The sequence below is a fragment of the Dama dama genome, chromosome 18 (assembly GCF_033118175.1).
Source record: "Dama dama isolate Ldn47 chromosome 18, ASM3311817v1, whole genome shotgun sequence".
Lineage (NCBI taxonomy): Eukaryota > Metazoa > Chordata > Mammalia > Artiodactyla > Cervidae > Dama > Dama dama.
In genome coordinates this window covers 38,427,942-38,572,120 of record NC_083698.1, presented here as the reverse complement: position 1 = coordinate 38,572,120, position 144,179 = coordinate 38,427,942, and the positions used below count along the sequence as shown (strand labels likewise).

At 36.7% G+C, this 144,179-nt stretch overlaps 1 protein-coding gene across 1 annotated transcript; it reads right to left on the bottom strand.

Moving 5' to 3' along the window:
- Nucleotides 1-64,868: 64,868 nt before the first annotated feature.
- Nucleotides 64,869-120,927, bottom strand: GNAT3 (G protein subunit alpha transducin 3). Its single transcript, XM_061166335.1, has 8 exons — nucleotides 120,680-120,927; nucleotides 95,549-95,591; nucleotides 91,702-91,843; nucleotides 84,451-84,608; nucleotides 78,296-78,424; nucleotides 67,623-67,752; nucleotides 67,278-67,431; nucleotides 64,869-65,067 (listed from the first exon to the last, which is right to left on the bottom strand). Exons 1-8 carry the CDS (start codon nucleotides 120,795-120,797, stop codon nucleotides 64,877-64,879), a joined length of 1,065 nt encoding a protein of 354 aa, XP_061022318.1. The 5' UTR covers nucleotides 120,798-120,927; the 3' UTR covers nucleotides 64,869-64,876.
- Between the last annotated feature and the right edge of the window lie 23,252 nt (nucleotides 120,928-144,179).

Genomic DNA, 144,179 nt, shown 5'->3' with positions numbered 1-144,179 from the left:
CTCTTGATATGCAGTTAAGATCTTAGCTTTTCTTCCTGCTTCATATATTGGCTGAAAATTTTTTACAATTAATGTGTACTATCATAATATAATTTTTGACTAAAAATATGGCAAGTTGGTACTGAGTTTATCAAATGGAATAATATGAAATTTTCTATCTTATATCAGTTATTCTTGGAATAAGCATGAGCATTGATAACTACTAGTCAAGTAATAGAGAAAGGAAGAAAAGAGACATCTCATTCATTCTGATGGCTCAAAAATGTAACCATTTTATTTCCCTTAGTTGCCTAGTGAGTCACATAGTTTGTTCCTTCAGTATACATTTTCTCCATAAGACATGCCCATTGCTCTTGGTAGCACTGTCAAGAGTGGCATCATTTTCTAATAAAGAGGGTTTAGTAACAAAAGCAATCAAATTTGGATTTGGCTGCAAAGTTAAATGAAGTATAATCAAGCAATGATTGAGAATGGTAAGACTAGGACATAAATTACCTTCAAAAGTCTTCTTTGCAGATAAGTAAATGAAAACTCTAGGCTTATATGAAACAACTTTTCCAGCTGATCAGTAGCAAAATTAAAACTAGATTCCATTCATGTTTAATAACTTCCATGTCAATATTCTTTATACTCTCTAACATTGCTTCCAATCATTCTACATTTTTCATATTTGCTTGAAAATATTTTATTAATAATTTATTTTAAGTCTTCTAATGAAGATATTACAAACATAAATGCAAATGCACTCATTGAATTAAAAATGAGTCCTAATGAAACCTGTTCTACTTTGGATCACTTTGATGGAGTGTAATGTTTTAACCATCTCTACTGTAAACTGATATGCCAAGTGAATTACAAATTTCCTCTGGTAAAAACATATGTGATTTAACAAGCTCAGATGATAGAATATTTAAAACTATATTCATGGTTCTTTAGACATTAATTTATGTATATTAACTAGAGACATTGAATGGAGATATGTTTAATGGGAATTTTAAATTAAAAAATATGGACTAGACATTTGTATTTTTTTAAAAAATCATATATTTCTTGGTAATTTGAGTAATCTATGATGATTTTATAATTTGTCCCAATCTGTTTGCCAATTTTTAAATTATATTCAATCAAAAATCAACATGTAATCAATATTAAATTATTGAGGCATTTATACTTCTTTCCTTTTATTGAATACATTTGGTATATAATGTATAAATTTAAAGTGTATGATGTATACCCTGTCACCTTTTTTGACTTGAAATATGTTTTGTCTGATCTAAGGGTGGCTGTACCTGCTTTCTTTTGGTTTCTATTTGCTTGGAATATTGTCTTCCATCCTTTTACATGAGCCTGTATGTTTCTTTAGAGACGAGATGAGTCTCTGGTAGGTAGCAAATGGTTTGATCTATTTTTTATTCATTCAGCCACTCTGTAACTTTTGATTAATGAGTTCAATCCATTTTCACTTAGGGTGATTATTGATAGGTAGGGATTTACTACCGCTATTTTATCTTCTGCCTTCTGGTTATTGTTTTCTCCCCATTGTTTTTTTTCTTTCTCTTTCTGTCTACCTTTGTAAGTTGGTGGTTTTCTATGGTGATTTGCTCAGCTTCCCTTTCTTTATGTTTGTTGTCTCTATTCTAGATTTTTTTTTTTTTGCTTTGTGGTTACCATGAGTTTTACATAGAACATTTCATAGGTAAAGCAGTCCTTTTTGTGCTGATAACAATTCGTCTTCACTCAACTATAAAAAGCAAAAGTATTATTCTTTTGCTCTTCTCTTTTTATATTAAGGTCATCAATTATCTTTCTATGCTGTGATTTCATTACTAAGTTATAGTGAAAAGTGAAAGTTAGTTGCTCAGTCAAGTCTGACTCTTTGTGATCCCATGAACTGGAGCCTGCCAGGCTTCTCTGTCCATGGAATTGTCCAGGCAAGAATATTGAAGTGGGTTGCCAATTCCTTCTCCAGGGGATCTTCCCAACCCAGGGATTGAACTCAGGTCTCCTATATTGCAGGCAGATTTTTTTTTTACCATTTGAGCCACCAGGAATAACTATGGTTAATTTTAGTGCTCTTTTCCTTTAATCTTTATGCTATAATTGTCTAATATAATATTGTAAAAAGAGTCAGTTTTCTATTTATCACCTTAAAATTTTGTGTACTTTTGTCATTTCATTTCAGCCTGAAGAGCTCCTTTCAATATTTCTTGTGAGGTGGTGAACTCTCTCAGCTTTTGTTTCTCTAGAAAAGCCTTTATTTCTTCTTTATATCAGAAGGATAACTTTGATGAGTAGAGTCTTCTTGGCTTTCAATATTTTGAATGTCATTCTACTCTCTTGACCTATAAAGTTTCTGCTGAAAAATCTCTTACCTGATGGGGGTTTCTTTGTAGGATATTGTCTTTTTTTCTCTGGTTGCCTTTATATTTTTTTATCTTTGACTTTTGACACATTTATTAAAATGTGTCTTGGAGAAGTTCTTTTTCTGTTCAGATAAGAAGGTGCTCTATTAGCTTCATAGACTTGTGTATCTAGTTCTTAACCAGGTTTGGAAATTCTCAGCTATATTTCTTTAAATACACTTTCTCCTCTCTTCCCCTTCGGTTACACTGATTAATCTTGCCTTTCCTAATGGGGCCTGATGGTGCTTGTAGGATTTCTTCACTTTTAAAATATCTTAGTTCTCTCTACTCTTGAGTCATCTCTCTCCACTTGAGTCATCTCTATATTCCTATCCTTGAGCTCACTTATTCTCACTTCCATCTGATCTGCTTGCTCTGCATGTTTTTGAAAGCATTCTTCATCTCATTTATTGAGCTCTTCAGCTCCAGAATTTACCTGGTTCTGTTTTAAAATTTGAACCTCTGAGGTGGAGCACTCCTTCTGCTTGTTAATTTTATTCCTGAAATTATCATCCTGTCTTTCTGGGTTTTCTTGTAACACATTAAATTTCTTCATAACAGTTATTTTGAATTCTTTATCAGGTAGATTGCGCTATTCCATGTCTTTGGGTTCTGCTGCTGAAAAACTGTCATTTCCTTTTTGTGATACTGTATTATAGTGATGTTTCATAGTGTTTGATGCAAAGTTGTGTTGCCACGTTTGAAGTAGTGAACATCATATTTAGGTAAGGCTTTGACTCCAATGATCCAACAGATTAGTAATTAGGAGCCTTCCTTTTTTGTCCCAGAAGGTGGCACCATAGCACAAGATTTTCGTTTCTCTTAGCACCGACAGGCTGCTAAGCTGGGGAGTTTGTGCATTTAAACAAACAAAAACTTGGCAGAGGGGGAAAAAAGAAAAGGCTGGCAATAGAGTGCTGAAGGAGATGTGGGCTTAGCACTGCAGGCTCTGGGTGTGCCATGGCCTGGTAGTAGGATCCTTGAACTGGGGGGGCAACAGAGGTTTGTGGGTGCTTCTTTTAACAGAATCCTGGGACAGACAGCAGGAAATGCCTTCCTTAGATCTTTGGCTGCAGTCGTCACTGCCGTTCTCTCCACACACACGAAGCCTTTCCAGCGGTAGCGCTAGGAGCTGGTCAGCACCCACTCACCTCCTTCACTCGTCCGGGAAGTGTTGTGCAGGCTCCCCGCTGGACCCGCCATGACTCCCCGCATTCAGTGACCCCTGAGGTCCGAGTCACCCACTTTCAATGCACATGGATGTATTGCTCAGTTGCTCCCCTGCCCCTCCACGCCCCTTATGGATAACCGGTTACTGTAAATCAAAGGAGTGAGAAAAAAAGAACTCACACCACCACGATGCTGACATCGCTCTGTCCCAATACTGAAAACCATTTACTTCTCATCCTCAATATTGTTTTAAGTAGACACAGTGATAAGAATCTTGGAGCCATTTCTTACACACTCTCTCAATATAAACGAACTAATTATGTCAAAGACAGTTCCCTAAAAGTAACTTTGGAAAGAGGGTCAATAAAGCAGTTCAGGAATCTGTCGGAATCCTTAATGGTCTGACATAATCCAAGGATACATTTTTGAGCATCTATAGGAATACCACATATCCCTTGGGGATACTCTTTAAATACTGTTTTGCTCAACTGAGCAAATATTTAATATTGAAAATGTATTAAATAGTGGTATATTTTATTTTTTCTCTCCTTGGCAAGTACTTAGGGTGCAGCTGCTTCTCTAGTTGCCAGGTAAGAGCAGTCATAGGTTGCTGCAAACAATTTTGAAGAATTGACTTCTTAGGGAAATTAAATCTCTAACAAGGGTGAGTTTCTACACAAAAGTAACTCCATCTCTACTAAAATGTGAGCCAAGTATAGAAGAGAGGTGGAGATAAGGAACTGATGGCTGTTGATTCACAGGTACTATTAGAGCTGAGTTTGATGCAATTATTCAAAGAAAACATGGAATGGACCCAAAATGTAACAGGTGAAGAGTACTTAGAAGAAGCCAGAAGTCATTTGGCACCATGCATACCAGAAGGAAATCATTCCTTGGTAGTCATGAGTGAAAAGTATTTCACAATGGATGGATTGGCCTAAAAAAGAAAAAAAAAAAAAAATCAGAGGATTAAACAGAAGGTTGGCTATTATTTAGGCAATTGGGATGCTGTTACTGACCTTGTCTTTGGCAGACAAAGACAGATTGCCATGAATTTAATACTACATGGGAAATTTCCTAGTCTTCAAAGAAGTTCAAGAGAAAGATAGAAGATTGTTTGATGGAGACTTAGGACCTAAGAGCAGAAAATACTTTTTGTCTTAAAAAGTGAGTTGTATTCAGGTATCTTCCCCAAAAGGCAGAGATGATACTTAGAACAAGCCCTGGGGAGTTGGAATATGATCAATCAAGATCGCAAATGAAAGAGCTAACCTTGGAAGATGGAAGGCACCTCTCCTGTTAACATTTGAAAGGCGGAGGGAAAGGGATGGCTAGATATAAAAAGTATGAGAGCAGAGGGAAAGGTTTTTTTGAAGGATTATTTTGTCAAATTAACTATTAGATGAAGGTATTTGAAGTAAGGATTAAAGATTTGCAGATAGTACTCAAAATGGTGAATAACTGCTTTCAGAAAAAAGAAAGGTGGGGGGAGGATTTGGGGTAAGTTCGAGTTAAAAAATAGAATTCTGAACAGATAGTGGGTTCATTCAAAAGAAAAGTATTTGTTTTTAATAATGCCTAGCTGCATCTGATTCTCCCTAGGCAGCCTAAGATTTGGACTGGAGAAAAGAGATGGTTAGATTTCTCCAGAGATGGGATAATCAGGATAGTTGTGGTGAAAAGACAAAGAGACTGAGGAATTATTATTAAACTGGAGAAAGAAGTCTTTGGGACAATTTGAGTGAAACTGCAAGTACTGGGATCTCAAAGTAAAGATTAAGTCAGGATGTTTTCTGCTATAGGTTTACCTCTGTCAAAATTTACATCAGTTCTTAGTCAAATGATTTGATCTCAAAGACTTCAACTCTAAATATTTGTTTTCTGTAATCATAGACCAAAGATAGTGGAAAAATACCAAGCTCAAAATGACATCAATAGTTCAAAACTTTTGCTATTCTAAATAAATGATTGATGTAGAGTAACGATTCCAAAGGAATTCCATTACATACATATTCACAACAGAGATACAAAGTTTAATGAAATTAAAATGAAACTTTATTAAAAAGTACAGAGTCTAAATCCTACTTCCCCCTACCCCAAACAAAAAAGCTAAAGTTAGTCTTGGTTCAAAATACAAAATGGTACTTGAATTTTATTTTTCCATACTATATAATTCTTTTAGAGAGGGAGAGAAATGTAAGAAAAGATTACCTTTAAAATATTCAACTTTTTCAGTCTTGAATGTAGCCAAAATCCAGCTGGAAATATTATTTTCTAGCCGCAGCCATTCCTTTATGCTCACAGTTCAATGCTATTTATAAATTAATTACACCAAGTAGGTTCCTTATTACCTATCTTTTGTTGAGTCAGGAAAAAATCCCTTACTTTACTTCTTAATTATTTCACATTATTATGGAATGTCTTATGCCATCATCCTAAATTACAAATAGAAAAATAGTATCCATTTTTCTTTTTTCTCCTTCAAAAACTAATATTTGAGGGTTTTGATTTATGACCTCTGCTACTGTTGGGAGGACTAATGTTCACTCTTGAGTACAGGCAGAATAAATATGAGGTTTTAAAATATTAATCTGTATTAATTCAATCCTCAATATGCACATGAAGTCTTCTGGATGAAAGATAGGTTATCATTATTCACATAAAAATAATGATGTCTACGGCCATACCACCCTGAACGTGCCTGATCTCATCTGATTTCTGAAGCTAAGCAGGGTTGGGCCTGTTTACTATAAGGATGGAAACATAACGATTGTGTGATCCTTCAAACTCTAATTTTTATTCATGGACAATGAGAGAAAAGTTAGCTATAACATCTTATAAATGCTGCTGCTGCTGCTAAGTCATTTCAGTCGTGTCCGACTCTGTGCGATCTCATAGACGGCAGCCCACCAGGCTCCCCCGTCCCTGGGATTCTCCAGGCAAGAACACTGGAGTGGGTTGCCATTTCCTTCTCCAATGCATGAAAGTGAAAAGTGAAAGTGAAGTCGCTCAGTCGTGTCCGACTCGTAGCAACCCCATGGACTGCAGCCTACCAGGCTCCCCCGTCCGTGGGATTTTCCAGGCAAGAGTACTGGAGTGGGGTGCCATTGCCTTCTCTGCTTATAAATGCAGATTATAAAATTTGTATCATAGGAGAGAAACAGAGAAAAATGTATTTTCTCTGTTTATATACAGGAGAAAGGGGCAACTGCCTCCTCCTACCCTCCCAAAAGGAGAAAAATTTTTTTTTGCTTCTTGGAGATGGATGAAAAGGATTCTGTATTCTCACTGTAGTATTTTGGAATGTAAATACACCTCTCCAAAGGCCAGATACGATCCAGTGTCCCTGGATTTTATGACTAAAGAAGTCTCCAAGGTTCTAGGACTCATTTTCCCTTGACATGTAAATATGTACCCTGAGAGTTAGATCAGTATCCCTGGAGTTCTCTCAGTTTCTGTATAGTTGTCAACCAACTTCCCAAGTCTTACTTTTAGCTGGCTATCCCAAGTTTTAGCAAAATTCACTCAAAAGGCCCCAGCTCTTTAGAAACTCAAAAATATTTTTTCTTTCCACACAATAGGTAAACTAAGTGTTTCTTGGAAAAAGTCACAAAAAGATACTGGAAATCATCAATGGAGCAAGGGGGGAAATTCATTAATGGGCAGTGTACGGACTGAATACAAATGTCAGTATTCAGTTAGGTGGGATGGAGGGCCACATAACTACCTGATGTGTGATATGCTTGGATTCTCACCTCAGCAGATTTGGGGATAGACCACAGGCCAAAGTCCCAGCGTGAAAGGGTCAGAATCTGTCATAATCCCATAAACTGATTCATAGTACAGAAGCAGTTTTTAAGAAAATGTACAAAGTTGAAATATTACCAAAAAACAAAGAAGAGACATGGTATAAGGAGTTGGTTCCTTCAGTAACAAAATTTCTAACTTAAGTCATTATTTAGTCACTCAGCACTTGGGGACCTTTTCATATTGAAGACCCACGACTCTCTTCAGTACTATAATAGAAATTTTTCTTGAATTATTTCTTTGGCAATTTCTTTCCTTCCATATTTGCCATTCTCACTTTTTTGAATTTTCAGTAATCTGTTACTAGTCTTGTTGCATTTCTCTTTTGCTGCTTCTTGTATTTCATCTATTCTTTTTGCTTTCTTATTCTATGTGATGAAAGATTTTCTTTACTATTTCTCCTGTCTTTAAGAAAAGTTTACAAATATATATTTAAGGAACAAAACCTCACTATTATTCTATTTGTCATAGATTTTTATTTGCATTTTATGAATATAATGTAGCCACACATATATGAGGATATTATGGAATATTTAAACTTTTTAGTATTTTTAAATAATGTTTATGTTTCCTCCAAAATAAATATTTTTCTTTTTCCTCTTTGACTTTTCTTTGATAACAAAGCATATTTTTTTTAAATGTCATATGACCCTTGGTCATTTGCCGTATTTGACAATGAGAAGTGTGATTGGGAGCTCTGGAAAGTAGTTGAGGATTACTAACAACTTCTGTTTGGAGTGAATGGTACAGAGCCAGGAGTTCTGGTGGTGTATCACTAAATGCCAAAAGGAGGGAGTTTCAACCCTGTAGTGCTAACCTCTATGTAAGTTTCCTTCATTCTACGCAGACACTTCTTATTTTAAAGAGAGATTCCTGGTGATTTGAACACGTTAGGTAGTGCATCACATTATTGGAGGAAAAATGAAAGTGTTAGTCACACTTAGTCATGTCCAACTCTCTGTGACCCCGTGGACTGTAGCCCACCAGGCTCCTCTGTCCATGGAATTTTCCAGGCAAGAATACTGAAGGGGTAGCCATTCTCTTCTCCAGGGGATCTTCCCAACCCAAGGATTGAACTCAGGTCTCTTGCATTGAAGGCAGATTTTTTTTTACTGTCTGAGCCACTATAGAAACCCCATTACTGGAGGAAAGGGGCTTCCTCACAGACTCCAGTTAGTTAAAATTTGTGATACTCTAGCCCTCACTGTTTTGTTTTGTTTTTTTCATTTTCTGCTCTTTGCGTTCCAAGTTTCACTCTCCAATTGCAGCTCCCATTTAAATGGTTTTAGGAGGAGGTTTCCCTGCTTCATCAGCTAACACCTTTACCTTCATTTTCTATCCTCTCTATCTTTGTTCCTAAACTCATCTGCTGAATCCACCTTTCTTGTCATTCATATTGCTATGTTTGTATACCATTTTTATTCCTTTTCTATTGTATCATATATTGTTTAAAAGTTCTGGATGTAAATATATGCACTTGGTCTCACATTAGGTACTAGAGTCAATGTCTAGCCTCTGTAGCTAAACAGATAGATTCTATGAGGTTCGTTGTGATAGAGTTCAGTAAGGAGGAAGCAGAAATAAGAAAAAGGGAAAATACATGTCATCTTAGCCTGAAGTCAAATTTTGTCTGTTCTGAAGAAACAAGCAGCAATAACAATGGCAAAACCAAACAAGCAGTATTGAATGGGATGAAACCAAATATAAAATTACTGATTTTAGTTAACAGTGCAATCTTACAGATCATGTCTGTCCCTTGGAAAGCAGTTTCTTTGGGTTTCACAGTTGGGTTTCTGTGATTAGCTGGTTTACTTGCTTCTTTGGTTTACCAACAATTCTTTAGATATATAAGCCACAAATGTTTTTCTTAATAATTTTATTAGATCAGGAGGAATGAAGCACAGTAAGCAGAACTAGTTTTATTCAACATTTTAAAGGACTTACTTTTAAGTGCCTATAAGAAATTATTGGATTAGGGTGGTGTTCATATATGGCCTCAGGAAAAAAATCTGATCATTACTGGTTTAAAGGCCCAGTAGACGGTACATTGAGGCATTCTGAGTGCCAACAGCGAATGATTTGATCCATGGTAAAGATGCTTACTCCTTGGAAGGAAAGTTATGACCAACCTAGATAGCATATTAAAAAGCAGAGACATTACTTTGCCAACAAAGGTCCATCTGGTCAAGGCCATGGTTTTTCCAGTGGTCATGTATGGTTCTGAGAGTTGGACTGTGAAGAAAGCTGAGCACCAAAGAATTGATGCTTTTGAACTGTCGTGTTGGAGAAGACCCTTGAGAGTCCCTTGGACTGCAAGGAGATCCAACCATTCCATCCTAAAGGAGATCAGTCCTGGGTGTTCATTGGAAGGACTGATGCTGAAGCTGAAACTCCAATCCTTTGGCCACCTCATGGGAAGAGTTGACTCATTGGAAAAGACCCTGATGCTGGGAGGGATTGGGGGCAGGAGGAGAAGGGGGCGACAGAGGATGAGATGGTTGGATGGCATCACCAACTCGATGGACATGAGTTTGAGTAAAGTCCAGGAGTTGGTGATGGACAGGGAGGCCTGGCATGCTGCGATTCATGGGGTTGCAGAGTCAGACACGACCGAGCAACTGAACTGACTGACTGACTGAAATGAGTATGTGCTTGAATTTATGATTGGAGTTACAAAATAACAAAACTTAAAGCAGAAAGTACTTCGTAACTATATTTCAAACTCATTGAAATGATATAACTAATACAGAGTAGAAATAATTATCTAATTGCTCGTATTAAATGATGTACTTTGCAAACTAAGTAATATTTGGACTCTATATAAAAGGTTTATATATAAAAAATCATATAGTTTTAAAATCATAATAATTATTATGAAAAATAGTTATGAAAAAGTTCACTGAATATTAAAATAACAAGTATTCATGTAACTTTAAAATTCATAATACTCAAAAACTTATCATGAATAATAGCCTTGCCATGGGCCCCACCATTCAGTATCATTTTCCTGGGGCAAGTAATGAGATGATACAGGCAAAGCTAAAATAAAAAGTTTAATCTTAAAACACATAAACATATTCTTAAGATATAATTCACATACCACAGGATTCACCAATTTAAACTGTATAATTTAGGAGTTTTAGTTTATTCTCAAGTCTATCACAAAATGAAACCATTACAATTATCTAATTCCAGGACATTTTCATCACCCAAACGCATTAAGCAGTTACCTCCCTCTCCCACCAGCCCCTGGCAGCTGCTAATATGCTTTCAATTTACCTATTCTAGACCTTTCATATACATGGAAGCATGCAATATGTAACCTTTTGTGTCTGGCTTCTTTAGCTTAGAATGTTTTCAAGGTTCATCCATGTTGTAACCTGTATCAATACTTCACTCTTTTTTAGAGCTATGTAACATTCCACAGTATGAATATACCATACTTTGTTTACTTGTTCAACAGTTGATGGAATTTACTTGTTTAACAGTTGATGGAATTTTGGTTGTTTCTACTTTTTGGCTATTATGAATAATGCTGCTATGAATAGTTATGTTCAAGTTTCTGTGTGGGAAAATATTTTCAGTTCTCTCGGGAATGGCATAACTGGGTCATAGGAAAGTCCATGTTTAACTTTTTAAAGAATCACCAAACTGCTTTTCACAATGACTGTACCATATTGCATTCCTGTCAGCAGTATACATGAGTCGTTATTTCTCCACATCATTGCTAATGCATGGCATATTCTGTTTTGATTTTAGTCATATTGGTAGATTTAAAGTGGAATCTTATAATTTTGATTTGTATATCTATAATGACAATGGACATTTTTTTTTGTGCATGCTTATTGGCTATTTCTAGATCTTCTTTAAAGCAATACTTATTCAGTTAATTTGCTTATTTAAAAAATTATTTGCCCTATTATTGGGTTATAAGAAATTTATGTATACTAGATACTAGGCCCATGTTGTATATATGATATATAGGCATTTTCTTTCATTTTGTGGCTTTTGGTTTTACTTGATAATTTCTTTTGATTCACAGAAGTTTCGAAATTGATTTTATTTTAATTTTTGGTTGTTTATGCTGTAGGTGTCATTTTAAGAAACTATTGCCTAAACTAAATTCACAAAGATTTCCTATCTATGCTTTCTTCTAAGAGTTTAGAATATGTAAGAAGTGTTCTTATATTTAGATTGTTGATCCTTTTTGAGTTAATTTTTTACATGTGATGTGTCAGAGGTATACCGCTTTATTCTTTTGGCTATATCATTGTCCCCACACCATTTGTTAAAAAGATTATTTTTTTCTCATTCAATTTTTTTTGTCCTCTTTGTCAGGAATTGAGTCTATAGTAATTTTGGAGGCATTGATAAAATACTCTAGATTCTAGTGTAAAGCTTCAGAAATCCCACAACATTTTTATATTCTTTAATATTTAGTTATCTTTTGCCTTCCAGAAACTTCTAAAATCTATATTAACATTAAATGTTTTGAAATTTTACTATCAATGCTTTGGTGCAAGAAATTTTATACTCCTTATGGTAGGCCTTTATTCTGATATCCAAGCATGTGGTAGTTTTATCTGCAAATCTTTGACACTCATCCAAGAGAGGGGTGGGGTCTGTGTCTCCTCTAGTTGAATCTGGACTAGATTTAGTCACTTGTTTATAACGAATGGATGGATTGGAAATGATGCCGTGTGACCTTCCAAGGCTGTGTTATAAAATGTGATGCATCTTCTGTACTGCATGCTGAAACACTCAGACTGGTTGGCTTGAGCCACTCCATAGGAAATCCCAGTACCATGTAACTTCTGTTCTGTGTGGAAGGCCAGATCACATGGAGAGGCCAGACGTAGTTCATATGGACTCAGGTGAGGTCCCAGCTGTAAGCCACACCAGTCACCTGATATATCCATGAAAATGGCTCCAAATGATTCCAGGACTCCATCATCCAATCACCCCAAGCTGTCAAGTGTTCCCCAGGTGAGGGTCTAGAAACTGTGGAACAGAGATAAGACATTCTCACAGTTTTCTGTCCAAATTTATAATCCTTAAAGCCATAAACAGGATTAAATGATCATTTAAAGTAGCTAAATTCTAGGGCATTTTGTTGGCAATAGTAACCAAAACACAAGGCTTTCACTTCTGAAGAATAAAAGTTTCTTGCCTTTCTTCTCTTTCTGAAATTAATTTTGGTTGGATGTTGCCCCACCTAAAATGATGCTCTATAATTTTCTTACCATTTTTTTTTTTTCCATGATACATTGCTTTGTCTTTTCTTTTTGGTGGTGGCTGTTCTTTCTTGTGTGTGTGTGTGTGTGTGTGTGTGTGTGTGTGTGTGTGTGTGTGTTTGTGTGAAGGGGGAATATTTTCCTTACACTTTGCAAACTTTTGTTGAATTTTAAAAGTATCTGCTATTCTGTCATTAATTTGCAAAAACCTTTTATTCCTGTTCTCTGCTGCCTATTTACTATATCCCGTGTTTTTCTTTTTTTGCATTCATATACTATTTTACGTTCCTACTCTGAGAATACTAATTATGGAGCTTTAAAATTCTTCCTGGGTTCTTCAGTTCCTTTTCTTCACTTGTTTAGTTTGGTCCTTTTGTGTGTGTGTGTTGAAGTGAAGTCGCTCAGTCGTGTCCGATTCTTTGCAACCCCATGGACTGTAGCCTACCAGGCTTCTCAGTCCATGGGATTTTCCAGGCAAGAGTACTGGAGTGGGTTGCCATTTCCTTCTCCAGGGGATCTTCCTGACCCAGGGATCAAACCCAGGTCTCCTGCATTGCAGGCAGATGCTTTACCCTCTGAACCACCAGGGAAGCCCCTGTGCGTGTTGAAAGTAGTCTTCAAATTCCTGGTGATCCTTAGCCATCTGTTTATATTTAGCGAATCTGAAGCTATGTTTGTGTTATTAATGTTTGCAGACTTCTGGACTTATTAGATAATGTTGCTATTCAGGTACTATCTAATCCTAGTATATTATGTTTTCTGGGGCCATCTCATTCTCCTAGAGAAGAGGCTATGATCGCCTGCCTGTAAAAGAAGTTCAGGAAGTATCTACATTGCTGGAGCCCTAAGAGTTTCACCATTCAATTAGTTCTCCTAATTTTAAGCTCTTATTTCTTGCTACTCTCCTATTTCTCCTACATTAGTATAGAAAATGTCTGATTCACTTTCTCTGAACAATGAAACTTTAGGCTCTTTTAGGGTCATTGAAGGCAGGTAGTCATTTGAGGACCAGATCTGGAGACTAAGTACATTAATATGAACTTTCTTTTTTTTTTTTCTTTTTAATGAAAAAGGGACAAAAAGAGATGTTTTATTTAATCCTGATAAAGCCATAGTAGAAAAAAAAATCTTCAATAATCCTTTACAAAAATTAAAAAGGAAAAACAACTTTAGAATAATACTTTAATAATACTTGGTAGGCTGAATCTTAATAGTCCAACTCCAATGCAGGCTCACAAACTGTGAGCTCCTTGAGGTCCAGTGCCTTCTCCCAGTCTCTGCACCCTCCACAGGCACCTCACAGCTGTTAAATAAAGGTAGATGCCCAAAACAAAACCAAGTGACGGCTAACCCCTTGCTTCTCTTGTGGACATTGTAGTTTGAATATCCCAGGCTCTCATAATTTATTCTTCTCATTCTCTAATTTTTTTCATTCTTTCTATTTATTTATGCTTTTAATCATTGTATGAGTTCACTGTGGCTGCTATAACAAACCTGGTAACTTAATCCACAGAAATGCATTCTCTCACAGCTCTGGAGGCGAGAATCTGAAATCCAAGCATCTTCAGGGCTGGTCCCTTTCATGCCTCTTTTCTGGCTTTGAGTGCTCAGTGGCTGCTGTCAGTCCTTGGTGTTTGTTGGCTTGTGGCCACATCACCATAATCTCTGCCTTTCTCTTTTTTTTTTTATTAGTTGGAGGCCAATCACTTCACAGCATTTCAGTGGGTTTTGTCATACATTGATATGAATCAGCCATGGATTTACACGTATTCCCCATCCCGATCCCCGCTCCTACCTCCCTCTCCACCTGATTCCCCCGGGTCCTCCCAGTGCACCAGGCTGGAGCACTTGTCTCATGCATCCCACCTGGGCTGGTGATCTGTTTCACCATAGATAGTATACATGCTGTTCTTTTGAAATATCCCACCCTTACATTCTCCCACAGAGTTCAAAAGTCTGTTCTGTATTTCTGTGTCTCTTTTTCTGTTTTGCATATAGGGTTATCGTTACCACCTTTCTAAATTCCATATATATGTGTTAGTATGCTGTAATGTTCTTTGTCTTTCTGGCTTACTTCACTCTGTATAAGGGGCTCCAGCTTCATCCATCTCATTAGGACTGGTTCAAATGAATTCTTTTTAATGGCTGAGTAATATTCCATGGTGTATATGTACCACAGCTTCCTTATCCATTCGTCTGCTGATGGGCATCTAGGTTGCTTCCATGTCCTGGCTATTATAAACAGTGCTGCAATGAACATTGGGGTGCACGTGTCTCTTTCAGATCTGGTTTCCTCAGTGTGTATGCCCAGAAGTGGGATTGCTGGGTCATACGGCAGTTCTATTTCCAGTTTTTTAAGAAATCTCCACACTGTTTTCCATAGCGGCTGTACTAGTTTGCATTCCCACCAACAGTGTAAGAGGGTTCCCTTTTCTCCATACCCTCTCCAGCATTTATTGCTTGTAGACTTTTGGATAGCAGCCATCCTGACTGGCATGTAATGGTGCCTCATTGTGGTTTTGATTTGCATTTCTCTAATAATAAGTGATGTTGAGCATCTTTTCATGTGTTTGTTAGCCATCTGTATGTCTTCTTTGGAGAAATGTCTGTTTCGTTCTTTGGCCCATTTTTTGATTGGGTCATTTATTTTTCTGGAATTGAGCTGCAGGAGTTGCTTGTATATTTTTGAGATTAACCCTTTGTCTGTTTCTTCCTTTGCTATTATTTTCTCCCAATCTGAGGGCTGTCTTTTCACCTTACTTATAGTTTCCTTTGTAGTGCAAAAGCTTTTAAGTTTCATTAGGTCCCATTTGTTTAGTTTTGCTTTTATTTCCAATATTCTGGGAGGTGGGTCATAGAGGATCTTGCTGTGATTTATGTCGGAGAGTGTTTTGCCTATGTTCTCCTCTAGGAGTTTTATAGTTTCTGGTCTTACATTTAGATCTTTCATCCATTTTGAGTTTATTTTTGTGTATGGTGTTAGAAGGTGTTCTAGTTTCATTCTTTTACAAGTGGTTGACCAGTTTTCCCAGCACCACTTGTTAAAGAGGTTGTCTTTTTTTCCATTGTATATCCTTGCCTCCTTTGTCAAAGATAAAGTGTCCATAGGTTTGTGGATTTATCTCTGGGCTTTCTATTCTGTTCCATTGATCTATATTTCTGTCTTTGTGCCAGTACCATAGTGTCTTGATGACTGTGGCTTTGTAGTAGAGTCTGAAGTCAGGCAGGTTGATTCCTCCAGTTCCATTCTTCTTTCTCAAGATTACTTTGGCTATTCGAGGTTTTTTGTATTTCCATACAAATTGTGAAATTCTTTGGTCTAGTTCTGTGAAAAATACCGTTGGTAGCTTGATAGGGATTGCATTGAATCTGTAGATTGCTTTGGGTAGAATAGCCATTTTGACAATATTGATTCTTCCCATCCATGAACACGGTATGTTTCTCCATCTGTTTGTGTCCTCTTTGATTTCTTTCATCAGTGTTTTATAGTTTTCTATGTATAGGTCTTTTGTTTCTTTAGGTAGATATACTCCTAAGTATTTTATTCTGTTTGTTGCAATGGTGAATGGTATTGTTTCCTTAATTTCTCTTTCTGTTTTTTCATTGTTAGTATATAGGAATGCAAGGGATTTCTGTGTGTTAATTTTATATCCTCCAACTTTACTATATTCATTGATTAGCTCTAGTAATTTTCTGGTAGAGTCTTTAGGGTTTTCTATGTAGAGGATCATGTCATCTGCAAACAGTGAGAGTTTCACTTCTTCTTTTCCTATCTGGATTCCTTTTACTTCTTTTTCTGCTCTGATTGCTGTGGCCAAAACTTCCGACACTATGTTGAATAGTAGTGGTGAGAGTGGACACCCTTGTCTTGTTCCTGATTTCAGGGGAAATGCTTTCAATTTTTCACCATTGAGGGTGATGCTTGCTGTGTGTTTGTCATATATAGCTTTTATTATGTTGAGGTATGTTCCTTCTATTCCTGCTTTTTGGAGAGTTTTAATCATAAATGAGTGTTGAATTTTGTCAAAGGCTTTCTCTGCATCTATTGAGATAATCATATGGTTTTTATCTTTCAATTTGTTAATGTGGTGTATTACATTGATTCAATAAATCCCTTTGTATCTACTCCATATCTCACATTACCATTTTTCAATATTTTGCACTCCCAAGCTCTGTGAAAAAATTATACTTTTCACCAGGACATTTCTCTAAAAGTGCCTGGTTTTATCTTTCTCTACCCTAAAATGTCAGTTTCTGACTTGAGTGCATGCTTTCAGTCTTCCAAAATGGGTTGAAATTTCTCATCTCTGCTTCCTTTTCTTTCCTCTTTGTGATTGCTGTGTTTATACACACACACACACAAGACTAGAGATCTCTTCAAGAAAATTAGAGATACCAAGGGAACATTTCATGCAAAGATGGGTTTGATAAAGGACAGAAATGGTATGGATCTAACAGAAGCAGAAGATATTAAGAAGAGGTGGCAAAAATACACAGAAGAACTGTACAAAAATATCTTCATCGAAAAAGAAAAAACAAAAACAAACAAACAAACAAAAAAATCTTCATGACCCAGATAATATACATACATATATATTTTATATTTTTACACTTATTTTATTAGAGCTTGGTAAGAAATCATTTTAGCCATGTTTTGTTGCTGTTGTTCAGTCACTATATTATGTCCAACTCTTTGTGACCACATAGACTGCAGCGTGCCAGGCTTCCCTGTCCTTCAATGTACTTCACTATCTCCCTGAGTTTGCTTAAACTTGGGTCCAATGAGTCAGTAATGCAATCTAACCATCTTGTCGTCGTCTTCTCTTGCCTTCAATCTTTCCCAGTATCAGGATCTTTTCTAATGAGTCAGCTCTTTGCATCAGGTGGCCAAGGTATTGAAGCTTTAGCATCATTCCTTCCAATGAACATTCAAGGTTGATTTCCTTTAGGATTGACTGGTCTGATCTCCTTGCAGTCCAAGGGACTCTCAAGAGTCTTCTCCAGCACCACAATTCAAAAGCATAAGTTCCTTTGCACTCAGCTGTTCTTTTTGTGATTGCTGTGTTTATATATAAACACACACACACACACACATACACACACATATACATACACACAACTCTCACATCCATACATGACAACTGGAAAAAACATAGCTTTGACTAGATGGACCTTTGTCGACAAAGTGATGTCTCTGCTTTTGTAATACACTGTGTAGGTTTATCATAGCTTTCCTTCTAAGGAGCAAGAGTCTTTAATTTCATGGCTGCAGTCACCATCAGCAGTGCTTTTGGAGCCCAAGAAAATAAAATATGTCACTGCTCCCATTTTCCCCCTCATATTTGCCATTAAGTGGCAAAATGAGACCAGATGCTATGATCTTAGTTTTTTGAATGTTGATTTTAAGCCAGCTTTTTCACTCTCCTCCTTTGCCCTCATCAAGAGGTTCATTAGTTTCTTTTTGCTTTCTGCCATTAGGGTGGTGTCACCTGCATATCTGAGGTTATTGATATTTCTTCTGGCAATCTTGATTCCAGACTGTGTTTCATCCAGCCCAGCATTTCGCATGATGTACTCTGCATAGAAGTTAAATCAACCGGATGACAGTGTACAGCCTTGTCTTACTCCTTTCCCAGTTTTGAACCAGTCAGTTGTTCCATGTAATGTCCTAACTGTTGCTTCTTGACTCGCATACAGATTTCTCAGGAGACAGGCAAGGTGGTCTGGTATTCCCATCTCTTGAAAAATTTTCCACAGTTTGTTGTGATCCAGACAGTCAAAGGCTTTAGTGTAGTCAATGAAACAGATGTTTTTCTGGAATTCCCTGGCTTTCTCTATGATCCAAAGGATGTTGGCAACTTGATCTCTGCCTTTTCTAAACCCAACTTGTACATCTGGAAGTTCTCAGTTCACATACTGTTGAATCCTAGCTTGAAGGATTTTGAGCATAACCTTACTAGCATGCAAAATGAGCAGAATGTACAGTAGTTTGTACATTCTTTGGCATTCCCTTCTTTGGGACTGAAATGAAAACAACTTATTCGTTCCCATCCATTTTCGTTCACTGATTCCTAAGATGTCAATGTTCCCTCGTCATCTCCTGCTTGACCACATCCAATTTACCTTAATTTATGGACCTAACATTCCAGGTTTCTATGCAGTATTGTCCTTCACAGCATTGGATTTTAACCACCAGACACATCCACAACTAAGTGTCTTTTCTGCTTTGGTCCTGGTGCTTCATTCTTTCTGGAGCTATTAGTAATTGCCCTCCTCTCTTTCGGACACTTTCAGACCTGAGGGGCTCATCTTCCACTGTCATATCTTTGTGCCTTTTTATACTGTTCATGGGGTTCTTGCAGCAAGAGTACTGAAGTGATTCTCCATTCCCTCCTCCAGTGGACCACGTTTTGCCAGAACTCTTCACTTTGCCAGAACTCTTCACTCAGTGACCCATCCATCTGGGGCGGCCCTCCACAGCATGGCTCATAGCTTCATTGAGTTACACAAGTCCCTTTGCCATGATGACAAGGCTGTGACCCATAAAGGGGTTATGTTTAAAACTATAAAATTAAAAAAAAATAAATTATTTTTAGAACACAGGGCGCATATTATGTAACAGTAATAATGATTGTTTATAGTAATATAAGTATGCTATACTTGATATAATGGAACTTCTGTGACATCCAGAAGTGTCCTTTACTATATGTGAGTGCTTTTACTTTTCTTTGCACCATATTCTTTGGAAAAGTAGAGACATATGTATGTTATATATCACATTTCATGTTTCAAATCACATTGTATTTCAGAATATGTGGAAGTAAGTTTTATTTTTTTTATTTTTTAGAGAGGTTGGAATCTAGGAGTTGGTAAAGGAAGAACTGGGTAATCCTTTCAGTCACAATGCTTTGGGCCTGACTAGTAAATTAATTACAATATTTTCTGTCTATAACACACTTGGGGAATTTATTTAAATCTACTCTCAGAGCTGACTTCCCAAGAGGATGCAAGTCAATTATGGTTCCAGCTCTTCCTGTCTCATTAGCTATTTGAATAATAATGTATTTGAATGACGGCCCAGGAGAATAGAAATAGGAACTGCTTGTCTTAGTCCCAAATGAGCTGCTTAGTCAGATAATCCTAAGTGTCCATTATTAGTTCAGACTGTGCCTGATGACTGATTCTGTGATGTTCTACTCACTTCCAGAAAAACTTGTGGGGTGTATAGCTTTATTCACTTTTTAATATATAAAGATTCAATTGTGCTAGACATCTGTAACTAGGCAAATTATTTTTCAAGTCACTAAAATTGCTTTTAAATCAAGAGATCCAAGTTTTGGTGTCAGTTTTGCTTATTCTTCACTTATAAAAAATGTTTAGCATTGTGCTCTGAAAGAGTTGAGTTGTTTAGGTGTTTTAAATGACAGTTTCATTGTAAACAAAAATAACACCCAGTGCAAAGTTACTATTTTACCTTCATGGTCAGTCATCCTTTACATAGAATGGAGATACGATGCAGACCAATCTAAAAATTCCACAAATGATTATAACTTTGGTCATTATTTAAATAAGTTGTTTAAGAGCAATTCTTTTATGAACTATTTTCCAAATGCTTAAAAAAATAAGGGCAAAGTTTTATACAATATGATTGAATTAAGAATAGGTAAAGGAAAAACAGAAGTCATGCAACATAACAATGAGCAACAGTCCCAGAAAAAAAATGATTGTTGTTTTATAAGCTTTATTTTTAAATGTCTGTTATATGTGACACTAATAAAATCAATTGGCCTTTAAGTTAATGTTGATTAACACCCTAGAGACACTCAGATAAAAGGTCAAAACCCAGCAATGTTTCTCAGACCTGAAGGAAAAGGTATTTGCGATGTGATTAGTGCTTCGTTTCGATAATACATTACACTGATCTGGAATGTCATTCCTTACTTGCAGTAACAGCACATCTCTCATCCAGTAAAACACTGATCCTCACTATTTGGAACATTAACCTTTTTCTTAGAAACAGACTTTACAGGTAATGTGATCAGGATAGCTCGCTAATTCTATCTAAATTTTGTATTATTATTAAATCCTTCCTAATGTGTATTAATACAAAATCTTTTCTTACACAGACAATACTACTAGAAAGGCCTGGATTTCCTATAAGGATTTCTGCTTGCTTTTTGTCCATAGAGTTCATACATGTTTTATATATGTTATCTATACAATATAGTATCTCATATTGACTATGTGTTAGATTTTATGACTGGATAGTTTACTCCATGAATGTGAAATGACTACATTATAAGTGAAGCAACTGTTTATATTGGCTTCTGTGTTGATAGGTGAGGAATACTGTATAAGTAATTACCTGTGGAGATCAACATTGATCAGCAAAGGAATAAGGAATTTAACATGGGTTTTCACATATTCAGTGACCAAATGAGAACTTAACTTCAATTAACATATCTCATCTTAGACATAAAGATCCCAGGTAAAATGGAGATAAGTTTACTTTATAAAAGGATTAGCATCATCCTTCTATGATGAAATATATTTAACTCACCTTTCTGGTTTCATGTCCTTGGGGATAGTGTTGGGTTTGCCAAACAGTTCATTCAGGATTTTCTGTGACATCTTATGGAAAAACCTGAATGAATGTTTTGGCCAACCCACTGTTTGTAAGCAGATTGGACTTACTACAATTATTAAAAAAAAAATGAAGAAACTTTCCTTATAAATCTTTTAAGTAGATCCCTAATAGTAAACATCCCAACATAACAGATAGCCTTCCTCCTCCAATCTGTTCCTTTCATAGTTTGAAAACAAGGATCTTGGTCTATGAAATTAGATGTTTTCTCATGTTAATTTAAGGCTATAACTGTTTTCATAAATAAAACAAGTTTCCATATGTGTTATTCCTAGACTTCTGCTCACTTGAGCACTCTGAAAGTGTGATATATATTCTTCAAAATATGATGATAAATCTATTTAATTGGACTGGACAGTTGCTATGAACTGTCCCTGAAAAATTCTTATGTTAAAGCCCTAACACTGAACATGACTATATTAAAGACTTGGTCTTTAGGACATAATTAAGGTTAAATAATCTTATAAGAGGGACTTCCCCAGTGACTCAGCAGCAAAGGATCCACCTGCAGTGCTGGGGCCTGAGGTTCGATCCCTGGGTGGGGATGACCCCCTGAAGGAGGGCATGGTAACCCACGCCAGTATTCTTGCCTGGAGAATCCCACTGACAGAGGAGCCTAGCAGGCTACAGTCCATAAGGTTGCAAGGAGTCAGACATGGCTGAAGCAACTGAGCACCCTCCTGAGGTCGTAAGAGTGGGGCCCTTATCCAATGGGACTGTGGCCTTCGAAGGTGGCTCCCTGCAAACCAGAAAGACCTCTCTCATCAGAAGCTGAACACCTTGACCTTGGGCTTTCCAGCCTCTCTGTGAGAAAATAAATGTCTATTTTAGCTACACAGTCTGTATTTTGTTTAGGTAGCCTAGGGTGACTAATACAACAGTTTATAATTAATGCACTGATAGGAGGTCTGCTGGCACATTGAACAAACTGCACCACACGTTTTAAAAGAAACTGATTACTTATGGATTATACTTAATTGGACAGTAGTCTCCGACAAAAATCAAAACTTTTTCTTGGAATTATAGAACCAAGAAATCTTCTATAATGCCATGGTTATATTTAATAAAGGCTGTAAAATACTACACTTACTATATGTTTGTCTATAGGAATCTTGTAGTACTTGTAACAGTGGTTACAAATCCTTAAGTTTGACTATATATAATAATACTAAAAAGATCTTCTATTTACTGAGCATTTATTATGTTATAAGAGATGTAGTTACAGCGCATCATTTCAACTTCACAGTATAGGGTTTAGATACTGTTACTTTTCCCATTTCACAGATGATGAAATTGACCACAGGCATGTAAATAATGAGAACACAGGGGTTTCATTGGATGGTGTTAATGCTTCATTAAACCATGGTACCCAATGCTACACTTTCACTACACACACACGTGCACACGCACACACACACACACATACACACACACACACACACACACACACACACTTGCCATATAGAATATGTGTCTATGGGACAAGGCACCCCTGAAAAATGCTGGCTGTGTCATTCCACTTTTCTTTCTCTTTTTGTAGATACTTTTCAGAAGACTTTTATTTCATCAACACACTTCTTCAGAGAAAAAAGAGTTTACCAAGATAAGAGCTTTTCCATTTATAATCACTTTTCAGTCTTGTATCCTTGAGTTTACTTAGAATTAGTTTGATTGAGCTCTTATGTCATCTCTTGGAAAAGGCTAAACATTTTTTACATGTTGAATCCATCTAATATATTCCTGAGAGTAACCATAATTTCAATTTTGAAAGTACCTTATTCTTATCCCTACATATAAAGGGAAGAAAAAAAAACAACTACAACAGCACCCCCCCCCATCGCAAAAACAACAAAAAACAGGGAGAGATCCATCTGCTTCTCCCTGCTTCAAGAAATATACAGAATGAATCAAATATTTTTTAACCTTAGCTTCTATCTTTCTACATTAATCCAGGCCCAAAGAAAGTTTCTGAAAACCGATGGAAGCCACCAAAAGGTACACCAATGATGTATACAAATGTTTATTGAGACAACTTCCTATCTATCCACCTTTCCCTAGACCATCAAAATGAAGGGATGGAAATGACTCATGTGCTTAGAAAATTCCCCATGGACCTGAGAAAAAGGAAGGAGGGTCAACTTGTTAATAATATATTAGTAAGAAGCAAAGGTTGCAATGGCAGCACTTTCCTGTGCTTCTTGCCATAAATGCCGGATGTCTACTGGGAGCACCAGTACCACCTAGTCCTTTTGTAGCCAGGTGTCATTTTCTTCAGCAAAACAGGCTGTTACCACATTTCCCAAAGTCTAATATTTATGCATGTCACAGAACAGGCATTAAACAAATAAAAGCTTGTCATGCAACAAAATAGATGTATGACGTCTGATAATAAAACACCCACATCTAAGGAATGATTCTTCCTGTGAGAAATAACCTGTGATTCATAAGGGCTGGTTATTATAAGGGCTTGTGGAAAGCATTCCTTGAGAGGATAGGAAATCCATTTAGAGATTTAGAGCAGTCACTGTGTGGACAGCTGAGTCAGAGGAGGCTCCCAATTTCCTTACTTGCAGTGTGTACTTTATCCATACACCTAACCCGTGGCCATAATCATTGTCACTATCATAAAACAATTTATTTAAAAAACCTGAAGAAAAAATAAATATGGAAAATCAAACTAAATTAACAAATGGAAAGCAGATAGTACAAAGTGACTAAAACAGAAACATGTATAAATAATAAAAGTACTTAAAGAAGCAATAGGGCTTCCCTGATGGTTGAGATAGAAAAGAATCTGCCTGCAGTGTGGGAGATCTGGGTTTGATCCCTGGGTTGGAAAGATCTCCTGAAGAAGGGAATAGCAATCCACTCCAGTATTCTTGTCTGGAGAATTCCATGGACAGAGGAGTTCATGGAATACAGTCCATGGACGGGCTACAGTCCACAGGGTCGCAAAGAGTCAGACATGACTGAGCAACTAACACACAAAGAAGTAATATGTGCTTTGCAAATAAAAGAAATGAAATCAGGAAAATTAATTTGTAAAGATAGAGATACATTAATGCAGTACAAATAGTGTTGGAAGATAAACATTTATCGTGTATAAAAACATACATGAAACATCTCATAAAACATTATAAAAATACAAATAGTTTGAATTGTAGAATGAGAGTAAAAAGACATAAAAATATTGAGTGTAGTTTACAGTACAGAAATTAGGACAATGAACACAGTCAAGAAAAACAGGGACTATACAGTCCATGGAATTCTCTAGGCCAGAATACTGGAGTGGGTAGCCTTTCCCTTCTCCAGGGGATCTTCCCAACCCAGGGGTTGAATCCAGGTCTCATGCATTGCAGGCAGATTCTTCACCAGCTGAGCCACAAGGGAAGCCCAAGAATACTAGAGTAGGTAACCTAACCCTTCTCCAGGGGATTTTCCCGACCCAGGAATCAAACCCGGGTCTCCTGCATTGCAGGCAGATTCTTTATCAACTGAGCTATGAGGGAAGCCCTAATGATGATTAGACAATGAGATAATAAAATTTTAAAGTTGTACCAAAACATCATAAATCAAGACAATGACTAACAGGATATCAAGATATTAACCTAAATTCCAGCAAAGCATGAAGCTTTGCCAATGTTCTGATATGGACCAACAAACACAATGGCATGAGTTTAATATGGCCTCAAAAAGTTATTCATAGCAGAAATTAATAAGCCTATGTTAAAAGAAACTAGCCTACACCCATCACAATGCACTTACAAGTCTATATTTTAGAGATTAGCATTTTGGACTATGCAGAAGACACCTTATGAACTTTCCTGCTAGGTGGAAGGAAAACATTTCCATTTTATTATAAGCTGAAGTACATATGTATGATTATTTATGTCAAGATAGGCTGTTGGGTTGGGCATGTTTCTTTATGAATCTGCTTTGGAATCCAAGGGTAATATTTAAGAAACAAAATAATGAACTCTGAGTCAGACAGATGAGTGATTTTAAGAGATGGCCTTTTAAAGTCTGTTTGGTGTTGGTACTGATGTGATACTCTTCTGCATGAAGGATAAATAGACTTGCTTGGTAATTTTTAAATCCCGTATTTAGCCTTTCTTTTGTTTGTAGTTCACTAGTGAAGGATGATGTGGCAAACTGCCCTGAGGCGGTCGTATAATGAGGCTGTGAGTCCTAGTGATGCCTACATGAGATTGTCCATGCAAAATAGAGTTGAAACCAGAGGAGAGACAGGAAGGTTGAGGCACATGGGAAGCAGCTCTGGGCTCTTCTGAAGGGCAATGGATGAGAAGATGCCTGAAAGATGAGATACGTAGGTCTGGGTACTGTCATTGGGAGACTTTAATATTGTCTTATAGAAGTAAAAAGGTTGTAGATTAAGATACGTATTTTACACCTTATGTGTCCCCTCAAAGATAAGCCCCTTAGAGAGACATGCACGAGGACAGAGCTTGGCTTTGGGGTCCTCCCCGTCTGTTCTCTCTTGGCTCAGGCTCACTGGGGGCATACTCTCTCCCTGCTCTTAGCTCAGCATCCTTGTACTATCCAACACCTCCTGGTGCACCAGGAACCCATGCACAACCCCCTTCTCAGCTCCCTTTAAAGCACTCTGTACTAAACCTCTTAGCTCCATTCAGATTGGCAATCTTATATTGAGTCTGATGGCAGCTGAATCTGAAAAGAAAGCAATTAGATTATACTAATTGTTACCCAAAGTATGAATAGCTGATAAACCCACACCCACTTCTAAATCCTTTGAGAAAAATTTATATTTTAAAATAAGACACTTTAACCTTAATAAATATTCAGTTGATGATAATTCAGTCACTATGAGAAAGTGAAAAAGGAAGGAAATGGAACTGTGAGAAGCTTTGGGGCAGGAGGAGCATATTTAATGACTTCTTATAAGCCTCATGATATAATTTGGAATTTGGGCATAAAGTGCATGACCATTCTGAAACAGTGGTATTTGCTAATTAGGGCCTGATCACGTTTTCTGTGATTGTTTTCACTTCTGCATATATTAATTCATATAGTGTTTTAGGCACAAGATTTGCCTTGGCTATTTTCTTAATGAAATTTTTGGTGTTTGTTGGCAGCACACATTTATAAGCATAATCCTTGTCATGCTCCAGTTTCTTTCCAGGCCATGATAATTGAATTTCTGTTCATTAGAATAGTGAATTTTTATTTTTGGTAGAACATGTTCTGTTTTGTTGAAAAGATAGCTATAAACAGAGGCAAAGTGACCTCTGTAGATAAAGCAATGACAAAAAATCAACAGAACTGTCAGCATAATCAGAAAGAGGTTTGCTTAGGTATCTTTCCTAAACTAAAGGTTATGACCTACAGGTATCTAATATATGTATCCATCGACTTTTCTGTAAACTTGAACATCTCCCATTAAGTTATGAATAAACTGTGTGTAGGTAGCTGAATTGTGATATGGAGCTTTGTAAATTTTTCACTGATATCTCTTGTTCTCCAAGTTTCTCTTCTGTCTCAAAAGGCACAATCTAGAGGAACAAGTGCAAGAAAAGGGACAAAAAATTGGAAAGTTGCAATTTCCTGAGTTTGAAATGCATCTAGGAAAAAGAATCCTGTAGAGGAAAAGTGTGAAGACTGGGCAAAGATGATGGAAGCAGTCTGAGGAGAATCCCAGCAGCAGAGAGCTCTAGGCCCAAGGTAAATAGTACACATTTCCCACATGGTCCCTTCTTGTTTTTGTGAATGCATCCAAGAAATTACTGAAGATTAACCACTGACTCCTACAGACCTGGGCCTGGATTCTAATTCTGGTCCTTAGTCAAATGTGGCTTTGAATGAGTAATTTCTAACTCTCTGTGCCTTGATTCCCAAGTGTATAAAAATGGAATTAAATATGTCTATTCTGTTGATTTTACATGGTCTTTGAAAAAATCAAGTAGCACACTAGATATAAAGTTTCTTTATGCTATTAACTTTTTTAAGGCCAATGTTGTCATTTCTTAATAGAATTTCTTTCATGAGACAAATATTAATAGCAATAGTACTTAAATTGATAAATGTTCATACTTGACAATATGGTTTACTATAGCAATAAGCAACTGCCAACTCAAGCACAAATGATATATATAAAAATATTCATTTTAGTAATAAATTTAGTAATAATTCAATAAGTCATTGACTCAATGACTTACTGAATCTATTTCATAGATTAATATAGAGCTATTCTGTTAATGTAATAGTGTGTTTGTATTAACAAGGAGAATTTTACAAATATAGTTTGTGAAAATAGTTTGCATAAAAGTATATGTTGTTGTTATGGACTGAATGTTTGTGTCTCCCCAAAATTCATATGTTGAAGACCTAACCCCCAATGTGGTAGTACTTGAAGGTGGGGCCTTTGGGAGGTAATCAGGGTTAGAGAAGTTTATGAAGGTGGGTCCTTATGGTGGAATTAGTGCCCTGATAAGAGGAGACATGAGAGAGCTTGCTGTCTCCCCCTATGGGTATTGGAAGAAGAGGTCATGAGGAGCTCATAGGGAGATGGTGGTTGCCTGTAAATCAAGACAGGAGACCTCAGAACAAACCTGACTTGCAGGCATCTTAATCTTAGACTCTTCATCCACCTAACATGTGAGAAATAAATTTCTATTGTTTAAGCCATCTAGTCTATGGTATTTTGTTGTTGTGGCACCCTGAGCTAAAATAGTTATATAAACTTACTTTGTTAAAAATCCTAGTATGTGTATAAGGGAAGAAAAGGGAAAAAGAGGCAGCAAATACTTAACAGTAGCTGGAACCGAAATTTAAAATTCAGGGCTTCCCACTTTTCACTATATAAATATGTATATTATATAACTGTTTTCTAATGTTTTTGTATTATCATTCTGATGTGAAAACAGAAAAAGATACTCTTATTTAAAAAGTAAATCAGAATTAAAATTTTAGGAAGAATGCTATTGTTTAGGATCAAAAGGATTGATACTTTTCCTGATTATGTTAGTTTTTAAGCATATACCTTAGACAAGCATTCTGCTTACTCAAACTTTCTAAACCCCAATCCCTTCATTTGTAAATTATGTATAGCAATATTTGCCTATGGAAATTTTGTAGGGTGTAAACAGATAAAACATAGGAAATCTTTCAGAAACCATAAAGACACTTTTCACATATACAGTATATCATAGCTAACTTTGTCATTAAAGATGTTAAGAAAACGTATTTCTGGATAAGAAAGAGAAAAATAACTAGACATGGAACTTTGAGAATTAGTAATATACAAAGACTTTTTTTTAAAGTTATTCTGTCATATGAAAAGGAGTGAAAATTGAAACTGTTCCCATCAACAACCATGTTTGGGAGCAAAGAGCACTTTACTATTCTGAGATGTCACGTGTCTCCAGTGATATGGTTCTTATCTTTGTTTATGGCAGTATTCAGTTATTCTCTGTCTGCTAAGCTTATCTTTCTCCTTTCGAATTTCTCTGCTTTTGAGTTTTCCAGTATATATTTCAGAAAATAGAGCTAACATTGTTAGATCTGATCAGATAAGATTAGTCAGGATCAGTGGCTCTTCATCAGGTTCAGTAGGACCTATTGACAGAAAACAGTACTCTGGATTTTCCAATGAAAAATAATATACGCATTAAAAAAGCCAAAAATCCCCAAGCTTGTTCTCTATATCTTGAATGATGCTGAATTAATTTTAGCAGTGATTATAGTAAGATATTAAGAACAAGTTAAGTTTGATGTTGAGCAGCTTCACTGTGTGTTTGACAGATAATTCACTCTGAAAAAAAGGGGTCCCGTTTTTCTGTCACTTACCTTCATTTTATTGCAGGAGTTAGAAGGTTGGTGAAACAAAGGTCATATATGGCATAAAATTGAAAAAAAAAAAGAAAAAAAAAAAAAAACCTAAACCTGACATTGCTTCCCTAGAAGACAAGTTTTCTGCAGAATAATTGGCATTCACAGCTAAAAATAAATCAGCCCTTGATATCATCATTTCCTCAACTACTAGATACATCACCTTGCTAGAAGACATATGCATACTCTGTCATAAGTATATAATCATAGACATCCAAAACTTCATATTTTCCATTTGCAAATTAGAAGGGTTAAAAATTAGCAATGAAGAAAACTCAAGGTTATAGGCTTTTAGTTGTCACTGCAAATTGGAAAAAAGTATGTGCAGTTTCCAGATTAAGTAGAATGAATCTAGTATTATATTAGTTTCCTTAGTTGTGTTTTTTTAGAAAAAAGTAAATAAAGGATATGTTTCTCTCTAGGTTCAAAGACTGCCTGATTAGATAAGAAATACTTATATAAAACAGGAAGATGTGAAAATGGGGTTAATTCAGAAACATGTTCAACATGAAAATGCCTTATTTTAAGGATAAATAATTTTCTAATAGATCACTTGGATGCTTAACAGTGAGTTGTTTGTATGTGTGTTTAAATTCAGTAGCATTAGTGAGGCATAATTCCCATATGAAACACATCACCCATGTAAAGAGTACAGTACAATATTTTAGTATATTCATATGATTATGCAGTCATTACCACAATCTAATTTTAGCCTATTTTCTTCTCTCCTAAAAGAAAGTATGGACTCATTAGCAGTTAGTCAACTCTCTAATTCTCCAGCTCTGATCAACAGTTAATCTGCGTTCTGTCTCCATAGATTTTCTTTTCTTTTTTTTTTTTTATTATCACTGGATTTGCATTTTTTTTTCCTGAATTCTTTTTTTTTTTTTTTTATTAGTTGGAGGCTAATTACTTCACAACATTTCAGTGGGTTTTGTCATACATTGATATGAATCAGCCATAGATTTACACGTATTCCCCATCCCGATCCCCCCCCCCACCTCCCTCTCCACCCGATTCCTCTGGGTCTTCCCAGTGCACCAGGTCCGAGCACTTGTCTCATGCATCCCACCTGGGCTGGTGATCTGTTTCACCATAGATAGTATACATGCTGTTCTTTTGAAATATCCCACCCTCACATTCTCCCACAGAGTTCAAAAGTCTGTTCTGTATTTCTGTGCCTCTTTTTCTGTTTTGCATATAGGGTTATCGTTACCATCTTTCTAAATTCCATATATATGTGTTAGTATGCTGTAATGTTCTTTATCTTTCTGGCTTACTTCACTCTGTATAAGGGGCTCCAGTTTCATCTAAATCTGCTTATGTAAGGAATCCTATAACGTGGTTTTTGTGACCGGCTCCTTGCACTTAGCACAATGTTCTCAGTGTTTGTCTATGTTGTGCATGTGTCAGTAACTTCAGTTCTTTCTATTGTAAGTAATACTCCATTGTATGAATGCACCATATTTTATGTATCCATTCATCAGTTGTTGGATATTTGGGTTGCTTATACTTTTTGGCTATTATGAATAATGCTGCTGTAACCATTTATGTTCCAATTTTTTCATGGAAGCATGTTTTCTCTTGGGTATACAAATAGGGGTGGAATCACAGAGTTACATGGTACGTGCAATGAAAAAAAGAGACAAAACGTGAATTCAAGGGCATGTCCACATTTAAGCAGTTGATGGGAAGGTGAAATTGAAGAAGGGAGTAAAAGAGAGCTGTGTTCTGGAACTGAAGAAGAAACCATGTCAGTGCTATAAATAGTTCATGCAGAGCAAGAATAGGGACGTGGATACATGGATACTAACTGTGGAGAAAAGCAGATCAAACATTGGTGACCTTGCCGAAAAGAGTTTTGGTAGATTGAGATAAGTGGCACTGGGTAAAAGTGTTTAAGGAGTAAGAGACAGTGAGGTGGCCAATGTAAAATAATATTTAGCAATTTTGATTTTGAAAGGGAAGACTGTGGTAAGGCTATAGGCCAAAGTAGGAAAGCGTGTTTATAATTGGAGAAAAAGTCAGTACAAAGAAAAGAAACCCTAAGTGCGAGGGAATCATTAATGGAGAAAAGTAGCAAGTGAGGTGATAGAGCATAAGACACAGAATACTAGCATAGGTTGGAACCTCTCTGAGAAGGAAACACTTTTCTAATAGAATTTGAGGTAGGGAAGGAAGCTGCTTTGGGATAAATATTTATTTTAGTTGCAAAAATATGCATAGCTCATTAAATGATTATCATTTTTAACATTTATTAAGCATGTATTTTTTTTTTCAGAAACTGTTAGGTGCTTTGTGTATGGAATTTAATTCTCACAGTGATTTTATGGGGTAACATTATAATTATTTTTTAAAGTTCTTACACTACAGTATATTTGATATATTACAATGTTCTTAAAGGAATATTTTACTACAATGAATGTCTATAACAATTAGACATTAAGTATTTAAATTCATAATTATTATAATGATAATTAGACCTGTAGATCAGAAACAGGGTCTTCTGTGCCGAGTAGCTAATAGATATTCAGATACAAGGGCAAAATTTCAAGGAATTGTTGGGGTAGCATTATTAGTCACAATTTACAGATGATAAAACTGAGGCTTAGCATGTAGGATCAGGCAGAACAATGAAGGTATAATTTAGACTCAGGCTTGTATAACTTTGCTTTTAACAAGTATTGGTTTTTCTATTATGTTAACCATAATCATTTCCATAAACTAGAAGGGGCTGTCAGTTGTTGATGTTTGGAGTGTGATCTATGTTTGACTAGATGTGTGACCTGTTTTAATGACTAGGAATGTCCACTAGAGTGGACATAAAATATGAAAGCTTAAGCTAAGCATTTGATTCCTAAATGTCTATTTTTACTGAACCCAGGATTGAGTGTTTATTGCTCACAAGCCAATAATTGGAGAGGCAAGTGTCAATAGAAAAATTAAAAAAAGGTGTTATGATCAGGAAAATCGGTAACCTGGGATTAGGTAGACTCATGTCCAAGGACCAACTCCAAAGATTCTTCTCAACTACAACAGTTTTTAAAGAGAAAAAAGAGTGCAGAGATGCAAGTGAATCATCAAGGCAGGAATTGGGGTCTGCATCATTCTCCAGAGAGTGCAGACAAGCTGACTCTGTCTTTAGATGTTAAATTGACTCTGTCATCTGCCTGCAGGATTGCTAAGGGGGCTATTGGTAGTAAAGAGCGGCACACCTTTTGATTGATAATTGTTCATTCTTCTTTTTACCCAGGAAAAGAAGCAACACAACAGGCAAGGTGTGTGCTTTCAAGGGAACGGAAGTCAAGAGTTAGTTTCAATTACTTAGTGACCTCATTCCTACAGTTAGGTTTTTTTACGGTTAGAGGGGAATAGAAATGACCAAACAGCAAAGGGGAAAAAAATCTGCTTTCACTATCTTTATCAGAGCTCAGGAAAAAAAAAATGATACGTAGGCTTCTTGAGGCTGTGCCCCACTCTTGAATACATTTATTGTTGTTCAATTGCTAAGTTGTGTCCACCTCCTTGGGACCACATGGACTGCAGCACGCCAGGCTTCCCTGTCCTTCACTGTCTCGCAGAGTTTGTTCAGATTGATGTCTGTTCAGTTAGTGAAGCTATCCAACCATCTCATCCTCTGTCACCCCCTCCCCCTCTAGCCCTCAATCTTTCCCAGCATCAGGGTATTTTCCAGTCAGTGGGCTCTTCACATCAGGTGGCCAAAATATTGGAGTTTCAGCTTCAGTATCAGTCCTTCCAATGAATATTCAGGATTGATTTCCTTTAGGATTGACTGGTTTGGTCTCCTTGCTGTCTAAGGGACTCTCAAGAGTCTTCTTCAGTACCACAGTTTGAAAGCATCAGTTCTTCGATGCTCTGCCTTCTTTATGGCCCAGCTCTCACATCATTCATGGGTAAAGCTTGAATACATAGCTTTACGCTTGTCCAGTAGGGAGCAGCACACACCAGTGCATGCTGCCACTCACTGTCCCTGAAAACAGTACAACGAAGACGAAGAGAGGATTCTGAAGTGTCCATTGCATCAAGTTAGTGAAAAGCTGGACCTATTCCAATAGGGTCCTACCTTCAGAAAGCAGTTTGTGAGTACATAGATGACAGTTTTGCTTCTTACTATATTATATATTCATTAGTTAAAAGAGCTGTATTGTCAATTCTGTTTGAGAGTCATGAGGAAGTTTCTTAGAAACTGAACAGATTATACATTAATCTCTAGAGCAAATAAAGTTTAATTTAATATCAAACATAAATGAATCCTTAAAACTCAGAATCAAAGAAATTTTTACAAAATCAATGCTTGGAATTTGATGAATTTTAGATTTTCCAGCACCTAAAATTTTGGGGTATGAGTAAGAAAGTAATACCAATTATTGCCTATATAAAAGAGAGCATGATGCTACTACAAGATGAAATTAATTTCTATATTTAAAAGACCATTTAAATAGTTGGGTTTCTGTCTATGACATATCCTTTGTTTGCTATTAATTGGGTTCAAATCACTGCTATTTCATGAGATGCTTTGTTTTAAAAAGTTGTTTTATGAGTTTAGTATAATTATTAAATGTACAAAAGAAAAATTATTGTTTGTTAAGGACACAAACAGGAATTTTAGAAATAGAAGCTTAATGCAAACCACCTAGTAACTAAACTTTTTGGTTAAAGAAAAAGAAATATTATGTTTCAAGGCAATCTTTTATATTTACCTGAATAAACACAAACATAAGAATTTAGAACACATTAATTCTAGCTTTTGAGTGTTCAGAGCTACTTATAGGAAATAAGCTAAATTTGTCTAAACAATCTAGCAGGAACTTTGTGTGTATTATATCATTTAATTAATATGATATTACAGTTGAAGGAAAGAGTCTTTAATAGATTATGCACTTTATCAAGTGTCACATAACTGGTAAAGCTAGACTTCAAACACAGGCCTAACCCTAGATCTCATCATCTTTCCCCAAACCACAATGCCCCATTCCTCTGATTTCACAAATAAAAGTATTTGAATCTACCATATAGAATGATTTCTCATGAGGTACAAATCATAAAAAGAAATGATACCAAGATGGCTCCGAACAAGTGGTAACAAAGTAGATTGCCTTCCCAGCTTTCTTTTCTACTCTTGTATGAGTCTACTTCAGAAGTGTGAGTGGTGTGGATGCTAAATCATGTCTACTCTTTGTGACCCCATGGAGTAAATCTTTGTAACTCCAGCAAGAATACTGGAATGGGTTGCTATGCCCTCCTCCAGGGGATCTTCCCACCCCAGGGATCAAATCCACATCTGCTGCGCAGATTCTTTACCACTGAGCCTACTGGGAAGCTCTTACTTTAGAAGACGTTCCCCAAATCTACACACAAGGATGGAGTAGGAGGAGCTCTACATACAGACAGTATCTATCATTCAGAAAGATGTTACAGTGGCCCTGTCCCGAAGGAACAACCTCCTCCTTTAATTCCTGTGTCTCTCTTTCCCATAGTCCATTCCTAACCTTTTAGACCACCTACGTACCATCAAAATACAAGGTTCTGCAGTGCAGGCTAAGAACCAATCTGTGAAGTATATGTAATAATGGCTGTACTTTGTAATAGAGTTTTTGCATTTCTTTTTTTTAAACAACTTAATTGAGGCTTAATTGCATACAGTCAGCTGTGCATATTTAATGTATACAGTTTGGTTAGTTTTGACATTTATATATACCTCTAACACCATCACTTTAGTGGGCATAACAAATACTTCCATAAATCCAAAATGTTTCCTTATACCACTTCATGATATTGTGATTTATAATAAATACTTGGCTTTTGTCCTATTTCTGTTACAGAGCTCCTAAAATCCTTGATGTTCAGTTGCTAAATTGTGTCCAACTGTTTGCCACCCCAAGGACTGCAGCACGCCAGACTTCCCTGTCCTCCACTATCTCCGACAGCTTGCTCAAGTTCCTGTCCAGTGATTCAGTGGTGCTATCTAAACATCTCATCCTGTGCCGCCCTCTTCTCCTTTTGCCTTCAATCTTTCCAAGCATCAGGGTCTTTTCCAATGAGTTGGTCCTTCTCATCAGATGGCCAAAATATTGGAGCTTCAATTTCAATATCAGTCCTTCCAGTCAATATTCCAGGTTGATTTCCTTTAGGATTGACTGGTTTGATCTGCTTGCAGCCCAAGGGACTCTCAAGAGTCTTCTCCAGCACCACAGTTCAAAAGCATCAATTCTTTGGCACTCAGCTTTCCCTATGGTCCAACTCTCACATCTGTACATGACTATTGGTAAAACCATAGCTTTGACTGTACTGACCTTTCTCAGTAAAGTGATGTCTCTGCTTTTTAAATACACTGCCTAGGTTTGTCATAGCTTCCCTTCCAAGGAGCAAGTGTCTTCTAATTTCATGGCTGCAGTCACCATCAGCAGTGATTTTGGAGCCCAAGAAAATAAAATCTGTCACTGTTACCACATTTTGCCTATCTGTTTGCCATGAAATGAAGGGACTGGGTACTATGACCTTAGTTTTTTGAATGTTGAGTTTTAAGCCAGCTTTTTCACTCACCTTTTTCACCTTCATCAAGAAGCTCTTTAGTTCCTCTTCACTTTCTGCCATTAGAGTGGTATCATCTGCATATCAGAGGTTGTTGATATTTCTCCCGGCAATCTTGATTCCAGCTTGTGCTTCATCCAGCCTGGCATTTCACATGATGTACTCTGCATATAAGTAAAATAAGCAGGGTGACAATGTACAGTCTTGTACTCCTGTCCCAATTTTGAACTAGTCATTTGTTTCAATTTTGGTTCAATTTTGAACCAGCCAACAGTTTCTAACTGTTATTTCTGGACCTGCATACAGGTTTCTCTGAAGGCAGATAACATGGTCTGGTATTCCTGTCTCTTTAAGCATTTTCCAGTTTGTTGTGAGCCACACACTCAAAGACTTTCTCATAGTCAGTGAAGCAGAAGTAGGTGTTCTCTGGAATTCCCTTGCTTTGGCTATGATCTGATGAATGTTGGCAATTTGATCTTTGGTTCCTCTGCCTTTTCTAAACCCAGTTTGTACATCTGGAAGTTCTTGGTTCATGTACTAATGAAGCCTAGCTTGAAGGATCTTGAGCATAACCTTACTAGCATGGAAAATGGATACATTTGTCTGTTGTCAGGGAGCATTTAACAATAAGATTCCTGTATGCTGTTTCCTATCTCTCTTGAGCCCTCTGTTCCTTATAAGTTCCTGTCAGGGGTGAGAGGATCAGGCAAGCCTCTCCCAGGATGGAGATCAAAGAGATGGGATGCTTGCATAGGATTTCCTTCATTAGCTTTTCTATTTGGTGAAAGGGGTTATTTATGACCCTGTTTTGTTATGGATCGCCTCTTGGCCTTATGGCCTCTTGCTCCTTGCTTCCTTAGTAAACTTGTAAAGTCTGGTCTCTTGATCTTTATCTAAAGAAGTTACTGGTATATATACTCTTACAGAATTCAATAAAGCACCTTTGCTCCATCAGAGCTTGGGTCCCCGTGTCTGTCTGTCTGTCTGTCTGTCTGTCTTTCTCTCTCTCTATTTCTGGCTGATTCCCTGGAGCGTGAAAGCTGGCTGCATAACCCAGGGAATATTAGCCTTGTTCCTTCTTTCACTTTCTCATCGTTGACTCCGGGCCACCAGGTTCCGGTTCAATAAATGACCAACAGTCTGTAGTTTGAATATTCTTTGGCATTCCCTTCTTTGCGATTAGTATGAAAACTGACCTTTTACAGTCCTGCGGCCACTGAGTTTTCCAAGTTTGCTGACATACTGAGTGCACACTTTAATAGCATCATCTTTTAGGATTTTAAATAGCTCAGCTGAAATTCTATCACCTCCACTAGCTTTGTCCGTAGTAATGCTTCCTGAGGCCCACTTGTTTGGCTTCACACTCCAGAATGTCTGGCTATAGGTGGGTAACCACACCACTGTGATTATCCAGGTCGTTAAGACCTTTATAGTATAGTTCTTCGGTGTATTCTTGCCACCTCTCCTTAATCTCTTCTGCAATTTCTGTCCTTTATCCTGCCCATCCTTTCATGAAACATTCCCTTGATATCTCCAATTTTCTTGAAGAGATCTCTAGCCTTTCCCATTCTATTGTTTCCTCTATTTCTTTACATTGTTCATTGAAGAAGGCCTTCTTATCTCTCCTTGCTATTCTCTGAAACTGCATTCAGTTGGGTATATCATTCCCTTTCTAAAATCCTTGGAATTTACTAAGTAATAAGAGTGATAACTTGAGTTTGTCACTGAGTGATCTTTCTCAAAAGCCTCTAGATGGGGCTTCCCTGACAGCTCAGTGGTAAAGAATCTGCCTGCCAATGCAGGAGCCAAGGTTTTGATATGTGATCTGGGAAAGTTCCACATGCCAAGGAACAGCCAAGCCCCTGCTCCACAATGATTAAACCTGTGCTCTAGGGCCTGGGAGCCACAACTGCTGAAGCCCACACGTCCTAGAGCCCGGGCTCCACAGTAAGAGAAGCCACAAAAAGGGATGTCTGTGCACCACAGTTAGAGAGAAGCCCCTGTTCTCCGCCACTAGAGAAAAGCCCTCACAGCTGCAGACTCGGCACAGACAAAAATAAATAAATAAAATTGCTTTTTAAAAGGCCTCTAGATAACTACAGGATGGAAGCTGGTTATCAAGGGAGCCAACCATGGCATTAGAGGGTTGAAACTTTCAGCCCTGTCCCTACCTTCAGATTGAGGAGAGGGACTGATGGTTGAATGAATCACCAATGACCAATGATTCAGTCAATTATTCCTATGTAATAAACTTTATAAAAAGCCAAAAGGATGAGAGTGAGAGAGATTCTGGGGTTGTGAACATGTATGGGGAGAGGTATGGGGGGCATAGTGTGTCTGGAGAGGGCATGGAAACTGCACCCCTCCCCACACCTCTCACCCAAGGCATCTCTTCCATATGGCTATTATTGAGTTGTATCCTTTTATAATAAGCTGATAATATAATGCTTTCCTGAACTACGTGAGGCATTCTAGCAATTGATGGAACTGGAGAAAGAGGATCAGGAATCTCTGATTTATGCTGGGGTGGTCAGAAGCCCAGGTCACAGCCTGAGTTTCAGTTGGCGTCTGAAGCGAGGGCAGTCTTAAGAGACTGAGCCCCTAACCTGTGGCATCTCTCTGATGCTTTCTCTAGATAAGTATTGTCAGAACTGAATTAAGTTATATGAGACTCAGTTGGTATCCAGTGAACAAGAGAACTGCTTGGTGTGGCAAAAACATACCTGCGGTCAGAAGTGAAATATTGAGAATAGTAATAGTGGTGGACAGAAAACAGGAGTTGATTTTTATTCCCTTGCAGTTCATCTGTTACTCCATTCCTGTCCCCCAGCAACCGTTAATCTACTTTTGGTCAATAGACATTTGTTTACAAAATCTTGAATTTATATTAATGGCATCATGCTGTTGTAGATGCTATATGAATGATCAGTAAAAGTATAATAAAAGTAAATTAAAACTTCACTGAGATATATTGATACATATTTATTTAGCTCATGAAAAAGACTAACCTATTCGAGTAAGAAACTCTATTTACTCTGCCACAGGGATGTAAGATGGTATAACCACATTGGAAAAGCAGCTTGGCAATTTCTTAGAATTTGAACTATATGATCCAGCCATTCTACCTCTATGTATTTACCCAGGAGAACTGATACCAGGATTTGTACACAGATGCTCAGATCAGTTTTATTTGTAACAACCTCAAACTTGAAAAACCACTCCAATAGCCCTCACTACGTGAGTAGATAAACAAAATATGGAATATCACTCAGCCAAAAAGAATGAACTATTGATATATGCAACAACATGGCATTTACATGGGGTCACATGTTTAGAGCCACTGTCTACCTTTGAGGGATTCTCAGTGAAAGAGAGAAAAAGAGAGAAGGGAGATCTGGCTTTAATTTAATCATTTGAAGACTTTGCCCACCCCTAAAATATCTACCTGAGATAGCTCCCCTGGAGTGTATTAGGCAAGGTATGGAGTACAAGGTGGTTAGGAGAAGACAATTTAAATTGTTTGCAACCCCTTTCCCTGTGTCCCTTCTTTTCAGGGAATTTCAAACCTGATAGCAGTGAACTTGCTTGTGGTTATATTGGTAAAGAACTCTCCTGCCAATGCAGGAGACATAAGAGAGGTGGGTTTGATCCATGGGTTGGGAAGATCCCCTGGAGGAGGGCATGGCAACCCACTCCAGTATTCTTGCCTGGAGAATCCCATGGACAGAGGAGCCTGGCAGGCTACAATCCATAGGGTCCCAAATAGTCAGATATGACTGAAGAGGCTTAACATACATGCAACATAACATATTTTTGGTCGGACTACATAGCCTCAGATTTTCTCAGGCAGAGTTAGCTCCAGATATTAACAGTGTGAAAATATTTTAAAGTCCTCCCCCACCCAAAAAAAGACATAGGTTTATGAGAAATTAGAGACATATAGGAAAGTCTCTGTAGCATTTAGATCTACTTGAATTTTCAAGGCTCAGGTAAAGACCCAGCAAAATCCTGAGAGCAAGGGTGCATTTCATATAAGTAGTATTACTTCAGATTTATTCCACTTTGAAGAAGCACATCATGGGTTAAAGCAAAATATGAGCTATGTAAGAGATTAGCTAAACCACTCTGTTCCTTTTAATATTTTACTTCCTCATCAAAGGGCTTCCCAGGTGGAGCTAGCCGTAAAGAATCTGCTGACCAATGCAGGAGACACAAGAGACCTGGTTCAATCCCTGGATTGGATAACTCCCAGAGGATGAAATGGCAACCCACTCCAGTATTCTTGCCTGGAAAATTCCATGGACAGAGGAGCCTGGTGGGCTACAGTCCATGGGGTCATAAAAGATTAGCAAAACCACTTTATTCCTTTTAAGACTCTTACTTACCCATAGCCTAATTTACTTTATAGTTTGTTGTCCTTTCATAAAACTCTTCTCATTTGATAACCTCATACATTGTGTTCAGCCATAAATTCTCTTTATATTATTCATACTGAATTAAGTGGCTGCTTTCCATGTTATTATTTTAAAAATTCTTATTCTTCATGTGAATTTTGGTATGGTCTGTTTGTCTAGAGGCTTCCAATTGGCTCATGTGCAATGGACATTTATTTGTTCTTCTTAAGATCAATCTTCTGCTCTTCTCTCAGGTTTTTAGATAGAGCCATTAAAAAAAGCTTAGTTTTTTCTTTACCCTTTCGCTTTTTTTTTCTGTTTAATTTCTTCTTGCTTTGTTTCAATAGGCAAAGCATATGCTTCTCAAGCTGATAAAGTGGTGCATATTCAATGAATCCCATATCTCTGTGCATGACCCTGGCCAGGATCACTTTCCTTCATACTGATTTGTCACATTTGCATGCATTCTACATGCCAGTATTTACATTTTTCTTTCTCCAGTTTTGTAATTGTTCTCACTCTCTTCTCTTGCAAAGGAAGACCCCATCATATTAATTGAAAGGCATCTTCTACTAGAATCAGCTATACCAACATGTGGTAGGGGAAAGACTCCTAGATAAGAGGATCAGAATCTTCATCCAGACTTAGAGAAGACAGATGATTCATAAAGACTCGATCAGCCTTTACCTGTCACAAACTGAATATGTTAGTACCTGTGAAATTTTTACTAAAAGTAGAAGGAAAATAGCACCGCAAACTTTCCAATTGATAGGAATTTAATTATATCCTGCATTCTTTTTAATATTATAAACATTTTTCATCTGATTTATACTTACTTACTTTCATTCAAACATACACTCCCACAAAATTGTGACTTAGAATTCAAAACATAGTTAAGTTTTAAAATATCTGTGATCAAATCAGATGTACTGCAAATTAAACACTTTAAATCTGTTTCATCTATCCAGAGAGGACAAAAGCAGAAAGTATTATCAATAAGCTTCTGATCTCCTTTGATACTAGGCCCTGTGGGTATGTTAACTACCCCTACTTATTGGTTGCACTTGTCTGAATGCCCAGTGGGTTTCTGAGGGTATCCCTACACCATAGGATTGGAGGAGCCTCTGGTCAGGGAAAGGACACTGCATGAACCAGACAAGGCACTGCAGAAATTTTCTTGTGTGGTGATGTTGAAACACTGGCTGAAATGAGAGAGGAGACCAGGAGATGTGAGGAGAGGTGATACACAGCCATTGATGTAAATGGCAGTATTAGCCGTGTTAGCAGATAGTGGGATTTAACAGCTGTTCACCTAAAATGTAAATGCTAGAAGGTAGAATTGCTGGTAAGTGATTATGATATAAGCTAGTTTGTAGGAACTTTATACATTTAATTAGCCAAATCCCAACCAACACAAGGCCACCAGATTCAATCTGCCATTTTCCTGCTTTTTCCCAAAATGTGAATCAAATGTCAGATGGTTCAAAAAATACTGATTCCTTAACGTTTTATTTATTAAATAACTAATATTGTAATGACATTAGTGAGATTTTACCTGTTGCAGAAATTGAAGCACCTTACCAGATCTCCTAAATGGTTGAATACAGCCTTCCAACCTTTATACTAGCACATTTTACTATGCTCATATTAGCATGAGAAGTTATTTTTAATTGTTGAATTAACAGATGATAAGAATTCTTAACATATTTTTGTTTTTTTAATTAATTTTTATTGAAGTAGAATTGATTTACTATGTTGTGTAGTTTCTGCCGTATAGCAAAGTGAATCAGTTATATGTACATATATATTCACTCGTTTTTAGGTTCTTCCCCCACATAGGTCATTACAGCACTGAGCGGTGTTCCCTGTGCTATGCAGTAGATCCTTATTCTCTATTATACGTATAGTGATGTGTGTATACCGGTCCTGATCTCCCTATTTATCCCTTCCCTCTCCTGTCCCCCTTGGTAACAAAAAGTTTGTTTTCTAACCCTGTGACTACTAATGTTTTGTAAATAAGTTCATTTGTACCATTTTTTTTTTTAGAATACACATACAAGTAATATTAATGATATTTGTCTGTCTATGTCTGACTTTGCTCAGTATGACAATCTCTGTGTCCATTCATGTCACTGAAAGTGGCATTATTTTATTCTTTTTTATGGCCAAGATTCCATTGCATAAATTGTGCCACATCTTTTTTTATCTATTCATCCATCTTGACATATTATACCTTGTGTATTTACATTTCACATCTTTGAATATTACAGAATTTTTTATTTTACTTTTTTCATTGTATAAGTTCTTTATTCCTATGAATAACAACAAACTTAGTGACTTGAAACAATACAAATTTATTGTCTTATAATTTCTCTGGATCAGGAGTCCAGTTTCCTGTAAGGCTAATGGTTGTGTGACTGAGACCCCTGATTTCTTGCTGGCTGTGAATCCCAGGGATGGGGTAGCCTGGTGGGCTGCCGTCTATGGGGTCGCACAGAGTCGGACATGACTGAAGCGACTTAGCAGCAGCAGGAGCAGTCAGCTCCTACAGACCATAGGTCCCTGACCTACCCATGGGTCCTCTCACAACACAGGAGAGCATCTCTCTGACAATCACCTTTTAAAGGGCTCACCTGACTAGGACAGGCCCACACAGCAACTGCCTCTTTTGATTAACTCTGTCTAATCACAGGAGTGATATCCCATCATATTCATAGCCCTGCCCACACTCAAATGCCTGCATTTTATAAGATGTGTACACCAGAGAGAAGAATCTTGGGGTCATCTTATATTTCCACCTACTACACTGAGCTAACTCTGAGACATAAAATAATGTATTCTATAGGTACAACACTTAGGTCAGTAGATGAGTATTTAAAATGAAGTAGAGGACAAGCAATTTAAAAATAAGCACATAAGCTTTTCAACCTGTTACATGAATGTTAAGGATAACTGCCTTATTTTTCACATGAATTTGAAATGTCTTAAGATGTTGAATAAAAGTTGCCAAAGAAGCACCCATTTTCATTCACTGAAAATCATATTGAATATAGACATGCTAATCCAGATAATTACTTTAAAATACAACTTAAACTATAAGAGCAATAGCAACATTGTAAAATCTTTAGCAAAATGAGGAAAAAGAATGCCTCATAACCTCAACCCCAGGCCTCTCCACCTTGCCTCCCTGACTTCCCTGACTCTTGCCCAGATGACTTTCTCATGATGTTCACCTTCTCACCTACTATCCCCAAGACTCCCCCACCACTGTCCTTTGTTACACCCCAACTGGCACATTCTTTTGCTTTTTCTCTAGTAGCATCCAATTGACTCCAGCTTATTACCCATATCAATTCCTGTCATTTCTCATTATGCTGCATGTATACTGAGTCCCTTCTGGCTTCCTTGTGCTATTTCAGAGACTGATCAATGCAGGTTTTATGTATAAATCCTCTAGGCCATGTCCATTGTGCTTGTGTATTGATATGTAATAAAATTTTATATTTTCTTTGTGAATTAGCTGAAGTAGATACAGGTCTTGGTAGCCTCATAAAACTTAGATATTGTCTTTTAATAAAGTGAGATTTATATCTCGTCACTTCTATATTTTTTAGAAGGCTTCAATCACAATAGTAACAGCTAGCCTTTATCTGTTTAATATTCCCCATGCACTATCCTGTGTGCTTTATATACATTACTTATTTCTTACACTAACTCATTGAATTAGGAAACCATTATCATCACCACTGTTACAAATTGAATGCTTGTGTCCCCGTAAATCCACGTGTTGAAATCTTAAACCTCAGTGTCAAGGTATTAGGTGGTGAAGTGTTTGGTGGGTGATTACATCATGAGGGTGGAGCACTGAAGAATCAGATTAGTGCCCTTCCTTCTGCTATGTGAGAACTTGTGAGAAGACAAGCTTCTGTGAACTAGGAATTTGTTCTCATGAGACATCGGTTTTGATGGCACCTTGATCCTGGATGTCCTAGCCTCCGCAACCATGAGAAATAAAATTCTGTTCCTTATAAGCCACTTGATCCGTGGTATTCTCTTATAGCAACCTGAATAGACATTAAGGACAGAGAACCTGAAGCTTATAGTTGAAGTCACATAGCAAAGCTGGGGTTCGAACTCAGAGTCTGAATCTTACATTTGAACTTGGGCTATTACACTCCTAAGCATTAGACTACAGTCACATGGCATCATTCCTTTGAAAGGCTTCCGCCTGAGAGAGTGAGGAGGGATGATATGAATGTTGTTGCTCATGACTTGAAGTAACCTACCTTCACTCTGTAGGTTTTTTAAATACTTGGATCCAAGTAGCATAGCACATTAAGTAACTATTTTAAAGTAATATGATAATAATATAAAGTTTAGAGGAGTGTGTCTTCATGATTCAATCTAATCTGAATTGCTATTTAAATGTTAATTTTCTCAACATTTTACATGATTCTTGTTCATTTTTACATGTAGTTACCGGAAACTTGTGTGAAAACTCGTGTGAAACACAAGTGAAAATCGTGTTACAAACAAAATTCAACTGAGTAAATTTTAAAGATCTTATTGGCTTTATTCAATGATTCATTAATCAGGCAGTATTCATTCTAGCAGAGAGAAAGGGACTCTGAGGAGCTTTGCAAAATGAAGGACCTTTACAGGAAGAAAGGAGCAGGAATAAGTAAGTTATACTAGGCCAAAAAGCAGGTTGCCTATAGCAAGGTTTCTTTCCTTTAGAGGATGCTGAGGGTCTATCAGGTAAATGACCTCACTAGTGCTTACCAGGTGATTACTGTTTGACTGGTTTCAGTTTCTGTTTCTGAGAAAGCCAAAACTATAACTAAGTTAAGTCTCAGTTTGGTGAAATGGGACTTTAACATTAGTGACTCCATTTTGAGCCTGTTCTCTTCTTTTTAATACTGAATAAAAGACATTATGCACAGATGAATCAAATTCAAATTCAACTGGTAATCACTGAGATCTACAGGGACCAGAAAATGTAATAAGCAGTTTGGACTCACTATCTCACTCTGCTTTCATGGACACCATGACATACAGATGATTCTTCCCTTTTAGTCAAGCAAACTAAGTTCTAAAAATGTTATATCACTTACTGAAGCTTAGGTTAGCTAAATAATAGAACTAGGGTGGATCTGCTCATGAAATTAAGCCACATGTTCATTTGAGTAGAGGGGAAAGAGTTCAGGGTACTAGAGATCATTTAAACTACAGAAGAATGAGACAGGACCGCTGAAGGCTTGTTAGATGGTGTGTGTTAGGACAGACTCACAAGCTTCAGTGACTGAGAGGCACATGGCATATTTCATAGAAGTGTGGAAGGATATGAAAAGGGTGAGCAATAAAGTAAAGATGATGTTTTTGTTAGGAAAAACTGAAATCAGTGCTACCTTACCTGTCCTCTTTATGGTCAGACTTCTAAAAAAAAAAAAAAACCAATTCATTCCTTACTGTCACCATTATCCTTTCATTCCTTGAGTCATGACTATCTGACTTTGTCAAATGTCACTTTGCCAAAATGTTAGTGACGCCAGTGTCCCTAAACCCAATGGGTATATACATAAAACTAATTTTAAAAATCATTTAGATTTACCCATGTTTATCATTTATTTAATCATTCTTCTTTTCATGTTTCAGACATTTCTTCCCAGATTACTTTTTTTTTGTATACGTAAAACTGAGACTTCCCTAGTGACTCAGTGGTAAAGAACCCACCAGCCAATGAAGGAAATACAGGTTTGATCCCTGGGTTGGGAAGATCCCCCAGAGGAGGGCATGGCAACCTGGTCCAGTATTCTTGCCTGGAAAATCCCATGGACACAGGTGCCTAGGCTCCTCCATGAGGTCACAAAAGAGTTGGATGTGACCTAGTGACTAAACAACAATATGTAAAATTATTGATACTTTTTTTCCATTTTTGAAAACTTCTCCCGTGTTGCCTTGTTCTTGCACACTCCCGGGTCTGAATCCTACTTCTTTTACTTTCCTTTCCTTTTCAGTGTACTTTGCAATCTTCTCTTCTTGGTCAAAAAAAAAAAAAAAAAAAAAAAAAACACTTCTGCAGTTCTTATAGGCTGTATCCCAAGCTCTTTTTTCTTTCTACTGTATGTCCTTAATCTTGCTTGAACCCACATTTTCTATTTTTCCTGATGCTTCACAAATGTCTGTCTCCAGTTGATACTTCTCTAACCTCTGGGTAAGAATTTCTAATTACCTACTCAGTTCTAAGGGGATATATCCAAAACATCTCAAATTCATTTTGTTTTAAAATCATTTCCATCTATTCCCTCTTCCTTCCTCAGATCTCTTCTTCTACCACCTCCTACTTCAGTATGTCACCACCACCCCTGAAATTTCCTCCCCCTGCTGCCCACTAGGCCCTACCGTATCTGACAGCAGTGAATTAATCACCAAGTTCTTTGGTTTGGCCTCCAGAATACATTATAAGTCTGCCTGCCCTTTTATTCTCCATCTCCGGTGTCCTAGTTTAGGTTCTTGTTATCCCCTTTTGGAACATTTTGAGTAGCTGCCCACCTATTGTACTAATCTAGCCTTCCTTCCTCTAGTCATTTTTCCATACCACACCCAAGGTGATCTTTTCAAATTGCAAATCTTATCATACCATTCTATTTTTGAACACTTGTTTTTAAAATATAGACAGAAATCATTGATGCATCTTAAAAGACCCTATTCGATCTGATCTTTTTAGCCTTTCCCCCTCTTCCTCTTAGAGCTCTAGCCAGCAGAGCCTTTTACATACACAGAATTTCTTTTCAGGGCCTTTGTTCCTGCACTTACTGTGGCCTGGAAGCATTCCTTTCCTCCCTTCATCTTGTTACGGCTTCCTCACCCTCAGTTCAAGTTTATTTACTAAGAAAAAACTTCTTAGCCCCTCTGGAATGACTAGTGACTAGATCACTATTTGCATGCTATTGGCTAATTGTGTCTTATTCACTGTTTTCATAACATATGCTGCACTTTATACTTACAATGTTATTAATTTGTGTAGCGAATTTCTCCCTCCTAAACTAGAAGTTCCAGGAAGGCAGGACTTGTGCTTGTTTTTGCTCATCATTGGAGCTCTCTAATTTGATAGAAAACCATTCTTTAATAGGTGGATTATACATACATTTACTACGTAAATTAATAAGTGAATGGTTTAATCAAATTGGCAATCCTACCTATGTTATATAATTCTTCTGGATATACATAGCGTATCTACCTTACTAGAATAGTCTGTTTTGAAAGTGGACACTAATCTTCAGTTCAGTTCAGGCGCTCAGTCGTGTCAGACTCTTTGCGACCCCATGAATCTCAGCACGCCAGGCCTCCCTGTCCATCACCAACTCCCGGAGTTTATTCAAACCCATGTCCATCGAGTTGGTGATGCCATCCAGCCATCTCATTCTCTGTCGTCCCCTTCTCCTGCCCCCAATCCCTCCCAGCATCAGGGTCTTTTCCAATGAGTGAACTCTTCACATGAGGTGGCAAAAGTATTGGAGTTTCAGCTTCAGCATCAGTCCATCCAATGAACACCCAGGACTGATCTCTTTTAGGACGGACTGGTTGGATCTCCTTGTAGTCCAAGGGACTCTCAAGAGTCTTCTCCAACACCATAGGTTAAAAGCATCGATTTTTCGGCGCTCAGCTTTCCTCACAGTCCAACTCTCACATCCATACATGACCAGTGGAAAAACCATAGCCTTGACCAGACGGACCTTTGTTGGCAAAGTAATGTCTCTGCTTTTCAATATGCTACGTAGGTTGGCCATAACTTTCCTTCCAAGGAGTAGGCGTCTTTTAATTTCATGGCTGCAGTCGCTATCTGCAATGATTTTGGAGCCCCCAAAAATAAAGTCTGACACTGGTTCCACTGTCTCCCCATCTATTTTCCATGAAGGGATGGGACCAGGTGCCGTGCTCTTAGTTTTCTGAATGTTGAGCTTTAAGCCAACTTTTTCACTCTCCTCTTTCACTTTCATCAAGAGGCTTTTTAGTTCCTCTTCACTCTCTGCCATAAGGGTGGTATCATCTGCATATCTGAGGTTATTGATATTTCTCCCAGCAATCTTGATTCCAGCTTGTGCTTCCTCCAGCCCAGCGTTTCTCATGATGTACTCTGCATATAAGTTAAATAAGCAGGGTGACAATATACAGCCTTGACGTACTCCTTTTCCTATCTGGAACCAGTCTGTTGTTCCATGTCCAGTTCTAACTGTTGCTTCCTGACCTGCATACAGATTTCTCAAGAGGCAGGTCAGGTGGTCTGGTATTCCCATCTCTTTGAAAATTTTCCACAGTTTATTGTGATCCACGCAGTCGAAGGCTTTGGCGTAGTCAATAAAGCAGAAATAGATGTTTTTCTGGAACTCTCTTGCTTTTTTGATGATCCAGTGGATGTTGGTAATTTGATCTCTGGTTCCTCTGCCTTATCTAAAACCAGCTTGAACATCTGGAATTTCTCGGTTCACATATTGCTGAAGCCTGGCTTGGAGAATTTTGAGCATTACTTTACTAGCATGTGAGATGAGTACAATTGTGCGGCAGTTTGAGCATTCTTTGGGATTGCCTTTCTTAGGGATTGTAATGAAAACTGACCTTTTCCAGTCCTGGGGCCACTGCTGAGTTTTCCAAATTTTCCTGGCATATTGAGTGCAGCACTTTCAAAGCACCCACTCATAATTCCCTCAACAGTCTAAGTTGGAATATAATAACTAATGTATAATAAGTAAGCTTCATTAACATTGAAACTGAAAAAAATACAAGTAAAAATAAAACTTAATTCAAATCAGTGTTTTATTTTTGGTGTTTTAAACCATGTTTCTCCTTCTGCCTACTCGTAGGTATCAGAAATTCTTGGGTGTTCTTCAAACCAACAGAATTGGAATAGGAATCCTTTAATCTGTATTTTTAAACAATTGCCATTAGTGTTAGCAAGAAAAGTTTATGAAACATCAATTTAATGCAGTTACTATGTCTATATTTACAATAGACATAGTGATGAAAAACCAATGACATCATGCCCACATGTCTAGGGAAAAAATATACCTTTCTTACAGTCTTCCTACTTTCCTTCTTTCTTCATCCATATGTTAATATTGATACAGCCCAAAATCAGAGTCAAGTTTATTTACAATAGACTTACAAATCTTGCCTTTCTCGCCCCCTGATTCATAAGTACAATTTGGGTTTCATCTGACCAATTTTTGCTAAGAGCAGAAACACCTTTGTCCTGTGTGATAAAGAAATTGTTGCTTGTGACTTGAAGTCAATGATTCACTAGTTAAAATTAGATGCTGAATATGTGTTTGTACCTAATGATGTGTACTATATCCTAACAATGTCTCATACATTTTATTGCCTATTTTTTTGGGAAGTCTCAACCTAAGCAATAACATTTTTCTAAGTTCAACTCTGTAGGTTAAATCATCTGGAAAATAGCTAGGCTGAGAAAGCCACATTGAGATTATTTCAACAGTGTTTTCATGAAAAATTAGTGTCAAGGAAGACTTGTATGCAGATAAGTGACCTCATATTGATTTTATGTAAAGGAACAAATGATTTCCTAGAGAAACAGGGAATCTGGGCTTAGGTTCAGCATTTTACAATGATGATAAATCAGATAAATGGCATTCTGATGGTTCCGGTTTTGGAACAATTAAGATTTCTGTCAGGGTAGAATTTGTGTTTCAGCATTACAATTTCATAACTTAAAAATGGTGTTCAATTCACTTCAGATACTCAGGATGAAAGCCAAATATCTGGAGAACTCCCCTTCTCTTTATTCAGGTGCCCCCCCCCTCTTTTTTTTTAAAAAAAAAAAAGAAAACTGCCGTACCAAATAGTATCATTCAGAAAAAAAGCAGCAGCGCTGGCTCCTGGCATAAAACCATCATCCACAATATGGCCTCACCAGGCTCAGTTCATTGCTTTCTCTCCTGCAACCTTCACACTGTCAGTTATTAAAACTGCCCTTTATGGTGCTGGAGTCTGTTCCCTGTGTCCATGATCTAAAGGAATAAAAACAGCACCTTTATTTCATGTGTGAACCCATGATACGCTGAACAGAATTGAAAACCAGAAAGTAAGTAGAAAAGACTTTTGTCCCAAGGATCTATCACAAAGTCTTTGCAATAATACTATTGCTATATTTATTACCTAATATTTCCCAAGGGGCTTCTCTAGTGGCTCAGACGGTAAATCATTCACCTGCAATGCAGGAGGCCCAGATTTGATCCCTGGGTCCGGAAGGTTCCCAGGAGAAGGAGATGGCAACCCACTCTAGTATTCTTGCCTGGAGAATTCCATGAACAGAGGAGCCTAGTGGACTGTAATCCATGGGGTTGCAAAGAGTTGGACACAACCGAGTGATTAACACACACACACACACAGTATTTCCCAAAACATTAGCTGCAAAAATAATGGTTCCAAAAAAGAGTTCTTACACTGTATCTCCTTCTCAGAGATACACAGTGTTAAAGAAACTTTTATCTATATTTAACTTGTCAACTGAAAGGAAAACACACAATGTCAGAGCTGTGTTTTGAGTTTCAGTTTTATCAGGGATCTTACTAAGGACCATAGCTGGGGAAACAGCCTCTCAGACAGCTCTGAGGAACTGCTCTGAAGAGATAAGAGAGGAACCAATACCTAGTTAAATTTTTGGCTAGGAAATACATGTAGTCAAGCATACATCTTGGTTAAATATATTACTGCCAAGCACAAAGACCAGAGATATCAACTTAATGATTTTAGTGTTTTTCTGTGATGTATGGGAAGATGCACGAATCTGGGTTCATTGAAACAGTTCTGGAGACAGGCATCTTAGCTATCTAGAGGGCCCTTTTATCCCGGTTTTCTTTTTTAAAATTGGAGTTGAGTTGCTTTACAATGTTGTTAATTTAGGTTGTGCTTGGTCACTCAGTTGTACTGGACGCTTTGCGACCGCATGGACTGTAGCCTAGCAGGCTCCTCTGTCCAAGGGGATTCTCCAGCCAAGAATACTAGAGTGGGTTGTGATACCCTCTTCCAGGGGATCTTCCCAACCCAGGGATCGAACCCAGGTCTCCCACATTGCAGGTGGATTCTTTATCATCTGAGCCATTGGGGAAGCCCAAGAATACTGGAGTGGGTAGCCTATCTCTTCTCCAGGGGAACTTGCCAATCCAGGAATCAAACTGGGGTCTCCTGCATTGCAGGTGGATTCTTTACCAGCTGAGCTAGTTTCTGCTATACAACAAAGTGAATCACTTATATATAAAACTCCTCATTTTTACCACAGACCATTGAGTAGTTTCCTGTGCTAAACAGTAGGTTATGAATTGGGAGATTGGGATTAACATATATACACTACTATACATAAAAAAGATAACTGGAGGATCTCAGTTTTCTTCATCCTTAGTTTTTCTCAGGGTGGGCAGCTGCAGTGGTTGCAACTTAACCCTTGTGTTAAGTGACCCTTTGTTGATGGTGAGTGACCCTCTGTTCTTTTTGTTCAGACAAAAGCGTGTTTGACAAAGCTAATCCCTCAACACTTATTTTTGAAGTTGTATAATGTAGGAAATTCTGTTCTATTAATTTGAAAGTATCTTGATGACAGAGACCTAAAATTGAACTTTAAGGATTTCACAGTAACTTTCAAAGTACCTTTTCCTGGTGATTCCTTGTTGAAAAACTGAATGCATAGTTTAGTGTAGGGATGGATGTATAGATGGGAGAATGAACAAGCAAAGAAGTAACAATAATTCTTAGGTCTAACACAGGATACAATTTAGGATACAGTTATTATAAATAGTTAAATTTAAGATGACATGTCAGGTGATATCAGTCAGATAAACCAATATTTTCAAAGAGAGAGTGAGAGTGAAGTCACTCAGTCGTGTCTGACCCTACCAGGCTCTTCCATCCATGGAATTTTCCGGGCAAGAGTACTGGAGTGGGTTGCCATTTCCTTCTCCAGGGGATCTTTCCGACCCAGCATTCAAACCCGGGTCTCCCGCATTGCAGGCAGATGCTTTACCTCTGAGCCACCAGGGAAGTTACTATATTTGCAAAAGATAAAGAAAATATTTGCAAAAGAGAAAGAAAAATCCTTTAACATCATCCTTTTAATCCTGTCGACTAAAAAATAGAGTCACAACCTGAAAATAGAGAGTTATTTTGTTTGGTGGTGTCAACTAAGGAGATATACAACTTGACAATTGTGAGTTAAGTTTTATTTGGGGCAAAATGAGGACTGCAGCCCAGGAGGCAGCACCCCAGATAGCTCTGAGAGACTGCTCCGAAGAGGAGGTAGGGGAAGGTCAATATCTAAGATTTTGGTGAAAGGAGGAAGTTCAATACCATTAAGCACTCATTTTACAAAAGGTTTTCTGTTAGGCCTGAGGATCTGATGTCACCATGAAGGGATTTAGTGCTTTTCTAGATATGAGGAGATACAGGGGATTGAGATCATAAAATCAGTTCCTAAAAACATCTAACCATCTAAAGAGCTGTCTCACCACATTGCCTGGAGCACAGAGTGCCTTACTCCACACTGAATTCCCTCAAGGGGTGCTGAATGTCAGCAGCTGCAACAGAACAGGGTTCAATCTCCTCGGAGGCAGATGGCAAATGTCCTTTTTGTTCAGTCTTTGGCAGTGCTCTTGGCAAGTGCCAGTTTGCAGTTGACAGTGAGAATATTTAGGACTCAGAGCCCAGGGGACAGCATCTCTGTAGCTCTGAGAAAACTGCTCCACGGAAGCAGGAGGGATAGTCAGGCTATATACAAGTTTGCAGCAAAGCCAGCAGGAAGTCTGAACATCAAAGATAAGGTATCAAATTAAGGAATTTAGCATTGTATATGTAGGAAGATGCAAACCTCACTGAATTCATTCCTTTCATATGCATCTCAGCTATCTGAGCTATCTCCCTCATAGCTCAGTTGGTAAAGAATGCACCTGCAATGCAGGAGGCCCTGGTGTGATTCCTGGGTCAGGAAGATCCCCTGGAGAAGGAATAGGCTACCCACTCCGTTATTCTTGGGCTTCCTGTGTGGCTCAGCTGGTAAAGAATCAGCCTGCAGTGTCGGAGACTTGAGTTCAATTCCTGGGTTAGGCAGATCCCCGGGAGAAGGGAAAGGTTACCCATTCCAGTATTTTGGCCTGGAGAATTCCACGGACTGTATAGTCCATGGGGTTGCAAAGAGTCAGACACAATTAAGTACTTTCCCTTCACTCAGCTTTCTGGGGCCAAATCCTGTTTCCTTGTTGACCTTAAGGAGTGGCAGATGGTTGCTTCTTGCATTCCCATCTCTTCAGCATCATCTTGTAGGGGTGCTGTACTACAGTTTGGGGAGCCCTTGTTCACATTTGGCGGGCAGAAACTGCTGATGACTATGACATTTCTTGCTTATCGATATGGCAGGAGATATTTTCATTTCACAGGATATACTTCTAAATATTTTCTAAACTTCCACCTCCCTCAAATCCCTTCCTCCTTCCCAGCCAAGGGCTCTGTTATACCATGAACCTTCTTTATACATCTCTATGCAACTTCACAACTCCATGTTAAGGTTTCTACCCGCTCTACTAATAAACAATCATCTCTTCTAAGCACTTCACATGTATTATCTCATTTATTTCTGGGCTCTGACCTATAGCTGTTATTATTTCCCACATTGTGTGAATGTGGATAGTGAGTAGTTAAGAATCTTATTCCAGACTATGCAACTCGTCAGGGACAGAACTAAGTTATCAGCCCAGATGACAAAGAACCTTCAGGCATCATTGTTCTCTATTTATATTCTGTCCACACCAGAGAGCAGGTTTCACTTGAGTGTTTGCCTTTAAAAGCAAGCGCCTTTTCTTTTGGTGACTCATAGCATCTTCTCACACATATGAGTCCCTGTGACAATGAATAAAAAGAGACCCACATGCCAAAATTGTAACTCTGAGTATTATTGCAGTACAATATAGTAATTATGTATCATATCAATTATGGGGCTCTAAGGAAAGGGTAAAATATGTTGAATATACTCAATCTCAGAAGACAGAATAATTTATAATATAGTTGAATTATTCGTTATGGATTAATATACCAGAATTTGAAAGGAGAAAATCCTCTACTGGTCTGAAAATATAATGTTTAGTAAGAAGTCTCCTGTACAGACAGGGGATCAAAAATAAATGCTGTTTGAGCTCTACATTGGCAGCTTTTCATACCCTGCTTACACAGCTTACACATCTAAACATAAGATTCTCTTTCAAAATTTGTGCTCAGCTATACTATTTCTGCTGCTTGCCACTCCTTGTTGGTATGGAAATAAGATATGGCACCACATGGGTTACTCGGTGAAGTGATTTAAAACTGCAGCATGTTTTTATTACAGCTCTAATATCCTTAGTCAGCTGAAGGCTAGAGATTAATGTCACAATTAGTATGTGGATGTTTGATATGCCTGCCTCCTGGGTTTAGAACACTTGTAAAATGCTGTGGGCTCAGCTGGGCTTTTTGTGGCCAGAGCTCACAAATGTAATATAAATAATCTGATGGGCCTCTGCTGAGATGGGGTTTGAAGATAGGCCTCTCATGGAGTAATATTTGATTTAACTTAGTGGGGGGAAAGACTTTCAAAGTGAAAATATTACTTTCAGAAGGTAAATATCACAACATTTTTTTTACACTGTTACCTGATCATCAGAAAGTCAAATTGTCTGTACTCACCATCCACACTGTGTGAGCTTAATAGATGGCAAGCTGTTGGTCATTTGTCTGATCATGCATGAAGGAGAATTTGCTTTTTCAAATCTCTTTAAAGTTCAAAGCTTACATTTTTAGAATTGAAATATGATTGAGAGATAGCACAGACAGTCCATAGACAATAGAAATTTATCGGATCTTTAAGCTTTTTTCTATGTAATCATTTAAAAAGTCTCATGAATTATATCGAAAAAATTTAAAATCCCCAACCGGTTGGCTTAAATTTGTGAGTTCAGGAAGGAAGGGTAGGTTTCAATAGTTTGAAAAACATTTTAAAAACAAAGTTTAGCAAAGGTATGTTAGATCTTCATGAAGCATGAGGTGATGAAGGCAATTGTATTTAGCAACTTGGCTCTATTAATTTACAGAAAAAAAAAATTGAGATTTACTAGATTTGATAGATTTAAAAATTTAAGAAAGGACATGAGAAGAAATCTAAAAATGTTATGATCAAAAACATACACACGTACACACTCATATGATTAATGGAAATTACCAAACACCTTAGTAAAGTAAGGTTGCTCAGTTGTGTCCGACTCTTTGCGACCCCATGAACTATAGCCTACCAGGCTCCTCTGTCCATGGGATTTTCTGGCAAGAATACTGGAGTGGGTTGCCATTTCCTTCTCCAGGGGATCTTCCCAACCCAGGGATTGAATCCGGGTCTCCTGCATTGCAGACAGACGCTTTACCATCTGAGCCACCAGGGAAGCCCAGCAAACACCTAAATCTGTATCAAAGATCACAGTTACCAACCTCATCAAGATTAAGTCTTTATTGACTTCTGCCTGAAATCTATCACCGATATTCTTATGCATCTCAGTGAAGGAAGTATCTTTTATGTAATATTTTTAAATGTGAGAAATTTTAAGGAAAATGATAGATTCAAGTTATGGAAAACATACTGATAAGAGCTCCCCTATTATCTACTTATGGGTTTCCCTGGTGGCTCAGTTGGTAAAGAATCAAAGCAGGAGACCCGGGTTCAATCCCTGGGTCAGGAAGATCCCCTGAAGAAGGGAATGACAATCCACTCCAGTATTCTTGCCTGGAGAATTCCATGGACAGCGGAGCCTGGTTGGCTACAGTCCAAGGTGTCGTAAAGAGTTGGACACAACTGAATAACACAGATTATCTACTTATATTTATAGATATTAAAGGGTCATTGATCTGTTTATAAATTCTCCAAGTTACATTGCAAGTTTTGAAGTGTAAGCATTTTCTGAAAGGCTGTAATAGAACTTTGATCAAGTATGTTTGGTAATCTTCTGGAATGTTCCAGATAAGGGTTATTTATAGTATAAAGAGAACTAACTTTAAAAGGGACTGATACTTTGATGAAAATATGATTTGTTTGTGAGGTGATTGTGTACAGAGCAAGTTCAGAGTCTGTCCTGCTAAGGAGATAAAAGTTGTTTTTGAAAGACTTGAGGAGACTTAACAACAACAAAAAGAATAGAAAAATATTAGCAGTAAATTTAAATCTTCTAATTGTTTTTAAAAATATCATAAAAAGTTATGAAACAAATGTTTAAAGATTCTGAACATTAATTCTTTAATTGTTGGGTTTTGCTGTTCTTATGGACTTCCCTGGTGACTCAGTCGGTAAAGAATCTGCCTGCAATGCAGGAGACCCAGGTTCAAGACCAGGTCAGGAAGATCCCCTGGAGAAGGGAATGGCAACCCACTCCAGTATTCTTGCCTGGAGAATTCCACGGACAGAGGAACCTGGTGGGCTACAGTCCAAGAGGTCGCAGAGTCAGACATGACTGAACAACTAACAGACTTTGCTGTTCTAAGATAGTGCTTTGTGTGATGTAATTCTCCCTTTGTGAACAATTAAGGCAATGCTCACACTTTAAAGCTTATTTTTTTTTATACAAATGGACTAATTATTATAGGATTTTGTAATGTTCAGTTATTCATTATCCAAAACTTCAAAAAGAAAAAAAAAAGTCTATGTGTCTTATATGGCTTCTCTGGATCAAAAATCTCATTTCAAATCTCTGGGACATTTAGATGTGTCTCTGTTTGTAGAGGTGTCAGGCTGGCAGGAAAGGCCAGACTGGTGGTGGTTTCTTTCAGATATCTTTAGGATAGGATTAGCTATAAGTTCTCTCAGTAGTAATGTGTTTGACTTCTTTAGAAACTTGTCTATTCCTACTGGTACCAATAGGATGTGGTAAATGGCTTTGGGAAATAGATTGCTGACATATTTATGTAGACTTGTTTAGAATATTAAATTGGTATATTGATTTACCAATTGGAAATCTTGCCAAATGCATTCAAGACTTTTTGCAAGTCTGAATTGAGGAGAAACAAATGATGTCCTTTTACTATGACACATCATTTTCTTTAGACATTTTTATTTCTTTCTGCCCCACCAGGAACATTAAGATAGAGTTAGACACTGTAAAATACATGCACAGAGTAATAGAACATGAATTTACTTGACTTCCTTATCATGACAAGGCTTACAGAAAAGGAGATATAGGGCAGTCAACAAGCACATAAAGCAGTAGGTAGCCAAGACCTGGCGGGTGAGGAGAGAACTGAAAAAAGTCAAAACCTAAAGGTTGAGTTAATTAATCAATGGATGAGAAGGATGGTGTTTTAGGAGGGAATCCATTTGCAAGTGGATTGAGACTGAAGAATGGCAAAAGATGGGCTAGAGAGGAAAAAAGGTACCAGATCAGGGAGCCCATGTAGATGTTATGGCAGTTGGACTTTATGACACTGGAGAGCCATGGAAGAATTTGAAGCCATGTAATGTAATTTTTCCGCATTTCAGAAAGTCCATCCTGTCAGTTGGGTGGAGAATAGACAGGGAGTGGCAAGAATGGATGTTGGGCAGAGAGTTTAAGGAGCTATGCCAGGAATCTCTGCAAGAGAGAGACTTGAACTAGATAGGGGTGGACATGATAGAAAAAAAGCAAATAAAGAAATATTTAAGGTGTAGAGCAATAATAGGACTTGTTGAATAATTTAAGATGGGTAACAGATGAGAGAAAGTAGGGTAGAACCTGAGGTCTGTAATAAACAACTGAGAGATCACAGGAGGAGGGATAGATTTTTGAGATTAATTAAACTTACTAAATCCTGAGTTTAATTTTTTAAATGTTGAGTTTTACTTGTCTGACCATGTTCCCAAAGGCAGTTAAAATATACATCCAGGGATCAGGAAACTGATCTTGGTTAAAGAAAGATAAAGGTGTAAAAGTACTTCTAATTTCTAGGTAAGAATGTCATGGACAGAGGAGACTGGCAGGCTATCATCCACGGGGTCATGCAGAATTGGTCACGACAGAACAACTACTACTTGCCTCAAACACAACTGTGGAAAACCCGGTCTAGATGAGTATTTTCAGTAATAGTAACATTTACAGGATAGGCAGGAGTTTGAGAAAGAAGCAGAGAGACAGGAGAAAATTCAGGAAAGTGTGGCATTCTGGAAGCTAAATGAAAAGCAGCTTTCAAGGAGAACTGGTGAACAATCATTGGTTTTTGGTTGAGTAATTCACAAATACTCTTTAAGATAGTGGCTCAGATGGTAAAGAATCTGCCTGCAATGCAGCATACCCAGGTTTGATCTCTAGGTCGGGAAGACTATCTGGAGGAGGAAATGGCAACCCACTCCAGCATTCATGCCTGGAAGATTTCATGGACAGAGGAGACTGGAAGGTTACAATCCACGGGGTCACACAGAATTGGACATGACTGAACAACTACTACTTGCATCAAAGATAACTATGTAAAACCCACATATTGGCTCCACCCTCAGGAAACTAACAGTGAAGTGGAGAAACAAATACACATCAATATTTGTGTACAAACTTGTGTACAAATATCAAGCCTACACATAAATATTTCATTGTAAATGTCAGCAAAGTATAAAGAGTAAATTTATTATAAAAAGCTACAAAAGTATGAAGCAGGTGAACTTGTATCTGTGAGGCCTGGGAACCCCTGTCTCAAGATGTCAACACTGATTTAAAATATGAAGAATAAGCAAGAGCCCATAAGGCCTGGGGTGGGAGCAGGCAGTCCTGACAATAAAACAGCAAGAGCTAAGAACTTACTGTGTGAAGGACCAGGGCCTGTGCCCTGACTCCTAGATTTAACCTGAAACTATATTTTAGCATGAGAGTGATCTAAGCTTTCAGGAATTTTAATAAAGTAGAAATGACTTATTACTCTTGGGCAACCTACCATGTAGGGAGGGCAGACCTATATCCTAGGGTCGACAGAGATATTGGAGCTTAGCACTCATCTGTTTCAGTCAGAGAGGTCATTATGGAGGATATGACCTTATTGCTTATTAATTTGTTAAAAAGTTATTAATGCCATTACATATGTGAGATATTATGGGGGAGAACGGGTGCCATATTATTCTTTATAGAAGTTATCATTATTATTGTTTTGAGGGATCGTCTATATGTTTATTCATTTTAAGCATGTAATTGAGTGTTTGGTAACTTTATAAGTTGTTACATTGGTCTTTATAACATTTTTTTTAAAACATGGATCAATGCAGTTTTACTTCTTTGGATGGTAATGGATGCTCTATTATACCTGGCTGAACTATGAGTTGTCCTCCTGGTGAAGTCTTAACCAGAGGCAATGCCAGGTGCTAGACTATTCTTTCCAGGAAGAAATTACACGTCTAGTGCTCAATTGAGCAGTGAAAAGAGAAGAAAGCCACATATTTTATTAAGTCACATTTTAAGTGCTAATTAAAGACTCTTTACGTATCATTCCTCTTCCTGTTGTTGTTTTCTTTGAATATGCAATTAAGACAATCTTACTCTGGTACCAGTGTTCGATGTGCTGATTCAGAAGCTCAGGGTGTATTGGTTTGTGGTGATTGTTTAATGTACTCTGTTCATCTGTAGATAAGAAAAGCAGCCACGTGGGAAAAAATTGTGTTCAGTGTCTCACAGGGGCATGATTGGTGACAAAACAGATTTAAATGCCAATTCTCAAACACAGCCAAGGGTGTCCTACAGTGACCATATCATCTGTCCTTGAGGGAAAAATGTAGTTCAAGAGGACTTTTTGCCTCAGATTCAGGATAAAATGGCTGATGAGTAATTTGCTCTTGAAATCTGAGTTTAATGAAGACTTCATGTGTGGTGGTCTAGAATACCACTGCCCAGACACTTCCTCTCCTGCTTTAGAGCAAAACAGTGTGGCTGCTGCTTTAGATTATGAAGCAATGCTTCTTTATATATTTACCGAAAAACAATGATCAAAATGAATATGCACTTTTTTCTGTTTTAGATGTAATCCATGTGGTTTGTATGTTTTTTATAAAATTTTCTACCTTTTGGTTCAAAAGGTACAGATGATTATGAAGGTGTTATTGGGGAGCACATCGTATGTGTGAGTAACAATGTGAAGTTCTTTCTCAGATATGCTGGAAAATAAACACTAGTGGACTCACTGTGATGAATAACTTGGCTTTAACACCAAGGGAAATAAAATCACTTCATTTGCTTATGAATTGTCTTTCCTAATTTGAGCTATATATAAATGTACACTTGAAAGAAAGTGAAAGTCACTCAGTTGTATCAGGCTCTTTGTGACCTCATGGACCAGGCCTGGATACTGGAGTGGGTACCTTTCCCTTCTCCAGGGGAATGTTCCCAACCCAGAGATCGAACCGGGTCTCCCACATTGCAGGCAGATTCTTTACCAGCTGAGCTACCAGGGAAGCCCCAAATGTACTTCAAAAATGTCATTAAATATTCAGATTTTACCTGAGTAAGATCATCACAGCATAGATCATCTTTTTCTTCAGTATTTTGCATGGGGTGCTTTTTGTGTTGAACTTTCATATGCTAACTATATGTACAGTTATCTAGTATTTTCTCCAATGTAAGACTTTTAATATATTAAAAGACAGTTTTCATTGGTTTTGATATTACACTGGCATTTCATATTTGACCCCTTTTGTTTTTCAGAAAACTCACAGCAATATATATTGAAAAAAAGATTTTCCATTCTATATGTGTGCTGTTTGTTTTAATCTGACCAATTTAGAAAATGTGAATATCTTTCAAGCAATCACTATATTTGTGTGTCACATATATTATTCTTTATCTGAAAGGTATAATAATTAGAGGATTATTACTGTCCTTGTGAAGTGAATTAGGGTCTTTTAATTTCTTTTTTCTTTCTTGTGACTCTATTTATTTCTTAACTAGTGTGACAAATGTCGCTTAAAATAACAATTGTACTATTACTGGTGAAAAATGTGCTGGTAGTGGCAGCGCTGGTAATAGAAAAATGTCACAGAGCACTCATTTTCCTCTTGATTTAGTGCAGTGGTGGCTACAGAAAAAGTTGTAATAAAAGGAATAATGGAATTGCTAATATTATAGAAGAGTGGAATTTTGCTTTGATTTATTGAAAAGATAACACACTAATAAGCATCTATTTAATAACTGTTCACAAAACATAATTGTTAGGCTTCAAATTATTCTTTCACTATAAGCTAATCAAGATTTTAGAAACAATTCAAATTAATGGAAAAATACACTTTGCAAAATTAATGGTTACTTAGATTTAATAATAGTTTGAAAATGGCAGAAAATAAAAGCATGCAAAGAAACTAAATATCTGTATAATATCAAACAAATTTCAAGCTGTTTCAATAGCCATTACTCAAAAAATTGATTAAGATCGTGCATATTATGATTATCAGAAAATTATCATGTACTACTGAGCTGGAAACACAAAATGAACCGTGATTCCTAATAGGATTTTATTATCTGTGTCATTAACGTTACCAATAATCCAAATTCATTATGTTTGCAGCATTTGGGTAGAAAAACACATGATATAAGTGTGCCCCCAAGTGGCTATAGGCTAGTTTGTAAAAATGTAGAAAAATACCTAAATGTTTTAAATGAGGGCCTTAGCTGGTTATATTCTCCAGTAAATCTCCTATAGATTTTACAAATATTTTGTTTTTAGTAGATACACATTAATCAACCCTCCTACATGTGGTGTGGCACTGTGAAAACACATTAAGTCAACAGAAAAGATTATTTTTTTCCCTCGTATACATAGTGTTTGATTATGTTAAGCCTGAGTAATTCTCTGTCAAGTATTTTAAAATACCTTTTGTGTTTAAAAATAGGATATTGGATTAAGTAAGAAAATGTGTATTAGGACAGGCTCATGGCCTATAAAAGTAGTGAGCCTAGTTTTGTGATATACATGAAAACTGTTAATTGTTTATAAGTGTTGTTAATCAGCAGGATATTGGATATCTATAAGGTATGTTGTAGATTCCACAGAATTTGAAACCCCCTTTCCATAGACCTTCTTCATAGACTTGCCAACTCTTGTATTTTGACACAAAGATATTACCCAGTTAATACTCTTCTTCATTTAACTCTCCAGTCACTAGTTCCAAGATGCAAAAACTTATTTGTTGATCAGTTCATGCTTTTGGAAGAATTCTGCAAGAATTAGTTATTAGTGGCCCTCTTAGATGTAAGCCCACACCTAGATTTCTGAGGCAGTGCAGTGTGTCTACAACTGGACATATGTTAGACAATTATGAGTTGGGGGTATTAAAAGTCTAAGACAAGCAGGATTATAAAACATTCTGAGCCAGGAAGAAAAGTCTCAAATAACAGAAAAGGAAAATATCATTATAATCACATTTGAATTTTTGAGTGACAAATACTACTTCCTTGAGATGTTATGAAAGCAAAAACACTAACTATACAGTTAAAAGATTGAATTTTCAGTTGAAATAGAAGTTTTGAGTCTAATCAATTAAACTTTTCTAGTCTCAAGGTCAGTTTCTTCTAGCTGAAGTATAACTTCACATGTTTCCCATTCTGTTACTTTGTTTAACCTCAAAGTCTTTTTATCCACTCTGACCTTTTTTTTTAATTGAAAAATTTAAAAAGTAAAATCATAAATAGACTCAGTTTTAAGGTGTACAATCATTGAAGAAATAATAGACATTTATATTTCCCTACTAAAAATTTCTCTTAATTAAATGACTTAGCATAGTATTTGTTTTTGATTGTGAAGAAAAGTTTTTTTTAATTTAATTATAGAATTAGAAGGAATCGAACAGTTTTTAAAAAGATAATCACAACTGACCTCTAATTTTAGTTTGGTAAGTTTAACATATATTTTTAAAGTTCTCAGAACAAGGATTCATAAATAAATGATGTCTATTAATTTTTTGCTAAGATCAAAATGAGTTATATATTTTTAAAAGACCATTTCTGACCTTACCCTTTCTACCTATGTTATCTAAAATAGGAACTCTAAGCATAAGTCAAAGTCAAAATCTAAATTATAATAGTAATACTATTTCAAAAAATTACTTTCTGAAACAGTCTCTTCACACTGATAAACAGATTAAAGTAGAACAGGAGAACAAAAAGACAAAGTAGTGAATAAAATGATAGTATTTGTAATCTTAATTTAAAATCTCAAAGCATTGTATAGCTCCTAGTAAAATGTGGACCTGTTTAATAGATAATGGTTTTCAGCCAGAAAAATTTATTGAGTGCCTGAACTAAATGACTTCTGTGCATTGTTTGTCCTTGTTATCTTAGGCTCCTTAATAACTTGTATTTTGCAAAGAAATTTCAAATTAATTGTTCTTAATATAACATTTTTATTCGATCGTATTTATTGATAACTCCTTGTGTTTTTGAAAATAAAGCCAGGAATGTTCTTGTCAAGGTTACTCACTGAATGGGGGTCATTCTTACGTGCTTAGGTTGGAAATGTGTTATAGAACAGTGAGGCGGTGACACTGAGACAGGGCTACCTAAATCCACCAGAACTACCTATTGGCAATTGCTTAACTTATATTCCTTTCATCTCATCTAATTATCTAATTAGCTCTCTTTTCAGAGTAGTTATAGATCTTATGCACTGATCTCTTATTTGACCTATATATCACCTTCTACAAGTGGATAAGTTAAATAATATCAGACGTGTTTTAAAAATATATGTTGTAAGTGATGCACACTTTAAAAAAGAAAAAGAAAAGTCATCTTTTCTGTTCATAAACAATGATTTTGTTGGTAATGCACCAAATAATCTTTTAAAGAGTAGGCTTTGACCACTAGCATACCATATAACATTAGAAAGGAGCATATGCCACAAGCAAGAAGCTCAATGTTTCTCTTCTAAAAAATCTCCTAATTATTTACTCTTACTTCCTACTTCTTATTCACAAAGCTAAAACACACTAGTGCTAAGATATTGAATTATTTTTTTTTCTCTTTCGATCACGATGTATTGTCCTCAAACCATTCATCGTAATAACGCTCCGCGCTGCTCTGACATACAATGGGGGAAAGGCGTACTCCACTGAGGGTGACTCCAGCCTGAGCAGTCTTACACTGTCTTGATCAGACATGGTCCCCAGTTTTCAGTTGGATTGGTACAAAAATACGTAATTGAAGTCCTCAATTCTAAAGGTAAATTCACCATTAATACTTTTTCTTCCTATGGAAAAGTAGCAGATAAAATTGTATGCATTTTAATTTCCATCAACAGGTACGTGTATAGTGAACATTTCATTTGCACTGGTTGAAAAGGAGTAATTGACCAATAAAACGCCACATGTATTATCTCTGAATGTTTCTATGGTATAGGCACAGATATATTATCAGCAAAAATGAATGCCTCTCAAACTCTGGCCAATGGAAATGATATAGAATGCATTGTTTTTTCCCCCATTGTTCTATGATTTTAAAATAGGCCACAATGCAGAATTTACTTCCAAGAAAATTCAGTGTCACTGATACGTACAGTAAGAGTGCTACCAAAATGTATCAGTTTTCAGAACTGAAGGCATCAGACACCCCAAATCCTTGCTACCTCAAATAAATCAAAGCTTACCAAAGAAAGGTGACAACACATTAAAATGTTTGTGTGAGAAATTCTGCCTTACAACACTAGTTATACAAGTTAGTATCTATTAAAACTAAATGCATCACACGGCACCTTTTATGTCTTGAAAAGTGTGCATGAGCAAGAGTGGAAGAGAAAAAGCATTAATTAGAAAAGCCCACAGTCTTTCAGATTCTCTTTGATTATTATATCTGTAACTGCATCAAACACAAACTTGACATTTTGAGTATCTGTGGCACAGGTCATGTGGGAGTAAATTTCCTTATCTTCTTTTTTTAAATTCAGGTCTAGAAACTGGTTCTTGATGTAATTCCCTGCATCTTCAAATGTATTTGGACCTTGTTAAAAAGAAAAGTTAAAGAAGTAAACCATAATTGCATTTAAAAAGCATACATGTATAGATAATCTTTTAGAATTTTACTTTGTGTGCTGTTTGATGTGCTCAGAATTGAAAAATCAAAATGGCAATGGTTAATTATCAGGGATTTATATAACATCTACTTTGTGTTGGAAACTATGCTTATCCCACTGGGGATTTCAAGTGGTTAAAATGTAACCTCTGCATGAAAACATCAAAATATAGTACAACTACTAACATATTTGGGGCTTCCCTGGTGGCTCAGTAAGAAAGAACCCACCCACCAATACAGAAGACATGGGTTCGATCCCTGGGTTGACAAGATCCCCTAGAGAAGAAAATGGCAACCCACTCCAGAATTCTTGCCTGGGAATTCCCAAGGACAGAGGAGATCGGCAGGCTACAGTTCATGCGGTCGTAAAAGTGTCAGACATAACAGAGTGACTAAACAACAGCAACAACTAATGTATTTGTATAACAAAGTGAGTGAGAAAGCCTAGATGTATGTCAAAGACTATGCTGTGTGCATGTGTGTTAATATGAACTAAAGGAAAGAATGGAAATTGAAGATGAATGGAATACATAATGAGGTAGTATTTGAGCTGGACTTTGAGGGTAGGTAGGAGAGAGAAAAAAAAATTGTGTGAGTGAGAGCGAAAAAGTGATAGGCATGTACTCTAAGATTCCAGCTATATGACATTCTTGGGAGGGCAAAAGTATAGTAATAGTAAAAATAGTGGTTGTCAGGGTTGGAGGTAAGGAAAAGTACCTGAATAGGTAGATCACAGGGAGTTTTAGAGTACTGACACTATTCTGTGTGACACTAGGATGCTGGGTACCTGACATGCGTTTGGTATTACCCATCAGACTGTGTGACACAGTTTACTCTGATGTAAAATATCATCATGGACTTTGGTTAATAATGTATCAATATCTGCGCACCAGTTGTAACAAAACAAATGTATGACACCAAGTCAAGGTGTTAATAATAGAGCAAAGGATGGGCGCTGACCAGAGAGGAAATATATGAAAGCTCTCTATTTTCTGTTCACTTTTTCTATCAACTAAAAATTGCTCTAAGAAATAAAGATTATAACTTATTGGAACACATAAAGTGCTTAATTATGATTCTATATTTACTTTGTCACATTCAATACAACATACATGTAATTAAACTTAATTACATGACAAATGTATAAGCATATAATTAATATTTATAAATAAGAAAAAAGGTATAAGCAGTCATTATACATTAGCCTAAGTAGCTATTTTGACAGAGTGCCACAATCCTAGCATATCTGGGCTACCCACATATCTAGGTGGTAAACTAGGTTTATATTTATGCTTGAGATAAGTCGCTCAGTCGTGTCCAATTATTTGCGACCCCATGGACTGTAAACTGTCAGGTTCCTCTGTCCTTGGGGATTCTCCAGGCAAGAATACTGGAGTGGGTTTCCATGTCCTCTTCCATGGGGTCTTCCCAATCCAGGGATTGAACCCAGGTCTCTTGCATTGCAGGCGGATTCTTTACCAACTAAGCCACAAGGGAAGTCCATATTTATGTTTAAACCATACATATCTCCATCTAACACAGTTTCATTAACAACAGAGCATATAACTATTTACCAAAAAAAAAAAAAAAAAGTAGTCTCCAAAAGAAATACAACCCTTCTAGAGAACCTGACATTTATAGTCAATGGCAAACAGGGTCAATACTAAAACTCTTGGAGGTAGGAAAATGAAAAAAAGCTGTCACTATTCTCAAATTGATTCAAGATCTTCCTCTGGAAACTTAATTCTGACTTTGAAGAGTCACTGAGATCTAGTACAGCATTACAAGGTTTCATTGGGAAATATCTAAAAAATGCCAATTCGAAGTAAAATTTATACTCTTATGATAATGTTTAAGATAATATAGTTTGCAATGTCATTTGATACATTATATGGAGTCTCAGCCCTGTTTGGTCTAACCAACTCCCGTTTACTCATTAGAGCTTTGCTTTAATGCAGGCAGTGTAGAAAGGGTTTCCTCTTTTATTTGTAAAATTCTTTCCAATGTGGATCATACACATGACTCAAAAAGTATCATAAGCCTCAAACCTTCTAAATATTATACATCAAGGTTCAGATAGAAAAGTGTATCTCTATACAAGAATTTACTACTTTGGAATTAAAGGAAAAGAATCTTACCAGTATACTCTGGAAAGCAGATACTAAGATGCACTTTGGTAACTTTTTCTTGAAAGAGATCTTTTTTATTGAGAAACAGGACAATGGAGGTGGTGGCAAAGTACTTGTGATTACAGATGCTGTTGAACAGGTGAAGGCTTTCATGCATTCTGTTCTGTTAGATATAAAAGATGAAAATGTGTACGATTGTTGTTTGCAAGATATTAATGGTGGGAATTACGAACAAGGATCTAGAAATAACATCTGTCTTTGGAAGTTCTTAATTGAGTTGGGAAATGTGGTAGTCATATTGGAAATCACAAATGCTTATTTTTTACCTCACTCTTGTCTTCCTTTTAGACTTACCACTTCTTCATCTTCCACCAGAACCATGTCATAGGCACTGAGTGCAGCACAAAATATAATGCACGTAACTCCTTCAAAGCAGTGAATCCATTTCTTTCTTTCAGATCTCTGTCCACCTACATCAAACATTCTTTAAAAAAGTAAGGATAACAGAAAAATGAATCTTACAAATGTCCTCCAAAATTTACATTAAGATGAACGTTTGGCATTATAAATGAATGCTCTCATATGCTTAAAGGTAGTCTTTTAATTTTTATTGATTATGAAGTAAGACTTATTTGGGCACCTTGCAGCTCAAGGACTACAGAAGAGGAGAACTTTTATTTATTTTTTGGTTTTCATGCTGGTATTCCACGTGGCGCTAGTGGTAAAGAACCTGCCTGACAATGCTGGAGATGTAAGAGGCGTGTGTTTGACCCCTGGGTTGGAAAGATCCCCTGGAGGAGGGAATGACAACCCATTCCAGCATTCTTGCCTGGAGAATCCCCTTGGACAGAGGAGCCTGAAGGACTACAGTCCATAGGGTCGCAGAGAGACAGACTGAGGTGACTTAGCATGTATTTACACAGGGTAGAGTAAAATAATTCATATACTGACTTTGAGCAACTGGGAAATTTACAGCAGTTTGAAGTTTTAGTAAGATACGTGTTGGCGTTAGAGATTTTGATCAAAGACTATCTGTATTCTTAAATTACTAGAGCCCAGAGAAGATTGAAAGTTGTCATGGTTCTGATGCTACAAGTCTTGTTTGTTCACTGAGCTCCTCCTACATTCATTCATTCATTCATTTGAACAATTATCATATGCCTACTATGTACTTGACACTGTGCTAAGCCTACTGACACAAAGATAAAAAGATACAGTCACTGTCTTCAATGGGCTTGCTGTCTTGTAAAGAGAAAAATAAATTATAATATTTTGTAATAAATATTCTAATTTGTTGTTGTTGTTCAGTCACTAAGTCATGTCTAACTCTTTGTGACTCCATAGACTGCAGCATGCCAGGCTCCCCTGTCCTTCACTGTCTCTCAGAGTTTGCTCAGATTCATGTCCATAGAATGTAACATAGATGGTAAATTCTAACATAGAAAGTAAAATATGAGCCCAGAGGAATATTTAAGTCACCCTGAGTGATCATGAAACTTAAAAGGAGATATTTGAAAATTTGGCCCTCCCTCTGGTTTTGTATTTTGGTAAAAAGCACCTGTGTGGACAGAGAAACTCAATGAAGAAGCTAGGAATCCTTTGTAACCCCCCTCTTTCCCTTATCCTCCATATAGTGCACATGTGAAATGCAGTTTCTAATTCATCAACTTCTTTGAAACTCCTCTCTTGTACAAGCCACCAGTTTCTCACCAGGGACACTATAGAAATGCTCTAATTGGTCTCCCTGTTTCTAAAAGCTCTAAAAACAAATTCTCACAGCACTCAGAATTTTCTCCTACTGTAAATCTTACTATATCACTTTCCTGCTTACAATTTTTCAAAGGCTTCTTTGCCCCTTAGTGTATGCTCAGTCACTCCAGTCGAGTCTGACTCTGTGACCCTGTGGACAGTAACCCACCAGACTCTTTTGCCTATAGGACTTTCCTGACAAGAATACTAAACTGGGTTGCCATGCCCTCCTCCAGGGAATCTTCTGACCCAGGGATTGAATCCACATCTCCTGGATTTCCTGAATTGCAGGCGAATTCTTTACTCCTGAGCCACCAGGGAAGCCCTTAGCATCAAACACAAACTTTTTCTGACGACCTCTCAGGTTCTAGCTGTTTTTGTTCATTCCTACTTTTGCAAGCTTAGTTCCTACCATTCTTCTTTTCAATGCAATCCAATCACAATGCTATCATTAGTTCCTTTAATATAAATCTAACTTTTTGCTATCTTAGGACTTTTGCATAGTCCATCTCCCTTCCAGGCAACATGGTTCAGTTCTTCCTTCCATAAGACTTTTTTTTTTTCCCTCAATATTCGGGTCTTAATATCAATATCGAGACTTTGCAGATAGCTACCTAGAGCATCCTTTGTAAATTGGTAAATCTTTCCGTTGCCCATTTACTTTCTGTTGTATCACTCCATTTCTTTTATAGTAATTGTCACAATCAATAGCTGTGATTTATTTTTTCATATGTTTAGTAGTTATCATCTCCCTAATAGAATAGTGGTCTCATGAGGGCAGGGACCTTATCTACATTGGAGGTGGTTACATTCCCCGTGCCAGGCACTGTGACTGTAATGTAATAAACATGCAATAAATATTTGCAAATAAATGAATAGTTTCCATGTTAACGAAATGGAGGGAGGATTTTTACCCAAAGTGCATGTCGAAGTCATCAAGGCATGAGAGAACATGGCATGCTTGGGGCAAATAATTATATTTTGGAGAATGTGAAGATTAGGGTAAAATATTGAAATTTATGGCCTGAGTCAGCAAATATTTATTGAGCATTTATTACATTCTAAGTGTCAGAGTTTCAGTCTTGAGAATCTTCTGATCTGGTTGTGGTGGTAGTAGTTGTGTGTGTATGTATGTGTGTGAAATGGAGTGATCAGAAACTGCAGAGACGATAGTGTGTAAGAAGAATGTTCCAGATAGAGGCAATAAGAGCAAAAACAAGAGCAAGGGATTTGAGCACGCAGGAGTAAGCCTGAGGTGTTAGACCAGAAATAGATTTTCTGTCTTTTCTATTACATGAGATCAGTTTTTATATTGTGGTCAATGGTAATCCATAGGTGATTTTGAACTAGGGAATTAACATTTGCTTGTGTGCTTATTGGTAGGTCACTTTGATCTGAGTTCAAATCTGAAGACAGATTTGATGAGGAAGAGACTCGAGGCAAAGGAAAAATTACAGGGCTTTCATAATAGCTTGATTCCAAGATATTAAATATTCAATACCAGGGAACACCCACTTGTACAGATATTTCAAAGGTAATAACTATAACGGAGTATTAAACATCAGTCAGCTGACTTATTGAAGATAATCAGAAGTACCACACATTGTATTTCTCTAGTGCTTAATATTTCAACATATTAAACCAGTAAAGAATAGATGTATAGAACTAAAATTCCTCAAATATGTGTGAACCAATGCAAAATCACTCCATTTAGTAGTATATTGAAAGAGAAGTTGCTCATATTATTGAATATGATGTTTAGGAGTTCGATAGTTGTGTGGTTTAGAAATTTAAATTTGGTGTCAATAAGACTGTTATGGGGTTCCCTGGTAGCTCAGCTAGTAAAGAATCCACCTGCAATGCAGGAGACCTGGTTTGATCTCCCTTCTCCCCTGGAGAAGGATACGGCTACCCACTCTAGTATTCTGGCCCGGAGAATTCCAGGCCAGACTGGAATTATACATGGACTGTATAGTCCACGGGATCACAAAGAGTTGGACACGACTGAGGGGCTTTCAGTTTCACTTTCAAAGACTATTGTAAGTGCTGCTAATTATCAAACCCTCTACAGTTTCAGACTTGCAATATAAATGGAGGAAGAGGACAGTTTTGACTTAAAAGTTTTGTTTTGACTTTATATGTAAAAATTAGCCAACAAATTTAACTTTTAAAACTTGGTAAGCATTCTTATAGAAGCAAGGATGATAAATATGCATTCAGACTTTTAACCTTTTAGTCAACAATTATTTAAACTTCACCATAAAGTTATTAGATACAACTATCTCTCTAAGCAACTTGCCCAAGGCTCATGAATCCAGTTGATATTAGAGGCTGCTGTGTAGCAGGTGCCATGTTAGGTTCTCCTGTGTGTGATAGTTATGTTGTGAATGTTAAGCTTTGTTGTGAAGTTCATTAGGTCTACTTCCTTAGACTACAGGTTGTAACAAGTACATCTATCTACTGTTAGCTGTCAAATCCTCACCAAGTAGAGTAGAAGCATATTTGTTGTAGAGCCTTCTTTCCCCAGGTCAGAAAATAGCTTTTTGTGTTGTCAAACAGATAACTGTGCAAAACTTTAAAACTTTCCCCTTCCCAAGGGTTGTGTTGCATTCTTTTAATGGACCATCTGGTTATCCCCTGACTTTGATCATTTATCTTCTCTGAACTCTGCTATTGATATTAACACTTACGTGTGAAAAGTAGCTATTCTCCTTTTCAGTCAAATATTTAGTTGATAAGAGGTATAAGTTATGTAAATAATCCTTAGCCCACTGTTCTCTCAGTATATCTTACAGCCTCCCAAGGAAGGGAGGACAAAGATTACTCAGTCTTAAGGTTTTATTCCTGTTGATAAAATGGCTTCTGAAAAATCTTAGATTGCATGCTAATAATCCTCTCATTTTATGACTCACTTGATAAAGTTTTTTTTTTCCCCTATGCAGAGTGATGGTAGAGACACAGGTCCAGGGAGCACTGACCTTTTCTCTAATGCCATCTGCTATTACTGAACTGAAATACTCATTGGCAAAGCAGATCAATGGCTGGAGTTTTGCTTTTATATTCATTCTCTTGAATATTACATTTTACTTTGCTGCTGTTGTAGTAATTTATTTTTTACATGTCTTTTTATGTTTATCTCCTCCTCTAAATTTTAATTTGGGCTTACTTTAGAGAAGGGAATGGCTACCCATTCCAGTGTTCTTGCCTGGAGAATTTCATGGACAGAGACCCTGGTGGGCTATACTACATGGGGTTGCAAAGAGTCAGACATGACTGAGCAGATAACACTAAAGCATTATAATCATTGAAAAAAATGTGGAGATTCCCAAAGTGGAGCATGTAAGAAATATAAATACACACTTCGTCATCACTATTCTGAGAAAAACAATAATAGAAATCAGAGGACAACCTGTATATTTGCTAACTGAATATCTGGATTGGTTAAATATACTGGGACAATAAATGAGGTGAATGGATATGTGATGTGGCTTGAATATCCTTAATTGCCTGAATAGTTGATAACTAGAGCTTTAATGACTTTAAATGGAACTTTCAGTTTTCATTTTGAAAAGTTCTTTTTTCTTTTTTTTTTGATTGCTTGATTGACTTAATACATGTATCCTTAAGTCTGATATTTAAGTAAGGATTCTTAAATATTAAAATGTGTTTAACTTAAATGTGTTTAATTAAAAATGTGTTTAATTAAAATGTGCCTGACATGTATGATGTAACTAAAAATTCACAGGTCAGGCTTTTAAGCAAAAATTGAGCATCAATTATTTGTTAAACTGCCCATGGTATTAATATAGGGCAAGCCATCACAGTTTTATGGCTTTATATTAAACAGTTGACTAAACAGTTGAGTTTTATAGCCCATTTTAAACAGTTGGAAAAGCTACTGAATTTTACTAATTTATGTTAAACAATTGGCTAAATATGGAAGAGGGCATGGCAACCCACTCCAGTATTCTTGCATGGAGAATCCCATGGATAGAGATGGGCTACAATTCATAGGATTGCAAAGAGTTGGACATGACTGAAGGGACTTGAACACACAAATATTTAACCACATAAGGTTATTCATACTTCATATTAGAATAGGTTATTATGAAATAATAGGCCCTTTGTTTACTGTCAAAGCCATTGCATAGTCTAGGACAGCTAAAAATAACGCTATTGCAGCTAATTTTTTGTAAGATGTCTTTGCTCATCCTATAAGCATGTGACTGTCTCGGAAAAATAACAATTTCTGACATCCTTTATGTATTTGACCACAGAAAAATAAGATCTAATATGAGTAGAAATTTATTTTAAGCTCTTGTGTCAAATGGGATGTATTCAACTTATTTGACTATATCAGAATTGGTATAACTTTTTTTTTTTTTTGAGTGACTTCAGTTTTATTGATTTCTTTTTTTTTTTTTTTTTTTTTTTTATTAGTTGGAGGCCAATCACTTCACAACATTTCAGTGGGTTTTGTCATACATTGATATGAATCAGCCATGGATTTACACGTATTTTAAAATTTTATCTTTTTATTGAAGTATAGTTGACATACAAAATTATATTATTTCATGTTACAACCTAGTGATTTGACATTTATATATGGTATAAATTGATCCCTACAAGAAATCTAGGTGTAAGGTCCTAGGGCGGCTGCCTGTGTCAGGGCCAACAGGTGTGTTTGTGTCACCACTGCACAGTCTGAGCAAAAGAGCTTCACTGAGTCTTTCCCTGGTGTCCAGTTCTGAAAATAAATTAGGGCAGATGCTTGCAGATAGAAACAATATGCACCACGGTCATTCTAAATCTCTTAACTGCTTGTTATTAAAAAACAGAATCAAAAGGATTAACCACCATAAGGTAGCCTGGGGTCTCTAAACTCCTTTAATTGTTAATATCATTATATATTTTCTACTAAATTTGTGTGTAACTTAAAATGCCTACAGAAGAGCTCTCTGATTATTGAATAAAATAACGCTTAAAGTCATAAAAGTAAATTCTATCATGAGAATAAGTTCGACATCATGTTTTATAACTTATAATTTTGATAACATTAACCATGAACATACCTGTAACAAAGGTATAGTTATACATAATTTAATGCTCTGTGAGATCTAATAGAGAATAACAAACCTAAGTTGGTCTACAATTGCTTGGTAGACAACCAGACTCACTCCTAAGCTAAGATGTCTCATATTCCCACAGAAATGAACACAGTGGGCATGATTTAACTTCAAATTCAAAACAATTATAATTTGTTTTGAATCATAGATTGGGTAAACATTGTTGAATATAGTTACATTACAATTACAAAATCTAAAGCTCTACATTGTAATAGTTGTTGACCTCTTTTCCCTAGCTTCCATATAGTTTTATCTCCTTTCAATTATTTTAATCATAGAGTAACAGGAAGAAAGGACTTCTCTATAACTGATAACTCATGATCTGTAAGTTCTTTGCCCTGAGGAATTATTTTATAATAATAAAAGGGTTCACATTTGCATTGCATTTTCTACTTACATAGTAACTTCTGTAAAGAGAATTAATTTTACCAGTTTGACAGTTGAAGGTTCTGGTTTGGTAAAAAAACTCCAAGGTAATTTGCATTAAATTAGGTGATACATGAAGATGATACAGTGCATTGATAGAGAGAATTTTCTCATTTTGATGTTCCTGTTTAAAATTCTACAGTCTTGAATTTAATATGTAAATTAACTTTAGCTTTAAAAGTTTTAGGATGATTTATGCTATGTGAATACAAATCAGTGCTAATGTAAGTACCTAAGCACTTACTGAAATGAAGTTGGAAGGTACCTTATTTTTATACTCCCTATTTTAAAATACTATGAAATTTTACTCTGCGAATGTCTGTGTACTTTTGGATAATCCTATTTAGTACTTCAAAAAAAAAAGTGATTTAGCTGTGAGAATTTATTAAGGTATTAGTTATCTCAATTGCTGTGACTATTTAAATGATTTGAAATTTTTTAAATGATTTAAAATAGTTCCTTAAAAGTATGTATAGCTGCGTTTTTTATGCTTTATAGTAAAATTTGAGTATTTTCAAAATTTCATTGTTTAAATATTGTTTCTAGAGAAATTCCCTGCATTCTCTTCCTCATAAACGACATCCTTAATTACACACCCTCTTGAGCCAGAGAGAAAGCAAAAGCTAGTCAGAAAACAAAAGAGCTCAAAACCTGTTTTAGTGGGTGGACAGAGTTAGTGGTTGCATACTATAGAAAATGTTATGTCAAAATGAGTCTTAACTGAGCTTCAGTCCAATTCACAAATATCTTATATTTTAGCATTGCTACTGTATAAAGAATTAGCAAGACCTTTCTCATCCCTTCATATGGGCCAACAATATAAGAAAGTATATTTTCATATATATACATATGAAAGATTACTTATACAACTTAAAGTGCTTTACAGAATTAACCACAGAATTGGAAAGGAAAGGAAAATGACGATGCACCAATGAAAGTCTGGTATCCTAATGCAAATGCTGTATTCTACTTGGTTTTTTACAATGTATGGATAATGATATTACTTGGTACTGAGTGAACTTGATGTTTCAGGAAATGATCATGATTTCCTGAGTTTTTGTGTGTTCGTTGGCAGTTTCACACATACCCTCCTTTTAGGAGCACAGACTTGTGAAATGCCAAAGAGCCCTGACAACAGGACTTTATCTCCCCAATAGGCTGTCTTTTTATCCCCCTTCCCTCTTCTCTCTGAAGGGAAGTATGGATGACCAACAACATTGGAAGAAGCACTTACTCTACAGGCCAAGAGTGGTTTCCAGCCCAATTTACCTTATAGCCCATCAGGGTTGAGCAGTGTAAGAAGTGTGGTGTTTGAAGTTAGAAAGATAGCCATTCTAATCACATTTCTAGCATTTCTGTGTGTGATCTTGGAGAAACCTTCTACCTGTTTTCAGCCTCCATTTTTGACTCTCTGTCTTAGGTAAGGATAACAATACCCATTCATCATGTTACAGTAAGGGTGTAAAGACCGTGTTCATAGTTGCTTGGCACAGTACGTTTATTCCTCCAGGCAGGATTAAGACTGACTGAGTGCCTACTCTGAGCTAGTCACTGTGGTAATCACAGGAGATAGATGTAAGCAAACACGGCCCCTGGCCTTCTGGACCTCAGAGCACATGAAACAAAAAGAGCAAACAGGCTGTTTCCTATAGTGGTAAGTTCAAAGAGAGAAAAATGGTGTAACACCAACTGTGCAATGATACTGGCTCACGTTGGTATGGCTGGAAAGAACTGTCTGTATATCTTCCCAGTTGTATATTTAGTGTCATCATGTTTGTAAGTTGAAAATGGCTATTGTCAGGCTGTTTACACCCAAGAAATCCTCAAGGGCCAAAAATCAGTCTGCCCTCTCTCTCCCTCTGGGGGCTTGCTGTTACATGTTTACCCACACTCTGCAGGGTATAGTTATAACAGGGACATTTAGGGATGGTTAATAGATAAGGTGGTCAAGACTCCATGAGGGGACAGTGTTTGATTTGGAAACTTAATAAGAAGGGGCCAGTTCTTGCAGAGATCTAGTGTCAGAGCATTTTAGGTAAGAAGAACAGTAAGCGCAAAGACTCTAAGACTTAGGATATTCAAGGAACAGAGATATAAAAAAGATAATTTATGCTAGTCAGCATTCCTGACAAGGTATTAGATTGTTTCATATGTGGTAAAGAAAGACCAGGGTTGGGAGTTTCTAGATGTTCAAGATGTGACATTAATTCTTAAAACTGGCTTATCAGCCAGTTTTAATAATAAGACAATCTAGGATCCAGAAAATTCCATTAGCTTTACATAAGATAAGCTGACACCAAGTTATAACTCTCTGCTGGGACTTCAATTAATTTTTACAATAGCCACGTTAGACAAGCAAAGGAAAGATAATTTTATTCCTCAACAGCTGCTGCTAATTAATGGAGACTCTGTGGTTGGACCCTTGGTAGGATTAGCCCCAAGGCCTGCAGTCAGCTTCTAGCCTGTTTCAGGGGAAAATCTGAAGAGGACGAGTCAAAGAAATGTGAGTGTGCCAAAATTGCTTTGAGAGGCTTAGGAGGGGTAGAACAGAGGAGCAATTGGATTTGGGTTCTCAAAGTAAAGTGCTGGAAACTGGATCAGTGATCAGGAGTCTGGAGAAAGTAGTTGCCAAGGAGGAACTGTACCACAGTGATGACAGGCCTGAAGACAAACTGCTTATGTGTGCCAAGAGATGTCGATCCCAATCTTTGCAGTTCCTTTATCCTGTTTGACTCTTTGGTTCATCTTTCAGAAAATTAATTATTTGTGGGCTTGACATTAATGGGTAGTTTTCAGGGCTTTCTTCCATATTAACTTGAAAGTATCCTCGCCATATGTGTACTAATATTCTAATTAAATACTATATATCAGTAGTTACAATAGTTTTAAAGCAATTAAACTTTGATCCCACTGAAACAATCTTTCCTCAATGGACACAAGTAATTCATGTCACCTTTTCCCATTTTTTTCTACTTTTAAAAGATATTCCTATTATTGAATGCATGAATGACTTGTTTTTATCAACATATTCATTACTAAGGGTACATCTGGAACATGGTCCTAATGTCTAATATTCTATCTCATCCACAGTCATAGGGAGAGGTACTTAAGTGTCAAGGAACATTTTCTAACACTATAGTATGGATTTCTATTTCTTGATATAGTAAATGGGCAATTTTACAACAGAATTGCTAGGAGGGTCTTGATAATGTGACAGCAATGAAAATAATGGACTCATACCCAAATTATGCTTGTGAAATAGGTCTTGTTATTCCAGTAGACAGCATCACATTCAAATAATTCTCTTCTCAATTATTTGCATTTTTTAAATTAAGGAAACAAAATAACATTTCAAGCAAATGGGAGAGTAGGAAGGTACAGAAATAAGATCTTTGGCACCTGTTGCTTCAATGTTATATAAATGTATTTCCTTTTGAAATTTTTTCAAAGTAGGATATCAGTTTCAAGTATGAGGAAACTAAAATCTAGCTCCCACCTGCTCAAGAAGAGGTACTTTTTTCTTGAAGAGGAGGATGAGGCTCAGGATCAGGATTGGCATGGAGACCTACAGGAGGGCAGTGAAAGACCACGGAACTGAAGTAAATGAGGCCTCACGAACATGCCCAGGGACTCACTGCACTCATCATGGGTTAGAGCTCTTCTCCATAAAGAATATGTGCCTGATGCATATTTCTGTTGAGAGTTTAAAAAGACATTTGCTCATACCTGAAATGCAAGTCTTTAAAGGAGAACTGAGTTTCAATGATCCCAGTTGTTTTCACTCGAGAATGTAAAACATCTTGTTCATTCGGGACATAGCCAGGCGCTGCTATTCTGTCCAAATCATTAAGGTAGCTAATAAAAAAAATAGCATACATAGTTTTAACTTTGTATTGAAAGATACCAGGATTCAGTACAAATGAATTTTTCGTTTCGAGTCCATTAAACTGACTAAACTCCAGACTGATGCTTTTCAAACTCTGCTTCTCAAAATTATAAGAGCTCAGTGGCTGGGATGTTGCAGAGCACTGGGTGTGCTGATCAGCTGCGTGAATGCTGCCTTGGCTTTATTTTACAAGGCTGAGATGATGGATTCACTGGTGTCTGAATAGGCATTTGAGAGGAAAGCTCTCCTTATAGGACTTAAGTCATCCCTCTGTCAAAAATGCTTTCTTGTAATGATGGTCACTAGACTAAACTCAAAATGCTGTAGTTTGTATTTAGGCAGTTGCAATTTTAAGAGAGTGACTTGTTTCAGTATTGTGGTCTATCGGTTTTGTGTTGTTTCTCCTGGATCATCTAGTTTAGGAATTGTAACTGTTTTTATTATGTTCCATAATTTTATCCAGTTAGGTCAGTAATAGAAGAACCTTTTAAGTTTCTTCCTGATTCATGCTGGAACTACTTTGTTACATGGCTGACCCGCTCCTGAGGACAGAAAGCTGAATTTATAAACTGTATCCTTACCTCCTCTTCTCTTCCATGAGTGCCTCAGTGCGTCCTCTGCTCTTCTCCAGAGGCCATATTTAAAAGCCCTACTATCATCAGCCAAAACACTGTCCTCTTTCTGCACACAGGATATAGGGGTGGTAAGGGGCTGGAATGAGAATGATTAAGCTATGTGCTCTAGAAGAGTCTATTAGATTAGAGGAAATAAACTTCTCTTAGCTTCATCCTTTAAGCCAGATCATGTCGCTGGAGTAAAACAAAGTGCTTTATTGCTTTAAAAGCAGTTGAAAATCACCTGTTCTATACTTTTGATACTAAGGTTTTAGGAGCTTAGCCATATGGCTATTTCTATAAAAATATTAATAGGATACCAATAGCCTAGTAAAGTTTTTATGATCAAATTGGCCTTTATATTGAACCAAGTTTATACTTATAACCTAAATAAAAAAGATCATAATGGACATGCATTCATCTAGACAGAACTTGAGAGGTAGAATATAACTGAGTATTAGTTATTGTTCAACAGTTCAATTTTTCAAAGACTAAGTTGAAGAGCTGTTATGCCTTAAAGCCTAGCACAATGCCTTAGACGTTAATGCTGTTTGTTTTTTAAAATAAATTTCAGTACCAATGTAGATAATTATTCTTGAAGGATATTTGTGATTTTAAGCTGAAATAAACTAAGAATTGTCAAGTGTCCCAAAGGGATTTTGGTCAAGGACAAATAGACAGTCAGACTTCAGAAACACTTATATGTATAACGTGAAAATTGATCGCCATGTTTTTTCTAATAGTTTAATTTTATTATAAAAATACAAATCAAGATATAAATACATCAGAAGAAAGTGTTAGAAGATATTTTGTTTTATCTATTTTCTATTTCTGAAGCAAGGTCTTTGGTGAATTTCTTGTTAACTCAGGCTGCGTATGTGCATAGTATACCGTTGGTCAGCTGGTTCATGCAGGGGCCAAAACGAAAGCAATCCAAACAAAACATACCTGCTGTGATAGATTAAATCCATTTTAGTTATGGGAAAATGAATGCTTTGGTAAAGACACGCTTTAATGTACCTTTATTTGCATACATAAAAGATGTCAAACAAAGCAGAAGCATTGGCAGAGTGACAAATTTGCATCTAAAATGCTAATTTTAATAAACAAATATAGAATTTGGATGCTCAAGCCTGTGGTCTAAAACTTAAGACAAAGGCCTGAAATACCTATAGCTCAAATCACTTAAAAAATATCACTCTTTTTCTAATCATGTAAAAATAGTATCTTTTTCAGTGAAGTCCATGTTGAATCTTAAAGCATGTGGAGTTTGTTGCACACTAGACAGCCCCAATCAGCAAACCGTGAAGTATTAATAAAAATCTTTCCTGCTCGTGACGCTTTTCTCTGTTTGCTAGTACTGATTGTGGAGGGTGAGGTGTTATGTAACCAACATTCCCTGGTTAGGACTCATCTCTTTATTGACCTCAACTTAAAGAGTCTTTAGGTTTGAGAGAAAATCAAATATCTCATGTCCAGAAAAACTGAATGGGGAGATTAATAGAAGGTACATGAATGGATAGATGGAATGAAGAAAGGAAAGGCAGAGAAAGGGGGAAGAAAGAGGAAGAGGGAGGAAGGAAAAGAAATGCCACTGCACTACAGAATGTGTATGAAGTAAACTGGATGTGGTATCACTCTGACATTAATTTTAGTTTAAAATGTTAATGTAATTAAGTATTTTTAGAAAACCTGTTAATTTTTGGAAGAAAGCAATGGAGGTTCAGCTAATTTAGTAAGTTTTCATTTAATTTTCACTTTAAGAATCCATAAAGGCAAAAAAGTTAACATTTACATTGTTTTTAAAAAATGTTATAAGAAAACTTTCTTAGATACAGAGAGGACGTCAACTTTCTTTTTATTTTCTACTGCTCTTTGCAAATTGATCTGGGTAGTTAAAAATCACTGCATTACTGGCAACATTCACAAAATTGGTGCAAACAGAGATTTATAGACTTGTTTAACTTGAAGAACAGACAAATATTTTTAATATGAATCTGAACTGTAATAGTCTCACTGTAAAATATATTTTGTCAAAAAAAGGTAAAAAGCTAACATTAAACGAAGTCAAAAAAAAACAGTAAAATGTCATTTTATTTGCCCATTTGGGGTATGCAGTACATAAACTTTTTTGATATCAAAGAGCAAAGAATTTGGTAAACATAATGTAATATAATTGCAAACATATTTCTTACATTATTTTAAGGGAAAATGTCCAACCAATAATGTGTATCTAAAACGAAATATAGTAAAATTACAAGTATTGACCTATCTTTCTTTTCCTCCTCCTCCAGAACTTTGCTAAGCAATATTTTATAGGAATATTTCACAATTCAGTTTATGATTAATTGTGACTGCCTTTTTCAGTGACTCATATCAAAAGCAATGTTTTCTATACCATAGAGTAATATTAAACCATTGTTTATATAATCAAAGGGTGATACCCATTCTCTACGTCATCAGAGAGATAAGAACAGGACTTTCCTCCAAGGGCAATATGTCCATTGGATTTTGGAATTTTAAATGAACATGAATGAGCAATCACAGAAGACTTTTGTTTTTGTTATGTTTTCCTGGAATTTATATGGTTTGTTTTCTCTCCATAATCCTTCTTATTATGCTTAAAATCTGAGGTATCTTGCAAGTTTGTTTTTTTTTTATTCTGTCCTCAAATAATCTCTCATTTGTTTAACTTTTACTTTACTGTTTTATTTTTTAAGTACATCTAGTATGCTCTGTTGGGAGTCCATCAGAAGAACTGCATATATATCCATTCACACATTCACTTTCAGGGACAGAAATATAGAATAAGTACTTACATTGTATTTATATGCATGTGCACACATGCTTACAGGCATGTAACTGTGGGACAGGTCAAGAACCATTTACTAAAATGGATATTTAAAATCATTTTAATAATGAAGTTATAAATACTGTTACAACCTCCTATTGCTTATGGCTAAAAATTTCTAACTGGTTGATATTATTGTGAAAATTAGATAATCTTGCTTGCAATTCCAAAAGAATCCCACTATATATAAACATTCCTCAAATCAATACATTACTTTCTTCTGAAATTCTATATCATGCCTATCAAACCAAGGGAGCCAAAGCACATGTCATTAACAAGGTTATTTTAGAAGGTAATTTTGGTAACTTGGTTAGAAATGAAGTGAATAGTCCACACCTCAACATGCATGTCACCAGTTTGTGTTCATCTTGAGCTTGGTGGCAAGAATACACAGAAGAACTATACAAAAAAGATCTTCACAACTCAGATAATCACAATGGTGTGATCACTCACCTAGAGCCAGACATCCTAGAGTGTGAAGTCAAGTGGGCCTTAGGAAGCATCACTACGAACAAAGCTAGTAGAGGTGATGAAAATCCAGTTGAGCTATTTCAAATCCTAAAAGATGATGCTGTTACAGTGCTGCACTCAATATACCAGCAAACTTGGAAACTCAGCAGTGGCCACAGGACTGGGAAAGCTCAGTTTTCATTCCAATCCCAAAGAAAGGCAATGAAAACAATGCTCAAACTACCACACAATTGCACTCATCTCACACGCTAGTAAAGTAATGCTTAAAATTCTCCAAGCCAGACTTCAACAGTACGTGAACTGTGAACTTCCAGATATTTGAACTTCCAGATATTTAAGCTGGTTTTAGAAAAGGCAGAGGAACCAGAGATCAAATTGCCAACATCTGTTGGATCATCAAAAAAGCGAGAGTTCCAGAAAAACATCTCTTTCTGCTTTATTGACTACGCCAAAGTTTTTGGGAATACCAGACCACCTGCCCTGCCTCTTGAGAAACCTGTATACAGGTCAGGAAGCAACAGTTAGAACTGGACATGGAACAACAGACTGGTTCCAAATAGGAAAAGGAGTACATCAAGGCTGTACATTGTCACCCTGCTTATTTAACTTATATGTAGAGTACATCATGAGAAACGCTGGGCTGGAAGAAGCACAAGCTGGAATCAAGATTGCTGAGAGGAATATCAATAAGATATGATATGCAGATGACACCACCCTTATGGCAGAAAGTGAAGAAGGGCTAAAGAGCCTCTTGATGAAAGAGGAGAGTGAAAAAGTTGGCTTAAAGCTCAACATTCAAAAAACTAAGATCATGGCATCCAGTCCCATCACTTCTTGGCAAATAGATGGGAAACAGTGGAAACAGTGGTAGACTTTATTTTGGGGGCTCCAAAATTACTGCAGATGGTGGCTGCAGCCATGAAATTAAAAGACTTGCTCCTTGGAAGAAAAGCTATGACCAACCTAGACAGCAAATTAAAAAGCGGAGAGATTACTTTGCCAACAAATGTCCCTCTAGTCAAAGCTATGGTTTTTTCCAGTAGTGATGTATGGATGTGAACGTTGAACTGTAAAGAAAGCTGAGTGCCAAAGAACTGATGCTTTTGAACTGTGGTGTTGGAGAAGACTCTTGAGAGTCCCTTGGACTGCAAGGAGATCCAACCAGTCCATCTTAAAGGAAATCAGTCCTGAATATTTATTGGAAGGACTGATGCTGAAGCTGAAACTCCACTCTTTTGGCCACCTGATGTGAAGAGCTGACTCATTTCAAAAACCCTGATGCTGGGAAAGATTGAAGGTGAGAGGAGAAGGGGACGACAGAGGATGAGGTGGTTGGATGGCATCACCGACTCGATGGACATGAGTTTGAGTAAACTCCGGGAGTTGGTGATGGACAGGGAGGCCTGGTGTGCTGCTGTTCATGGGGTCACAAAGAGTCGGACACGACTGAGTGACTGGACTGAATTGAACTGAACTGAGCTTGGTGCATAATGATTGTGTGTGTGTGTGTGTGTGTGTGTGTGTGTACGCGTGCGCGCGTGCGCGCACAGGTACACAAGTGCACTCAGTTACTAAGTCATGTCTGACCCTTTGCAACCTCATGGACTTTAGCCAGGCTCCTGTCCATGGGATTTTCCAGGCAAGAATCCTGGAGGGGGTTGCCATTTCCTTCTCCAGGGGACATTTCTGACCCAGATATCAAACCCGCGTTTCCTGCTTGGCAGGCAGATTCTTTACCACTGAGCCACCTGAGAAGCCCACATAATGATTCAATCTTTGTAATTAGGAGAAAATATTTGCAACATATATCTTTTCAGACATATATTAATAGTTTCAAAATTAGTTATTTAAAACACCGCCATGGTTTTGTTTTTTACATCTTATTTATATCATCTTGCTTTTTTTTTCCTTTCCTTTCATTTACTTGTTATTTTAGTATGATAAAAATGTAAAGCTATTTACTTTTGTCATTTGTGATTACAAATGCAGAGTATACAGAGTTACAATTTTTAAGCGTAAATGTTTCAACTACAGTTCCTTTTAAAATGCATTTACTTACTATGCTGCTGAGTCATTGAGCTGATATTCAGATGCCCTTTCAAAGCAGGCCTGAATCCCCGGATCTCTCCACAGTCGTTTTATCACCTCAGCCAATTCAGGTGTCATGCTGCCATCTTCCAGGGTATTTGCCATCACACAAAGTTGTCGTTGGTCTTCCTGCAGCATTGTTTTTGTCAGAAGGATAAAAATGTATTGTTGTTTAAATTCACATATTCTTTTGTTTTCCAAAAGATCATTTCAGTTTGATGATTTTTACTTCAGTAGCAATTTCATTGAAAATCTATTCACTATGAAGTGAAGTGAAAGTCGCTCAGTCATGTTGGACTCTTTGCGACCCCATGGACTAGTACAATCCATGGAATTCTCCAGGACAGAATACGGGAGTGGAAAGCCTTTCCCTTCTCCAGGGAATCTGCCCAATCCAGGGGTCAAACCCAGGTCTTCTGCATTGCAGGCAGATTCTTTACCAGCTGAGCCACAGGGAAGCCCACTATATCTTTAGGTTAATATAACACAAGTATCTTATAATGAAACTTCTGGCTTATGTCCACAAAAGTCCTTCATTGCAAAAACTGTGAAATATTACATGAAGAAATTAAGATATCTGGTATTCATCACTGATTTCTAAATATGATGGAAAAAGGGATAACAGCATTTTGGTGTAAGTCCACTGAGCTTCTAGAGGACCAGAATGCTAGTATCAAGGAGCAACAAATCTAATCTAACCGAGCACATTGTATTCCTTTGATCATGGCCATATATTTTCCAGGAAAGAAAAATACCAAGTAAGAATTAGAGTACAAATGGAAATTAAAACTCAATACTCTAAAATTATAGTTTAGAAATATATTGTCATTATTTACCATCACATACCTATTTACAGTCATAAAAATTACCAATGGTAAACATTTTGATCCAGATAAAGTTTTTGAATATCACTGTGGGTGTTGTCATGAGCATGATTTTAGGGCAAATTAATAGGGCAGAGGTGAGATTTCATTAGGAAAAGAAGGGAAGGAAGTAAAGAAAAAAAGAGAAAAAGGAGAAAAGAAAACCAAGTATTGTGTTATTCCTGATGGGATATTTGGAGGTGACAAGGGCAAAAGGAAGTTTGAGTAAATAACATAGTCTACAGTTTACCTAAACTAATGATCCAAACTGGTTTATGACTAAAAAAATTTTGTTAAGAATGTGGGTTTCAGAATATTCAATTATTGGCCATAATGCTAGACCAGGCAAATGGAGAAATCTAGGCTCAAATCTTGGTTGTCAGATTCCAAAGCCCATGTTCTTTTTGCTGGCTCTTTTTCATGCATATTTTCATAACAACTCACATGACATTTAGTACATGTGACATCTCACACAATCCTTACAACAAGAGTAACATAGACACTATATTTTCTCTTTCTTACAAATGAGGAAACTAAAACTTGGAGGTAAATTTGCCAAATCAATAAAGATGTAAGTATCAGAAAAAGAGTCAAGCCTAAACATATTTTCTGCAAAATTAGGTGGCTCCTAGTGAAGTCTGTCCAACAAGATCCCGATGCCTTTCTGATACAACTCAATTTATTACTTGAAATTGATGATAGGCTTGTGTCACCATTTTACTAAAAATCTGCTCTTTGTATAAAAAATGAAAGGTGTCTGTAACACTGTTAAAGAAAGGCTCTGTTAAGACTAAAACTTCATTTTATCTTTCTTCACAATCCAATTGTACTGCTAAACCAAACTGATCAGATGACCATTAGGCCACAAATTTTAACTGGCCCAAATCAAAGGCTTTGACCTGTCATTTTATTGTGTCAACACAAGATGAACTTTAAAATCCTTCCTCTAGATTAGTTGGATATGACAGGAAACAGCAAATTAGCAAAATATGACCAGTCACTTTTGCTGGCATCATTCTATTTGCCTTCTTCCACATTAAAGTGCCATTTAGGACAAATGATGCAATGAAATAGTTGCTTAAACAATATTGTCCCTACAGGGGAAAAAAAAAATCACATGCCTTGTAAGCTTTACAAACCAAGCTGTTATATACTCTTTCTTTCATTCTTTTAAATATATACCATTTGTTCATTTAAATATTCTTTATTTGTAGAGGTGTCATGAATATAGTTTCAACTTGAACAACTAAATATCAGAAAGTCCTCTTCGTCACCATTTACTATGAGCTACGGGCAAAATACCCAATCAGTTTGGTTTTTGTCTTTGGAGACCTTTTATATTTAAGTGTGGGGCTTCCCAGGTGGAGCTACTGATAAAGAACCTGCCTGCCAATATGTGAGTTTAAATAACAAGAGAGGAGGTTTCGATCCCTGAGTCGTGAAAATCCCCTGGTGAAGGGTATGGCAACCCACTCCAGAATCCCATGGACAGAGAAGCCTGGCAGGCTACAGTCTACGGGGTTGCAAAGAGTTGGACATGACTGAAGACGCATGCAGAGGTAAAGTTGATGGTAGTGGTTTTCAAACCAAGACTACACATTGTTACCATGTGGGGGACTTAAAAAAAAATTGATACCAGGACCCCAACTCAAATAAAATGAATCAATTTCTGGGTGTCAGAGTCTGCAAAGGTAGGTTTAAAAATCTCCTAGGTCATTCAAATGTGCAGCCTGAGCTGAGAATTCCTTGCAACATATTTTTTTAAGCCATAAATAATATCTTATTAGACATACTGCAATTCAATCTTGAAGTTTTTCTGCAGTTACGATAATTAAGGAGATCCCTAGGTGGCGCTAGTGGTAAAGAGCCCGCCTGCCAGTGCAGCAGACACAAGAGATGAGGGTTCATTCCCTGAGTTGTGAAGATCCCCTGGAGGAGGGTATGGCAATCCACTCCAGTATTCTTGCCTGGAGAATCCCCTGGACAGCGGAGCCTCGGGGGCTATAGTCCACAGGGTTGCAAAGAGTCGGACGTGACTGAAGCAACTTAATACATATGATAATTAAAGAGACCAAATTTACGCGTTTAGGGGATTGGGCCCACCAGTGAAATTTGAATTTTTGAAATACATCACACCAAAATTAACAGTTATATGAGAAATTATCTTTATATCAGAGTCAAATGGATTGAACATTTAACTCCTACCGATCATCTTAATCCCAATTTAAAAAAAAAAAAAAAAACCTCCAGAATTTCCCATCAAACTCAATACAAAATTCCAAATTCCTTACTGTGGTTCTATGTTTTTAGCCATCTCCTCCTTTCTAATTTTATTTCCTCTTTCCCCCTCACCCCACTACAACCCTGTGCTTTTGTCCTTCTTTCCTCAAGACACACTGGACTCCTTACTATTCCTTGAACTCACCAAGCTTTCAAAGTTTTTGAGAATGGCTGATCTTTTCATGCCTTTCCTGTGACTCACTACCTACTTCATTCAGATCTCTTCGAATATGCCACCACCTCAAGGATGGCTTCCTTAACATCTCTTCTTTCATTCTTACACTTTCTCCCCCTTAACTGTCTTGAAATTTTTTCATAGTATACTTATTACCATCTGTATAGTGCACAATTCTTTACATATTTTATGTTAGATTATAAATATATATAGGCAGAAATTTTATTTTTTGTTTGTTTCTACATCCTTAAAACCAAGGACAGAACCTAACACATAGTACATACCCTGAAATGTTGTTGAATGAATAAATCAATAAAATGAATATACTAATTAGCTCATATCTCATGATCTAGAGACATTTAAGGGATGTTTAATCATTTTCCAGATATTAATAATTCACTGCAGGTTTGAGTGGTATCCTAAAGAAATTTTATTTCCCTATCATGTATTTGGAAAAGTTTGGGAATTATGGTGGTTCTAGTGTAACTCATTCTCTTTACGTTGGGTAGCTCTAGAACTGTGTTGCGTAGAAAGTGAAATATGTTTCCTCAATAAGTTTTCCAGACTTTCTTTATCAATATTAGGAACCTCAGATGAGCCTAGAACCTTGTATAACTCATTCTGAAGCCTAGAATCATATTTTGAAAGATAATGGAAAAAATACATCAAGGAAGGAAAAGATAGCATAGCCTAATAATTTGCAGAAATGTTGGGTTTAAAATGCCAAGTTTTAGTTACAGGATTTTCAGAAGCTTTGCTTACAAATATTGTTTGTTCATTTCCTAAAAATTGTTACAGCACATATGTATCCCAAACTTATCTGATTATAGAACTTTTATCGTAAACCGTCTTAAGTAATCAGTGCTGTTTACTTCAGATTATAGGATTCACTGCATCGGGTGTTTGTCAAAGATGGTCACAACACCCACAATGTGTGTTGCAATTTTCAGCATTCTTTTAGTCAGTCTAGTGACTGTTTTAGAGTTCTGAAATAGAATATAGTGATGTTGAGAGAGAACAAGTAAATGCCTTTATTTCATTTTTTTGTTTCTTCAACTTTACCATCTGTAAAAGCTTTTGTAATAGCTGAAATATAACTACTTGGTCAACACCATTTTTTCTTCTCTAGAGGGCAAATACTGTTTCCATCTCATTTATGGCTGATTCTTCAGTATATTCCTAGTGTCCAGTTAGTTGTCTGCCATATAGATAATAGTTCAGTGAAAAACAACTTTTCAAATGATATTGGATGTATACTTCAATACATAAATGTTAATGAGCCTTTATTCACTGTGATTATTAGAAAGTAATAATATCTAATACTGGGAGCTTATATTCTTTCATAATTAGTGTTTGTATGGATTTATTATTCTTGCTTCCTGTAATAATCATTGTAATTTAATGATGAAAGCTAACACTTTGTGGATGAAAAACCTGAAACTTAAGTATCTTGTCCAAACTTACAGAACCAGTGACCAGTAAAGCTCATGTATATTTTCTGTTAGAAATCTTTCTCTTTTTGAATGGCAATCTGTGTGGTGAGGTATGAATGGTTATATAAACGTATATGCACTGTATATATAAGTTGGCAGCTAAATTGAGATTCATAGGACACCAGAACTGTGAAAGCCACACTTAAGTGCTTAGCAATTAATCTGTCAAACAAACAGTCTGAGTCAGGTAGAGAGTATATTAATCTCAACATCAAATACTGAAGAAGAATGTGATTGAAATTGCTATAATCGACATTAATTGAAATAAAAGTATGAGCTATGCAGTACCTGACCCTGTGATGTTTGATACTTGAGGACGCAGGAACTCCTGAGAGGTTATGCCAGTTGTTTAGTGCTGCTTAAGTTACTCTGTTTACACCATTTAATGTGGGGTGTGAGTAAATGACATTTCTTTTTATTTTGTAGTTAGCATAGTGGCAGCAATGTACAGAGTCTGTTTTCACTCCACCTTCATGCCAGATCACTAAAAGTTTTAACTAACACATTCCAGGTCTTTAGTGATGACTGCTCTCTGATTTGCAAACATTGGGCTTCATGAAGCAAAAATTATATTTGAATAAGTATCAGTAGGCAAGGTTGTGACACAAATATATGGAATATTACACATGCAAATTCAAACTTGCTAAATCGTTCTCAGAGGAATGTAGAAGGAACACCCGTTCCAAGAACTGTTATTGTTTAAAAGAAAGAAAATAAAAGAAATAGTCTTAATTCTTAAAAAATATTTTTACAAAACTCCTTGCATAGGGAAAAGCACTATAACAGAAACCAGGAGAATTGAGTTTTGCCTTAACTCTAGTTATTTAATGCAGGCCAAATTGCTAGTCCTCTCTGGCCCTTATTATTATTTTTTGTAAATAAGGGATTATTCCAAGTTGTCTCTTAAGGGTCAGTTTAAAATCCTATCTTAAGGACCTATCTTAGAAAAGCCAGGGCCTGAGCAATAACTGAACTATATATGAACACTAAATCATAGAATAAGACCAAAATGATATTAGCATTCAGCTCCTTCAAGTTCGCCCTTTACATGTGAGGAAAACTGTAACCTAGAGAAATACTATCTTTAACTTAGTGGAGCCAAGTTGTGGGGAAGCTAAAAATGGAAGGAACACCCAGCAGAACTCCTGACTCTGCTTTACAATCTGCCCCAAGGACATGTGGAGCATTTCTGTGCTCTCTGCTGGAAAGTGGCAGAACCAAAGGGGATTTCGGGACATGAAAGAGGTGTTTTTCTTTTCATCCTAATGACTGCCAAGGGTAATTTACATGATTTAACCTTAAACTTCTCGAGACGAGGGGAGAGCACAAGCATCACTGTCTTCTCTATACCTACTATATCATTCCTCTCTATATTCATTGTTAGTATAAGAAAGTGAAAGTGAATATCGTTCAGTTGTATCCGACTCTTTGCAACCCCATGGACTATACAGTCCACGGAATTTTCCAGGCCAGAATACTGGGGTGAGTAACCTTTACCTTCTCCAGGCGATTTTCCCAACCCAGGGATCGAACCCAGGTCTTCCGTATTGCAGGCGGATTCTTTACTAGCTGAGCCACTTGTTAGTATAACAAGGTACCTAAAAATTACACTGGGAACAGTTTAGTTGACATCATCCAGAGGCAATCAGCTGCTCCCAGAGGGAATAAAGGGAAATGGGTGAGTTCTTCCTATAGATTGTACACATCTGTTTCGGGATATGATTAACTACTGTTCTTTGCATAATACTTAGGTTTCATTTGCTGACTAAAATAGTTTTCTGTTGGCACATAGATTGTTTTCAAGTAGGTACAATTTTTATGCATTTTAACATAAAACCTTATATATTATAAAATATAAAAAGAAGACAAATGAAACTATCTGCTACCTTGTAAACAAATGACTGAGTATATTTATTATGCTAACATTTTCTCATACAATTTTGCATTTTTTAAAAAAACTACTTTATAAAATAATCATTTCTTTGTGCCACGTAGTTTTTGTAATTATCATTGAACATTATTGATAGTTGTAGTATTGTTACCAAAAATAAAATCTCAATGAAATGGCTTATAATTAATATAGAGATATTACAGTTTGATTTTATGGACTAGACTCTTATTTAGCAAATATAAGTATTTATATTTGATATAGTGTATTAGTTGATACTGAGCTTCCCTGGTGGCTGATTGAGTCCTGGGAAAACAGTTATTGTTGAGTAAGATGAGAGCACACAGTCAAAAGGAAAGTTCCATTTAAAGGAAAATAAGAAATCTTACACTAAACAGAATTAATACTTTCAAATTCATGTTTTATATTCTTAATTTTGGTGTAGATTAATACTACAGATCTATTAGGTCCCACTGTTTTATGGTTCAAACTCCACTACAGCTGTCATTATTTGCATACTTACTGCACTTCTAGGATTTACATAATCAATCTCCAGGGTTGCCATGGCTTTCACAATAGCTAGGATGGATTGCAATGTATTACTGTAAATTACTGCTTTGAACTCCATGCATTCTTGCTCACTGTAACCATTCTTATGGATGATCCTATAATTTAAACATGAAAAGCTTTTGTCAGTTGAATAGTTCATTTTTTTCTAATATTAAACACATCAATAATAATTTGCTTGCATAAAATTATAGTATATATTTTTGTTAAAAACAGAAGAATGTTATCCATGTATGTGGTAAATGGGACCAATTTTATGGCTTTGAGTTTTTATTTTCATTGGCATTTAACGTAGTATTTTCTTTCTGAGCTCCTAAGCTAAATACAAAGAGGACTTAACGATTTGCTCCAGATAAACTACAATTTAAAATGGGTAAATCATGAGCTTTTTACTGAGCAAGATTGTTTCTTTCTGAGAGAAAGATTGTCCAGATTCCCAGGACAAAGATATACACAGAGTTCTGAAACTTTTTTTAGTGTTGATAACATGATGTCTAGAGGAAATGAAGTAATTTACTATAGCATCCACATCTTTTCCTATCACTTAAGACAGACTGGAAAATAGTGCCTGCTTTCTATTTATAACAGTAACAAAGGCATCCTTTTAAATGGTGGTGATTACCGTCTGTTAAATCCCTTGTCACTGTTCCATGTGTGTACGTGCCACGGAGTTCTCAAAGTTGAAATGCCTAGACATTTAACTTGGCTGAACTCTTCTTTCCCTTCCACTCATTGAATCAGAACTCAATTTTATTACTAGTTTTGGAATACATACCTATTAGAAGGGTCTTTGTGTATGCTAATTGCTTCATTGCATTTCTATTGCATAATATATTCTTGTTGTTTTCTGTGTTTTTTTTTAATTGCTTTTAAAATGAACTGCATGTTCATTAGGCATCATTTAGATGAGAGATTACTAGGGATTTGTGTTGCATCCATACACACAGAGGTTTTAGTATAGGGAGTAAAAAGAACACAAAGACATTAAAACCTTAAAATACAAATACTCTTAGTGAAAAGAGTAAAGGCAGTACCTATATCTATTATTTATTGCTTTTAATATTTGATTGCCAATACTGGCTGTATTTCTATTCAGTACTTCAAACATGGCTATGTCTGTCCTACTGTATTAAACAATTAACTTAGGTGAATAAGACAGTCAGTTAAAGACTATAGAGAAAAAACAGTAAAATGTTTTTATGGATACATTGAGAATAATTTCATTAAAGAAATCCCAGTTCTCTGTCAAAAATTAAAATTAGAATATTACTTTAATTATTAAATTTAAATGGCAATTATAAGTAAACCTGGGGGCATTTAGGTTTTCTTCCTGGAACAAGTTCTTATCTCTGTCCATTTTTCGTGGAATAAGAAATACCTGTTACCAAGCAAACTAACAGCAAAGTTAACAAAATCCACCTGTAGTGGGACTTAAGTAACACTGCTTTCTAGGGGCTGCAATTACTGTGAGACAGAACTCTCTATCTGCAAGTTCATTCCTAGATCTGCTCAAATTAATAAGCATTTACTGGGCATTTTCAGCAATGTATTTCAAACACGGAAGAGAATGAGTGAATTGTAAAAGTCCTTCCTCCCTAAAAACATAGACCAGTGCTCCATTGTCCCATACAGTAGTCATACCACATGTTAATTAAAATTAAATAAAATTTGAAATTTAGCTCATCAATCACATTAGCCACATATGGAGAGCACAGATGTAATAATATTCCTGTCATCACAGAATGCGCTATTGGAGAGTACTAGATTACAGGAAGGTAGGGCATGAAATCCTATTTTTGTACAGTATGATAATGTATAGCAAAATTACTGGCAGGTGGAATGAACTAGAAAAAGTGATCAACCCAACTGGGAGTGGTGGTAAGGGATCAGGGAGACTGTCCGGGAGCAGTGATGATCAGTTAATTTTTCAGGGACAAATGGTTATTTCCAGAGAGTCAAAAGGAAGAAGAACACTTTGAGCAGAAGGATCGGTGTGACCAAATAGATGCTTACAATGAACAAGCTTTCAGTATGTGCCAAACGTTGTTTTAAGTACTTTATGCGTCATCTTGTTTCTTGTAATAAGTCCTGACTTAAAGTAGGTATTGATAAGTTATCTTCTACATTTAAAGGTAGAAACAAAGACATAAATACATAAAGATACTGTCCCAGACTTATTCCGTTAATGGATGGTACAGCTGGTCAACACACACAGCCTGATTTCAGAGCCTGTGATCTTAGCCACTAAACTATATTGCCACCCATGATATGCTAGTCCATAGCACTGTGTAAATTCAGTATTTCTGAGGCAGAAAGGAGGCGGGGAGGGGATTATGGGATATTAGGATGGGGAGATAGGCAAGAGTTGGATTCTGAAGTGTTCAAGAGTTCTAGGAGTTTGATCTTGTTAATATAGGTGAAGAGTTCAATTCATGAAGGAGATAAAATAGTTTCTGCAGAGAGAGCTGGTGGCAGTGTGGCTAACACAGTGGAAGGAAGAGGAGAAGTAGAAACGGTATAGCATGATACCGCTCTGATCCAGGTGAGCAATGCCGAGGTTCTGAACTGAGGCGGTGACAGTAGGGTTAAGTGACATGTTTGGAAACATGACTCGTGTAGATGTTGCATAACTTGGTTGAGAGAGTGAGGGGTCACTGTAACTACACATAGATTTATTTCTGTAGAGGCTGCTGTTGCTATAACTCATTGCAGGGGACTAAAGGACACATGGGAATATAAGTTTAATGTTGTTTATTCTGATTTAGACCTATTCGTAGAATATAGAGGCAGATATTATATGCTTCCCTAGCTCAAAGTGTGGGCTTCCCTGGTGGCTCAGGGGTAAAGAATCTACCTACTTGGGAAGATCCCCTGGGGAAGGGCATGGCAACCCACTCCAGTGTTTTTGCCTGGAAAATCCCATGGACAGAGGAGCCCAGTAGGCTACAGTCGATGGGACTGTAGAGTTGGATATAGTGACCAAACAATATCAGATTACAAATAGACAATTTCATCATTAGTTGGGATCATTCCGTCACCAGGATACATTCCAAAGAAAAAGATCCTCAAGCATGGTGAAAAATAAATTCAAAAAAATGATTATCTTCTTCTCCTATAGCAATGATGGTCCTTTAAAATTCTCCAGCAGTGACATGGTCACGAGATTTCACATATTCCTCTCCCCTTAGTATTTCATTTACTCATTTAGATATTATATTCTTAAATTATAGCATTTTTGTGTTCATAATATGCTTATTCAGAATTCAGATCTGTTTATTTTATTGTAAAGAGAAAATAGAGAAAAAATACAAAATAAATTGAAATCCATAATGATAATAACTTTAAATATGCATTTCATTCCCAGGCGTATGAAATGCCAATTAAGTTAAAAATACTGTTTCCTCCTAAATTCAAATGGATCACTGACATATTTTGAAATGTTGATGGCTTATGCTCACAATAGTAAGACCCTGAATCATACCTATATTAATGTATTTAAAACATAATTGCTTTTAGTAGTCATCTTGTTGAGAGGCAAAATTTGAAAGAAAAATGGAAATTATATTACTCATCTGTTACACTTACAGATAAAGGATTGGAGGAATATTTGCACAAGAAATGTGACAGCTCTGCCACTAACTGGTTTAGAGACTATCAATTAGTTTTTCCAAAAGTACTTATTTAAGTCATAGTCAAATACATGGTCTCCTGCGTTGCAGGCAGATTCTTTACCAGCTGAGCCACAAAGGAAGCCCCCCTGGACAGACATCAAACACTAAATGTTTAAAATACTGGGCACCTACTTCATTTGTTTCACAATGGTGCTTTTTCCAGATTCTCCTGCTCCTGCAATAGAAAGATGGGAGTGTTATCAACTGATACACCAAGTTCATATAGACGTTAAAACCTGTGACTCTCTTTCTTGTGGGTTAATCTTTTACAGACCACCTCTTATGTAAAGGAGAGTAATCAATCAGGACTTAAAAAGTATTATTGACTGTCTACTTTCTAAGATAGTAGCAACCCCTCTATTTTGATACTAGAGACAGATATAGTTCTGGCTCCAAGGTAGAATGTGTTTTGTAAACCAAAAAGTGTATACCATCAGGAAAACATCAGTTCAGTTCAGTCACTCAGTCATGTCTGACTCTTTGCAACCCCATGGACTGCAGCACACCAGGCCTCCTGGTCCACCACCAGCTCCCGGAGTTTACTCTAACTCATGTCCATTGAGTCGGTGATGACATATCTATATATTATTGCATTTGAACATAACTTTACAAAAGCTTTTCTCTCCTGATTTTTCAACTCTCCCCTCAAATGGTTCCAACTTTATAGTCTCTGTGTGTGTGTTAGTCACTCAGTCATGTCCAACTCTTTGTGACCCCACGGACTGTACAGCCTGCCAGGCTCTTCTGTCCATGGGACTTTCCAGGCAAGGATACTGGAGTGGGTTGCCATTTCCTTCTCCAGGGGATATTCCCAACCCAGGGATCGAACTTGGGTCTCCAGCATTGCAGGCGGATGCTTTACTGTCTGAGCTACTAGTCTCTATGTCACATGAGAATGTGTCTTCCTATGTCCTATGTGATTTAATAGAAAGGAAAAAAAAAAGACAATAATTTATTTCCAGAACTATTCAAAGCCTATTCTGATTGAAGGATGAGCTTTTTGTTTTCATCATCATGTTTCTCTTGTTACATAGGAATTTTATGTTTAAAATAGAAAGCTGCTTATAATACTAAGGAAACCTAAAGGGCCTCTGGGATAACAATAACAAAGGAATGAATGTCTCACAATGGATTACACATTCCTGAGAGAGGGGAAGGGAGTGGCAGTAATACCATAGAGAACCAATTGCATTTATCTGGGGGCATCTATTTAGTTGATGATATACAATATACAACTGTATTTTAATATTGTTGGCAACATGTAGAAATTCACATGATTAAAAAATTTTAAAACATAAACTTTTAGTGAAAAACATTTAATTTCCTGGCTATACAGAAGAACTTTGTTGTTTACCCTTCTATATATACCAGTTTATATCTGCTTATCCAAAACTCCTAATTCACCCTTCTCCTACACCTCCCTACCCTGGCAACCACCAATCTATTTTCTATGTCCCTGGTCTGTTTCTATTTCATAGATAGGTTCATTTGTGTCATGTTTTGGATTCCACATATAAGTGATATCATATGATGTTTGTCTTTCTCTTTCTGATTAACTTCACTTGTGATCATCTCTAGTTGCTTTTCTTTTTCTGCAAATGGCATTATTTCATTCTTTTTAAGGGCTGAATCATATTCCATTGTGTATATGTACCACTTCTTCTTTATCCTTTTATCTGTTGATGGACACTTAGGTTGTATGTCTTGGCTATTGTGGATACTGCTGCTATGAACATTAGGGTGCATGTATCTTTTCAAATTATAGTTTTGTCTGGATATATGCCCAGGAGTGGGATTGCTAGGTCATATGGCAATTCTATTTTTAGCTTTCTGAGGGACTTTTGTACTATTTTCCATAGTGCTTTCACCAACTTATGTCACCACCAACAGTGTAGGAGGGTTCCCTTTTCTCCATACATTCTCTCTAGCATTTGTAACTTGCAGACATTTTAGTGATATCAGGCAACTTCTTGAAATTTGGGAATTCTGGGTTTATAAATGGGAGAAAAGCAGGGAGTCATCAAGAGTTGATAAAACCTGAATAATACAAATATGTTCATAAAGTTTTTATATAGAATCACTAAACTTTAATAAATTAAGGAAAACTCAACGTTCCTCAGGTTATAATTTTATTTATCAATAAAAATGTGATATTGAAATATAATATTGACCAAGGGCCTATAAAAAAATTCAATGAATGAAAATTTAACCTTACACTAATATCTGTATCCTTAAGAGAAGCAAACGCTTTGATGTATTATTGTGAAATTGAGTCATAGGACATCTTTAAAGTCTGTGTGCTTGTTAACTCTGGACAAATTTCAAAGCAGCACTACTAAGACAATTTAAATTTCCAGGAAAAACCCAAATTTAGGAAACCTGATTAATAGATGTAAACATATCCCTTACCAGCATGGTAATCAACTGTCTTGTTTTACCAACACTAGTATAATTTTATGGAACAAAAGTCTTATGACTTCTGGCAACCCTGAATCTAAGAATTTTATTCAAATTATATGAAAATCTATATTGAATCAGAGGATCTTGACTATACTATCTACATTTCTAAACCTGCTGTCACCCACTATTATCCTTTCCTTGCCTCACTTTTTTCCCTGGCACTTACCTCATTCTACAAAGTAACACATTATTCACATATAGTTTTTAAATGTTCCTGTCTTCCAGCACCGCAAAGTAAATTCCACAAGAGCAACGGAATTATTAGTCTGTTTTGTTCACTCATATATCGGAAGCATGTAGAACAATGCCTAAAATTAGAATCTCAATGAAATGAATGCATTCTTCAAACTCATACAGTACTTCAAAAGTAACATTTTGTCCTTGTGTTTTATATCAGTTTCTTCACATTGAATGATTTCTCCCTGACTCAATGTTTTGTTAAACTGTGATGAGCAAATACAACTGCACCTCAGTTTAATTCTACTTCACAGAAAATTTGTTTTTTCTTTCTCAGAGGAAAATTTTCTTGTTTTTCTAAGAAAATTATGTATCTGCAGCTATCTGAAAGAACTGCCCACCTTACAGGATCCTGAAGAATCAAAGTAGTGAAGCTATGGTAAATAATTTTATTGATGGTGATGATTTATAGATGCTTCCTCTTGGGTAAACCTCCAGCATACTTTGCTTTACGTTTTAATGCTAGTCTCTTCCACACTACTCAGTGTGAAATTGCACAACAAAGTTGATAAATGCAAAATCAACCTCAGCAAATTTGCTAATCTTTCTTCATAGACTTTAAATCTAATCAAACAAAACTCACAGATGGGGCACAACCATTTAGTAGAGGCTGCCATGTCTAAGAATGAGAAATTTGAGATTAAAATGAAAATCACATTAAAGTATCACCTCACTTGTTTACAGAAGACAACTAGCTATATTATTTTCCATGGCTAAGTGCTATGTTTGTGAGGGTGGCAAAAAAAGAGTAAATCAATGAGCTTTGCACAGTATCTTGGTTTACTGGCTTTATGTAATTTGCTATTTTGCTCCATACTGCATCACTTTGAAAGAAAAATTATTCAATAAGATTATAAAACTGTTCTTGGTAGTTTTTGATAAAAACTCCAACAGTAGAAGTAGACATTAGAAATTGCAGCATCATTCTATACAACTAAAAGATTTGTAGTATATCTTACTTCTCTATGTTTGCAGTTTTGCTAGATTGAAAATTGCAGTTCTGGGGATATAGGAGGAAAAGCAACTGGCCCAATAGGAACCCCAGGACTTATCCATTCAGATATATTTAATGTTGCATTTTCTTCAACTAGAGTGGAAGTACTGAATGAAAAAACTTTCGAGAAAATCTGAGAGATTGAGAATGTCTCATTTTTAACTATCAGTTACATAATGGTATAATATCTATAATTTCTACAAAGTGAAAATAATTTAGATAATTGTCATTTAATTTCAGTTATCTATCTTGAGGATAATAATCTGTGTAAAGAATTTTCCAGAATTGTACCAGCATATGTATCATGGACAGATACACATTTGAACCACTGTTGAACACATGAAGATTTTTTAAATAATCACAACTATATTACATTCAGATCTGGCAAGTTTCCAGAACTATTTCTGATGCTAATGGGTATGTTATTATATAAAGATTGTTGATAATTGATCATTCAGATGTGTGTCAGATGGGCAGAATAATCACTTTTGAAAAAACAGCATGTACTCTTTAATGAAATTCTGTATGAAAACAGTATTTTCCTTTGAAAGGTTTTAAAATAGTTACCTGGATAATTTCCTGCTCTATGTAGTGGCTTTAGGCTTCTATATGAAGGCCCAGTATAGGCAACTATAGCAATAAGATGAAAATTCCTAAAGAAAAGCCCATCTGTCCAAAATCTAATTTATTATTTGCCCCACTGCAAGGTTTTTTTAGGAATAAATTATTGAGTCCCATTCTCACAATGTTACTAGGTCTTAGTTCACAATAATCATTCCATTCTTGTAAGATGAGATCATGCTACACAGCCAAATATAGACATCAAAATAACATGTTTACACAGGCCAAGGGCATCCTGAAATAATCTGTTCCTTCCTAATTGTGATCATAACTAATATTATTATCTGGGTCAAAGTGTAATGAGGGAATTTTAACAAGCTATTTATTTATTTCTTCAAAGTAGAAAATGTTTCAAGTAATTAAATATTTAAGTTCATACTTAATTCATACTCTAATACTCATAAATTATGTTATTCTTAATAAGTATAAATTAGAGATTTTATTCCATATTTTTATTTGCAAATATATTCAAACATTTTTAAGGCTACATGATTTCTATGAAATGTGAAGTGAAAGTGTTAGTGACACAGACGTGTCCTACTCTTTGAGACCCCATGAGTCACCAGGACCCCGTAACTCACCAGGCTCCTCTCCATGGAATTCTCCAGGCAAAAATACTGGAGTGGGTAGACATTTCCTTCTCCAGGGTATCTTCCCCACCCAGGGATCAAATCCAGGTCTCCTGCTTTGCAGGTGAGTTCTTTACTGTCTGAGCCACCAGAGAAGCCTTTATAGATCTATACATGTAACTAAATTTCACCTAAACACAATCAAACCCTGCTCACTCATTTCATAACTTGTTAAAACAGGCAAAATGAAAATAAACCCTGATTTATAATACTGCAGAAGCTTTTTTGTAGGTACTCTTAAAATCACATAACTGTGCAGCAGACTGAAACCTTAGAAGCCAACCAGCTGTGCATACATCTTCTTTCTATACACGAGAATACTGAATCTGGTAGAAATTATGATATTCATCTAAAGTCCTAGACCTAACTTAAAGAAATTAAGCTCCTGACTCCCGTACCAATATTATCAGTTCAGTTTAGTTTAGTCGCTCAGTCATGTCTAACTCTTTGCAACCCCATGGACTGCAGCACGCCAGGCCTCCCTGTCCATCAACAACTCCCAGAGCTTGCTCAAACTCATGTCCATTGAGTTGGTAATGCCATCTAACCATCTCATCCTCTGTTGTCCCCTTCTCCTCCTGCCTTCAATCTTTCTCAGCATAAGGGTCTTTTCCAATAAGTCAGTTTTTTGCATCAGGTGGCCAAAGTATTGGAGTTTCAGCTTCAGCATCAGTCCTTCCAATGAATATTCAGGATTGATTTCCTTTAGGATGGACTGGTTGGATTTCCTTGCAGTCTAAGGGACTCTCAGGAGTCTTCTCCAACACCACAGTTCAAAAGCATCAATTCTTCAGCACTCAACTTTCTTTATAGTCCAACTCTCACATCCATACATGACTACTGGAAAAACCATAGCTTTGACTAGATGTACCTTTGTTGGCAAAGCAATGTCTCTGCTTTTTAATATGCTGCCTATGTTGGTCATAACTTTTCTTCCAAGGAGCAAGCATCTTTTAATTTCATGGCTGCACTCACCATCTGCAGTGATTTTGGAGCGCAAGAAAATCAAGTCTGTCACTGTTTGCATTGTTTCCCCAACTATTTGCCATGAAGTGATGGGACCAGATGCCGTGATCTTAGTTTTTTGAATGTTGAGTTTTAAGCCAGCTTTTTCAGTCTCCTCATTCACTTTCATCAAGAGGCTCTTCAGTTCTTCACTTTCTGCCATAAGGGTGGTGCCATCTGCATATCTGAGGTTATTGATATTTCTCCTGGCAATCTTGATTCCAGCTTGTGTTTCATCCAGCCTGGCATTTCACAAGATGTACCCTGCGTATAAGTTAAATAAGCAGGGTGACAATACACAGCCTAATACTAATCTTATAATGATGCCTTCTTTTAAATTATTAACTGGTAATGTCAATATCAATATGATGTCAAGACATAAATTTAAAATCACTTATTTTAAATTAATATGGAAGATGTGAACTTTCATAGACATGTGGGTGTGCAGTTTATGATTGTAATCTTTTGGTAGACTATTGGCATAAAAGATTTTTAGCTTCATTTCTTGTTTAGAAGCAATTCTATTTCACTCACTATTCCTCTTTCTCATTGAGCAACAACAAACTTCTCTGTCTCTTCCATGTTACAACCCATCATATAGCCTAGATAGTGGGTAGTGAAATGTAATAAGCAAACTCATGTTTTGGAATAAATGTGAATTTGTACTCATTGCTGAATCTGTCTGTCTTGATGGAAGTTAATCTCTTGAGAGTTTCCTCCTTTTTAAAATTGACTTACTGATGTCTATCTCATAGCGTTTGGGTAGTTTGAAATAGTTGGTACAAAGTCTAACTTAGAATGAGTTCTCAACATTCTCTATTATTTGAAACATTCTCCACCTCTTTTTCAAGAGATGTTTCAGTTATAATATGTTTGACTCCTTTCATCCTTTCTTGTGGAACATGATTTTTAGATTCCTTACCCTCTGAATCACACTCCATGCAAGAGCCAATGTCCTTCTGAAACACTGTCTGACTTAAAATTTTGCCATAGATATAGGTGATTTTATTAAGGGTACTGATATTCTTGTTTAGTAAGATAGGGGTGCAAAATAGATCTGCCTCAATCCTAGTACTTATTTCTAAATAGACACTATGATTAGTTTACCTCTTTTCTTCTTCTATTTTTTTTTTTTTTGTAGCTGTACGTTTTTAACCTATATTGAACTTTTAACAATTAATTTGTTTCTACTTTTTTTACGTCATCACTTAGCAAACTGATTTTCCCACATACTATATGGGTATACTACATGTGTATAGCTGATTTTGAACCTCAGTTAAAGATATCTGCTAAATTCTGTTCATTTGGGCCAAACATTTCTGCTAGTTTAGACCACTTGGAATACTGACTTTACCTGAAACTCTATCCTTCCAAATTCTGAATCTTACTCTAGTGGGAAATTTTGCCTTATCCACTTTCACCCAAATCCCTGATGAGAGCATTGAAGAGGATAAGGTCAAAGACAGGAAACTGTCAGTCCATTCATCATCATAAGTCTTTGTTCACTACCTGTAGTTAATGATGCTAAATACTCCCTATTAAGTATGACCATTACTACAGGTTTTTGTACACACTCTTTATTTTGTTAAGGGAATTGCCTTCTATTTCTAGTGTGATAAAAGTTTTTATCAAGAATATATAAAAGAAGTTGGTTTAGTGTGTATGTATGTGTTCATGCACATGTGTGTGCATCTCCTGTCATAATCATGATGTTCTTTCTCCTCTGATAATGTGAATAATATTAATGTTCCAATAGTATTGCAACAAGTCATTCTTGAGTTCTCTCTTATCTCTGGCTTTTTTCTTTTAATATACATTTTTACATTGTTGGAATCAATTTGGTGATATTTTGGTTTGGTGTTTGGATCTGCATTCATGAAGGATTTGGCCTGTTTTTGTCAAATTTTGTTGATAAGTTTATCAAGTAATCTATTGAGAAGGATTTCCTTAAAAAGCTTTTATGATTTTAAAGTGATCTGCTCATGAAGTATTTGAAAGAATTCATTTGCAAAATAATATGGATGTATTTGCAGATATATTTGCCTATTTTATCAGAAAAATAATATCCCAATGCACACTTATTTTCCCCAAACTTATAATTTTAATAATCTTATAAACTATGGAATTTTGAGAAAATAGTACATTAGATACCTATATTTTATTCCCTTCACCTTACCAATTATTAGCACTTTGTCCTTTGTATTTTTCATATATATAAATTCACACACACACATATATACATGTATATCTGTCTTTATATTTATGCTTTGTTTTGCTGAACCTCTTGAAAGCAATCACACACTTCACCCATAAATATTTCAGAATGCATCTTCTAAGAATAGGTCATTGTCCCAGAAAATCACACTATTTTCATGCTTAAGAATATCTATACAAATCCGAAATGTTATATAAAATATACTCCATATTCATATTTATTTGGTTGTTACAAAATGTTTTTCAGATGTTTTATATTTCTTGGATCCAGGATCCAATCAAGTCTTACACATTTCCTTTGTATATTATTCCATTTCAACTCTGAATTTAGAATGTTTCCCATGTTATACTGCTGTTGTTATTTCGTTTTCATGACTGGCATTTTTCTAAAGTCTAGGACAGTTTATTATATAATGTCCGATATTCTGTATTTGTCTGATGATCAGGTCCAGTGTGGTATAAATATCTTAGCATAAATATAAGTAATTTTGTGGGGGTTTTAGTAGTGAATCACATTAGTAGTCATATGGTGTCAGATATATTTCAATTACTAGTGTTACGTCAAGCACCTATTTCTATGATGTAGTAATGATGAGGATTCTGAAACTGTAAAAAGTTATCAGCCAAACAAGCATATTTCACTTGTGAGAATGTTGTGGCTATGTACTCTTTACTTCCTAATGAAAATTTATTTAAATACTTCCAGTTTTATACTTGTTTTAAAATAGTTGATATTATTTAAAACATTATATATAATGTTTTAAATATTAAATATTTATATAAAATAAATATTTATAAATATAATATAAATATATACATATTAAAATATTTATATATATATGCCTTGTAGGATTTTGAAGTATTTTAACTTCAAAATCCTTCTGGTGGCTCAGACGGTAAAGTGTCTGCCTATATTGCGGCAGACCCAGGTTCAATCCCTGGGTCAGGAAGATCTCCTGGAGAAGGAAATGGCAATCCACTCCAGTACTCTTGCCTGGAAAATCCCATGGATGGAGGAACCTGGTAGGCTACACTCCATGGGGTTGCAAAGAGTTGGACACAACTGAACGACTTCACTTTCTTTCTTTTCTTATCTTTTTAAGGTACTTCTTAGGCTAAAAATGTGGGTGGGCGGGGTGTGAAACAATGAACTATATAATTATGTGACATTTCCCACACAAGCTTGCTTTAGATAGAAATGTACATGATAGAAGGATGGATTGATAGAATTTATCTAACTGTTCCTTAGTTGGGGAACAGTTACACATTTTGTATGAATTAATGCTTCAAACTAAGACCTTGGTTACCTATACAGTTGGCCTTTGTATACTATATATCTGGGAAAAGGAGAACAGAAATTGAATACATCAAATTAACAGCTCTCATTTGAGTTACCCCTCCTGATTTCTGGACCCATATATTCATCTGTTTAATAGATATGTCCACTTGGTCTCCAAACAACACAAATTTGAATGTCTCAAATGACTACTCTTTTTGTTTTGTCCCTAACCTAAACTTTGTCCTTTATTTCACATACTGATGAATAAAATAATCACTATTCCTTATTCTGCCCTTAATCATTCCTCTGAACTAATAGCCACAGGTAGTCAAGTCACCAAGTTCTATTATTTTGTCTCATAAGGTCCCTCAAATCTCACTTTCAAGCTTGTAATTTCTGCCTTAATTTACAATCTCATCAAGTGTTTGCAGAGTAGTGACAATTTCCTAATTGGCCTACCTACCTCAAGCACCCGCATAAAGACTTTGTCTTATAGCATAGTTTGGATAGTCTTAGACAAAAAAAAAAAAAAAAAAAAAATCCAAGTTTTATTATTCTCATTTACATTTCTAAAAATCTATCAAAATCTTCATTGACTTAAAAGACAAATATCTTATTATATGACATACATGTTTCTTTCTTTTTTTTCCAGTTCTTTGCAAATGCCAAATGTATATCTATGCTTTAGTCACCATGACCAACCTGCAGAAATGTTTTAGGTTCCCAACTCTGTCATTCTTCCATGCATTATGCATGCATGCTTTTCTGTGCTAGGATTCCAGTGAAGGACAAAAGCAGACATATTCACTGTTTTCATAGAACTTAGAATGCAGATACTAATTTAAAAATGACAGAGATAAAAATTAAAGCCTTTGTTCTCCTGTAAACTAATGTGTGATCTTAGAAATTGAATTACCTCAGTAAATTCTCATTTTCTTTGCTATATAATGAAAATACTATTTCATAGCATTTCCTTGTAGGTTGAAAATCATAACAGAAGTAGTGTAATAAAAGAGAAACATGAGACCCATTCTATCAGAGATAAGGTTAAAACTAAGCTTTGTAACAAAGATTGACCTTTGGACAGTGAATAGAGAATGATTACAAAGAAAGGAATTAAAGAAGATTGAAATACTAAAGTGAATATAAAGGAAAAGAATATAACGAAGGGCCTCATTAAAAAGATGAAGTTTGAAGATGAATGGACAGCAAGATAAACTTGGAGAATGACTGTTAGGTGCCGGAAAGTGTAATCAGATCATTGATAAAAAACAGTTGTTGACTTAAAAAAAAGTGCAATGTGAGAGTTTGAGTTAAGTTTTATTTGAGGGAAAAATGAAGCCTATAGCCCAGAAGATAACATTTCGAATAGCTTTGAGAAACTGCTCCAAAGAGGTAGGGGGAGAGTCATTATGTACGTAATTTTGGAGAAGGGGGAGTACATGCAATCAAGCACACATTTTTTTGTAAAAAGTTTCTTCTAGTGTCTTGAAGGTTACACCTAGTCATGAAGAGTAGATGTTAGTGCTTTTAGTGCTTTTCTAGATATAAGGAGATACAAGAATTGAGCTTATAAAATTGGCTCCTGAAAACATCTATCTGAAGACATGTTTTGACAGTTTTTCCTAAAGGACAGAGTGCCTCATTTCTGTTTTCTACCCTGAACTTCTGTAAAGGGATGTTGAAGATCAGCAGATATAGCAGTACATGATCTAATCCTTGCAGAGGTAGATGGCAAGTAATCATGGCAACTGCTAATTTGTAGTTGACACAGATATGGATCCAGAAATTGGGCAAAAGAAAGGATGTTAGAGTCATTCTTCTAGAAGTGACAGCTATGTCCTGATATGAGGTCCCTGATACAGTACAGACTGAAAAACACAAAGACTCAAGGACAAATTTTGGTGAGTGAACCCACTTATAAATGGAGAAAAAAGAAGCAAGCTTGAATGAAGTGAGGAGTAAAGGGATATAAAAAAAACTAGAAAGTATTGCAGTGTAACAGGAGTTAAGAGATTCAGTTATTGAGACCTCAGTTTTGTGAATTGCAGATTATCAGGGATCTGTGAGAGATCATTTTTTGGTAAAGAGGAGAATGAATATACAAGTTAGATCTCAATTAACTGAAGAGAATGGAAACAGCATAACAATAAAAGCAGTGACCATAGACTAGTTTGAGAAGTATTTCAGCATAAAGACATTTTAAAAGATAACTATATAAGGTGAAATCAAATGAGCTTTATGAAATCAAAGAAAAATCTCTAGGTGAATAGGAAGAAATATCATTATATGCCAAGAGGAAGGAGCTAGCAGAGAAGAAGTTTGAAAGTGACAAAGGGGATAATTCATAAAGCAAAATTCTTAAAATGTAGAAGGGGATACAATTTATAGCACAAAGGCTGAAGTTAGCCTTAAATGAGAATGGAATACCACAATTCCTTAAAGCTAATTAAAGTGGAAGAGAATGAAGGAAAGCTTGGTGAGTTTGGAGATGATGTTTGATGACTGTCTTATGAGCAGTGGTCATCTCGGGTGAGGTGGAAGGAGAGGAGATTGTAGATGACAGTGATGTTGCAAATGTAGAAATAGCTGCCTTTTGGAATATTTTAGTAGAAAACTACAAATAAGTAAAATAATTATTAGCCTGGCTAAAGTTAAAAACTCCCATTTGAACGCAGAGTTCCAAAGAATAGCAAGGAGAGATAAGACAGCCTTCCTCAAGTGATTAATGCAAAGAAATAGAGGAAAACAATAGAATGGGAAACACTAGAGATCTATTCAAGAAAATTAGACACACCAAGGGAAAATTTCGTGCAAAGATGGGCACGATAAAAGACAGAAATGATATGGACCAAACAGAAGCAGAAGATATTAAGAAGAGGTGGCAAGAACACAGTGTGGTGTGATCACTCACCTAGAGCCAGGCATCCTGGAATGTGAGGTCAAGTGGGCCTTAGGAAGCATCACTCACACCTATGGCTAGATCAACTAAACAGAAAATTAACAAGGAAACACAAACTTTAAATGATACAATAGACCAGTTAGACCCAATTGATATCTATAGGACATTTCACCCCAAAACAATGAATTTCACCTTTTTCTCAATCGCACACAGAACCTTCTCCAGGATAGATCACATCCTGGGCCATAAATCTAGCATTGGTAAATGCAAAAAAAATTGAAATCATTCCAAGTATCTTTTCTGACCACAATGCAATAAGATTAGATGTCAATTACAGGAGAAAAACTTTTAAAAATTCCAACATATGGAGGCTGAACAATACACTGCTGAATAACCAACAAATCACAGAACAAATCAAAAAAGAAATCAAAATATACATAAAAATGAATGAAAATGAAAAAAACAACAACACAAAACCTATGGGAAACTGTAAAAGCAGTGCTAAAGGGAAGGTTCATAGCAATACAGGCTTACCTCAAGAAATAAGAAAAAAGTCAAATAAATAACCAAACTGTACACCTAAAGCAACTAGAAAAGGAAGAAATGAGGAACCCCAGGGTTAGTAGAAGAAAAGAAATCTTAAAAATTAGGGTGGAAATAATGCAAAAGAAACAAAAGAGACCATAGCAAAAATCAACAAAGCCAAAAGCTGATTCTTTGAGAAGATGAATAAAATTGACAAACCATTAGCCAGATTCACCAAGAAACAAAGGGAGAAAAATCAAATCAACAAAATTAGAAATGAAAATGGAGAGATCACAACAGACAACACAGAAATACAAAGGATCATAAGAGACTATTATCAGCAACTATATGCCAATAAAATGGACAACTTGCAAGAAATGGACAAATTCTTAGAAAAGTACAACTTTCCAAAACTGAACCAGGAAGAAATAGAAAATCTTAACAGACCCATCACAAGCATGGAAATTGAAACTGTAATCAGAAATCTTCCAACAATCAAAAGCCTAGGACCAGATGGCTTCACAGCTGAATTCTACCAAAAATTTAGAGATGAGCTAACACCTATCTTACTCAAACTCAATTCCATTCACCATTGCAATGAAAAGAATAAAATACTTAGGAGTATATCTACCTAAAGAAACCAAAGACCTATATATAGAAAACTATAAAACACTACTGAAAGAAATCAAAGAGGACACAAACAGATGGAGAAATATACCATGTTCATAGATCAGAAGAATCAATATAGTGAAAATGAGTATACAATCCAAAGTAATCTATAGATTCAATGCAATCGCTATCAAGCTACCGACGGTATTTTTCATAGAACTAGAACAAATAATTTCATAATTTGTATGGAAATACAGAAAACCTCAAATAGCCAAAGCAATCTTGAAGAATGGAACTGGAGGAATCAACCTGCCTGACTTCAGTCTCTACTACAAAGCCACAGTCATCAAAGACAGAATGGTACTGGCACAAAGACAGAAATAAAGATCAATGGAACAACATAGAAAGTCCAGAGAGAAATCCACGCACTTATGGACACCTTATCTTTGACAAAGGAGGCAAGAATATACAGTGGAGAAAAGACAATCTCTTTAACAAGTGGTGCTGGGAAAACTGGTCATCCGCTTGTAAAAGAATGAAACTAGAACACTTTCTAACACCATACACAAAAATAAACTCAAAGTGGATTAAAGATCTAAATGTAAGACCAGAAACTATAAAACTCCTAGAGGAAAACATAGGCAAAGCACTCTCTGACATAAACCACAGAAGGCTCCTCTATGACCCACCTCCCAGAATATTGGAAATAAAAGCAAAAATTAACAAATGGGGCCTAATTACAATTAAAAGCTTTTGCACTACAAAGGAAACTATAAGCAAGGTGAAAAGACAGCCTTCAGAATGGGAGAAAATATTAGCAAACGAAGCAACAGACAAAGGATTAATCTCAAAAATATACAAGCAACTCCTGCAGCTCAATTCCATAAAAATAAATGACCCAATCAAAAAGTGGGCCAAAGAACTAAACAGACATTTCTCCAAAGAAGACATACAGCTGGCTAACAAACACATGAAAAGATGCTCAACATCACTCATTATCAGAGAAATGTAAATCAAAACCACAATGAGGTACCATTTCACACCAATCAGAATGACTACTATCCAAAATTCCACAAGCAATAAATGCTGGAGAGGGTGTGGAGAAAAGGGAAACCTCTTACACTGTTGGTGGGAATGCAAACTAGTGCAGCCACTATGGAGAACAGTGTGGAGATTCCTTCAAAAACTGGAAATAGAACTGCCATATGACCCAGCAATCCCACTGTTGGGCATACACACTGAGGAAACCAGAATTGAAAGAGACATTGTACCACAATGTTCATCACAGCACTGTTTATAATAGCCAGGACATGGAAGCAACCTAGATGCCCATCAGCAGACAAATGGATAAGAAAGCTGTGGTACATATACACAATGGAATATTACTTATCCATTAAAAAGAATACATTTGAATCAGTTCTAATGAGGTGGATGAAACTGAAGCCTATTATACAGAGTGAAGTAAGCCAGAAAGAAAAATACCAATACAGTATACTAATGCATATATGTGGAATTTAGAAAGATGGTAACAATAACCCTATATGTGAGACAACAAAAGAGACACACATGTATTGAACAGTCTTTTGGACTCAGTGGGAGAGGGCGAGGGTGGGATGATACAGGAGAATGACATTGAAACATGTAAAATATCATATGTGAAATGAACCACCAGTCCAGGTTCAATGCATGATACAGGGTGGTCGAGGCTTGTGCACTGGGATGACCCAGAGGGATGGGATGGGGAGGGAGGTGGGAGGGGTGTTCAGGATGGTGAACACATGTACACCCATGGCAGATTCATATCAATGTATGGCAAAACCAATACAATATTGTAAGGTAAAAAAATAAAAAATTAAATAAAAATAAAATAAAATTCTCTGTTAAAAAAAAAAAAAAAGGAAGCATCACTACAAGAAAAGCTAAGGGAGGAGATGGAATTCCAGTTGAGCTCTTTCAAATTGTAAAAAATGATGCTATTACAGTGCGGCATGCAATATGCAAGCTAATTTGGAAAACTCAGCTGTGGCCACAGGATTTGAGAAGGTCAGTTTTTATTCCAATCCCAAAGAAAGGCAATGCCAAAGAATGCTCAAACTACCACACATTTGCACTCATCTCACAGGCTAGCAAGTAAGGCTCAAAATTCTCCAAGCCAGGCTTCAGCAGTTCATGAACCATGAAATTCCAGATGTTTAAGCTGGGTTTACAAAGGCAGAGGAACCAGAGATCAAATTGCCAACATCCGTTGGATATCGAAAGAGCAAGAGAGTTCCAGAAAATCATCTACTTTTGCTCTATTGACGATGCCAAAGCCTTTGACTGTGTGGATCACAACAACTGTGGAAAATACTTCAAGAGATGCAAATAAGAGCACCACCTGCCTCTTGAGACTCTGTAGGAAGGTCAAGAAGCAACAGTTAGAACTGGACATGGAACAACAGACTGGTTCCAAATCAGGAAAGGGGCACGTCAAGGCTGTATATTGTCACCCTGATTATTTAACTTATATGTACAGTACATCATGCAAAATGCCAAGCTGGATAAAGCACAAGCTGGAGTCAAGATTGCTGAAAGAAATGTCAATAACATCACATATGCAGATGACAATACCCTTACGGCAGAAAGTGAAGAACTAAAGAGCCTGTTGATGAAAGTGAAAGAGGAGAGTGAAAAAGTTGGCTTAAAGTTCAACATTCAAAAAACTAAGATCACAGCATCTGGTCCCATCACTTCATGGCAAATAGTTGGGGAAACAATGCAAACAGTGACAGACTTGATTTTCTTGTGCTCCAAAATCACTGCAGATGGTGAGTGCAGCCATGAAATTAAAAGATGCTTGCTCCTTGGAAGAAAAGTTATGACCAACATAGGCAGCATATTAAAAAGCAGAGACATTGCTTTACCAACAAAGGCCCATCTAGTCAAAGCTATGGTTTGTCCATTAGTCATGTATGGATGTGAGAGTTGAACTATAAAGAAAGCTGAACACTGAAGAATTGATGCTTTTGAACTGTGGTGTTGGAGAAGACTCTTGAGAGTCCCTTAGACTGCAAGGAAATCCAACCAGTCCATCCTAAAGGAAATCAATCCTGAATATTCATTGGAAGGACTGATGCTGAAGCTGAAACTCCAATACTTAGGCCACCTGATGTGAAAACTGGCTCATTTGAAAAGACCCTGATGCTAGGAAAGATTGAAGTTGGGAGGAAAAGGGGACTACAGAGGATGAGATGGTTGGATGGCATCACCGACTCAATAGACATGAGTTTGAGTAAACTCCGGGAGTTGGTGATGGACAGGGATGCCTGCGTGCTGCTATCCATGGGGTCACAAAGAGTCAGACATGACTGAGTGACTGAACTGAACTGAAAGTTAAAAACAGGAAATTGTCAACCAGGAAACTGATAGTGATACATCATTTTAATCTACAGCACCTGGGAATGAAGGAAATTAGGTGTTTACATGGGACCAGGACCAACAATGAGGGCTGAAAAGATGTTATATAATGTTACTTTGGAAGAAATCAGTTGGGAACCGTGTCATTAGAACAATAATAAGTAGGAACTTTGAGAGTTATCCAGGTTTGAGGTTGTGAATGTCAGTTAAGATAGAGGATTAGGGTAAAGAATATTTTAGACTTTTAGGAGGGACACAGGTAAAATGGTCAACTTTGAAGGTAAACAATGTGAAATCAAAAATAGAATTCAGTAAGTGTGAAAAAGTGTGAGATGGTAAAGAATCATATGCTGGTCTGGAAGTGAAATTTGTAGATATCTTAAAAGGAAAACATTTCTAAGTAGCAAATTATATTTGAATATAAAATATTGAAGCAGGAATTAAACTTTTGAGTTCTAGTTTATTGATCATCTGGTGATGTCCATGTGTAGAGTCTTCTCTTGTGTTGTTGGAAGACTGTGTTTACTATGACCAGTGTGTTCCCTTGGCAAAACTCTATTAGCCTTTTCCCTGCTTCATTTTGAACTCCAAGGCCAAATAAGCCTGTTACTCCAGGTATCTCTAGACTTCCTACTTTTGAATTCTAGTCCCCTATAATGAAAAGGACATCTCTTTTGGGTGTTAGTTCTAGAAAGTTTTGTAGGGCTTCATAAAACCGTTCAACTTCAGCCTCTTCAGCATTACTGGTTGGGGCATAGACTTGGATTACTGTGATGTTGAATGGTTCGCCTTGGAAAAGAACAGAGATCATTCTGCTGTTTTTGAGATTGAATCCAAGTACTGAACTTTGGACTTTTTGTTGACTATGAGAGCTACTCCATTTCTTCTAAGGGATTCTTGCCCACAGTAGTAGATATAATGGTCATCTGAGGTAAATTCATCCATTTCAGTCCATTTTAGTTCACTGATTCCTAAAATGTTGATGTTCAATCTTGCCATCTCCTGTTTGACCACTTCCAATTTGCCTTGATTCATGGACCTAAAATTCCAGGTTCCTATGCAGTATTGCTCTTTGCAGCATCGGGCCTTGCTTCCATCACCAGCCACATCCACAATTAGATGTTGTTTTTGCTTTGGCTCGTTCTCTTCATTCTTTCTGGGGTTATTTCTCCACTGATCTCCAGTAGCATATTGGACACCTACCAACCTGGGGTGTTTATCTTTCAGTGTCATATATTTTTGCCTTTTCATACTGTTCATGGGGTTTTTAAGGCAAGAATACTGAAGTGGTTTGCCATTCCCTTCTTCAGTGGAATAAGTTTTGTCAGAACTCTCCACCATGACCCATCCGTCTGGGTAGTGCTACACAGCATGGGTCAAAGATTATATTCTTTGCAGCCAAAGATGGAGAAGCTCTATACAATCAGCAAACACAAGACCAGAAGCTGACTGGGGCTCAGATCATGAAATCCTTATTGCCAAATTCAGACTTAACTTGAAGAAAGTAGGGGAAACCACTATACCATTCAGGTATGACCTAAATTAAATCCCTTATGATTTTACTGAGGAAGTGACAAATAGACTCAAGACATTAGATCTGATAGGCAGAGTGCATAAAGAACTATTGACAGAGGTTTGTGACATTGTACAGGAGGCAGTGATCAGGACCATCCCCAAGGGGGGAAAAAAAAAAAAACGTGCAAAAAGGAAAAATGGTGCAAAAAGGAAAAATGGTTGTCTGAGGAGGCCTTTTAAATAGCTGTGGAAAGAAGTGAAGCTAAAGGCAAAGGAGAAAAGGAAAGATATACCAATTTTAATGCAGAGTTCCAAAGAATAGCAAGGAGAGATAAGAAAGCCTTCCTCAGTGATCAATGCAAAGAAATAGAGGAAAACAAGAGAATAGGAAAGACTAGAGATCTCCTCAAGAAAATCTCTATACCAAGGGAACATTTCATGAAAGATGGGCACAATAAAGGACAGAAATGGTATGGACTTAACAGAAGCAGAAGATATTAAGAAGCGGTGGCAAGAATACACAGAAGAACTATACAAAAAAGATCTTCATGACCCAGATAACCATGATTGTGTGATCACTCACCTAGAGCCTGACATCCAGGAATGTAAAATCAAGTGAGCCTTAAGAAGCATCACTCCAAGAAAGCTAGTGGAGGTGATGGAATTTCAGTTGAGATATTTCAAATCATAAAAGATGATGCTGTTAAAGTGCTGCACTCATTATGCCAGCAAATTTGGAAAACTAAGCAGTGGCCACAAGACTGGAAAAGGTAAGTTTTCATTCAAATACCAAGGAAAGGCAATGTCAAAGAAGGCTCAAACTACAGCACAATTGCATGCATCTCACACACATAGCAAAGTTAGGCTCAAAATTCTCCATGCCAGGCCTCTACAGTACGTGAACTGTAAAATATTCCAGATGTTCAAGCTGGATGTAGAAAAGGCAGAGGAACCAGAGATTAAATTGCCAACATCGTTTGGATCATTGAAAAAGCAAGAGAGTTCCAGAAAAACACCTACTTCTGCTCTATTGTCTATGCCAAAGCCTTTGACTAAGTGGATCACCACAAACTGTGGACAATTCTTAAAGAGACAGGAATACCAGACCACCTGACCTGCCTCCTGAGAAATCTGTATGCAAGACAAGAAGCAACAGTTAGAAGTGGACATGGAATAACAGACTGGGTCCAAATTGGGAAAGGAGTACATCAAGGCTGTATATTGTCATCCTGTTTAATTAACTTATGTGCAGAGTACATCATACAGAATGCCAGGCTGGATGAAGCACAAGCTGGAATCAAGATTTCCGGGAAAAATATCAATAATATCAGATATGCAGATGACACCACCCTTATGGCAGAAAGTGAAGAAGAACTAAAGAGCCTCTTAATGAAAGTGAAAGAGGACAGTGAAAAAGTTGGCTTAGAACTCAACATTTAAAAAATTAAGATCATGGCATCTGGTCCCATCACTTCATGGTAAATAGATGGGGAAACAATGGACACAGTGATAGACCCATCAGCTCCAAAATCACTGCAGATGGTGAGTGCAGCCATGAAATGAAAAGATGCTTGCTCCTTGGAAGAAAAGCTATGACCAACCTAGACAGCATACTAAAAAGCAGAGACATTACTTTGCAAACATTTGCAAACATTACTTTGCAAAAAAAAGGTCTGTCTAGTCAAAGCTGTGGTTTTTCCAGTAGTCATGCATGGGTGTGAGAGCTGGACTATAAAAAAACTGAGTGCTGAAAAACTGATGCTTTTTTGAACTGTGGTGTTGGAGAAGACTATTAGGAGTCCCTTGGACTGCAAGGAGATCCAACCAGTCCATCCTAAAGGAAATCAGTCCTGAATATTCATTGTAAGGACTGATTCTGAAGCTGAAACTCCAATATTTGGCCACCTGAGTTGAAGAACTGACTTATTGGAAAAGACCCTGATGCTGGGAAAGATTGAATTTGGGAGGAGAAGGGGACAACAGAGGATGAGATCGTTAGATGGCATCTCTGACTCGATGGACATGAGTTTGAGTGAGCGCCACAATTCAGTAATGGACAGGGAAGGCTGGAGTGCTATAGTCCATGGGGTCTCAAACAGTCAGACATGACTAAGCGACTGAACTGACTCTAGTTTATTAGCCTCAGAGTCTAATACACAGAATAAATATTTTTATATCTTGATGAGATTTACCTTCAGTTTCAGCTTGAATCCCACTTCCTTAGAGGCAAATTTTACATTGATGTATTTGTAGGAAAGTTAAATGATATGGATTCTGAATTTGAGTGTTAAATCTTAACTGGAAGTATATTTTGTATAAAATTTATCATGGAGACTATACCATCAAATGTTTCACTACCCTCTTTCCTTTTTAATTAATGGAGGGGTAAATAAATTGTGTTAACTCATGTTGCTTATCTGAATATTTTTTAAAGTACAGTATTGCTCTTAAATCAATAATTAATGTTTGAATGTAGCAAATGAATATAAAAATGCTCTGTGATATAACATGAGATGTTCTGTTATATTACAGTTAATGAGAGCTATTCTCAGAAAGACAGTTTATTTAATCTCATTAACAAATACCATAAGTTGGCTAAATATGGAATGCCCTAATGAATGGTTTACAGCTTTCATGTGAGGGACTTATGAGTCTGTTAATGTGTCCTGATTATTAGATATAAATTAATCTAAAACAAACAATCAAATATTTGCAAAATGTTTGTCTAAGTGCTTTTTGCCCATTAGAAAAAAGGGACACCATAGAGAGCTATTTGATGCTGCCAAATACCATTAGTTATTAATAAATACAACTGTAAATATTTGACTTTTCCTCTGAAGGTTTCAGATGACTATGGTGCAAATAGTTACTCTGGAGACAGTTTGAAGCTCTCCAAGTAGATTGTTTCTTTCCACTTTACTGAAAAACAATTTTAAACATTTGTACAATATTTGTACAAATAGTAAAAATATTTGTACACCCAAAAGATTGATATCTTTATAAAAATAAAATATTGTAAAATATTTTTAAACAAAATGTATTAATATAAAAAAGAATGATTTTAATTTTTAAAAATTGGAAACATTACTCTGGAACAACTTCTACATGTTGTTCTCATCACTGGTTATCTGAAAGAAGTTGTTTTTTTTTTTTTTTCTAATTATGCTTTGCAAGTTTTAATTGTAACATAATTATTCCAGGGGACTTGTGTAAGTGATCATATCCACAGACAAGCATTGACTCTACTGGTGTAATTGAAATATAAAATAGAGCTTCTACACTTGATGAATTTATACTCTAGCCAGTGACTGAGGAACACCTCCCATTTTCTGCATCCTTTCCCACTCATATATAGAAATGATTTTAAAAATAAAAAGACCTATTTAAACAGAATACATGTAAGAACTTTGATATAGCATGAATCTTATGTCCTCTTTCCTCTTGATATACATAAAAGGATGTACATATATATATATGTACATTGCATTACTTGATAATTACATAAAATTAATGTACATGCACATATACATTAAAAAGGATACTGTGATGTTTACAAGATAGCACGTAGAAAAATAAAGAATAAATGGCTTTAGAATTAAAGGAGTACAGCACCAGTATTGAGTAGTCCATGGCAGTGCTGGAAATCAATGGCTGAAAGCTCATTACACTATCATAGCTGAAAATTGTAGAATGAATGAGGCAAGGTTTCAGAGATGATGAAAAAACAAAGCTATTTTTCCCCTCTACTTTGGAGCTCTGAATTTATCTAGCTCATGTGATGAAAATTGTAAAAGTTAAAAAAAAAGAAGTAATGTGTTAAATAAATAAATTTTAACTGAAATTTGAAATAATAAATTTAACAAAAGGAGATATAGGAAAAACAGAAACATGAATTACAATGATCTCACAATGAAAAGACAGGTATTTCTTTTGAATGGAATTGAAGTGTGATCAAACATCTGTAAATTAAGATTTTTTTTTTAATTTAAAATTAAACAATACAGTAACAGCTTATACATTAGCATTTGTTTTTTCTTACTAAAATGCACTCTTTCTAGGGCACCTTTACAGGATAATCAAAAAAAAATACGTTCCATGGCATTATTGTCTTGATAGCAGTTTTATCAAATAAGCCAGGAATGTTATGTCATCTCCAGTGTTTCCTAGAAGTCTACTTTTTTCTATAGAAAGAGATTTGGCATCTCTTGCATAGTTTTACTGAATATCTGAAAGGTAGAATAAAAGGGAGTCTGTCTTCAAGGTGATCCTTTAGTTGTAAAGTGTACTTTGATATAGATAGCTCTTCAAATTAAGTGAAATCTTGTGTTCAGTGATACCAAATAGTACATCTACTTCACAGCATGTGTTAACTTGGAAAGTTGTGTTGTGTTTAAGCACCTCGAAATTCACTGGATAACAAGAGGATCAACATCAATAATGAATTCTGTTGAAAATGTTTTTTTCAGATTTCTATAAATTTAAGATTTCTGTTTTTATAAAAGTAGAGCTAGACTCAAGTTCTGATTTCTACCAAGGCTCTCCTGGTTGGTCCCACAGGACATACACTCATTGCTTAAAAACAGTTGTTCAGACAAGACTGATGAATGAGAATCATTGTTTCAATAATGGGAGAAATTAGATTTCATTAGTGAGGGGATTTGAGGGTGGGAAGGTTTACTTTGGTTCTACTGAATGCTTTTATGTATTAGTGAAGTCACTCAGTTGTGTCCGACTCTTTGTGACCCCATGGATTACCAGGCTCCTCCATCCATGGAATTTTCCAGGCAAGAGTACTGGAGTGGGTTGCCATTTCCTTCTCCAGGGGATCTTCCTGACCCAGGCATCGAACCTGGGTCTCCCGCATTGCAGGCAGACGCTTTACCATCTAAGCCACCAGGGAAGCCCCTTTATATATTAACAAGGCTAATTTGAATATAAAGATAATAGGTTAGATAATTTGCTTTCAATTCAAAACATGAGAATCAAAGCAGAGTTATTACAAGATTTTATTGTTTTGAACTTTGACAACTTCATCATTAGATATAGAACTCATATGATTTTCTTGGTGGCTCAGTCGGTAAAGAATCTGCCTGCAGCACAGGAGACCAGGGTTCAGTCCCTGTTTCAGCAAGATTCCACTCCAGTATCATTGCCTGGAAAATCCTTTGGACAGAGGAGCCTAGTGGACTATAGTCCATGGGGTCACAAGAGTCAGACACGACTCAGTGACTAAACTACCACACAAAATTCATAGAGTCCAGAGGGAAAACTTAGTCAAGGGTTTGAAATATCACCGAATGGGGAAAGCTACAGAGAATTTGATTCCTGTGTAAATAAGATGTGACCAAGAAGTCCAGTGACATATTGTTGGAACCAAATGAATCCAAATGTATGGTAACACTGGAGATGAATTTATGCAATTGTGATTGTCTTAGGGTATTAAAAGATGTAATAGTACCACTAAAATTCTTTGCATATCTTCTATAACATTACCCTTTCCTCTTTATGTAGCCCATCACTTTAATCTAAAAATAATTTGTATATTGAAAATATCTATTCTTTTGAAATCTTATTCAAACATGGGGATTCTCTGTGTATTGTGTTACTAGTCTTGTGCCACGGTTCTTAGTACAAGAGGGACACAGAATGTACTTGCTGGAATGTTTGGTGTTCCCTCTCATCTTTTATTTGTTTTCTCTATGTCCACTTATTACTTACACTCTTGATCAAAGTCTCAGAATACTCTGGAGCATTAGGGAAGTAGCATTTGGTAGTTTCATAAGAGCTGACCTCTACATCTTTCTAACTTACCAATCTCTCTTGGTAGTTACTTGTAAGTGCTGTGGGTGTGAGGCCTCAGGAATTGGGCATAAAGAGGGAAAATATTTCCTTTCCTTGGAAGAGCAAGTGCTGGGAAACTTATAGTCGGTTTCTGAGATACTCTTGCCACTGGGAGCAAATTAGACATGGTAAAAGAACACACAGACACAAATGAGAATATTTTTTTTGTGTCAAAGAGTCACATTTCTGAAATAAAATGGAGTGCTTTTGTGTATAATGAAGAGCAGGAGGAACATATAACTATGATTAAATTGAAGTTCTTGTTTTATACTCTTTTCATAGGTCTTTATTTTATTCCAAAATTGTATTTATCTTCTAGGGACTGTGACATGTTTAGAAAAATGCATGATATATAAATTATATTCATTCTTTCAGTTCATTGAACATTTATTAAATTCATAGTTGTGGTTAAATAGTGTGCTGAATTTTGAGGGAATAAAAAATAGAAGAGACATAATTCCTGACCTAAATGAATATTTAAATATCTTTTAAGGATTTAAATGGAGTATTTTTCAATTATACAGACAATATTCAAAAGTCTGAATAATATTATTAGTATATTTTGAAGTACTTTATCATTACTCTCTAAATAACTTGACTAATTGGTTTTAACAGTATAAGTAATTAAATAACATATTAGTGTTAATACCAAACAAAATATTTCCAAACAACATAAATCTTTGTAACATGTAATTAAAGGATTTTTTCCATATTAAAAAGTTGATATTGAGAAAATGACTAGAGTACAATAAAATAAAAAATGTCCATGAGTTTTTTAATAATAAAAGATTATTGACATAGAGAAATTGAGTCATCTAATAAATATTTGTCTCTCTGCTTAATAAAAGACATGCAATAAAATGCTAAGCAAAAAAGTAAATATTTACAGAGCACACATAAAATCAATTTCGAAACACATTTTCGTAATAAATCTCCCATATGGTAATACCCTTGAAATTAAAGTTTGAGAAAAGTAAATACATCACAGTTGAAAAAATAGCGGGGTTTGAAAGGCAAAAGGAAAAAAGGATATTACCTAATAACAGCAACTTTACAGTTCTTGCATCTCGCTCAGCATCTTCCTGAAGCTTTTTCTCCAATTCTTTTGATCTTTTGGCTGACTCCTTGCTCTCTGAACTAATTCCACTTCCCATCTTGTAGTGTTGGATGCTTGTCAGTTTATTTGCTCAAACTTTTTGGAATGTAGAGGGCAGCTGGTGCTCTGGTTTGGACATAGGATGCAATGCTCTGCTGAAGTACCCAACAGCCCATTCCCTCATTTTCTAAGACTCTGCTTTGACTAAGGAGATGCTGTCACCTGACAAACGGTAGAACCACACAGTCCTGTGGCAGCTAAAGAGAAAATTCATTATGCTTTCAAAGTGGTTACCTCTGGCACTCCTTCAAACTGCTCATCTTCCTTAAAGAATAGCATACAATAATGTAGAAAGTTATGAAAATCTGTGCATTAAAGATAATCTGAAATGGACAATTCAAATAGTGTTTATCACTAATAGGCAATCTTTATTGCACGATTTAAAGTTATAATTACTAACAAACAAACTTGTGTCTTATCTTTAGGTATATGAGTCTTCAGATTCTTCATAATCACTATGATATCACTATCAGAATATTTATATTGAATCACCCAGATTTATAGTTTCACTATGTTTAGAGTATGACTCAAAATGATTGAGACACTCTTAGTATCTGTCAGCTAACTAGAAAACCTTTTCATTAAAAAAAAAATACACATAGTTCTTAGATCTATACACATTGCTATGTTGCCAAACATAGAATTCAACACACAGTGCTCTTAAATTATTTATTTTTGTCTCATAGGATCAATTTCTATAAATTGAGCTTTTACTGCTTGTGAGAAAGTCAATCCATCACCATTAATTGAGGGTCCGCTTGGTGTAGACACTGAAATGTGTTTGATTCAGGCAGTGCATTAACTCTTTGGGGTCATTAAGGAACAGCTGTTGTGCTGGAAGGACTTTTATTGATTTGGTACTGAGGGAATAGAAAGGAATATTCTTTGTAACAATAGGTCATTTGGTTTTTCCTGAAAGGTAAGAATGGTAAATATACCTAAATATGTTCCATGCCTTTTGGCTACCCCAACAGACGTCATGTCCTTCTCGACAATCTGTGAGTTTGGAAACAGAGATTCTGTTATACAATTTTTTTTGTTTGTTTGTTTATAGGAAGCATAAAGCACTTAGATGGTCAAATTTTCCTTTTGATAGTCATGTTTTCCTTTTAAGCAGAGTTGGCTGCCTGTGGCAGCAGGCAAATCTCAGTGCACATTTTGGGATTTGTGGACGTGCCTAACCGGGAAATATTAGAATACAGTCAGTCCATCAGCATGTTAGTGCTGTTCTTGTGGGATCGTGGACAAACTCTGAACAGGTGTATTTTTGCATATTCATAGAACAAGGAAATAGACTGCCAAATTCAATACATAGTCCTGCTTTGTTTACTTTTTCACAAAAAATATTAGACTGTTAATACATAAGCATAGTCAAAACTTTCTGGATTTCATCTGCACAAGCCATGTTATGATAGTATAAAGATGTGGAAAGGTAGGTATGCAAAGCATGTGATGTTGCTTTTAAAATGCAAAGGGCCTGCCCCAAAGGAACAAGATTTGCACTGGCTAGTTTATTTATACTTGCTCATGAACACCGAGTCCATCCACACTAACAGCAATGCAAAAGAACACAAACATTAAAATCTTTTCCTTTTTGTTTTTACATCAAAATTGAATATAGAGTACCTGAATATAGAAGACTCATGTGTTCCATAGCAATTATGAATAGATAAGGTACTTCCTGTAACTGCATTCAAGTAAATTTACTCCCTATTTTTTTTGCCGGGGACATACCATGGCTTTGAAAGGGTATGAAATTTACTAAGACTTCTAAGTGGGCTACTGATGAAAACTGACCAACTCTTCAAGGAGTATAATTGTGTATTTTCTGCACTGTATACAATTACAAAATTCTACTTTGTTGTGTGACTCAGAATGTTTTATCTTCAACTTTATGAGATTGTTAAACGTGATTTTTTTTAATTAGTCGCTAAAATAATCTTGACATTAAATTCAAGGTGTATCTATATTTAGGGGAGGGAACCTGGGGAGAGCCAGAGAGAAGAGAAAGTCTTCTCATTCCTCTCCCTTGGGTGCTTGGAACTCAGCTTCACTAATGAGCTGTGGTTGTTAATACAGCTATTAATCCATGTTGCTTCACTTATCACTCACTATGCTTTTCTGGACCTAAGAAAATTATGGAAATAAAATAGTAAATTCTGTTAGAGTGAGTACAGTATTTTATTAGCTTAGGTATCCTCCATTGTATTTGACATAGTGCTAACTATTAGAAATATTCAAAAATTATTTTTTGTTAGTACACTGATAGAGACCTGGGACCTTCTTGTGTGTGCTCTGTTGAGGTGACAGCATGGTTGAATATTTCCAAGGTTCAGTGTCATGATGGGTCTGTCTCAACACCCTTGAAATTTAAAAGTGACTCAAAAAATCAACAAAAAGGCTAATTTTAGTCTGTGTGTGTGTACTATGTCGTGTCAGCCATGTCCGACTCTGTGCAACCCTATGGACTGCAGCCTGTCGGGCTCCTCTGTCCGTGGGATTCGCCAGGCAAGAATACTGGAGTGGGTTGCCATGCCCTCCTCCAGGGGATCTTCCCAACCCAGGGATCGAACCCACGTCTCTTACGTCTGCCTGCATTGGCAGGCGGGTTCTTTACCACTAGTGCCACCTGTGAAGCCCAATTTTACTCTGAAATAGTGTTCATATCTATAATTACAACCGTTAGCCCAATAAGTACATCTTTTCTTTCTTTCTTTTTTTTTTGTATCAGCCTTAAAAATAATACCAGCATACTACTCCCTTTCTATTATTAAACCTTGCTCTGTTGTGAGGGAAAATTGATAAAAGATGACTACAGGAAAAGATAACTAAATTAGTTGTTTTTGCTTTAGGAACTTTGTGGCCATAAATTTTGTTCCTTCTTTAAGAACCATAAAGCTGTCCAATTCAGTTCAGTTCAGTCCCTCAGTTGTGTCTGACTCTTTGTAACCCCATGAACCACAGCACGCCAGCATCAGGGTCTTTTCAAATGAGTCAGCTCTTTGCATCAGGTGGCCAAAGTATCCTATTATATTAGAGTTTTACATAGTGACCAACTAAAAAAGGTAGATTGCTGTACATACACACACACAAATATACACACATTGCATGCACAACCCACACACGCAGAGAAAGAAAGAGAATTGTATTGGAGAATCGTGGTCTTTTCAAATAATCATTGCAAAATAACTTCTAAGAACATTGTTGCCTTTAAAAAAAAATCACAGTATCAACCTGATCAGGAATATCTTCTGTGGGAACAGGCTGTGCAATAAAAACAACTGAGGAGGTAAAATACAGAGAATGAGTCCTCAGCTTTAAAAGTCACTGACAGACCACAAGCTTGAGTGATGTGGTGATTTTTCTTCTTGTTGTTTTTGGTCAGGTTCTCTATTGAGTCTTCAGACTGGCATATTAGTCTTTAAACCACTTGAATAATTGCTGTTTTACATTTATGTTTTAACATCTAGCTTGAGATATCCTGGGATTATTTCCCATTTGCTTTTATTTATTTATTTATTTTTATTATTATTATTTTTTTTTTCCAGTGGGTTTTGTCATACATTGATATGAATCAGCCATGGATTTACACGTATTCCCCATCCCGATCCCCCCTCCCACCTCCCTCTCCACCCGATTCCTCTGGGTCTTCCCAGTGCACCAGGCCCGAGCACTTGTCTCATGCATCCCACCTGGGCTGGTGATCTGTTTCACCATAGATAGTATACATGCTGTTCTTTTGAAATATCCCACCCTCACATTCTCCCACAAAGTTCAAAAGTCTGTTCTGTACATCTGTGTCTCTTTTTCTGTTTTGCATATAGGGTTATCGTTATCACCTTTCTAAATTCCATATATATGTGTTAGTATGCTGTAATGTTCTTTATCTTTCTGGCTTACTTCACTCTGTATAATGGGCTCCAGCTTCATCCATCTCATTAGGACTGATTCAAATGAATTCTTTTTAACGGCTGAGTAATATTCCATGGTGTATATGTACCACAGCTTCCTTATCCATTCATCTGCTGATGGGCATCTAGGTTGCTTCCATGTCCTGGCTATTATAAACAGTGCTGCGATGAACATTGGGGTGCACGTGTCTCTTTCAAATCTGGTTTCCTCAGTGTTTATGCCCAGAAGTGGGATTGCTGGGTCATATGGCAGTTCTATTTCCAGTTTTTTAAGAAATCTCCACACTGTTTTCCATAGAGGCTGTACTAGTTTGCATTCCCACCAACAGTGTAAGAGGGTTCCCTTTTCTCCACACCCTCTCCAGCATTTATTGCTTGTAGACTTTTGGATAGCAGCCATCCTGACTGGCGTGTAATGGTACCTCATTGTGGTTTTGATTTGCATTTCTCTAATAATGAGTGATGTTGAGCATCTTTTCATGTGTTTGTTAGCCATCTGTATGTCTCCCATTTGCTTTTAATATTGAGATTCCAACCTACATTTCTGGAGAGGTCTCTTTTGCCAGTATTACTGAGTCTTATACAGTTGGGTATTTACAGGTGGTGCTAGAGGTAAATTTTCCTGCCAATGCAGGGGACATAAAAGATGGGTGTTCAACCCCTGGGCTGGGACGATCCCTTGGAAGGGGAAATGGCAACCCACTCCGGTATTCTTGCCTGGAGAATCCCATGGACAGAGGAGCCTGGTGGGCTATAGTTCATGGGGTCATAAAGACTCGGATACGACTGAAGCAACTTAGCATGCAGCACACATAGAATCATCAAGCTGGATATCCCCTGACATGTGACCTATGGCTGACTTCCATAGTGGCTTCAGTGGCTCAGCTCCTTCTGGAAATTGTCGAAACAGGCTGCCATCTGCATTATTCTTTGTTTCCATATCTTATAGGAGGTGTTGACTTTAGGCTTTGGATCCCTGAGTGTTTTGAGTCCTAGCTCCCTTAGCAATAACCTTTATCTTTGTATATTCCCATGAAATTTGAGACAAACTATCCCTTCTTTTACTAATGGTACTCAAATATGTACTTCTGGGAGCCCTGTGCATGGTTTTGCCTTTTGAGAGTTCATGTCTTTGGGGACTCCTTGAGAGCAGTCTTTCTATCTTGAGGGAGTAGGGCAAAAGTTGCTGTTTCAAGTTAGCACATTCAGATGGTGCAAGAAGTTTACAGTACCAGCATTAAGCAGCTCTTATGTCTTTAGAGGTAATGCGAATATGTATTTTTATTCATTGAAGTTAATTTCTATCTTTATTTTTCCTAATTTCTATCTTTTATTTTTCTATGGATTAGGATATCATTATATGTGATGATTATTGGAAACAAAGATATTACAAGCCTAAATGACAAAGGAGATAATTATTTCCTAAGGGGCTTCTTCCTGTCCCAAAGTCTGTTTTTAAAAAAACAAATGTAAAAAAAAAAAATGTATTTCAGGATTATTAAAGTACAGCTTTTGTTTTCAAATTTCACAAAATTTTATGCTAGTATCCCAACTTAGCTTTCACTCAGGCTTTTTTTCCTCACTAGGAATAGCTTGCTCTTCCATAGCTGACTTTTCCTCATATTCTCATCCTTTAAGAGTGAACCTCATCTGTACATTCTCTGTTATGATTCACATCTACTACCTCCTGTTAGATGCTTCATTACTTTTGAAATTCCTAAGAGGAATCTGCAGCCAGTCAGTTTGTCCATCCTCTTTAACTAGTTGGGGATATTTTGCAGTGACCATGCCCTCTGGTTCTTCTCTTCTGTTTGCAGGCTCTCAACAGAGTACATAGAAAACAAACTTGTTTACTGAAAACACTAAAGAATAGTGAGTGATCAGTAGATATACAGGGCTTGAAGGGTCTTTGTTCCATCTTGGACATGCACGATTCTCCTTTCCCCAAATGATTGCAAATGTGAAATATTACCTCTAGAATTGCAGGAATTCATTTATTCAGCAATTGATATATTTAACAATTGTTATGTGTGTACCAGGCATGAGTGATTCAGCAGTAAATCAAATCAGATGCCTTTCTCACAGAGCTTAAATTCTAGTGTCTGAGGATGTCTAGGGATTCACACAGACAATAAACACACTAAATATTTTGAGTACACAGTTTATAGATGGTGACAAGTGTTTAAAAAAAAAAGGACTTTGCTGGTGGTATAGTGGATAGGGATCCCACCTAGCAATACAGAGGACATGCATTCGATCCCTGGTGCAGGAGGATTCCACATGCTGCAAAGCAGCTGAGCCTGTATGCCTCAACTTGTGAGCCTGTGCTTTACAACCCGCAAGGAGCCACAACTACTGAGCTCCCCAGAGTCCATGCTCTGCAATAAGAAAGGCTCCCTCAGTGAGACTCCTGCACACTACACCTAAAAAGTAACCCCTGCTCTCCACAACTAGAGAAAAGCCCAAGCAACTAGAATCTGTTTAGTGACTCTTCATTCTACAGACTTATGATGCTGCAGACTTCTCCTTCATGAGGATCTCTCAGTAATTGGAATCAGGCTCTGAGACATAGCTCAGTTCTAGAAATAGGATAAGGGATCATGACATTATCCTTCTAATGATTATCCTTGACTCTTTGGGTTGTTTAAATTCAGCAACACTCAGAAGGCCTGTTCATTTACTTTGGTTTTAAGGATGCTCTGATCTATTAACTATTTCCATAGGTCTATACATATCTGGCTCCCCAGGTGCTACTCTGACCTTTACTCTCTTTATAATATTACAGCTGTGTTGATTTTCATAATTAAATGCTCGCACCTGGTCTCTTTTATTTTGAGGTCTTATAATTTCCATTGCTTTGAGGAAGCCCAAGTCTATAATTGTATTTTCTGTCATCAACCCCTGCCTATAAAGAACTGCCTCAATAATGCTGAAATTGTTCCTTCCACTAGTGCATTCCTTATTATTTCAATACATGGAAATCTATTTGATCATTTCCTAAAGTCTGATTATTTTTCCCATATAGGTTGCCAAATTCTCTGAGCCTTTTGTTGCCTTCCTGCACCATTTGCCATGGGACAGTACTTTATCCAGGCTTCCAAGAGCCATCCTATGAAAGATATTGATACTGTCTCCTAGGGTACTGGCATCCTATATCATAGGAGAGGGCTTCTGTATGATACCTCTCCTTTATCCAACTTTATGTTCCATTTTCCTTTGATTGAGCACCCTTAAAATCTAAATATATTTGTGTACACACACACACTTATAGCTCCTGCAAGTACATGTCGATTAGCTTCTGGAGCTCTTTTGTTATGTGGGCTCTTTCTTCTGCTCACAGGTCCAGAACTTCCTTTGTCAGGTTATGTCATAAGTAGATTATAGTTATTAACTGTGTTTCCTGAAGCAGTATGTATAGATTCACATTAGACTGAAAGCTATCTTACAAGACATGGGACTCTGCATTGTCTTCATGCAAGAGGGGGTGCTACATTTTAAAAAGGAAGAATGTAACATTTTTGCCAGCCCAGAGGATCCAAGTAGAGTCTAAGGATTCAAGATTTTTTGATGCATCAACCCAGGCATTACTATTTTAATTCTCTAGGTCCCATTTCTTTCCATGAAAACCTTGACTTTGGTGTAACACTCTTGCCATGGTTGAATATTCAATCTTCTGTTGAACTCTTCTACCTTATAATTAAGTCCTCTGCCTGATCATCACTTTTCCCACCTTCATCTATATAGGCTATCCTCTGACTTTTTTTCCTTTGCGTTAAATTTGTGATTAATCACCCTTGGCCTTCCATTGTCTTTTCTTCAGTTAATTGATAGCTCCCAGCAACAGCCATATTGCTGCAGTCCTTATAATTTTTTCTTGCTTTAACTCTTCTGAACACTGAGATTTTTCTTACATGTATATTATTTTTCACTGATATCCAATTTCAGATTACTACCAGTGAAAATTTTAAAAACTTACTTGGTTTTGCAAGCCGGATGCAATGGATCATAAAACTAACAGCAATAATCAGGCCCTAATTGCTTAACTGGCTGAAGGTTGAAGGTTGGGGATCGGTAATCTAGTTCCAATATCCCATTTATAATCTGCTTCTTGGGACCACTCTTGATATCAACTCTCTCAGATTAAGTTTCCCTGGAAACAGAATCTGAGGCAGATCTGCTTAAAAAGGAGTGAGGAACACCTTTGGCAGATAAATCTAGATAGAAGGAGGCAGGCAGAACTTGGCCATAGGAAAGGATGAGCCACAATGCTGTTGTAAAAGGGGTCACAGATGATCCTTTGGAGGTCTATAACTGGAATGATTATTCAAAGTTGTTCTTGAGAAGAGAGATTAGCCTTTACACTCCCAAGTTGCCCAGTCATTGCATGAGGGCTGCCTTCAGGTGGGAGTTACAACCTTGGACAAGGAAGGTCCTTTTGGTCAAGGACCCTGCCCTGCAGAGGGACTCATCTGCCAACACTGCCGGGAGCTGAAAGAATGAGTGAATCAGGCATGAAAGGAGCTCCTAGTGGTACAGCAGAATGTTCAGTTCAGTAACATTTGGGCAAGGACATCAAAGAAATGAGGGAAGAAAAACACAGACATCTAGAGAAAGACAAATCTGAGCAAAGGAATAGTAATTGTGAAGGTTTTGAGGCAGGCACTTGTCTAGTGTGACTGAAGAATCACAGGGAACCAGGGTGGCAGGAGTAGAGTAAATATGGGGAAAGGGGCAGAAGAGGGCAGAACGGGTGAGCATGGGGGTGTTCCTTCAGATGAATGAGGGACTCCTAAGTCAGCTCAGGACTCAGCCCTGTGAGAGATGGAAAACAAGACAGGGATTTAAGCAGTGGAATACATTGATGGGACCAACGTGTTAACATGAGCATTCTGGAAAACATTTTCAAGTAATTAGGAAAATTTTGCAATAATCCAGGTGAAAGGCAACATGATTTAGGCTGGATTATGGCCATGGTAACACGTGGACAGATTTTTGGATACATCTTAGAGTTAGAAATGGCAGGGATTGAGATTTAGTACTTAAGAGAACGAAAGAAATTGAGTAGTTGTAGGAATGGAGTTTCTACATGTTGAGATGAGAAATACTGTGGAATAAGGAGAGTTAGGGCAGAAAGATCAGGAGCTCAATTGAATATCATATACTTGAAAAATTATTAGCCAGATCAAGCAGGCTACCATTACGAGTTTCAATGTCAGAATTCTGGCTAGAATGTTGTTTCTTTCTTTTTTTTAAATTGATTTATAGTTAATATATAATGTATTATTTTCAAGTATATAGCAAAGTGATTCAGTTGTACATACATAGATACTCTTGTTCAGATTCTTTCCCATTATAGGTTATTGCAAGATAATGAGTTTAGCTTTCTGTGCTATACAATAGGTCCTTGCTGTTTTCTTATTTTACATATAGCAGTGTGTGTATGTTAGTTCCAAACTCCTAATTTATCTCCTTCCCTGTCCCTTCACTGCTATCCCCTTTGTTAACCATAACTTTGTTTTCTATCTGAGTGTTTTTCTGTTTTATAAATAAGTTCATTTGTATCTTTTTTTTTTTTTTTTTCCCGATTCCACATATCACATGAGGGCTAGAATATAATTTGAGAGTCATCAGCAGACAATCACATTTAAAGTTATAAAAGTAGATGAAATAATGAGGGGAATATGGAAAGAGAGAAAAGAGGTTCAGGGACTGTCTGAGCTCATTTAAAGAAATCTGAGAAGTTGCTGCTAACATGGGAGGAGGAGAATCTGGAGAATACACTGTCTTCCTAGAAGCAAGAAAAGAAAGGGTCTTAAGAGAATGGAATGATCCACTCTGTCACATGTTACTGACTAGTCAAGTAAAAAAAAAAAAAATGTACTGAGAATTAATCACTGCATCCAGTCAGACCTACATCTAACATTTCTGTGGCCAGAGTATCATTCAAAGCATACATGCTACACATCTAAATATTTATGTTATAAATCAACCTTACAAACTTAAAAATTCTTCCCTCTTACATAAAAAAAAAAGTAACTTCATAGTCATACAAAAAGACATGTCCAAATTTAGCACAATTTGCTTTCTTTTCAAAATGGAAATGTGGAAGTGTAAGAATCCTAGCCGCCTTCTCTTCCCCCATCCACTCAGTGCTCTGCTGTGTGAGAACTCTTGCACAGGCAAGCCCTGGGCAAGCTCTCTTAATACCTGACAAACAGCTGACTTTTGGCAATCTCTGACCTAGGGATAAGTAAATTCAGTGGTGTGATCTACTCTTGAGTCATCAGACTCACCGAAGAGGCCCGTGCAGATCCTGAAGTGGGTTTAAGTGATACTAAAAGGAAGTTGCACAGTTCTGGTTCCCTGGAGTATGGGCTGGATGAAGAGCATAGACTCCAGGTGGATATTTCCCCTTGACCTCCACAACTCTTTGCTCCACTGCAGAGAAGCTCAGCATACGAAGGGCCAGGGCAAGTATTTCCAAGCCATGGGGTCCAGGGAAGAGTCCCCTGTTGGCTGAATCTGGAGGTGGTACAAGATTTAGAAATACTGATCTTGATAATATTGATTTCAAGGCAGTGTTAAGAGTCTGGGGGGAAATGTGGGGCTGGGAAGAGAAATTAGAAACTGCACTGGACATTACTTTCTTTCTTTCTTTCTTTCTTTCTTTTTTTTTTTTTTGCTAAAAGCAGCTTTTATTTGGTATAAAAGTGAAAGTGAAGTCACTTAGTCGTGTCCAACTCTTTGCAACCCCATGGACTATAACCCATCAGGCTCCTCCAACCATGGGATTTTCCATGCAAGAATACTGGAGTGGGTTACCATTTCCTTCTCCATTTATTTGGTATATTATCATACAATTAATAGCTTGTATTGGTGTAGTTCAGCTATAAATACAAGACTTTGAAATAATATTCTACTGAATTTTTCAAAGTCTTTTCAGCAGAAGCTCAGTTTCTGCTCTGATGTCCTCCTGCTGCTCAAAAATATATACTAACCTATACTGTTTAATATATTTAACAATGAGTGAAAGGGTTGCCTTCAACATTTTGTTTAATATAAATAAGCAGTGTTTTTGGGAAATCCTTTAATGTCATATAATCTGTTTGGTGCCTTTTTATAAAGGAGAGGAGAGGACTAGCATCGTGATTGGTAGGGGACGTTGATCAAAAGAGGATGCTTTTGTAAGTACTGATGAGAAAGATACAGTGGAGAACAGTGGTAAAATTTGAAGGGACAGTACTGTTGAAATGATGTCCTTGAGTAGGTAGAGAGAAATGGGATGTAGTGCATAAGTGGATGGTTGCTTTCTATTAAACAGACAGTTCATTCACAGGAACAAGAAAGAAAGAAAAGCAAGTAGATACAGAAGCAGATCGAAGTTAGGTGTGATGGTGAAAGAGTTTAAATGTGTCTTCTGGTTGCTTCTATTTCTCAGAGAAATAGCAATCAAGAGTGGGACATGTGTTGGAGATAGGAGAAAAAAATAAATAAAATAGTGACCTACTTAACAGCTCTTATCTAAATAACCCTTTCATCAGTCATGCAATGCCACCCTCTACCTCTATTAAAGATGTCTCAATAGCCATTCATGTGCTCCAGATCACCAGAAAGCTTTTAGGAGTTGTCCTTAAATTCTTTGCAAATTTGGAGATTGTTAACCACTCATTCCTCTGAATCCTCTCTCACTGTGGCTTTCACACTGTGACTATTACCCTTTTCTGACTTCACACCTTGTCTTCACTAAATTTTTTCTCTGTTACTCTTTTCTTAAGCCAGATTGTTTCATGTTTCTGTCTTTTAAATTCTCTGCTCCTACTCCAGGCAATCTCGTTTTCTTTTTAGGGTTCAGTGATCAGGAGATGAAGCCCCAAATGTTTATATCCACCCGAACCACCCTATCCTCTTCAATTTGTGGCGAGTCCTGTTGTTCAGTTGCTAAGTTGTGTCAAACTCTTTGCAACCCCATGGACTATAGCCCCACCAGGCAAGAATACTGGAGTGGGTTGCCATTTCCTTCTCCAGGGGATTACCCAGGGATCGAACCCGCATCTCCTACACTGGCAGGTGGATTCTTTATCACTGAACCCCCAGGGAAGCCTGTGGCAAGTCCCCCAGCACTTCAAAGTGAAAGTGCTTGAAACTGAACTCAAGATAGCTCCTCATGAACGCTCAACTATCTTAGAGCAACAGCATAATTGTATTTATCCCTCACTTGAAATCTGAGCCTTTTCTGATTCTTCCTTTCTCCCTATATTTATATATTTGATAGCATGCAAAGGTGTTTTCAAATCCTTTCTTCCCTTTTGGCTTCCTTTGCCAACTCCCTTATCCAAGCACATAGTTCCCTCTCTCTTCCTGACTATTAGGGCAATCTCTTAAAGAATCTCACTTCCTCTTTTCTTTAATTGCATGTTTATTCAATCTGGCATCATGGGGCTGAAGATTTATGTTCCCAAGGAGCAAATGGCAACATCTCTTGTAAGATCCATTGTTTAAGACAAACTTTTAAGCCTACATTAGTTGATCTCAATCCTCTTTTCTCCTAAATTTTACATTTCTCTCCTATATTTATTCTAAATCCTAATCAAAATGATTTGCTATTTCCCACACATTTTGTGAGACTTCATGTCTTTCATTTCTAACCTTGGGCTATTCTTGTTGCCACAGTGTCCTTTTCAACTTAAAAAATTTGTTAATGCCCAATTCAAATGTCACTATATTGAGTACTTTCAACTCCATCCTAACTTGAAAGTAATATTCTCTGAAAAATAGAAAATTTTACTGGGGCCACATTTAAAATACTAATTGAACTTATTGCAATTAATTTAAATTATATATCCAGCTTACTACGGATATTAACTGACACTTTGTAGACTTTGGAAACAAAGCTGAAAGAATACTATATGTTTTTGGTATTTTAGTCAGAACTCTTCTGTAGTGAATGGAAATGCTCCATATCTGCACAGCCCTATTCAGCATCTCCTAGCTGCATATGGCCAGTGAGCACTTGAAATGTGGCTAGTATTAACACAACTGAGGAACTACACTTTAAATTTTAATCATTTTTATTTAATTTACCACAAATGGCTTTTTGATATTAAACATTTGGTCTACTTATAAACACTAAGATTTCCTGGGTCACCTCCTTCTTCAAAATCCATTCATCTCAACCCACACAAACCCTTGGGGAAATGCTGCTTCAAGATTCAGTCCTCACCGAGCCATCGTAGAACTTCACTGTGTGTATCAACTTTGGCCCCCTTTCTATGACTCACGCAATATGAATCTTAATCTGGCTATTTCCTCCTTCCCCTGTACCACCCAAAGCATGTGAAAGCTGAAAACAGTCACAGAGTCATTACTTTCCCAATATTAACCCCTGTTCCTTTATTGTCGCTCTTGTTCGTTGTCATTTCTGGTTTCTACATACATATGGGTTAGAGGGACATAACTGACTGCTTGAGGGGAACAGGAAGTGAAATGAATCCATTTCGATGACTGTGCGTTCTTCTCGCCTTTCATTGTGCTAGCTAAAGAATAATTTCACATCTTCCCTGAATTATCCTTTCCCCGCCAAGTTGTTAAATGATTTCTCTGCCTATTCAGCCCTACTTAAATTTCTAGCAAAGTTCTGAACTGGAAAATGATACTCTTGAAGAATGGAAAATATAGTTAGGGCAATACTACCAGTATACAAAAAAAGCACTATGGTACACAAGGTTTATGGTTAATGTCAAAAGAATTGTGCGTGCACACACAGGATTTAAGGAGCTCAGAGGAGAGAACTATGGCTTTTACATGCTTTTATATATAAGAAATGTGATATGAAAAAGTTATGATTTTAGTTGTACATTCAATTATAGATAAGATTTTAAATAAAAGAAAAGGCATTCAGAACACAGTATAGAAAAATGAAAGAACATGTTATTTGTAGGCAGTCATGCCATTCTCTTGGTAGTTGTGTCATCACAAACTTCTTAATATTTAAGGACTGAGAGATTTACAACTTTGTTTTTTTTAGTTTTAATATTTTTAATTGAAGTATAGTTGATTTACAATGTAGTACTAATTTCTTCTGTGAAAGATTCAGTTATACATATATATACATTCTTTTCTTTAATATTCTATTATGGTTTATCATAGGATTTTTAATAGAGTTCCCTGTGCTATACAGTAAGAACTTGTTAATTCATTTCATATATAAAAGCTTAAATCTGCTAATCCTAACCTCCCGCTCATATCCCTCTTCCACCTCTCTCCCCCTTGGAAACCACCAGTCTGTTCTCTGTGTCCGTGAGACTGTTTCATAGGTAGGTTCATTTGTGTCGTATTTTAGATTCCACATGTAAGTGACATCATATGGTATTTGTCTTTCTCTTTCTGACATAACTTAGTATGATAATCTCTAGTTGCATTCACATTGCTGTAAATGACAGTATTTCATTCTTTTTTATGGCTGAGTAGTATTCCATGGGATTCCCCTGGTAGCTCAGCTGGTAAAGAATCCACCTACAATGTAGGAAACCCTAGTTCAATTCCTGGGTCAGTAAGATACCCTGGAGAAGGGATATGCTGTCCACTCCAGTATTTTGGGGCTTCCCTAGTGGCTCAGACGGGTAAAGAATCTGCCTGCAGTGTGGGAGACCTGGGTTCTATCCCTGGGTTGAGAGGATCTCCTGGAGGAGGGCATGACAACCCACTCCAGTATTATTGTCTGGAGAATTCCATGGACAGAGGAGCCTGGCAGGTTACAGTCCATGGGATCACAAAGAGTCGGACATGACTGAGCAACTTTCACTAGTATTCCATTGTACATATGTACCACTTCTTTATCCATTCACCTGTTGATGGACATTTAGGTTGTTTTCATCTTTGGCTATTGTGAATAGTGCTGCTGTGAAGGGTTGCAGTGCATTCATCTTTTTGAACTGTAGTTTTGTCTGGAGATATGCCCTGGAGTGGGATGGCTGGATCATATGGTAATTCGTCTTTTAGTTTTATAGGAACTTCCCACAGTTTTATGAGGAACACTGTCTCCCACAGTGGTTGCATCAACTTACCTTCCCACCAACAGTTGTAGGAAGGTTCCCTTTTTCCACACCCTCTCTAGCATTTGCTATTTGTAACTTCTTTTATGATGGTCATTCTGACTGGTGTGAGGTGGTACCTCATGGAGATTTTTATTTGCCTTTCTCTAATTATTAGCAATGTTGAGCATTTTTCATATGCCTATTGGCCATCTTTGGCCTATTTTTCATTTGGGTTGTTTCTTTTTTTTTGTTTGTTTTCAATTTTTTTTTTGTTTTGTTTTTAGTTTAGAAATACTACCTGTAAAACTCCTAGCATCATTCCTGGAGGATCTCAGAAATTCAATACAAACTAGCTTTATGGCTTTTCCAGATGAAGGAAACTGCGTATCCTGAGAGCCAAAAGCAGGAATCACTGTAGACAGAGGAAAGTTTAAGATACAGTGTTGTGAGTTAACACCAACAGATCAGTTTGGCTCAAGGACTGTGTGTATTTAGGAACAATGGGAGATATATTTAGAAAAATAGATTGAAACAAGATTGTGAAGGGCATTGTATTTTAAGGTAGAGAGCTTAGTATATAGATAGGAAGGGGCCAATAAATATTTTTGAGTAGGGGAGTAGCCAAGTAGAGGTGACATCTTAAGAATAGAAACCCACTAGGATGATGTCAGCTGGCTTGGAAGAAAAGGAAATAGAAATAAATTATTAAATCAGTCTACTATAGTACTTAAAATATTAGAAAATAAGGATGAGAATTAGGGTATTAAATGTAGAAAAGTCATTTTAAAATAATGTACAAACACAAGAACTAGGACCTAGAAAAAAGTAATAGGTGCTTGATAAAAAGAGGAACAAAAAATGAAAATTTGATGCAGTGAAAGGAACACTTTTTGGAGTCAGGGTCAAAATCCTGCCTTCACTCTTTTTGTGAATTTAATCATATACCCAATCTCCCTAAGCCTCAGTTAGTCCATCTGTAAAATAAGAATAATGATACCAGTGATTTTGCTGTGCAGTTTTAGTGTGAATGGAGACTAAAACATTTTAAATTATAAATTGAGATTATGATAGAATGTATAAACAGGATTTGACATAGAAAATAAGAACAACCATCTGTATGTCTTCTTTAGAGAAGTGTCTGTTTAGTTCTTTGGCCCATTTTTTGATTGGGTCATTTATTTTTCTGGAATTGAGCTGCAGGAGTTGCTTGTATATTTTTGAGATTAATCCTTTGTCTGTTTCTTCATTTGCTATTATTTTCTCCCAATCTGAGGGCTGTCTTTTCACCTTACTTATAGTTTCCTTTGTAGTGCAAAAGCTTTTAAGTTTCATTAGGTCCCATTTGTTTAGTTTTGCTTTTATTTCCAATATTCTGGGAGGTGGGTCATAGAGGATCTTGCTTTGATTTATGTCGGAGAGTGTTTTGCCTATGTTCTCCTCTAGAAGTTTTATAGTTTCTGGTCTTACATTTAGATCTTTAATCCATTTTGAGTTTATTTTTGTGTATGGTGTTAGAAAGTGTTCTAGTTTCATTCTTTTACAAGTGGTTGACCAGTTTTCCCAGCACCACTTGTTAAAGAGGTTGCCTTTTTTCCATTGTATATCCTTGCCTCCTTTGTCAAAGATAAGGTGTCCATAGGTTCGTGGATTTATCTCTGGGCTTTCTATTCTGTTCCATTGATCTATATTTCTGTCTTTGTGCCAGTACCACACTGTCTTGATGACTGTGGCTTTGTAGTAGAGTCTGAAGTCAGGCAGGTTGATTCCTCCAGTTCCATTCTTCTTTCTCAAGATTACTTCTCTAAAGAAGACATACAGATGGCTAACAAACACATGAAAAGATGCTCAACCTCACTCATTATTAGAGAAATGCAAATCAAAACCACAATGAGGTACCATTACACGCCAGCCAGGATGGCTGCTATCCAAAAGTCTACAAGCAATAAATGCTGGAGAGGGTGTGGAGAAAAGGGAACCCTCTTACACTGTTGGTGGGAATGCAAACTAGTACAGCCGCTATGGAAAACAGTGTGGAGATTTCTTAAAAAACTGGACATAGAACTGCCATATGACCCAGCAATCCCACTTCTGGGCATACACACTGAGGAAACCAGATCTGAAAGAGACACATGCACCCCAATGTTCATCGCAGCACTGTTTATAATAGCCAGGACATGGAAGCAACCTAGATGCCCATCAGCAGATGAATGGATAAGGAAGCTGTGGTACATATACACCATGGAATATTACTCAGCCATTAAAAAGAATTCATTTGAACCAGTCCTAATGAGATGGATGAAGCTGGAGCCCATTATACAGAGTGAAGTAAGCCAGAAAGATAAAGAACATTACAGCATACTGACACATGTATATGGAATTTAGAAAGGTGATAACGATAACCCTATATGCAAAACAGAAAAAGAGACACAGAAATACAGAACAGACTTTTGAACTTTGTGGGAGAATGTGAGGGTGGGATATTTCAAAAGAACAGCATGTATACTATCTATGGTGAAACAGATCACCAGCCCAGGAGGGATGCACGAGACAAGTGCTCCGGCCTGGTGCACTGGGAAGACCCAGAGGAATCGGGTGGAGAGGGAGGTGGGAGGGGGGATCGGGATTGGGAATACATGTAAATCCATGGCTGATTCATATCAATGTATGACAAAACCCACTGGAAAAAAATAATAATAATAATAATTAAAAAAATTAAAAAAAGAAAAAAAAAAAAAAGAAAATAAGAACAACATATTTACAAAAAAGACAAAATTTTCAGTAGAAAATAAGAAGACTAACATTTTATTCATCTAATTTGCTACAAAATCAGGTTTCCTTTGGACAACATATAATAGGCATTTGAAAATTCATGATTAGTACTGAAGAGAGAGATTTATTTTATTTTGAAAATGGAGGGTATTTTAGAAGTATGGAAAAGAAATCTAGGCCGGGGATGACACCATCTTGTGAGGTTTTTAAACATACAGTTCTCCATCCCTGAGTTCAGATCATGATGAAATCTTATTTAGACTGTGGTTAATAGGCTTCTCCAGTGGCTCACTGGTAAAGAGTCTGCCTGCCAATGCAGGAGACATGGGTTCAGTCCCTGGGTCAGGAAGATCCTCTGAGGAAGGAAATGGCTACTCAATCTTATATTTTTGCCTGGGAAACCCCGTGGATAGAGGAGCCTGGTGGGCTGAAAGTCCGTGGGGTCATAAAAGACCTGGACATGACTTAGTGATTTAGTATGAGCATGAATAGTTTTCCTAGTCTGTGCTCTTGCCTTTCCTAGTTTCCACAATATGGTTAAATATATTCTCCTAAACCCACTTTGAAAATCTCCCCTGATTTGGGAAACTTGACATTTTTACTCTCTGCTGTGTGGGTCCATTGTAACCAGTTAGTCTCAGCTCTTACCAACCACATTGCCTTTGTGTTCAAGGAAAAGTCTCCCAGGACATTGCAGCCTTCCTCACAACAAACTCTTTGCTTTATCTCTCTGTGCACTAAAGATTTCTCTGTGTGAAATGTTATCATGAATCCCATACATGTCCAGGATATCAAAGTTGTACTCATTTTAAAAGGGAAAATACGGTCTATGTAAATTAGAAAATTTCTTTAAGGTATGGGTAGATCTAGTTGTTAAGGTATTGGACTTATATTGCTATGTGTTGACTCAAACAATTTGGGTCAGATGAAAAATAAGTGAGAATCAGGCTGTCCTTCCTCTTTCTTAGCTTTAAGAATAATGCAAATCCAAACATTTCCCATTAAGGGCAGCAATGGATAATTGACATAGTATAGAAAAGGCTTTTTAAACTCCCCATAGTATTAGCCTAGAATGGGCAGCTGACATTACTGAATAATCATTAACTTATTTTTATTTGATCTGAGGCCAATCCTTTTAAAGAGAGTTGCCTTAGTTTGAAGTGAATGAAAACATTATTTGCACCATCCTACCTCCCCTCTGAGAGTTCTCTCTTCTTCTGTCTTTTGGTACATTCTTCCTTTAAAGCTCAGAGGCTACCCAGCACTTCCCATTTTTCAAATGTCACATTTCCTTTAAAGCCACCCACTAAACAAAATGTCATAATTCAGGCCTATTGTACCCTCTGAAGAGCAAGTTGTCAAAGCTATCTTAGTAAGCAGTGCAGGGAAACAGACAGTTGAGCAACTCAATGAGCTTAAATCTTCTTATCTAAAAATGAAGACATTAAAATCTGTTGTCACAAGTGAATGAACTAACAACACATGACAGAATATTACAACAGTGCCTTGCATATGACAGTTAAAAAATTATATTTTTCTTGGTTCTGAGCCAAAAAGAGATGTTGTGATAGCATTCACCTAAGTAACCAGTAATGATAATACCTCTAGCATAATTTTTGATCCTGTGGGTAGCCTAATGGTCATGTTTACCAGGACTGTCAACAGACACTCCTGTGGGTTCTCTGTAGGTACCACCTACACCCTTCTTCAGGGCCGATCCCCACTTACTAGAACATTGCTGCCTGATAACTGAGTGCTCTCAGTTCTCCAAAAATTACCCTCAGCTAAAAATACCTGCCTCAAGTAAGAAAGGCAATGCCAAGCAATGTTCAAGATACCACACAATTGCATTCATTTCACACACTAGCAAAGTAATGCTTGGAATTCTCCAAGCTAGGCTTCAACAGTATATGAACCGAGAACTTCCAGATGCTCAAACTAGATTTAGAAAAGGCAGAGGAATCAGAGATCAAATTGCCAACATCCATTGGATAATAGAAAAACCAAGAGAATTCCAGAAAAACATCTACTTCTGCTATATTGACTACACTAAAGCCTTTGACTGTGTGGCTCACAACAAACTGTGGAAGAGTCGTCAAGAGATGGGAATAACACAACACATTACCTGCCTCCTGTGAAACCTACATGCAGGTCAAGAAGCAGCAGTTAGAACTGGACATGGAACAATGGACTGGTTCCAAATTGGGAAAAGAGTATATCAAGGCTGTATATTGTCACCCTTCTTATTCAACTTATATGCAGAATACATCATGAGAAATGCTCAGCTAGATGAAGCACAAGCTGGAATCAGGATTGCAGGGAGAAATGTTGATAACCTCAGATATGCAGGTGACACCACCCTGATGGTAGAAAGTGAAGAGGAACTAAAGAATCTCTCGATGAAAGTGAAAGAAGTGAATGAAAAGACTGGCTTAAAACTTACCATTCAGAAAACTAAGATCATGGCATCTGGTCTCATCACTTCATGACAAATAGATGGGGAAACAATGCAAACAGTGGCAGGCTTTATTTTCTTGGGCTCCAAAATCACTGCAGATGGTGACTGCAGCCATGAAATTAAAAAACGCTTGCTCCTTGGATGTAAAGTTATGATAAACCTGGACAGTGTATTAAAAAGCAGAGGCATCACTTTGCTGACAAAGGTTGATATAGCCAAAGCTATGGCTTTTCCAGTAGTCATGTATGGATATGAGAGTAGGACCATAAAGAAGGCTGAGTGCTGAAGAATTGATGCTTTTGAACTGCGGTATTGGAGAAGACTCTTGAGAGCCTCTTGGACTGCTAGGAGATCAAACCAGTTAATCCTAAAGGCAATCAATCCTGAATATTCATTGGAAGGACTGATGCTGAAGAAGCTGAAGCTCCAATATTTTGGCCACCTGACACAAAGAGCTGACTCATTGGAAAAGACCCTGATGGGCAGGAGGAGAGGAGAACAACAGAGGACAAAATTGTTGGATGTCATCACCGACTCAATGGACATGAGTTTGAGCAAGCTCCTAGAGATGATGATGGACAGGGAAGCCTGGTGTGCTTCAGTCCATGAGGTCACAAAGATTTGGACACAGCTGAGTGACTAAATAACAACAACAGGTTGTTCACATGCCTCCAAGAGAACTGATCTGAATCCAATGACTGGTGCCTCAAATCAGCACAAATCCAAAGGACCTTCCTCTTTCCTTGAGGCCTTGTTATTACTTCACTGCAGTCCAACTTCTCTCTCTGCCTAATTCTGCTATTTTCACTTCCATCACCAGTGTTGATTTTGGGAGCGCTCCCTAATGACCTTCCTTTACAATAGTCTGTTTCAGAGTTAGCTCCCAGGGAAACACACCAAGTAATATTTTCCGAGACAAAACAGGCTACCACCACCACCCCAACTTCCAGCAGGTCTGTCATTCACACTGCAGTTTGCATGCAGAATAGCACCATTTCAGTTTCATCAAGGAAGGCATTGCTATCACTCTTTTTACTTTATTTCTGCATCCAAGGAAACACAGACACTTCATTTTTTTTAAATATACTTTGTTTTTAGAGAAGCTTCAGGTTTACAGCAAAGTTGAACAGAAGGTACAGATGTTTTCCCTATCCCCTCCTCCCCACACCTGTTATCACCAGCATGCCCCCTAGAGTGGAACATTGTTATAATTTGGTGAACCTAGATTGATACACCACTGTTAACCAAAGTCCATCATTCACATTAGGGTTCATTGTTGGTGTTGGACAATTGTGTAAGGACATGTATCCCATCATACTTTGTATGACATTAGAGTAGTTTCACTGACCTGAAAATCCTATGTTCCACCTATAGATCCCTTCCTCCCCACTAACCCTTGGCAACCACTGAGCTTTTTACTATCTCCACAGTTTTGCTTTTTCCAGAATATCATATAGTTGAAATAATTTAGTATGTAGCTTTTGCAGACTGGCTTGTTTTACTTAGCAATATCTATTTAAGCTTCTTCCATGTCTTTTATGGCCTGATAGTGCAATGCTTTTTAACACTGAAAAATATTTCATTGTCTGGATATACCACAGTTTCCTTTTCTGTCACTCACTGAAGGACATCTTCGTTGCTTTCAAATTGTGTCAATTATAAATGAAGCTGCAATAAACATTTATGCCTGGTTTTTATGTGGACATATATTGTGAACCCCTTTGAATAAATACCAAGGAGCGTGATTGCTGGTTTATATGGTATGAGTATGCTTAGTTTTGTAGAAATCAGCAAAATGTCTTCCGAAATGGCTGTACCACTTTTCATTCCCACCACCAATGGATGAGAGTTCCTGTTGCTCCATATCCTTGCTAACATCTGGTTTTGTCAGTTCCAGATTTTGCGACTCTTCTCGTAAGTGTGTAATGGAATCTCATTGTTTTCATTTGCCTTTGCCAGATGACATATTATGTGGAGCATCCTTTCATATACTTGTTTGCCATCTGTAGAGAAAGAAAGTGAAAGTTACTCAGTTGTGTCCAACTCTTTGTGACCCCATGGACTATACAGTCCATGAAATTCTCCAGGTCAGAATACTGGAGTGGGTAGCCTTACCCTTCTCCAGGGGATCTTCCCAACCCAGGGATTGAACCAGGTCTCCTGCATTGAACCAGCTGAGCCACAAGGGAAGCCATCTGTATATCCTTTCATAAACTGGAATATAGTTGATTTACAATGTCATGTTCTTTTCTTCTGTGTAGCATGGTAAATCAGTTACATGTATATAAGTATATCCACTCTTCTTTAGATTTTTTTTCCCATATAGGTCATTACATAGTATTGAGTAGAGATCCCTGTGTTATATAGTAGGTACTTATTAGTTACCTGTTTTATATATGGCAGTGTATATATGTCAATATCAGTCTCCCAGTTTATCCCTTCCCCCTGCCCCAGTAATCATAGGATTGAGTTCTGTATCTATAACTCTATTTCTGTTTTGTAAATAAGTTCATTTGTACCACTTTAAAAAATTCCACTTATAAGCAATGTCTTACAGTATTTGTCCTTCTCTGTCCTACTTACCTCACTCATTATGGCAATCTCTAGGTCCATCCATTTTGCTGTAAATGACACTATTTTGTTCTTTTTTATGTCTTAGTAATATTTCATTGTATATGTATGCATCTTCTCTGTCCATTCCTCTGTTGATGGGCATTTAGGTTGCTTCCATGTCTTGGTATTATAAATAGTGCTCCAAGGAACATTAGGATGCATGTATCATTTTGAATTAGGTCTAGATTCTCAGTTTTATCTAAGTTATCACAGTTGTGGTCACAGAGCTGTTCCTTCTAATATCAATAGGGGAACTGTAATGATGTTCTTTTTTTATTTCTAACAGTAATTTGTGTATACTTTTTTCTTAGTTATCCTATTTAGAGGCCTATTGATTTTACTGATCTTTTTAAAGAAAGAACCAGCTTACAGTTCTTTTGATTTTTCTCCATTTGAGTTCTTATTTTCAATAGTATTGATTTCTGCTATGATTTTTATAATTTATTTCTTACTGCTTATTTGTATTTATTTTTTTCTTCTTTTTCTGGTTTCCCAGGATGGAAGTTTAGATGACTGATTTTAGATCTATTTTTCTAACACATGCATTCAATGCTACAAATTATCCTCTGAGCACTACTTTCACTGCATTCCACACA

Coding starts and splice junctions, on each gene's coding strand:
- GNAT3 (XM_061166335.1), bottom strand. CDS start 120,797: ATGGGAAGTGGAATTAGTTCAGAGAGCAAGGAGTCAGCCAAAAGATCA. Junction 91,844..95,548: donor ACCATTGTGAAACAAATGAA/GTAGGTGCCCAG, acceptor TTTAAATTATAG/GATCATCCATAAGAATGGTT. Junction 84,609..91,701: donor ATGTAAATCCTAGAAGTGCA/GTAAGTATGCAA, acceptor ACAATGCTGCAG/GAAGACCAACGACAACTTTG.